This window comes from Lytechinus pictus, chromosome 16 (genome assembly GCF_037042905.1).
Source record: "Lytechinus pictus isolate F3 Inbred chromosome 16, Lp3.0, whole genome shotgun sequence".
NCBI classification, from domain to species: Eukaryota; Metazoa; Echinodermata; class Echinoidea; order Temnopleuroida; family Toxopneustidae; genus Lytechinus; species Lytechinus pictus.
The window spans coordinates 8,940,270-9,084,448 of record NC_087260.1 but is presented as its reverse complement, the minus strand read 5'-3'; the positions used below and the strand labels follow the sequence as shown (position 1 = coordinate 9,084,448).

Below are 144,179 nucleotides of genomic sequence, written 5' to 3'. Positions count from 1 at the left end.
AACTTATCACAGTATTATATTTTCCTTGTCTCATTATTCACATCAACTTATAGTTTTATTCCAAATTCGGGTCGCAGTCTCGCAGATCAATGAAATATTGTAAGGTGGCCTTCATAATTGTTCTACTTCCAATATAATACTTCATACGGCATAATACTTCCAATTCAAAATCGCGACAAACCGATTACCGCTACACACGACATCTATAAAGATTGTCAGTTTGGCTGTTCACAATTTCCAAGTTTGGCCTAATCATATTAATAAAACTTAAGATATAAATAATAAATGAATTCCGCTCTCACCTCAATCTTATCAGCATGATCTTTCCCCATCTCGATCGCTCGTTTATCCTTCAAAACAAGATGAGAAACAGTGTTGATAATTCCAGAGACCTTTGAGGACTTTCCACCCTCCATAATGTCGATACTGTAAGAATTTAATTCCTTGTCGTGCCACAACTCAGAAAGATAAAAACGAATTCTTCGGGTATAAGTCCGCCTGGTGTTTAAAATTTTTCACTTTTTACTTGTCTTCAGAGGATGAAAAATCAGTGGGGAATATTGGACAGAGAGATAAAGTGACACGGCGGTTTCTCAAAGCGTGCTCAAAGTATCGCAGAGAACAAGGAATGCCTATCTCCTCAATCTATTCTCGAACACAATGATTGTCAATGGCAAGCTTTCAGAAGTAGATATGATATGACGAGAAGATTTGTGGTTTTGTTGCAGGTGAAAATGCTTCGATGAATTTATACATGTGAGATTCGCGATGCTATTTATGCAATGCGTGTTCTGCACTGTACTGTCCCAAACCAGGGAGCTGGAGCTAGTATATATGCGATCCGCGCATGTGCACTAGGAGTGTTCTGATTGGCTGAATATTACGCAGTAATAGGGCTGACGATTACAGCTCAGTCAGGTAGGGGAACATCTGTTGGAGAATCAATGATGTCAGGGGAAACACCGATTCTTTTTCTTCTTTTCAGTAGAGATCCGTTTCATTGGATTGCCACAATGTAGACCTTTGATCTGGAACTGCATTCAAATGTTTACATACCGGTCGACGACAATGTGTTCGGAAATGACACTTCTTTCTTAATTCTATTTGATCTACACCAACAAATGCTTATTCTCATGATATCCACCACGCGAACATTATTTTATGTTATTGTTATTATCATTGCACAGTGTTTACCAAATTTGCCCTGCTTTTCAAAATTGATTGGTTGTTCTTGGAATGAACAAGTGTGTGTGGGGGAACCGCAACTTCGTATGCAAAAGGGGGCGCTAGACTCCAATAAATACGACCCAAAAAGAAAAGAAAGAAAGAGAGGGGGTAAAAGGAAGAAAATAAAAGGGAAAAAGGGGTGAAACATTATATTTTTCTTTAATGTATCACAAACGTAGATTTTCGTTTTAAAAAATGTCAAAATTTTCTCTCTTTTGCTTCGCACGCTATACGATATTTTGAAATAAAATTGCCCCATACGCATTCCCCCCTTTTTTTTGGGGGGGGGGGGGCATTACGGTCCCTTAGGGATCGTGAACACAAGACATTTTGAATGAGCTTATAGGAGAGATATTACATTCACTGATCATGGCAAAACAAAAATATCCTATAGGACCTACCATTCAGCGATTACTACTTTTATGGCTGCTTTACTGTTTAAGTAGACAAAGCGAAACTTTGAATGTAGGTCAAGACCTGAAATGATTACATCATATGTAATGTTAATTAGATTAAAGTAATATGAGGTGTGACTGAAGACTGATCATTGTCACTGACGTGAAGTAAATAATAGTACACATCCACGCCAACAGAGGGCGTTTTCCTAAATTCCCAACGGGAGCTTACGTATACGTAAGATCGTATCTCTGTGATTCCCAAAGTACAAAATGATGAGTGTGTAGGGACGTTCTTAGGCTAATAACCTTCCTCTAATTAACCTTTAAAATAATCTTTTATCCTTTTTTTCTTGTACAATTAATATGTGCAAAATATATTATTTCTATTCCATTCGGGAAAAAAGTCATCTTTTACAAAATGTTTTTTTTTTTTATTTGTCGATTGGTATGGTTTTTCCCCTCTGCTTTCACATTGTTATGGAAGAGAAATTGGGCAGTTAACTTCATTTGTAATAATTCTAAAAATATTTGTAATCTCATTGATATTGATATATTTATTTGTATCGTATACATGTACAGCATCTTGATTTATATGAATTTTGATTGTAAACTTATTGATTTGAAAGAGGAAGAAAATAAAATATTATTTAAAAAATGATACTTGTGCGCTCACACAGTAATTAATTTCATGTTTCAACTTGCTATCTTTAGTCTTGGTAAATCTCACAAAGTGCGTGTAACTATTCCATTATGTAGATGCATGTGTCGAAAAACGATTGTGGTGTGAAGGGAACCAACTAAAAATCTATTTATTGGATAAATAACGATTTTACATCAAAATAAAAAAAACTGCGTATAAAAGACCTTCTCAAGCATGGAATGGGCTTGAGATTTCAGCACAAAATTTAATGTCAGACAGTCAGCAGATCAATTCATGGGTAAAACATGCCTACAATGACTAATACGCTTTTGTAATATTAAACGTTCAATGATACTCATGGCCGCACGCAGATTTTTTTTTTGTGCGAGGGGGGGGGGCAGGACGCATAAACTCTTTCGAAAAAAGACTTGAAAGCGAGGAAGCGAAGCTATCGAGCTTGTCATTGGGGCGCTTTTTTTCATGTTTAAAGTAAAATTGAAGGATTTCGTGCACACTCTTGGTGAATTTTGCGAAAATTTAATGCCCATGATGATACTCGAGTATACAGTAGATCGCTTTACTGATCCTTTACCAAGCTTCATACAGGCTTTAACTGAAATATTGTAAAAATGATTATGTGCATATGAATATTGCCTTCAGGTTTGAATATTATTGTCTATCTTGTGGAAATGATATATTCAAACGTAAACTTCAACATACTTTTCTGAATGATTATGCAGCTCAGGCAGCAGTAGATATCTAAACCTTTCAGCAGCTCCATTTTACCACCATACCTCCCTTTAAAACATTACTTTCCTTCCAGGGCGTGCTACAGATGTGATTAAACCAATTGGTTCACTATACTTGTATAAACTTTTGCTTTTCTTTTACCTTGTTATTTTTTAATAACTATATAGCCTTATATCGTATCTCCACCTTCCATTGGGGCCTATAACTCACAAGCTCTGCTTTCAACTTAGGCCCCTCCATTTTTCACTGATTTAAATTCTTATTGCGTATAATTTTTGTCTCAAGAACCATTTATTTCAACTCAAGATAATTATGTTATACTCATGTCAAGCATGTAAATATCTGTATATGAATTATGGAAATAAACTAAACTGAAACTGAATTCTAGGTGACATGACATTTGCTCTAGCGACAATTACTACGGGCTTCATTTTGACTGAGATATAGGGCTATGATTAGGGTTGTAATATGGTTTTATGTTAGGTTTAGGAAAGGGTATACATTAAATCCAGGGTTATGAAGTTGGTCATTCCATTAGTGTGTGGAATTTACAGTGGAGCAATTGTTGTTTGGGCGTCGTGGTCTAGTGGTTACGAATCTCGTCTTTCAATGAGAGGGGCATGGGTTCGAATCTCATCCAGGGCGTGTTTTCCTCCAGCAAGAAATGTATCCACATTGTGCTGCAATCAACCCAGGTGAGGCCAATGGGTACCCGACATGATTAATTCCTTGAATGCATCAAGCGCCTTTAGCAGCTGGAGCTACAGCCGGGGTAATATTATAGTGCGCCATTGAATAGGAGGCTCGATAAATCGGCGCCTCGTAAATGCTATATATTATTATTATTAATCGTCGCCGGAGCAATTATCATGGAGCCCAATTATTGTATGGCTATGAGGATTAGCTGTAATTCAGGCTATGCCCCCATGAAATATATCATATATTTACATCAGAAACACTGCAAGTTCAGTCGAAATTTCAGATTAATTTACACACTTTTCCCACAAAACGTCCAATTCCCAATAAGTGATCCGCCTCATTACTCCCTTTTAAAAACCGAACCTCGGTGATATGTAAATATTGATATCTGTCTTTTCTAGACCCCATTCTCCCTTTTATATGAGCTGCTTTCTTCATTTGTGAAATGACAGTTTGTTTGACTTTGCCTATTGTAAGATTCATCGCTATTATTAGAGATGAGATCTTCTTTATTCATTGTCAACCGTGCATTGGGATTTTAATAATACCATGGATAATACAGTCTACTCTTAATTGTTAGAAAGAATAGATTCAATTCAATATATAGGGGAATATGATGCCCCCCCCCCCCATATTACATGTATTAAGTGGACTTTGCTCTCAATAAATTCGTCATCTTGTAGGTCATTTGTCTTATAGAAGGGGGCCTGGGGCACGGTACCCCCCCCCCCCCCAAAAAAAAAAAAAAAAAAGATCCACGGACCAAAACAAACACCCCAAAGTATAACGCGTTGTAGTGTTTAGCGGTTCGGACCCTTACCATTGTAATCAGAAGATCATGTATTCGAATCCCACCGCGGCCTATATATACAACATCCTTTGGCAAGGCGTCAATCCACATTTGCCACTCTCCACCAAGGTGTAGTATGGGTACCCAGAAGCGGATCTAGAGGGGGGGGTGGGGGGGTTGCAACCCCCCCCCCCCCCCCAAAAAAAAAAAAAATCCGGGGACCATTTTTTTCAATCTTATCTTTTTTTATGCAAGAAAACGCCATTTTCACACACAGATTTTCAAAAATTTTCCCTACTGTGGGAGGGGGGACACCCCCCTCCCACACCCTCCCCCCTCGCTCGCTCCGCTCGCTTGGACTCGGTCGCTACGCTCCCTCGCATACCACCCCAACCCCCCCCCCTTTATAAAAAGCTGGATCCGCCCCTGGTACCCGGTAGGACGCGAAAACGTATGTGTCGTAAGCCTATATTAACTGAGTCTTAGAACTAATGTCTTGTCTGAATGCTCCCCAGGGAGTGGAGAAAGATATGCATATTGTGTGAAGGCAGGCCAAGATCTGATGACCGAGGTAATAATAATCGCTAGAGGGTATTCATTTGTCTCGCAATCTACTATGGTCAACAAGGAAATTGGTGATCACTCTCGCAAAAAGTGTTCACTAGCTTTCTAGGAAATTCGTGATCACTCTCGCAAAAAGTGTTCACTAGCTTACAAGTTCACGAGCTTTCGAGTGCCGCTGCAACTCAATTTTCGTCACTTGATAAAGAGTTGCACCGGCACTCGAAAGCTCGTGAAATTCTTAGCTAGTGAACACTTTTTGCGAGAGTGATCACGAATTTCCTAGAAAGCTAGTGAACACTTTTTGCGAGAGTGATCACGAATTTCCTTGTTGACCATAGATTGCGAGACAAATGAATACCCTCTAGCGATTATTTCATTCCGCAATAATGAACCTATTTAGTATTATTGAGGTAATAATACTCTCAATGTATAAAGCGCTAAGAAACACAAGATATTAAGCGCTATATGTAAACTAGTGTAATTATTTATTACTGTGAAGAATTGAAGGAGAATACGAAAGGAAGATTGATCATTTATGATATCATTTCTGACTTTTATGTCAAAATCTGTCATGAAATTAGGGATGTTTCAAGGAATTCGTCAAGGGGAGGGGTATAGGCCTATATCTCACTAATCAACAATAAATACATAGTGTAATGAGCCGAAAATTCTGAGGGGAGTGGAGCAAGGAAGTTGTCAGCACTTACAAGTTGACTTTCTCTGACAGTTACCATAGTAACAGTCAGAGGCAAGTGTCTCTCAGCCAATCAAAACCATGGATTTCACTCAAGTTGTCAGCTCTGACTACATTGTCAAATTTAGTCAAATTTCATGACAGCATGAAACGCCTCCGTGATGATATATGGGACAAAATTCCTACAACGCTGCGAGGTACCGCGCAAAGATATATTGACATGTTTAAACAAATATCAAATTTGAAGATAAACATATTTTGGCATTAAATCCAGAGAAAGATATAAGATATTCTATTTCACCCTTTCCCTTTCCCTGTCTTTCTTTTTCTTTCTAATTTTTCTTTTGTTTGAGAAACATTTCGGGACATGACCACCAAGCACCCCCCCCCCCCATACTTCTGCACGCCAGTGCTTGCGATAGTCAGTAGTATATCTGAATACAGGCGGGTGTTTCATAAAGCTGTTCATAAGATACGAATGACTTTACGCACGACTGGTAACCAGGGGCGTCGATCCATTTTTGAGATTGGGGGGGGGGCAAAATCATGAAACGTTCCAAATGCGCTCGATCACACAAAACAAAGAAACTCAGCCACACACACACACCCACGCCTAGTATGTATATATATATATATATATATATACACACACATATTTGAAATGAAATTTTGTGTATACTGATCTGAAAACAGGAAAAAGGTACCTGTTTAGGACTGTTTGTAGTAACTCATGAGGAGGATACATATCTCACTACAAAGATAATGCGAGTGCCGAGAGCGAGCTGAAATTTCTTTATATTCTGACCTGAAAACTTGATATTCAATGATTAAGATGGGTATCTAAAAGAAAAAAAGATGCGAGTGTGAAGCGCGCGAGCTGAAAATATTGATATTTCGTTCTGAAAAATTGACAGTTTAATGGACGTTTTGTAATAAAGAACAAGATATATATCCAACACAAGATTATTGCAAATCGAAACGGGAGTTCTTTTAAGGTTTAAAACTGAAAACGGGACTTTCTATTCACCTATGTAATCATGAAAAGTATGCATGGTTTTGCTAAAGAAATTATGCGAGCGCGAAGCACGAGCTGAAAATCTTTATATTCCAATTTGAAAAGAGGACATTTTGAGCACGATTTTAAATAAAGAACGAGTTGTGTATCTCAATCTCGCTTGGCGATTTCTGTGTAACATTACAATCTTATTTTATTTTTGCACATGCGGAATTATTGGGGGGGCAAAACGATATGTTTGCCCCCCCCCCCAATATTTCAATTGGGGGCGATCATTAACTTCATTAAATGTACTTATTATTTTTCGAGGTTTTTTTTTTATATCGTAACACAACAAAATATAACAAGCCATCGGTGACTTAAAGTGACATTAGCTGAAATTTAGATATGATCTTAATTGATAAGTTCTTATTGTCTGCATCGACATAATTGAAATGTACATTTGCTTATTTTTAGTCATTCTACGGAGCCTTTGAAGTATCATCGACTTGACGACATGGTGATATACTATATCCTACCATGTCGACTTAATAGCCTTATTATGGTGAGATACGTTATCTTGCCAAGTCTATTAAAAGTTATCTGTCAACAGGATGAGATGTTTTATCTTGCCAAGTCGACTTATCTCGCCATGCCGACATATATTTTTTATAAGTCGACTTGGCAAGATAAAAGACCTTGCCGTGTCGACAGAATAGGCTATTAAGTCGACATGGTGAGATAAAGTATCTCGTCAAGTCGATGGCACTTTAAGGCTCCGTATCTTTCATTTGGCACTTCATGTAAGACCGATGATGGCGCTATGACCTTGAAAATAATGGGGGAAAGATTAAGAAAAATTAGAGAAATAGGAAGAGATAAATGAAGAAGAGTATCAAAGATAGGCCTTGATCGTGGGTGACACAACATTTGCTCCGGCGACAATTGCTCCGGGCTTTATTTCGTCTAAATTCCCAAAGAAATACCCAATGTTGGTTGGACACATAATTACCCTCATGGAGCACTTTTACCCAATATTTTTCTTAGAGTGTATACCCTACCCTAAACCTAACACAAAACCCTATTGCAATCCTAACGCTAACCCTACGTCTGATGTAGCAAAAAAAAAAAATAAATAAAAAAAGGTTATCACAAAAATTTAAGGTCATCTTAACCCAAAACAATTTGACAAGCACAAAAAAAAGTTTTTTACTCAGAATGTAAGGTTATGTAGTCCAAAATACATGTATTATTTCGATTGTGAATGATGTATTTTTCTTCATCATAACAGACCAAAATAGTAGGGGGGCATTTTATATTGTGTCCCCCTACTATTTTGGGTAGGGGGACGCGTCCCCCTGTCCCCCCTGGGATTTCCGCCCATGAATATGACATTAACTCCTTTTATGAAAATACTCTGGATTTGCCACCTGAGCAATTATAATCATATGATTTCGATTTCATGATATGCCTATTACATTTCGCACCTTTAATTGCTTTGATATAAACATTAAATTTTAAATATCATTTCATTCTTTCTCTCCTCTACAAACAAAATATGCATTGATCTTTTTTAAGCGGGTGAGGAGCGATTTGTATTTACATTTCAAGTTATAACTCTTGGCAACGCCTAAAAAAAATAACATCATACATGACACGTGCGGAATGATGTTTAGTTGTCTCATCTCTCTGTTCTGAGGAAAAGACCAGGGGCTTGGCGCCAGGATGTTTTGATGGGGGTGGGGGCGGGGCAAGATTTACGAATAAATGACCTCAATTTTATTTTCTTCCGCAATTAAATGACAGGCACAATGGAGGGTGGTGCGTCTAGGGGAGCATTTCATGAAAGGACTCGTCGGACAAGTTAAAGTTTATCCGACGGTTGCCATCGCAACAGTGCTTTTTAGCCAATCAAAATCAAGGAAATTGTCAGATCTGACAATTTGTCGGACATGAAATGTTGATGAAATCCTACCCTGGCTCCTTTTTACTCTTCTTTCTTCACTTTTTTACCTTTTTTCTTCCCCTTTAACTTTTTGAGTAATCATAGGACAACCCCCCCTCCCTCCCGCCCCTGGCCTATCTGATATTATCATATAGCGCCACCACTGTTCATAATGACGGTGGCGACAAAAAAGTACTGACCTGTATATACATAATTATTTCTTCAATGATCAGTTCAGGTCAATTGTCTCGCCAATGTCCTTGCTTCATTCAAATAGATGTGATCAAACAGAGCATTTATATAATATTCTGCAATGTATTCGCTAGTTTATAGGATCAAATACATGAAATACGGCCAATGGTATTAGTGCTGGAAATATATAATAGGCCTAATAATGATAATCATATCACGCGCTAAAATACTCCCAGTGGGACACAGTTGAATTAAGGTACCAAATTGAAATTTTTTCTGAGTGTGCATTTGTATCTTACGAACAGCTTTATGAAACACCCACCTGGTGTACATTTTGAAGATGTGCCCCTCCCTTCTCGATCTGCCATCTCCAACATTGTGTAAGCTAGAGGGGGAAGCGCCCAAACATAGAAATTAAATTGAAATTTTGAGCCATAAAATGTGTATGCCGGTGTAGTTTGCCGGCATGAAAAAATGAAGAAGAAATGCAAATGAAATGGAAAGTTAAAGCTTAGCTTTAAAAATCGGTAATAAAATCAAACGAAATCAGAGAAATTACTCATCGCCTAATTTTATTAGCGATGAGATCAAGCTTTCAACCTTTACAATGCTGTAAAACTGTATAAGGTCATGAAAGAAATTAAAAAAAAAATGGGAGTAGAATGCACTACCTCCCAAGAGACTTTTTAGAAGTGATTCTAAGAATAGGGCAGAGGACCAATTACTCTCACTCACCGAGTCTAAGAAGGGAACATTCATCATGATCATATTTTTATTAAGATCATTCGCATCATACCATCTCATTGTCAACATACCAGCCATGCAGCCGAGATTCCACGAATGATCACGAATGGTTTAGCACGTTCCCACTGTGGTACGATCAGTAACGATCGGCTTTTCATAGCTGGTCGCGATCATTTTTGAGCAGTCCAAAATGTCTATTACAATCAAAATTGATGCCACGACTGACCTCAAGATCTGATAAGAGATCCCTATACGATTACTCCACGATGTAGACCACGGTTTCAATCTTGGTGTACATCGTGACAGTGGGAATTGGGTGTTACTAAATCCGACAGAGTGACATGAATGTGAACTTTCTCTCTGATATCAATTACATCCACCAGAGTTTAACATGCGAAATTGGTTTTCCCCTCGACTTCACCAAATATACCCCGCTTTTGGAGAAAGTTTTTTTTTAATGTTTTTATTAAGAATCAGATCAAATTACAATATTTACAGTTATTCAATGAGATTAAAGAAATCACAAATAATCACATTTACAAGGTAAAAAAAACAATAACAATAAAAAAAGGGCAGAAAATATGAGATTCCAACAAATAATCTGCTATAAGCAGTAGCTATGTTAACTTATAAGCCAGGGTTCATAATTCATAAATTATCTTAAATTTCAGCTATACAGCAAACTCTATAGGTTGTATGAAGGATAGTCGATATTACGCTCTGGACCTTTCAATTCAATTCAATTCATTTATATTCTCTTTCAATCTTTTTGCATTTACAATGATAGTTCAATATACATATTCACAAAATATAACATTTAAATCATTTTTTATAATACAATAATACCATGAAATCGAAAGGGAAGGAGACCAACTAAAAAGCAGAGCTTGTAGGGTGAAGGCCCCCTTTTATAAGTAAATTTTATGAATAAAAAAATAAGATAAAATAAAGAAATACAACCTTACAGTTGTTTTGAGCCCCATTCTCTCTCTCTCTCCCTCCTTCTCTCTCCCCATCTCGCTCTCTCTTTCTCTCTCTTTCTATTGGCTCCTGCAGATGACGTTTCTCTGATTTCTTTTTTTAATTTCACGATTGATCATTCTTCTTTATTCACATTCACTAGCGTACCTACGGGGGGGGCAGAGGGGGCAGACTGCCCCCCTGACGAGTCACAACCCATGCAAGGGACATATCCCTGCCCCCCTGACGAGTCTTGAATACTTTTTTTTTTTTTTTTTTTTTTTTTTTTTTTTTGCTTGTCAAATTTTTTGGCGGACGAATTTGCCCCCCCCCCGTGGAAAATCCTAGGTACGCCACTGTTCACATTTCTTCATTCCGTCTCTTTCAACACTATATGGTAATAACTTTAAATCAAATGCAAGGAACGTTGAATCAAATATGAAACAGACAGGTTTTACTGCATATATTATTTTCGTTTTGTATCGTCTAATGTTGTTCTTAATTAATCTTCGTTCTATTTTCATTCATCATTAATTTCTTATAAGAAAATTATTGAATCCGGCCAAGAAATAAAAGTAAGGGGAGATCATGCGTTTTCATGAAATTTTGATGAAAATAATGAAATATTCTGGGACTCCCCCCAAAGAGCCAGGGTCACTTACTCGCGTGCGAGATACCAGATGTTAAACATGATAATATATCAAACATTCGTGTGGTTTTCCTCCCGTTTCATGATAAAGTGACTTTTCTCAGTAACATTGTTGAAATGTCATTAGGTGGTCCTTTGGCTCTCGTCCAAAATTAGAATGTCAAATTTAATGATTTCCTACATTTGACAGATTTTTCGTAATTTTATTGATTAATCATTCTTACCAGACACGGTTGAATGGGGGTCCCCTTTCATGTCATATTTTGGAAATTTAGCAGCATATGCAATTTATCAAAATGTGCCTCAAACGATTTGTCAAACCCCTCCTCCTTCTTCTTCTTCAAAATCAATCAATCTTCTGCTTCTTCTTCCTCTCCTTATCCTACATTGCATTCCCCTCGCTTGTTCATGAATCTAGAATCGACAGATAAAATCAAAAGTTCACATTTTCCCGTCATCAAATCTCGACCCCCCCCCCCCTCCTCCCTCCCCTTCTTTCTATGCCCGGGTTTCTTAGACTTTCTTTTTCCCTCCCTTTATTTCTCTCTCTCTCTCTCTCTCTCGCTATTTCTTTGTCTGTCTGCCTGTCTCTTCTCCAAATAATTTTATCGGGGGGGGGGGGCAACTCGGATTTGGAAAAGGTAGGGGTGAGTGGCCCACAAATCTGAAACTATACCCTTAAGAACTTAAAGGTCAAGTCCACCCAAGAAAAATTATGATTTTAAATAAATAGAGAAAAATCCAACGAAAAAAAGGCTAAAATTTCATCAAAATCCGATGTAAAATAAGAAAGTTATGACGTTTTAAAGTTTCGCTTATTTTTCACAAAACAGTTATATCCACATCTCAGTGACATGCAAATGAGACAGACGATGATGTCCATCACTCAATATTTCTTTTGTTTTTTATTGTTTGAATTATACAATATTTCATTTTTTACAGATTTGACAATAAGGACCAACTTGACTGAACCATATATTATTAAAACAATGCTAATTCGACATGTTCAGGGAGGAATTAATCTGTTTCACTTGACAATGAGGAGAAAAATAGAATATTTCATATTTCTTATAATGAAATACAAAAGAAAAAGTGAGTGGATGACGTCACCAGTCTCCTCACTTGCATACAGACCAGGATGTGGATATAACTGTTTTGTGAAATTAAGCGAAACATTAAAATGTCATTACTTTCTTATTTTACATCCGATTTTGATGAAATTTTCAGTGTTATACTTGTTTGAATTTTCTCTTTTTATTTAAATCAACTTTTTGTTGGAGTGGACTTGTCCTTTAAGAACTTAAGTTGCTATGAAATGAGCGGTTAATTAGTATCAAGATGGCCCTCGATCTGCAAACGGGTGTACTTGGGAACTGGAATTTAAATAGAGATGGGTTATTTTGAGAACTTACGCCTATAAAAGGATCGAGGGTCTTATAGGAACGGGGTATAACGGGTTGATCAAAGAAATGTTGAAAATAATGTGCAATATATGCATGGGAAATGCTTGCAAACCGTGAAAGGGGGTCTTCAGGGCCGATATACTGCCATTTTACATGAGCCCCCCCCCCCCCCTCCCCCCGGAAGCAACACCCAATTCCCGCCAATAAAATTCATCCCTGGCAAGAACCATGGACCTAGCACTTGACTAAAATCAAAACATTCTTCTGTCTGTGACCTTCCTGCGATCCGGGTCAAAGTCGCGGAGTCCCTGGGCACATAACATAACAAAGGGAAACACGTTGATTGCTTGCCAAGAAACTTCCCCGAATCAAAATGACTTTTAAAGTGGTCTTATAGCTTTGTAAGATATAGAGTACATGCACAGACCCTTATATAGCTATACCCTCCTCTAAAGTGCTTTTAAAGATGGAATCTGGGGGGAAATTCACGTCAAATAACTTGAAGAGACGATCTGGGGGGGGGGGTTCATGAAAGGACTTGTCAGACGTTTTATCTGACAAGTCCTGTTTTATCCGACAGTTACCATAGCAACAGTGGCAACAGTGCCTCTCAGCCCCGGGGGGCACTTCCATTGACCAGTGGATCGATACCATGCGCAACCAAGGGGTCTCGAAAAGCACCCTAAACACGTATTTTCCAAAGTCTGAAAATGCACCCCTTAACAAGTATTGGCGTGTGAAACCCTACCCTTAACAAGTATTGGAAACAAAACAATACTACATGTACTATTGGCAAGTATTTCCTGAATTGCACCCCTAAATTGTTTTGTCACGGATGTCAGTCGTCGGTTTTACCTTTACCAACATCATTGGGTATAGTACAGCCCCACCTCCCACACCTCGCGCAAATCGTACTCTAAACACGTAGTGTTGATTCTTGGGGCAAAAAGTACATCCTTTATAAAACATTTTAGTCTTATTTTTTTACACCCTCGCAAATTGGACCCTAAACACGTAGCTTTCCTAGCGAAAATAGATACCCTATTTTCATTATTTTAGTGTTTTTGACACCCTTATTACGTGCCCTATCTTGAAAAAGACATCCTTTTTACGTGTTTTTTTTTTTGGTCGCGCATGGTATCCACTCGTCAATGTAAGTCCCCCCCCCCCCCCCCGGGCTCTCAGCCAATCCAAATTTAGGAAAGATGTCAGATCTGACAATTTTTCGGACAAAACTGTTGATGAAACGCTCCCCAAATGGGTTTCCCCCAAATATTGTAAGTACAATACTTTCCAATGATGCCACATTTAAAGGACAAGTCAAACCCAACACAAAGTAGATTTTGATAAAAAGAGAAAATTCCAACAAGCATTACACTGAAAATTTCATCAAAATCGGATGTAAAATAAGAAAGTTATTACATTTTAAAGTTTCGCTTAATTTCACAAAAATTATGCACATCCTGCATGGTCGGTATGCAGATGAGGAGACTGATGACGTTATCCAAGTACAATTTCTTTTGTATTTTGTTATATGAAATATTATAATACTCCCCTCATTGTCAATGTGAACTAATTCTTCCCTGAACATGTGGAATAAGCATTGTTTGATACTATAATGGTTCAGTCAAGTTGGTCCTTATTGTCAAATGTGTAAAAAAAATGAAAGATTGTATAATTAAAACAATAAATACAAAAGAAATAGTGAGTGGGGGGACATCATCGTCTGTCTCATTTGCATGTCACTGAGTTGCGCATATCACCGTTATGTGAAAAATAAGCGAAACTTTAAAATGTCATATCTTATTTTACATCCGATTTGGATGAAATTTTCAGTGTTAGTTGGTTATGCTTGTTTGATTTTTCTCTTTCGATTCAGATCAACATTTTTTGGAGTGAACTTGACCTGTAGTGAATTGATACTCCAACTCCAATTATTTCATATGACTATTAAAATCATATATACACATTAATGATACCATCCTTTTCCTTGTTCTTTATCTATCGATCCGACCATGATCACTCAAAAAAAGGAGTATTCAGCTAGAGAGGCATTCATTCAAGCTTCTGCGAAGTTCAATATATAGGCCCTAACCCCAGGGGGGCCACTTACATTGACGAGTGGATACCATGCGCGACCAAAAAACACGTAAAAAGGATGTCTTTTTCAAGATAGGGCACGTTACGTACGTAACGTGATAAGGGTGTCAAAAACACAAATATAATGAAAAAAGGGTATCTATTTCGCTAGGAAAGCTACGTGTTTAGGGTCAAACTTGCGGGGATGATAAAACAAAATTAAAATGTTTTGTAAAGGATGTCCTTTTTGCCCCAACAGTACGTGTTTAGAGTCCAATTTGCACGAGGTGTGGAAGGTGGGGCCGTACTTAACTATTAATGCTGTGTAAAGGTAAAACCGACGACCGACGGACCCGTGACATAACAATAAAATATGGCTGTACTTGTTTAGGGGTTCATTTCAGGGAATACTTGCCAAGAGTATCGCTTTGTTTCTAATACTTGTTAAGGGTAGGGTTTCAGACGCCAATACTTGTTAAGGGGTGCATTTTCAGAATATGGAAAATACGTGTTTAGGGTGCTTTTCGAGACCCCATGGTCGCGCATGGTATCCACTCGTCAATGGAAGTGCCCCCCCCCCGGGGGGCCCTAACCAAAGCCTGACTGGGAGACAAACAGATGTCAAAATAAAGAGTTATTCAAAGCTGTACAATTGGGACCCTGTCCCGAGGAACCAGGGGTGTAATATATGACATTGTCTGATCTAAAGTGGTATAACTACTTCGAACAACCAGCAGCCCCCTCCCCCCCCCCCCCGAAAAAAAATGGGGAGAAGGAGAAAAAAGAGAAGAAAAAGAAAAGGGAAATTGTGAGAAAAGGAAAAAGGAAATAGTTAATATTTCTTCTTTAAAACCGATAATACAAGATGCTTGTTTATATAGGGCCTATTTCGCTCCCACCTTTTTCTAATTTTTGTTCCGCTTTGAGCATGTCGTAGGCTATATCTACAGTATGCTGATCATTTTTCATAATTCAAATGTGGACTTTGTGACTATAGAAGATAAACGAGCAACAAATCGTCTTATTTCTACAAATAAGCCAGTTCGTAGTTCCTTTCTGCGCATGATCAAAAGACTACGCATGATCAGAGGAAGGTCATTTGTACTAAAGTGACATGGTGGTTTAAAATCTAATGAGATAAGCACCAACTTTGATGTCTTGATTATTCATATATTCTTTTGAACTGTGGTTTTCATTTACATCCACACAAAACAACAACGCGTCCACGAACGACTGGTTTTCACAGTTTGCCAAGTACATTGTGCAACATGCTATGATATGCATTCAAAGTAGGAATACAACAAATACCTTCTTAAAGACTAAAGTGTTCATTGGTGTGCTATTCTAGTCACCTGGTCTATTCGATTTCTTTAGCTTGCTATGTGAGGCAAGCTTACGTAATATTTTGCTTTGAAATCTGCCTATCATAATGATCAGAAATGAAAGGTCATTTGACCGAAAATTGTCCATGAGTAACTACGAACTGGACGAACCTTTCCGCTCTTGCCCCACGCACGCTGAACATGCATTGTCCTTGCAACAACACCTTCCCCTTTTAGCATTTTAAGCGAAATACTTTTTCCAGGAGAGTGTTTCGTCAACATTTTTGTCCGACGAGTTGTCAGATCTGATGATTTTGATTGGTTGAGAGGCACCGTTCCTATGGTAATTGTCGGATAAAACAGGACTTGTCGGTTAAAATGTCGAATGATTCCTTTCATTAAAAAGGCTCCCCGGTTCATCCCAGTTTCAGGTCAGTAGGTCTGTATATACCAAGATGTTTACCGACGTGGGACCGGACTCGAGGTGTACTTCAGTCTTTATTCGGTATTACCATGGTAGTAGGTCCATGGTATTGCAAACATGAAGTCTAAACATCTATTCAACAAAACATCAGAGACCCCAGGCTAAAAAGCAAAAAGTAGCTATTTTGGTCTGCAAAACAGGTGCTTTATTGCGTTAATTTTTCCCAAAGGTGTGCTATATTGAACTTGTCGCTTCGGGTGATGATGGGGAATGTTTAAAAGAAAAAAAGAAAGAAAAAAAAAGCCCCTTAGCATTGTTGCACCTGGTTATGTTGTACCTTCCCTGTCTCCCATGACACTCCCGTCTCTCTCTCTCTCTCTCCGTCTTTCCCGCTTATTATCTCTCCACCCTTCTCTTAAATATCTTTCATTGTCACCCTTTTCACTTGTACACCCCCACTCTCTTTAATCCTCTCACTTCCCTTGTTATACCTCCCTCCTTTCATCTCTCTCTCTCCCCCCCCCCCCCTCTCTCTCCCTCGCATCTTTCCATTTTAGTATATCACTCTTTAGTATCTCCCTATTTTAATGTAGATCCCTCATAACTCAATTTTTCACATTAGAAATACATCATTTTTATAATCACTAAAAACTAAAAGCTGTAGGGGGTATTCTTAGGAACAAATTTAATGTACATTATAATGCTTGAATGACATAAATTAACATTTGCCTTAATATTTGCAGTGTATTTGGATAAAGTGTATATTAACAGGGAAATATACACCATGGCCTATGTAATAAAGATCTGTACACATTTCAAATCCATCATATACCCAATGCCAGTTATTGATAAAAACCATGATAAATTGATAAAGCTAATAAGCTCAATTCTTCTTTTTAGCAAGCAAGTCAGCCAACAACAAAAAAAGGAGCTGAAAATATGTGAAATGTTTTTTTTTATCAAAATGAATAATTAACAAGCAAGGGAGCAAATACAGGAAATATTTGTATGAAAAGACTCATTAGGAAGCTTTACATTTGAGACGAACTGTGATTGTTGTCATTTGCGTAGAACAGGTACTTGGTATGCACCCAACATTATTCTGGGCAAATTAATACCCCTTTCATAAACCCAATAAAACCCAATTATGCGGCTAATAGCAGCATAATTTGGTCGTAAAATCAGAGGAGGACAAGAGTTATCCGCATTATTCTGATGCTGCTATTATCCGCATAATAGCGGCATCGGGACAAGATTTTGAGTTTATGAACATATTTCCAAATAATGCGGATAATTGCCATGGTGCAGTCACAAGGTCACCCTTTTCCAACACAACCGCATCGGAGGGGGCGTGTCCAGTTGTCATGACGATTATCCGCCTTTTTCAGGACGGGCGCTCGTAAAAATAATGCGGATAATTTTCGGAGTTTGTGAACGCAATTTTTATTGAATTATCCGCATTACTCTTAGGCGGCTAATTGGAGGATAGGTTTTATTGGGTTTATGAAAGGGGTATAAGTTTGTCACAAAAATCATTTCGCAAATCATTGATAGGTAAAGAGGTCAAACCCAAAACCTGTTGTACATTTACATGCTAAACACATAATACAGCTAACAAAATTACCCTTGGAATATGACATTGTCTACCCTACAATGAGTAAATTATGTGGTAAGTTGCCAAGTACACGTAGTCTATATCTGCCATGTCTGCTTTCCGCATGGTATATTCCAACTTTGTCTACAACCACACCGTCTACTAAATATTTGGGCCAATTTTGTCAAAATTTCAGTTAGGCCAGTGCTTCTTAACCTTTTTATTTACTTGAGGACCATTTTGACTCTCAGATTATTTTGGAGGCCCACCTAATCCCCTATCAAAATGTTAAGAAAACGTCAATTTTTATGCAAAAATGTTTCTTCAAATTTGAACGCAAAGCTCTGAAGCACATTCGAAACAAACAGTTTGAGAACTAATCTGCATTCGCAAAATGTCCGACAATATTAACTACATACACAATATGCATGCACATGAGGTTCACATTAAAGTTAGATCGAAACCATCATAGTGTGCATGTGCCTGCTTTACAACATGCATGATACCCAAGCCTGCTTTAGTTTTGTTTGACCCACGTAGACTGATCGGACATACCATGTTCGGACAGGTCTAGTCTGCTATGCAGACTCTGAATGGCTCGTGAAGTGGGATCTGCCAGCCTGAAAGGGCGAGCGAAGCGAGCCATTTCAGAGTCTGCTTCTTCTTTGGAAATCTTGTTCCCACGGTCAAAATAAGTCCCACCCACCCAAAATTTCAGAGAGCTTTCATTGGATAACTTCATCTGTCTGTAAACCAAATTTTATGACCACTGAGGAGTATAGATAATCCCCTACTTCAACCACAGAGCCATGAGCAGGGTTATTATGTAATACCCTCGCTCAGGCCATCAGACAGTGTTTACATATGACATTCCACTGAGCAGCTGCATGTATGGCCAAAACCTTGTTCCATGGCCCAAAATAGTGGATGGTTTTATCATAGCTCTATATATATATTCAATTCAATTCAATCTTTATTTCGCAAATAGGATTAAAATACAAGGAAACATCAAATAATGTGATTAGATAATAAAAATAAATTGCGTGGCTTCCCATGAAGGTAATAAGAAACATGTGAGGCTCGCCAAAACAGTAAAAACAAAACAACATTAATACAAAACAGAATATCATATCATTATAGTTAATAGTGTATATAAAAAGGAGAAAAAAACACGAGTTGAGGGGGTAGATACGTTACAAGTATGCATTGATATCATGTGTGAGAATTAATAATAATTTACTAGAAAATTTGAATACTGTTTTCTAAAAGAATATATAAATTGTGAATTAGTTATTATTTGGGGAATCTCATTCCATTGTTTGGGACCTACATAACTCAGCTTCGTGACTATAGACCTAATAGACCATAAATGAAATTTATTGGAAGAACGGGTATTATGGTTATGAACTTGATTATTGCATTGAAAAAGATCTGAAAACTACATGGGTAACAACTACCTCTTCTTGAACTTATAGATAAATATTGTGAGTTCTCGCTTATTAAATAAAGGTGCGGATGGTGCTATTAGAATAGGTAATTATTCTTAAACATTTCTTTTGAATATTGAGTCCAATTCATATGAGGTTACATTGGTATTGCAATATTTTAAATAAGAAAAAATCATGGAATGGTATAAAGTTATCAGATTTTTATGAAGCAAACTAAGCTTAAGTTTGTAAGTTAAACCAGTATTCCTTAAAACATTTATCATATGGTACTTAAAACCCAAAATATCAAACTCAAAAACACCATTCTCATAAAATTCAGAACTTAAATATTAAATATGATAGTTTACAAAATGAAAATCTTAAATTTCACGATTGTAAGTTTGTAAACTATCATACTTTTAATCAAACAGGATAGCTATGTTTTATTTTGTTCCTGTTTGGAATTAACTTCTAACCATAGTTTCTTGATTGGATCTTGTATTTGTAGTCACTTCTCCATGCTACTGTATTCAACCTGTTTTACTGTTATGTTAGCTCAGTTTGATATTAATTAGCCTTAATTAGCCTTGTGTAAGTTGTCATGCCCAGCAACATTCGTTCACCTTTGTATTAAAAGTGTTTTTATGCCAGCCATAATGTATGTGATAATCAGGTACTTTCAAACTCAAAAGTATGCTGAATGAAAATGTTGGCAATTTTTTTATATAAACCTAAATCGGATCTATTTGATTTAAATCAGATTTTTTTAAATTTCAATCTGATTTTTTCTAACAATTTTTTTTAACAAAGTGCAAACACCCAAAATATAACCCTTTACACTGACATCAATTTTAAAATTATGCATTTCACCACCAAAATTATTCTTAACTATTTCATAATCAAATCCAGTCAAAATATAATTTATAGAAAATATTAAAGCCATAAAAAAGCTGACATTTTCTGCTGTGTCTAAAGTACATGTAGAGAGCTTCTATTGGTTCAAAGGAACTGTCTTGGTACAGCTAATGCTGCAAACATGCAAAGTTGGTGCTCATTTTCAAAGCTCTTGGTATTTAATGAGGATCAGTTTATTTGGAAGAATTCCATGACTCAGAGATTCAAGTTCTCCAAAGAGATATATTTTTTAAATTTTATTTTCAGGTCAAGGATTGAAGATCATACATGTTAAAGAAAACTGCATTTATCTTTTGTTTGTTTCAACCCCAAGTTGTTCTTTGAGCCACAGTTGGAACGACTGTTTCAAAGCATTGGCTTTCAAAGCTTTGACCGACTGCATTTATTTTTGTTTGTATCAACCTTAAAGGAATGGACCGGGCTGAAAATATTCAGATCTAAATAAATAGAGTAAAATGATGAAAATTTCACCAAAATTGGATGACAAATAACAAAGTTATTGTATTTTAAAGTTTATCAGTATTTTGTGAAAACAGTTATATTTACATCGTCATGAATGTTCATTTGGTGGGTTGATGATGTCACATCCCCTCTTTCCTTTTTCTTATAACATGAAATCATAATTGTTTCATTTTTTTTATACATGTGTAAATAATGTGTCTCCATTATGATGAAATAAGTTGCGGCAATAAATAACTAATGTACTTAATTAGTTGCCAATTCAATTGTTTTTAGTTCTTGGTAAATTCCTTTTTAATAAACCTAATTTCACATAATCATAATCAAAAGAACAAGTGGAGATATGCCATCATAAGCCCAACTAACGGATATTCATGAAGACATGCCTAGAAATGTTTTACCGGAATAATCGAAAAGAAATTTTAAAATTCAATAACTTTGTTATTTGTTATCCGATTTTGATCAAATTTCAGTATTTTACTCTGTGAATTTTACTTTATTTATTGATACATGTATCATAATTTCTCCAGCCTGGACAATTCCTTTAAGTTCTTCTTTGAGCCATAGTTGGAACTATTTGACTGTTTCAAAGCATTGGCTTGCAAAGTTTTGACAAACTTGCAAGTTGATTTAAATGATTTCGTTTACAATAAACTGGAAAACTAGTATTTTAGCAGCAGTTTTGCTAAAATAAGAAAACGGGTTCCCTTATACTACTGTGTCGGCCTATTTATTTGAATACAGGAACATGTAAAGGAATAGAAATGTTAAAATATCGGTGTATTGGGTAAGCAGGGACGTTGCCGATTTTTACTTTTATTGTACTCAATTCAAAATATTCACTTAAAAATGTACAAACATAAATCATTTTGGCAAAGGGCACTAAAATGTATAGTTGTTATGATTTAGTCATGTTAGTGCCCTTTGCCAAAAACATTCATACATATTTTAAAATAAATGTACATGTACTTAATTACTGAACCTTTTTCAGTGAACTGGCTGAATGAAGCACAATCCTACTCAGAATGTCTGAACAGGCTTTTTCTAGTATAGGATCCATGGTTATAACCCATCCTGGCAAAAATCTATCATGTTGAGATTCAGCCTAATAAGTTCAGAGTTCCTTTACTTTCTTGAAAACTGCCCTCTAAAACACTTTTGAATTTTGACATAAAGAAACAAGAAATTTGTTTTACTATTAACAAAGTCTACTCATACATACAAGTTGAGTTGGGGTCGCATATAATGTAGGCTACATGTTCATCTTTGGTTTTGCAAGATTGACTTGATTTCATTGATTTGATTCCAATTGTTCTGAGTAGATATGAAGGATTTATTCCTGTTCTCATGATATAAAGTTGGTAAAATCTTTCTCTTTTTAATTTAAAAAGTAAAACTGCCACAAACAATAAAAAATCCCAAATAATTTGTACATGTTTCAATGGAAGTGATTAAGTCATGCACCCCAACAAAAAGCTGCTTTGAATAGTAAGAGAAAATCAGACAAGCATAACGCTGAAAATTTCATCAAAATCCGATCTAAAAGAAGAAAGTAATGACGTTTAAAATTTTTGCTTAATTTCACAAAACCGTGGTTATATGCAAATCCTTGTCGGTATGCAAATTAGGGCGATGACATCACTCATTTTTTTTTGTATTTTATTATGTGAAATATGAAATATTTTTATGAAAAAAAATCATTCCTCCCTGACCATGTGGGATTACATTGTTTTAACATTTTGTAGTTCAAACAAGAGGGTCCTATTTGTTAAATTCGTAAAAATTGAAATGTTGTATAATTCAAACAGTAAAAATGCAAAAGCAATAGTGAGTGAGTGACATCATCGACTCTCTAATTTTCATATCACTGAATTGTCATTATAACTGGGGGCCGTTTCATAAAGCTGTTCACAAGTTAAGAGCGACTTAAAGAACGACTGGTGAACACTTCTTACGCGATAAACCATCGCCAATGTATATACAATTTACCACAAGAAAGGATCTCAAATCGTTCTTAAAGTCGCTCTTAACTTACGAACAGCTTTATAAAACACCCATCTGTTTTGTGAAAAATAAGCGAAACTTTAAAATGTTATCATAAACTATTTTACATCCAATTTTGATGTAGTTTCCAGCGTTATTCTTGTTTGATTTTTCTCTATGTTTATTAAATTAAACTCTTTTTTTTCTGGGGTGGATATGACCTTTAAATCAATGATTTGAAAAAAATGATCACAGTGATTTAAATCGCGATTTAAATCGCGATTAAAATCAACGTGATTTAAATCAGCCAATCCTGCTGAATGAACTGAATATGAAAACAATTAGCTTTGTCAACACATGCAATGTCGATGCCAAAGATGTGAAAGTTGCATATTGGTATGCCCGGGAGCTATATGCCTTGATGCTTTACTCATTAGTGCAAACTGCTTACATGTACTATGCCCCATTGCTTTGAAGGATAATTATTTTGTTTCAAAATATTAATTTGTTGGATTTGAATTGTGGAAAGTAAGTATTTTTTTTTTGTTGTCTGTTAAATATGTGCTTACCAGTTATATTGGCTGTAGTGCACTAGCGTACCTACGGGGGGGGGGCAATCCCCCCCCCCTGACGAGCCACAACCCATACAAAAGACATATCCCTGCCCCCCCCCCTGACGAGCTTGAAAGACCTTTATTGCCCCCCCCCCCCCCCTGACAAACTTGAAGGCCTTTTTCTTTTTTTTTGCATGTCAATATTTTTTCTGGTACGAAAACCTTTATTTTCGATTGAGGACCTTTTCTTTCTTTTTTTTTTTGCTTGTCAAATTTTTTGGCGGGCAAATTTTCCCCTCCTGTGGAAAATCCTAGGTACGCCACTGCTGTAGTGTATGCTACTTCTTCTTAAAAAAAAATGCATTTCATAGGCGGATCCAGGGTGGGCCCGAGGTGTCCGGTGTGATTATGAACAGTGTATATTTCAGGGGCCGTGGAAATGGTTTTCAAAGTAGGGGGGGGGGGGGGCTGATGACGCAAAAAATCACAATCATATGGTAATTTTTACGATTATGTACACGGCTTTGAAAGTGGGGTCACCCGCCCCCCCCCCCCCGCTTCCGCGGCCCCTGTATTTCATGTGCAATGGGGATGTCTGAATCTCATCTGTAAATGAAATATATATAATTTATCTTTATTTGGTATTATTGATATTAGCCATAAAACAAAACATCAAAACATTCATAATAGGCTTAATGAAGAAGGAAACATTGAAGTCGAAAGAATAGAATTATAAAGAAAATGTGAAACTAAATGCTAATGGCAGGGCAAACAAAACTTAATTTATTAAGATGTAAGAAGAAGGAACGGAAAAGAAGAAAAGAGACAAAGAGAAAGAGAAAGAAAAGATAACAAGAAGGAAAGGAAGGGGAAGAAATAAAGAGGGTATAAGAAAGGAGAACAAGTCATATCTTATGTGAGTAGTACATAATGTTAATGTTGCACGCTAAAATTTCATATAATTTCTTATTTTGTACTTTAGAAAACGGTTTGGTTCATTAAAGGTCAAGTCTACCTCAGAAAAATGTTGATTTGAATCAATAGAGAAAGATCAGACAAGCACAATGCTGAAAATTTCATCAAAATCGGATGTAAAATAAGAAAGTTATGACATTTCGAAGTTTCGCTTATTTTTAACAAAATAGTTATATGAACGAGCCAGTTACATATCCAAATGAGAGAGTCGATGATGTCACTCACTCAATATTTCTTTTGTTTTTTATTGTTTGAATTACACAATATTTCAATTTTTACGAATTTGATGATTAGGACCTCTTTGCCTGAAGCATAAAATGTTAAACGTGTTCAGGGAGGAATGAAACTTCATTTCACCATGACAATGACAAGAAAATAAAAATATTTCACATTTCATATAATAAAATACAAAAGAAATAGTGAGTGAGTGATGTCATCAGTTCCCTCATTTGCATACCGACCGAGATGTGCATATCAAACTGTTTTGTGAAATGAAGCGAAACTTTTAAATGTCATAACTTTCTTATTTTACATCCGATTTTGATGAAATTTTCAGTGTTATGCTTGTTGAATTTTTCTCTTTTTATTCAAATCAAGTTTTGTTGGGGTGGACTTGTCCTTTAATCAATCAGTTCCATTATATTGTAGAAATGATAAAGATACACGTAGGATGATAAATAACATTAAAAAAAACAGGACATTGGAGGAAAGGAAGAAGAATGAGAGAGCAAATGAAATAAAAATGAAAATAAAATTAGAAAAAATAAGAAAGGAGGAGGAAGGGAAAGAATGAAAGAAAGAAAGAGAGAGAGAGAGAAAGAGATAAAAATGAAAAAAAAGGAAGGAAAAAATGAATGAATGAAAGAAAGAAAAAGGAAGAAAGGAAAGGAAAGAAAGGAAGATATAAAGAGAAAAAGAAGAGAGAAAAAAGAAAGAAAACAAAAGAGAAGAAAAGAGGAAAAGAAAAAAAAAATCAAGAAGAATGAAAAGAGGAAAAAATAAAAAAAGGAAGAGAAAGAAAGAAAAAGTCAAGGTTTATTCCATGTCACTTATAAAAGACCCGGGGGGGGGGGTGATCAGGGCATCTTCTACACATTCATATACTGTATTAGTTCCATACACGTTCCTTGCTGTAACAAAAAATGTTTCAAAATATGCCCTATGCTATTATAACCATGAGCTATTACAGACTTTGGTATCATCATGGACCTATCATCCAAACCATTCCATCTCCTGACTACTCAAGTACATTCATATATGTATCTATGCATGTATATGGATCCTATGTGTATGTAGCAAGCCCCACAAGTGAAAGAGGAGTATACCCTATTTGTTTAAATTCCACAAGATAAGAAATGGTCAGAACAGCTGGATCCTAATCCCTCTCTTGCCCCTACTTCCACAAATCTGCTGTCAATCATGGTATCTACTGGCAACGGATGGTTTCAGCAAGCTCCGCCTTGTGTACACGTTTCGTGTACATTGGTCAAACATGTTGTAGACCCAGATCTGCAGGCTCTAGTAGACCTAGTCTGCTATGCAGACTCCTTGAATCAGATGTGATACACACACTGCAGATGTGGGTCTACAATTGTAGACTAGACAGGTCTGTGAAATGTACTATAGTTTTTCTCCTACTTGTTTCTCCCTCTAGTCTAGAGCTTATCGCGGCCCACCTGAGAGAGCTTCACAGCCCACCATGTGAGAAGCGCTGAGTTTGGCTATACCCATTTTGTCTTATATCCACTGGCTCTAGCACCACTTAGTTCATGGTTGGATGAACTATTCAAGAACCAAAGTTTCATTTGACAGAGCAAAAAAATAATACAGAGTAAAAAATTTTAAAAAAGCAGATGAAATGGAAATTAGACCAATTGGGCATTAGACTAAATGAGAATTGAACTACAAAGTCATGTAAGTATAGTGTAGACCAAATGGCAAGTAGACCAAATGGCAATTAGACCAAATGGGCTTGGCTAATGTGGCATTAGACAATCTAAAAGTAGACTAACTGCTGGGTCCCGTCTAACAAAGAGGTGCCATTGATCCGATCAATCGCAACTATGGACGGCCAGCAACGTCAACATGTATTATGCATGCTTGTTCAAAATATTTTCTAGCTATGATGTATATTCATGCATTCTTTGTTTTCTTAAAGGACAAGTCCACCCCAACAAAAAGTTGATTTGAATAAAAAGAGAAAAATCCATCAAGCATAGCACTGAAAATTTTATCAAAATCGGATGTGATATAAGAAAGTTATGACATTTTAAAGTTTCGCTTAATTTCACAAAATAGTTATATTCACATTCTTGTGGGTATGCAAATGAGGAGACTGATGACATCACTCACTCACTATTTCTTTTGTATTTTATCATATGAAATATTCAAATTTTCTCCCTGTTGTCGTGTGAAACAACGATTAATTCCTTCCTGAACATGTGCAATTAGCATTGTTTAATACTATGTGGTTCAATCAAGTTGGTCCTTATTGTCAAATCTGTAAAAAATGAAATATTGTATAATTCAAACAATAAAAAACAAAATAGTGAGTGATGGATATCATCGACTGTCTCATTTGCATGTCACTGAGTTGTGCATATCACTGTTTTGTGAAAAATAAGCGAATCTTTAAAATGTCATAACTTTCTTATTTTACATCCAATTTTGATTTAATTTTCAGCATAATGATTGTCTGATTTTTCTCTATTTATTCAAATCAACATTTTTTCTTGGGTGGACTTGACCTTTAAAGATGCACTGTGCTTCTCTTTGTTACAAAGGACATTGTGCAAATTTCCTGTAGAAAAATTTACGACACTGATGGATTTCCATAGAGACCATGTGAATAGACCAAAAATATCAGGGCCCCGTTTCATAATCATAAACACTTTTGATACTAACTTTGAGGAACAAATGCACAATATCTATAACAAATTTTCTCTCAGCAAATCAGAATGAAGGATTTCAGTAGCTTATAACTGGATTTGGCAAGTTTGTTATTATAACCAGTTTTATGAAACAGGGCCCAGATGAACTTCCCCATGCACTTGTTTTTATATTCAAGGCTGATAATATGACATGATCTCGAACAGATGTTTGGGTGACTAAATTGTCAACTAACTTGTCAATGCCACCGAAATCCTCGCTGTTTGATTGACTAAGTAGCAACGGGAAGCGTTTCATGGAAGGACTCGTCGGATGTTTCATCTGAAAAGTCCTCTTTTATCTGACAGTTACCATAGTAATAGCCCTTTTCAGCCAATCAAAATCAGGGAATATCATCAGGGGTCCGTTGCAGAAAGAGTTGCATTTAAACGCAAGTCAGAATATCAAGCGCAAGTCCCAAATACGCGCTGTTGATTGGTTGAAAATCAAGTTGCGCATGATTTTTATAGTTGCGATTTTCTGCAACGGGCCCCAGAACTGACAACTTTTCTGATGAAGATGTTTATGAAATGCTCCCCTGGACTACGACAGTTACTATGGAGACCATCAGGGGCCGTTTCATAAAGAGTTACAACTGTTGTAACTTTGCCATTAGGGCAACTAACATGGCAACAGGGTTCAGCAGCCAATCGAAATCAAGGTTACCATGGTAGTTGCCATAGTGGCAAAGTTCCAACAGTTGTTATGAAACAGGCCCCTGATTGTGACAACTCGTCAGTGTTAGAAATATTCATATAACAAAAAGTTAGTTTGAGATCAATAATCGTTTTGCTACTTATATAATGTATACTTAGCATGAGTTTTAACTAATGTATGGAAAGGCATCGAGTCACTGACTTCTCATACTCCTGATTTAGGCATTCTAGTCAAATAAATCATGGCATTTTGGGATTTCCATAGTTGTGACTGAACTGAGAAAAGGTCCTGATACACACATAAGCACCAGTAATCTCTCAATATCACCATAAATTTGACCAAAAAAAAAACAATGACAAAAAAAGGATGAAAATGGGCAGGACGCATTAGGAACTGCCTGCCTACCTGACATCAAGAAAAGTTATCAGTTTTATACACATTCAAATGAGAATCATCTTCGAGATATTTTTGTGGAAGTCATGAAAGGCAAATCATGAGCGTCATCTTGCAAAGAGTTGTGCCTGATTTGATTAAAGGAAACAAAAATACAAGGAGAAAATCAATCTAATCAGAAAGAATAAAATGAGAGAGGCAAACTTGTTTTATCAAAATCGGTTATAGAATAAGCGAGTTACTGAAGTTTGAAAATGCTTGTACTTTTTATGGCGATCCTCAAATTGGCAAACATGCTTCAAAATGGCTGATTTTGTGGACAACTCTTGATTTGTTTTGTGCACAAATTTTCGGATTTTCCTCATTATCTTTCAAATTGCATCTTGCCTCCATCTGAGCACAACATATGTCATGGGAAAATATAATTAACACCACATATGTCAAAGCCAGGTGGAGATAATGTGAAATATGTAAAATAAAGGGAAAATCTGAAAATTTGTGTACAAAACGAATGGAGAGTTGTCCACAAAATCAGCCATTTTGAAGCATGTTTGCCAATTTGAAGTTCCCCATAGAAAGTACAGCAAGACTTTTTAAACGTCCATAATTTGCTTATTTCATAACCGATTTTGATGAAACTTGTTTTAAATTGTTCCTCTCATTTTACTCCTTCCAATAAGTTTGCTTCTCTTCTTGGGTTTTGGTTCCCTTTAATTACAAGTATGGAAAGACGGCAATGCCAACATCTACGAGAGTATGCTAAATCATTGTGCGACACTGTATCTCTTTCTTTCCAAAATGATGTGTACATTTTCTATATGAAGGAATACTCATTGATGAATTTTCGTCGTTGATACTGCTAGGATCAACCACATGCCTTTGTCAGACTGGGCCCAGATGATCTCAAACATGCATCATGATGTTACCAGGCACACATTTCGACGCTATGGCCCGTATTCTGAAGTCGGGTTTAAATTAGACCAAGGTCTAACTCTGTGCTAAAATTATGGGGAGCCAAAAATTCTGTTTATATTGTATATTTCTTATGTTAACTATTTTGATTCCTTTTGCTTTCATAATGAAGAAAAATACTTTAGTTATCATTCCCAGACAATTCTGAACAATTTGAGTGTCAAATGAGTTAATAAATTGGATTTGTATGGATAAGGATTTGTGCCCCACTTGGCTCTCCATACTTAATCCACAACTATAAACCAGGGTTTAATTTAAACCTGTGTTCAGAATATGGGCCAATGAATCCAGAGTCAATTTTAGAGCTCAGACGAGCAGCCCAGTGGCACATTTTTAACACCAATGCCAGCACCAATCCCGAACACAACACTTGATAAAGAGTAGTAGGTTGTTCGCATGAATTTATTTTTGACACCACCTACAGTTGAGGCCAGAAGTTTACATACATCCAGAAAAAAAAAAGTTGACACTTGCCAAATATCATAAAATTTACTGTACCTTATAAAATTGTGCTATCATGACGAAATCGATATCAAATAAATGACTATGTCATGCCCCTTCATCACATTGCTTTTTATATCAGGAGCTGAAAAATATTTAGGTGTCATCTTTTCCCCAAAACTCTTCATATTTTAGACAAATCAAAAATAAAAACTTGACAAAAACATTTCATATTTGTGCTAGTTACTTCTCAACACAAACATTTCAGATTCCACTTTTTTGTTCAGTGGTGACATATCATGATATAAATCATAGATATTAATATTTCTGTGAAACGATGTTTGAAAATATAATAAACAATAGAATACATTTGGCACTAATATTACTTTTTTTTTCAAAGAAAATTCCACCTGAAATATACTTTAATCCCAGTTTCATCCCAATCATGTGAAAGAGCTTAATATACTCTTCCATTTAACACCAAATTTGTCATTGAAGTATTTATATTTCTGAAGATATAGTAAATTTTACGATGTTTGGCAGGCTAACAAATTTCACTGAAATCCATGGGTGTATGTAAACTTTTGGCCTCATCTGTGTATATGTAACACCAAACTAGTACCTGAAATTATCAAGTGGATTAAAATTGTGAATAGTTATAACCAGAGTGACTAGATTTGTCTAAATGAATCTATAAGCACCCAACACCTTATGTGAAATCATCAAGTGGATTACTGAATATAATCTGAGTGACCAGACTTGTTGAAACAAATCTGCTTTGATTGGAAACCTGTCAAAGCCTGTTTACAATTACTACACATATATATTCTGAATCTGAATCATACTGCTGTACCTCTCTATATTGTCAAACCTCTTCTAAAATCTTCATCAATATTGGATTGATTCAACTGAAATTTCAAAGCCCAAGTTATTCCATATCCTCATATCTAACTACCCACTGTACTCGATGGATACCGTCCCTGTCAAGTAATTTTCAAATTTCATCAAGGAGATCATGCGTTAAATATTATGTAAATGCGGCACATTAGTATGACTTTAAGTGACAGATAACTCTTTGTGAAACTCCCTCCTGTGATGGTGTACATGTATGTGTTATATCTTGTGAAAGGTGCTACACAAATATCAATTATTATCATTATCTGAAGTTTAGGACATGTTTATGTCCATCAGTCCACAGTTCTGATCAAACACTGAGCAACCCTCTTCAGATGCCCGATGAATTTAACATGTCCTGGAACTCTGGAAGCACAATGTCCAAAATCACAGTCACAAGACATTGTGGAGTTGTGAACACTGAACATCCTTACAAGATTTAACATCAAAGTCACAAGTTTGGTGATCACTGTCATGTGCCTTAAACCCCCAGTGAGGGCAGTATTGATCGAACAGACGAAGGGTGTGGTTGCCTCACTTTCCTATGCGTTGAACCATCCACTCCTGCTGACATAGAGGGCAGCGGTTGTTCTGCTTGACCCAAAGCGACATGCAGCAGTTATGGAAGGAATGATTGCACTCGCCCCACACAACTGCATCAAAGAGAAAGAGAAGAACGGATGAAAATAAGAGGAAAAACATGCAACCTACAGGAAGCTCTACCGAACAAGACAAGAGAAATGCATGTAAGTTGAAACTTAAAGGACAAGTCCACCCCAACAAAAAGTTGATTTGAATAAAAAGAGAAAAATCCAACAAACATAACACTGAAAATTTCATCAAAATCAGATGTAAAATGAGAAATTTATGACATTTTAAAGTTCTGCTTAATTTCACTAAACAGTTATATGCACATCCTGGTGGGTATGCAAATGAGGAGACTGAAGACGTCATCCACGCACTATTTCTTTTGTATTGTATTACATGAAATAGGGAATATTCTATTTTTCTCCTCATTGTCAAGTGAAACAACGATTAATTCCTCCCTGAACATGTGGAATGGGCATTGTTTAAATACTATATGATTCAGTCAAGTTGGTCCTTATTGTCAAATCTATACAAAATGAAATATTGTTTAATTCAAACAATAAAAAACAAAAGAAATAGTGAGGGGCATCATCGACTGTCTCATTTGAGTTGTGCATACCACTCTTTTGTGAAAAATAAGCAAAATTTTAAAATGTCATAACTTTTTTATTTTATATACGATTTTGATGAAATTTTCAGCGTTTTGCTAGTTTAATTTTTCTCTATTTATTCAAATCAACATTTTTCTGGGGTGGACTTGACCTTTAATAAAATTGAACAAAATATGGAGGGGACACACTAGTGTATCCAGCATCAATTAAGACAAAGAAATGTATGGGCCCATGCACAAGCATAATAGAGTCCCTATTGTCCCCAGACAATTGGGCCCATGAAATGCTTTGTAGAATCTGATGCTGGATATGCGCCTGGGACACGAGGAAACTGAGAAAGGGCTGGGGGGAGGCTTCATCGGGTAGCTTGAAAAGATAAAGTTGAAAAAGACCGGTAAAGGGATTGATACGGAGATGTAGAAATAAGAATTACATGGAGATACTTTTACACGGGGGGGGGGGGGGGGGGGGGGGAGGGAGGGCATGGCAAGAAAATTATTGGCAATTGGATGTGCATTTATAAAACAGTTGAACTTGAAACTATGGAAATCAGCTAATCAATATCAATTGATTTTTTTTTACATTTTCAGGCATGTAGTGCGTGAATTATTAAAATAATTGATAATTGATTACTAGTACAACTTTCTTGCAAATGGCCCTTCTTGTACATGTAATATGCATACATTGCACTCAGCAGCTCAATTCATGAGATATCACTTCAGAAAATGCAGAGGGCGACATTGCACTTTCAAGTATGATAGATATGAAAATTAACCAAATATTCTGGACATTGTTTTGAAAAGGACAGAATTAGAATAATAAACCCAATTATATTTAAAAACCAAATCAATACATCTCTGTTTTAACTAATTATCAACAAGTTTCCATCTGCATAACATTTCATTACCTATTCCTGCAAAGCATGAAGATAAATAAAGAAAAATGTCAAAGAATGGTTTGATAGAATTAGCCTGATAAAATCTTTAACAGCTTCCTTACATGTATCAGTATTACCCCTACTTTAAAAAAATGGGATAAAATTAAAACTTAAAATTGAAAAAAAATATAAGAAACATGTACTTTGCAAATGAAAAAGCAATACCAAATATCCCACAGAGTCACAATGAATTTCTGTCACAGTCACTCTCCTATTTAACAAACTTTGTTAACATGATTTTGATTAAATTATAGACAAGTAATTTTCCTCTTATAATTCACATCGACTTCAGGTTTAGGTGGACTTCACTTGGCCTTTACATTGGAATATGACCGATTGGCTTACCGACACACTCTTCTTGTTTGTTTTCTGTTTGACATCTTAGGCAGGCATCTGAAAGAAAATAATTACATATGTTTATTGTGAGGTTTTGCAAACTAAGCTTGCTGGCAATGGAATACTCATACTCAATACATGTAGCACAATTAAATAAATGAAAACTTGGCAAATAGACTCAAGCACACGCATTTTAAAGGAATATCAAACATGACTGAAGAGAAGAAATACTGCCTTCCTCATCAAAATACCTGAATCATAATCTAGTAAGGTGAATGGATGAAGAGACATGGAGCACAATGATCAGTGGCATACGAATGAGAGGGGGCTGGGGGCACTTAAATTAATTGCCCCTTCCCCAAAAAAATTTAACATCACAACCATGAAAAAAAGAGACAAATTTATGACCACAATTCACAAAAAAGAAGAGGAAAGAAAAGAAAGGCATGAAGAGTGAAATATGATATTATTATCTGAATATTCTTTTTGTAAAAATCCATAAAAAATTGGATTTTTGTAATAAGTGTCAAAATTATTGCTCACTCCGACTCGCTTCGCTCACTCCGACTCGCTTCACTCACTCTCAACTTTATGAATTTTGTCCGATATGCCACGTCTAACATCTGGCCCCCTCAAAATTTTTGGCTCATGTCAGACATAATTAATGGGAATGCATTACGGCGGTACGCCACCGGCCGACAATCATTGTTTATTTCAAAGACAAAGTGAAAGTGACTGGCCGGCGTTTATATTTTCAACGAAGATAAAATTTATTTTTAACATATAGCATAGGCCTAGATTGATTCTCTCACTTTCTCAAACTCAGTCCGAGTCTCAGCTCAGTCAGTCTCACAAAAAAAATGAAAATATATACCGGTATATTATATTTTTTTAATTACAATTTAGATTGAATTGTGGAATGTGGGCATTCAAAAAGACAACACCTACCCATGACTTGAACCCTGCAAATTGCACAAGTATCGCATTCCACATCCCAACTCCACATCGCCACAATGTTCCATTTCTTCAAGGAAAATAGTCTCTGGTTCTGGTCGGTACTTTTGGGGTTCGCCGACGTCCCAGTCCCGGTTACCGCTGGCGTTCCTGATGGACCGAGACCCGTAGATCCCCCGCTGCCAACTTCCGGATTTGCGGCAGGTCGAGGTATCGACATCTTACTCGTTGTTTCTTCAGATTCACGTGAACAAGCTAAGAAGAGCAGTGCACATACACTTGTGTCGATTTATTGATGATGTTTCATGGATTTGATCATTTCAATTACCGTTCACAATCAAGAAAATACGTCTTACAAGTCTCTGTTTTCGTCTCGACTTTCTCAAACTCCTATAATTTAATTAACGAAGAGGGCGCGCACCTATCTATAACGGTGCCGATAAGTTTTAAAGACTTGAATATTATTACTTATATTTTGCTTGATTTTTATATTTTTTTACAATCAATTATTACAAAAAAAATAATAATCCATTACAAAATTTTTGTTTATTCAAACGCAAATTTTTTAATCCTTTTTTTGTAAAAAAAAAAATTCTTAATCTGACCCCACTTTTGATTTACTCAAAATTTGTTGCTTGACAACCTCAAACGAATTTTGCAGCAGACCGTCTCAAACTTACTTGTTAGAATTATCGAACTTTCCACTTTTCAGGAGAGAAGACTGCTTAGAACACAAGCTTAACAATGGTGAGTGTTTATAGTGGCTACTGTATCAAATAAATATGTAATATATTCATTAGTTGCCTATTTCCACTTATTAACTTGCAAGCTGCGGAGCTCGAGCTGGAGCCGAGCGGCATGCGGAGGCGGAGCTCCTCCGCCGAGGCCGAGGCAAAGGCTCGCTTGCGCTCGAGGAAGTGGAGCAGGGGCCCGTTTAATTTCTCAACACATGGACAAGTTATATCTTTATCCACCAACCACGGAGTTAGTTCCAATCTTACTAAACCTGTTTCATCGAAAGTCTTCCTAACTAGACATGCTAGAATTCCTTGATATCGATACTATCGGTAAAAAGAGCAAACGAGACGTAGCCTTAGGCTTGCCTTAGACAAGTTTAGAGTCAGTTAGACGCCGTCACAAAATAGCATTATTTTCAAAAAGAAAAATTATGGCAAAATTGCAAATATTATGATGAATTGGTAAATAAATCTTTTCAAAATACTACTTACTAGCACAGGTAAATTATGCATCATACATACTTAGACCATGAAGACTGGAGCATTCAATTGTAGAGAAAATTAAATTATGAATAATTCATTTCATGACTAAAAAATCACTTGTACAGTTGTGGACGTTCAGATGGGTACCCCAGGGAGACCCAATTTTAATAGTTTACAAAAGTAAACCATAACGGTCTTCTTTGACTTTGTAAAATGATGATAATTATACGGACTTTTATGATTCCAAACGTCATCAAAATATAGTTTAACGAAACATTTATAATCATTGATACCGAAAGATACGATAAAGATTACTCTCACCAATTAAAGACTAGACTCTGAGGGAATGGAGAAAGTGCGTACATTGCCTGCGGAATACCAGTATTTGATGAGTGGGGTAATCCTATATCTGTCAAGCACTAAAAATGTGGTTCCAATGTATTAAGCACTGTAAAAGTACAATAATTTAATATTATCAAATAACTTTCTTTTTTGCATGCAGGCAAGCTCTGCCCAAGATGGTCGCTACTCTTTCATTTGTGAATGGTACGACAACAATGCAGCTATTATCAGACGATATCAGTTCCTCTTCTACCCTAATGATAACACCATTGAAATGGTAAGCTTGTTTGTAATGCCTTGGTCATCTCATATATTTGCTAAACAAACAAATTCACATTTTGCCCGTCTCCACCCAGATGGCAATGGTTACTCAGTATGCATTTTTTTTGCATCAGATTGGCCCCTGTCTCAAACGCTTCCCCAACGTAGAAAATGTGCAACCCAAATTTGTGGGGATTCAATTTTGATGAATGAACAGTTTCATGAATTTGATGACATGACTGTTTATTGTATGAAGGGGAAACCTTGTAACTTAAATTATTTGATAAAATAAAATGAAGTCAGATGTTGTAACACAATGAATTCTGATCCAACATTTGTCCAAATTTTTGATATGAGGAAAAACTGTCGCACTTTTGTTTAAAAACCTCAAGAGTTTGTTGAAGCTTAAGAATCTACACATACGTGTATTTCGGCACTTGATATTCCTGTCCTACGTCTGGGACTTGTGTTGCAAAAAGCTGAAATAGATTAAAATCTAGTTCGAATTGCAATTGATGCAACATTTTCTACGGTACACCTATTTAGATCAATCACAAGTTGAGTTAGATTTTAATCTTTCTCAATTATTTTTCAGACAGGTTTAAATTTATGAATAGCCTCTGAAATTACTGAATCAAAAATACAGTTAAATTTATGAAAATCAAAGCAAATCCAATGAACAACACAACTGTCCATCAATTAAAAATCTTCCATTCACATCTGTTTACTGTGTTTAGCATGTATTCAAAATAAGGGTTTTTAATCCGCATATATAGTGCTTGTATTATCTATTAATTGCAATGTTTTTCTAAGATTTACTTGATTTACAAAACTTATAATGATGAAGCAGCAATCTTTATATGTTTTGTACATATCACTGAAGAATTTGAATTTTACAATTATGGCAAACCTTGATTTTAATTTGCATAATCTATATAAAAACAGAGAAGTAACAGCCTTATTTATTTCCTTATATTACGCTAAAAATTGTCAGTTTTATCTTAATTTGTTCAAATGATAATTGTCATTGGGATGACTTGGTCTTTAATTCAATTAATTTGAATCTTGTTTCCTTCTTTTTTATCAGTATGACCTAAAGAATAGACGTCAGTTCTTGAAGAGATCACATTGCGATTCAGTCCATCTAAGAGACCTCTTTGTTGGCAGTACTGTTAATGTTCACTCACGTCAGCTGAACCTGGTTGAGTATGCTGATGATTTCACGAAGAGAGCGCTTACAAATGTCAAACAGAAGTAAGTATTTATAAGCAAAAATAACGAGTTGCCATATTTGGTCTAATTCTAATAATCCTTGCCATTTGGTCTAATGCCAGTTTGATCTCATCTTACATGTACACTAGAGTTTTTCAACATGGTATCATGCTTGGGAATTGAGTAAATCTAAAACTTCATAATCTTCTTGTTTTTTTTTTCTTCTAATCTCTCAATGTTTCCTCTATATGTTTAACCCTAAACGAACTGGACTATTTGAGATGTACCTGTACCCTGGACTTAGGGGGGGCATGATGCCCCCCTTTTTCTGATCTTGGCCGCCATTTGCGCGATCACGCCAATATTTGGCATGCACATTCCTTACCACAGAAACTACGAGCCTACAGGTATAAAAAAATTCTGAAAACAATTGTTTTATTTATTATGAATAAAGTATGTAAATTTATTTGTGAAAAACATTTTCATATTTAACACCCAATTTCACTTCAAATTTTCTTCTTCTTTTTTCCAGATGTCACCTTTGTAATCTAATTTAAAGGTTTCCACAAAGAAAAGTTTTGAAAGCCAATTTTTGTCTCGCCTGCGAAGCAGAGTGAGACTATAGGCGCCGCTTTTCCGACGGCGGCAGCGGCGTCAACACCAAATCTTAACCGAAGGTTAAGTTTTTTAAATGACAGCATAACTTAGAAAGTATATGGACCAAGTTCATGAAACTTGGCCATAAGGTTAATCAAGTATTACTAAACATCCTGCATTATTTTCAGGTCACATGACCAAGGTCAAAGGTCATTTAGCGTCAATGAACTTAGACCATGTTGGGGGAATCAACATCAAAATCTTAACCTAAGGTTAAGTTTTTGAAATGTCATCATAACTTAGAAAATATATGGACCTAGTTCATGAAACTTGGACATAAGGTTAATCAAGTATTACTGAACATTCAGCTTGAGTTTCACATCACATGACCAAGGTCAAAGGTCATATCTCCCTTAGACTTACGGTACACATATACCCGTATGTTGCGAATTTGGTCTCAAAAGTTGCGCGAGGTTTCAAAGAAAATAGTCAAAAAAATTTGTGGCGCTATCTTTTTGCGTTTCAGGGTCGTCATGCCCTAATCAAGTAATTTAAAACTTGTTTTCTACTTGTTCTTTGAAAATCTCTCAGTAATTCCTCTAGATCTTTTTTTTATGGTTAGATAGTAGCCTATATTGTGGAATACAATATGATCTATTTCATTTCATTCTTTTTCAGGACATTAGGGCTGATCAAACCTGATGCCATTTCAAAATTTGGTGAGTATATACAAACACTTATTTTTCATACATTATTTGTTTTGTAAATTACTAAACTAAGTTTGTCTTTTGAAGACAATGGTTGACTTAACGAAGATCTTGTTTTACAAAATCCTGAACTTTTATTCATGATTTATGTAATGTTGTTCATATGGATTAAAAACAGAGTGCACAGTGCATAGCGAATGCAGAGTGGATTTGATGCTTTAAAAGTTATGCCATCACCATCATCACCATCATTATCATCACCATCATCACCATCGTCATCATTATCATCACCACCACCATCATCATCATCACCATCATCACCATCGTCATCATTATCATCACCACCACCATCATCATCATCATCACCACCACCAACATCATCATCCATATTCATCATCCATAATCATCATCTTCATTTATCATAACCATCATCATTATCATCATCATCATTATCATCACCACCACCATCATCGTCATCATTATCATCATCATCATCATCCATAATCATCATCATTCATCATCCATAATCATCATCTTCATTTATGATCACCATCATCATTATCAACACCACCACCTTCATCATCGTCATCATCATCACCACCACCATCATCATCACCGCCACCATTATTTTAAGAAAATGAAAGCACATACATGTATCATCATTGTCATCCTCTACGTTAATAAAAATGAAAGCATGTATCATCACCACCACCTCCATCATCACCACTATCATCATCATCATTAATCTTCTTCACAATCTAATATTACCGTAATGAAAATAGGAGCGTCTTATCTGCTCAAATCTTGCTGATTTCCTCCCCGTATAGGTCCCATTATTGATATGACATACCAGCAAGGATTCTTGGTGACCAATGCCAAGATGACCAGGCTGACCAGAGGTCAAGCTGAGGAGTTCTATAGAGAGCATTCGGGAAAACCATTCTATAAGTAAGTGTGTTAAATCTTGTGAAGAAATCGGTTTGGTTTTATAAATGGCAGAGGTAAAATTTGAAATTTGTCCTGGGATGGCAGAGGTAAAAATGGCAACGGTAAAAATGGCAGAGGTAAAAATGGTAGCTCTAGGTAATAATAGCAAAGGTAAAAATGGCAAAGGTAAAAAGGGTAGAGGTAAAAAATACCCAGTCTTAAATGCCCATGCAATCAAAATTTGAGAGTAAATCCCCTTCATGGTTAGTTAACTCTGTAAGGTTGAAGAAGAGAATTTTAGAAGAAATCATTATTATTTCATATTTTCATAGATGTGTGTGTGATACGTCTCCCTTGTTAGTCGATTTGACACTTTCCGAACCTAGAAATGTTTTTTCCGATGAAGTTTTTTTCTTGATTTGTGTTCCTATGGGGTCCTAGAACAAATTCAGCTTGGTTGCCCAAAGTTGCCGTTTGGGCAATTTTGCTAATTTGCATAATTCCAAAATGGCCGCCACATGCCATCTTAAAAAACTAACTTTTGAACCCCTTGCCCTAAAATGATGAGGAAGAACTCCTTTTATGGGTTTAGGTGTGTGTCGAATCCATTTCTATTATTATTTTTGCAATATAAGGTCATCTTCAGGTCAAATCCAATATGGCCGCCAGATGCCATCTTTTAAACTTGAATTTGAACCCCTTGCCCCAGAATGATGAGCAATACCTTTGTATATAACACCTTCTTCTCTCTCACTGGAACCAAGCAAGGAACTCTACGCCTGCTGCCACCAATATGTACTCATCTTTGGAAAATGTTCTGCATACCAAGAATGCTATATGGGATTCAGATTATTCAACTCACCAACTACATGCTGTCCCGTTTGAACAAGGCTCAAACATTTCTTTTTAAAAGTGTGCTTGGTTTGCCAAGGAGTGCGGCGGACGAAATTGTTTATTTATTGCTCGATATCATCCCAATGGATAAGCGAATCGACTATGAAATTCTTCTCTTACTTGGGCAATATGCAAGCCTTTCAGACGAGCGCACTGAGAGAAGAATCCTGTTGAATGGTATATCATACAATACACCCTTGGTAAGACGCTGGATAAAAATCCTCAATAGTTATGAACTTCCAAGTCTCACTAACATCCTTAGAGATCACATTCCATATAAAGTATGGAAGAAGCTAGCACTGGGAAAAATTTATAAACAACACTATGCTGCCCTTGAAATTGCAATTGCTAAAAAATCTTCTCTAAGTCTATGGTCGGGCATGGCCCTCTCCTGAGGGAAGCTATGTCCATCAGAGCTCAATTATCCTGCAGTACATACCCAACGAATAGAAGGTTATTCTCTCTGAATCAAAGTACCACAAATTCCGGCAAGTTCTGCCACTCCGAACTGGAAAGTGTTGTACATTTTGTTGGAGAATACCCAGCGTTTTGCACACACAGGAAAACACTTCTAAACTTAATAAAAGAAGACGAGGAACTGCAGTATTTTTTTGTGCATTTCAATGATCAAGAACCTCAACAATTTACCGCTTCCGTCCTGTTTCTTCATGACGTCGAATTAGCAGACTTCTCCAGAAACGACCTCAACCTACTTGTCTTAAATTTCTTGCATAATATTTACCTCTCTCGGTCTACCTTACTCTCACGTCAAAATATGTAACGCTAATATTAATGCAGTATTAAACTGCGGATCTCCGATACAGCGGAGGAAGGATACAGAAGAAGAAGAAGGCAGTCTCTAAAGCAAATTTGTACAGATGAATGAGGATGGCGCTGAAACAGGTTCAGATAGTGATGCTGCCCTAGCCTTCCTCCTTGGTCTTTGGCCTGCCAAGTGCCAATGTAGCATTCTGATTATTTTCTGACGTATTGACCCCTGTACTTAGTAGCTCTCCATAGATGACGACTATCATCTACATCTTCAAAAGTGTTAGTGTTAATGCCGGCCAAGTTTTATGTCACGTTTGCAGATGTGTTTATAACAGAGGTGTGATCTATCTAGAGACCAATCACATAGCTCACCTTACATTGGTGAATCCCTTCTAGGATTTGCCAAAGTTTCATGCGGCGAACATGCCCCAACCACTTGAGGCACCTTTCACTAAGAATCGAGAATAAACTGGTGATGACAGCATGCACGTACGCTGAAGTGCCTTATATTTTTCACTCTGTCCTGCCATTTCATGTGCAGGATACGTCCGAGGCAGCTGACATGGAAGGTGTTCAGCCGCTTTTATTGATCGGCGTACGTTTTCGAGGACTTATTTCCGTTCAGGAGCTTGGCCATGGCTGTGACAGATATTCCCATCCTGGTGCTTATCTCCTTGTCCAGTGAAAGGGAACTAGAGACAGATAGTCAATCGAAGGTAGGTGAGGAGTCCACCACAACCAGACGAGTGCGTGCTGTTGATAGAGATATCTGGAGGACAGTCAGTGTCTTGAGTCTATCAGGATTTCTGTCTTACAGGCTGATGGGTGATCCAAACTCCTTACATGCACAGGACAGGTGGCTGTATTGCTAGGTCTTGTAGGCCTACTACGTCCGCTTCTTTATAAAAAGGCAGGGCGACGCGTCGCGACGTCACGTCGTTACCGTACAACATCTTACGAATGAGAACCATCGTGACCATTGTTTTGGCACGAAGCCGGTCGATGTTGAAAAGTTTCCCATCTGCTCTGGTACGGATATACATGTAGATGCCTTCTCTGCATCCGCCAAATGCATACTGAGGGAGCATGAAGAAGAAGATCCCAATGAGTGTCAGGGCCAGGCACAGCATAATTGCTTCACGCCACTGCTCACAGGAATTGAGGGAAGCTACCAGATGTTCCAGCATTGTAGCAAACTGTGCTCATGTAATGATGTGACCATGGATCAGTCTTGGGGAGCCTATCTTCTACAGGAGGCTAAAAAGTGCACTCGTGCTGACCAAGTCAAAGACTTTTGTCAGGACGAATAGTCCAGTGATTATCATAAAGGAAGGTAATAAGTTAACAAATTTTCTGAAAAATACGGATTTATCACTTTTTAATAAAAAATAATAGGGTCTACTTTTAAGTCATTTCAATATAAAAATATGGCTGGACATAAAAAAAATGATGAGAACTCCCGAAATGGGTCATAGCCCAAACCTTGAATGGTTCCATTCTAAGGTGAGCGGTTAATGCCGAAATATATCAACCATCTGATCATCTGAGACCTGACTTGACCACTAAAAGTGGAGAAATTAAAAGAAATTAATCATTCTTACTGAAATACCCTTCCATGAGCTCATACACATAATAGTAACCCTCTTTAGGACAGCGTGTACTTTTTGGGGTTCAAAGTTCAATAGTCTCGGGAAGTAGTTTTTTTAATATGGCGTTTAGCGGCCATCTTTTTTTTATCTGAATGATTCTATATTGCAAAATTATTATCAGAAATGGAATCAACATCAAATAACTCACGAAAAGAGGTATTATTCATGATTCTTGGACAAAGGGTTCAAAAGGGTTTTTTTTTTCAAAATGGCGTCATCTGGCGGCCATTTTGGATTTGACCTGAAGATGACATTATATTGCAAAATAGATAGCGGAAAGAGATTCTACACACCCCAAAACCCCTAAACAGAGGTATTACTCGTCATTCTGGGGCAAGGAGATCAAAGGTCAATTTTTCAAGATGGCATCTGGCGGCCATCTTGGATTTGACCTGAAGATGACCTTATATTGCAAACATTATAAAATAAATCGATTCTACATCCCCCTAAACCTCTAAAAAGAGTCTTTACTCATCATTTGGGGGCAAGGGGTTCAAAAGTTAAGTCTTTAAGATGGCATGTGGCCGCCATTTTGGATTTATGCAAATTAGCAAAATTGCCCAAACGGCAACTTTGGGCAACCAAGCTGAATTTGGTCTAGGACCCAATAGGAACACGTTTCAAGAAAAAAACTTCATCGGAAAGAACATTTCTAGGTTGGTGTATTGAGCCTATGGGACTGTCAAATCGACTATGTAACTAAATAAGTAAAAAGAAATTATCATCTTACCCATCTGTTCAAATCATACTTTTTCAAGCCTGGAGTACCCACGTAAGTCAATCTTGCATTTGTTCTCACACCACAGCCCTACAATTTGTAAATGTCATTTCTATTTCTCGTTTCTTTAGCAAACTTGTGAGTTTCATGAGCAGTGGTCCAATCATTGCTATGGAGTTGATCAATAATAATGGTATAGGAGAATGGCGAACTCTTCTGGGACCGACAGATAGTAGCACAGCCCGCAGTGAAGCCCCTGGTAGCATCAGAGCTAGGTTTGGCACCGGTAAGAAAATTGCAGTGGTAGTACTGCATTTAGTTGTACAATATAGTAGCACTAGTTGTGGAACGGACGGTAGCAGTATCGTCGTAGCAGTGTTTGAAGATGAAGAGGGCAGAGGAAGGCAAAGGAATTTCATTCAAAATTTAAAAAAATACAAACATTGCATTTAACACTAAATGAAGACCATATTAAATACAGTACACTATATAATTATATACTTTTTTTGTGGATGGAACAGCTATAGAAGAACAAGTCTTGTTGATGAGCTGCCCCAGAGAAAACAAACATAATTTAGGTGAAGTATGAATGTACACAAACACATAAGAGAGGGGGGGTACAAAATACATAGACCTTGTGATTCTTTAATTATTCGTTATTTGAATATCAAATAAATACCTTAAATGCGAATTTTACTTTATTTTGATTACAGTCACATAAAAAACAACAAGATTCATAACCAGCAGATGTAATGTAATGACACCGGAAGTTGCCTTACAGTGAAATTATTATCTCATTTTCGCTGGTCTGACAGTTGCCTGAGGCTCTATATAACCAGGTGTAGCAGAAGAATTTCTCGCCTGTACACCAAATTTCATCTCCCCCAAAGAAGCCTCTATCACAGGTACTTCCAATGCCTTTCACAAAGTTTGGGATCAGCAAACAATAATCCACACCCCATTAATGCTGATGCCATGTGACCTAAAAACCACTGTAACTTTCACCCCCTTCTATTTCTTTTATTTCTCTCCAGACAACACCTGCAATGCATGCCATGGTTCAGATTCTGAGGCTTCCGCAGACAGGGAAACCTCTTTCTTCTTTGGACAGCCGGCGGCATTTCCAAACAACGCCTCACTCCGGGATTGCACATGCTGCATCATTAAACCATCAGCAATCAAAGAAGGTATGTAATTCTTAACTGAGACTCTAGCCAGGCGGAGGGGGGGGGTTTGGGTGGGTGGAGGGGGTGTTTGATCGAAACCCCTAGGCCCAAATTCACAAAGGCGGTTTTGAAAACCCACGGTTGAGTCCATGGTTTATGCAGGTTTCCTGTATAAATTATGCTTAATTTAGCGCGTATCGGGCACGTGTATAAAAAATGTCCAATGCTGATGCGCGCTTTTATCACAGTGTGCCAAATTGACGCCTGTTGCCATGGTTATCCTCGCTATTTTATTCATGAGTCCACTGTTTTTTAATTAATGAGTCCACTCTTCAAACAGCGGACTCATGAATGAAATAGCGTATCTAACCATGGTAACAGGCGTCAACTGATTTAATGTGCGAGATTTACACTACAAACTAAGCATACATACATGTGTGTAAAATATGAAACATGAAATAATTTTGTTATTTTTTAACAGATTTTGATGAAATTTTCAGTGTTTTGTTCGATGAATCTTATTTTCTTTCAAGTTTAAGACCATCAGCTCTCCCCCCCCCCAAATCGAATGATACGCCAGTACTTGCATGTTGAGTAAAGGTCACCATGTGTATATTTTGACCCCCAGGTAAAGCAGGTCAGATCATGACAGCTATATGTAATGAAGGATTTGAAGTCACTGCTATGGAGATGTTTAACATGGAGAAAGCCAACTCGGAAGAATTCTTTGAGGTGTATAAGGGTGTCGTTACCGAGTACATGGTAAGATAAAAATTTGTGTCCTCAATACGATGCGCCATCTATTGGTTGCAGCAGACAGGCCGATTTCTAACTTCGGGGTCGACATCGCGTGCAGGCGCAAGCAGCGCACAGTTCTAGTGTACTGTAATGTAACTGTGATGCTTCTAAAATGAAAACCATATGGCAAATGCGGAGGAGGAATTCCCTGAAAATGGTCTAAATTTCGCAAAGAGATGCGGAAAACTTCTCTCCCACCTCCCGGACCCTGGTAAACGGCATAATTTTATGAAAGCCGGCCGAGCTGCGCGTTGGCCAGCGCAGCATGATCGCATGCATGCACTAGCGTGCGCAACAGATATTCACTTTTTCCCATCAGGCTTTGCGAATTTTGACCTGTCTACTGCAACTGATAGGTGATCAGACTAATTAATCTTCATTTAAAATATACTTTCTTAAAATATTTTGAAAAGAATTTGAAACCTCAGAATATTTTCTTGTACCTTTCCCACAACTGGACTATGACCTTAGCAAGACAAAGGAAAAATGATTTTAAAGCCATCTAACTGTATATATAATCAAATGAAGACGGAATATATAATGCGAGTCCACCTCCAATTTTATTTTTCCTAATGTTTATAACAATATTATAATTCAGGAGGGTGCATAAGGAATTTGGTGTTTCCGTGAACCAGGTATCAGTAACTATAATATCACTTTTTTTATTATGATAGGAAATGGTGGAAGAGCTAACCTCTGGGGCTTGTTATGTCTTGGAGATTAGTTCCCCCAGCGGGAAGTTCGACAACGTTGCCAAGGCTTTCCGTGAGTTTGTTGGACCGGCAGATCCGGAGATAGCTCGTACACTACGACCACGCACCCTGCGAGCCAGGTTTGGAGTTAACAAGATTAATAACGCCGTTCACTGCACCGATCTCCCTGAAGATGCGCTCCTGGAGACAGAGTACTTCTTCAGAATCTTGTCACAATGAAATATCTGATTGCCTTGAGTCACTTAGGATGTGTTTTTTTTTTTTTAAGTTATACATGATTTTAAGAATGACTGGAATTTAAAATGCCTTATTGTGAGCCTAAAGACATTCTGAATGTTTAAAAAAGTATATCTGTTTTTCAAATATATTCTTGTGAAACTATTTTAACTAACATATTTTGCTTCAGAAATGTGCGTTAACAATCAACAAACATTATTATCATGTGCATATTTGACATAAGCTGGTAATATATCAAAAATCAGTCGACTTTCCAGATTCTAGTTGTTCTTAGAGTTATGCATAACTTTACAAAATGCTTTGTGAAACCCCCCACATGTCAATTTTATTATCTGTACCAAATGACTCGAATTCTGTAGTCAGGTTTAATTTTAACTCTGGACTCCAGTTGTGGTTTAACTATGGATAGCCAATTATGACAGAAATCTCTTTTAGTAGAGGTTCAATGTAGCAGGTCATTTTACTAAGAAATCATTCTTAACTATATAGGAAGGATAAAAGAAGATGGTTTTCTTCACTGTTAATGAATTAGGAAAGAGAACAGTTACATAAAGAAATCTACAATGTCAACAAAATGCTGACGATTTTGGCTTCCCATAAATCTAGCACAGAGTTAGACCGTGGTCTAAGTTTAGCCTGACTTCAGAATATGGGTGGGTGAATCGAACGACTGAATAAGACAGAGTTGCTACCGTGGTAAGATACAACTTGTATTGCCTTCTTAAGACTTCTTCAGCATTATAGCAATTGGAGTAAAGTGTTCTGATTTCAATTCTAACATAGACCAAGGGGATATTGGCCGAAATGTACCAATTTCATGAAAACAAGTGGACAACAGACGAAGTGGATATTAAACCTAGGGATTTTTGGAAGAAATGTACCCATTTCATAAAACATACATCGTTGAAATAAAACAAAATGATGAATGGGCTAACTGGCAGTTGGACCACATGGCTGGTAAATAGATGGCTGTAGATGAAGTAGCATTAGATCTTGTGGGATAATGCCAAACATGGGTCTAGACTCGAGACAAAGCAAGTGTAAACCAAGAGGCAATTAAACCCATCACATTAATCAGATTAACCTCTTCAACGCTTTTGTATTTTGGGTAATACCTCGCTCCCACTGTTGTGCGATTACCTAAGCCAAGATTGGCTTATTCGCAGCTGATCGCCAAAAAAAATGAACCGTCCAAATTTTTTCTTCTATCAATACGACTGTTTTTTACTGTTCTGATTTGATCTGATACTATGACTACGATCTCTCCACGATTAAGAATATGATTTCAATCGTGATGCAAATTGTAAACAGTGGAAAATAGGTATTGAGGAGTTTGTGCGCCTTTATTGCAATTTGTTAGTAAGTCAGTTGATTATGGCCAATGCAAGTGCCTTTAGTCGTCTCTTAAACTTAGGCAAAAACACACACACACATAAAAAAACAAACCACTAGTGATGACAAATAATAATAATATGCAATTTTCTCATCTAAATTCATACTTTGCATTTTTAGATATCAAGAACACATGTCCTTGCTTAGCTGAATGCAGAATTGTTGCTGCTTGGTTTTATTTATATCTACTTGCTTATCATTCCTATCAAATTTTGATTTGTATATATGAGGTAATTTATTTCTTTTGTATAAAGAATATCTACATTTTCTCTACATTTTACAATAACAGCACTGTGTAACATACATGTATTTTTTGTTTCCGTTATGACTAGCCTTGCTATTCTAAAAACAAAATATCTCATTTTCTTATCTTAAATATTGTCACTTTAACATACTGAAATCAGCATGTTTACAGTAAATCTTTCTCGAAGAAAGTAGATTTGCAGCTAATGGACCCATTAGGCCAGCCATAAATATATGGTGTATGCGAGTCAATCTCCCCTAATACAGTGAGATTTGAAACCTGGGGGGTGTTTCATCAAAGTAGTCAGCACTGACTAAATGGTCAGTGCTGACTATTTCAGTGAAATCCTTGGCTTTGATCGGCTAAGAAGCACTGGCCTCTGACTGTTGCTATGGTAACTGTCGGAGAAAGACAACTTGTCAGTGCTGACAACTTTCATGAAACGGACCCCTGTTTATATTAAGTAGAGATAGAAGGCATAATTCATGTCTAGAAACAGACGTGTGTCTTCAGCTTTATCGTTATAATGGGATGTGTCAAATAATGTGTTCAGTGTGGGAAATGATTATTAGACCTCTTTTGCAACTAAGCTCCCATGTGGTAGGTTCTAATTATTATCTCTCACGCTCCATTAGATAATTTGTATATTGACGATATATTCATGTATTGACCCCATCGCCTACATCATCCTATATCCTTAAATATAAATAATAATAATGATTACAATAATGCATCTTAAAGAGCATAGGTATGCTCAATGTGCTGTTGTACCAGTCTGCACCAAAATTATAATAAAGTGTTAAAATGGGAATATTGCATTTCACTTGTGTCTTGCACATGACCGCATCTTTAGGTGGATTATCATTTCTCTTTCATTTGGTAATCATTTTATAAAGAGAAGCAGGGATCTGTTGAGTGTTGGTAACACTTACTACTATGTATTTGTACATTGAGGGCATATTGTAACATAAACAATGTTTGCGATGGTTAGTCTTCAGCAAATGTTTGAAGAGAATTGGGTTTTCAAAATATCAATCTATTCAGAGATGTATATTTGTACAGATGGCATTGCCGTATTCTAATGGAATCGTATCTTGTGAATAAATATTTTTTTCATATTCACTGAATATCAAATATTGTTGTGTATTCAGTTTGGGATGGGGTGATTCGGAGTAGAATACTAAGAACATATGTTATCATTTCTCCATACAAATGAATAAATTTTGGCAAATTATTTCAGGTCTGAGGGTCGTTTCATAGAGCTCCTCGCTCCGCGGTATGCATGACTTTAAGTGTGGCTAGTAAGTCTCTTCTTGTTTTTAAAGAGATATACAATATGTGCCCCATAATTTTCTGTTTTTAACCCATGGACATGCCTTTCCCATATCCCTTATCAAATTTTGAAAAATATTAAATTTCTGATTAATCAGATGCCAAATATCAGATTCTTGCATTAGCTGACGGAAATTTAAATAATTGATTTTGTTAGAGCACCCAAGAATGGATGACCAGTCTTGCTTACAATCAGATGTAAAGTTGTGCATAACTTTAAAAAAGTTTATGAAACCTCACCCTATACAGTTGCCCCCCCCCCCCCTTAAAAAAATTGATGTAATGTACCTGCTATCAGGGTAAATCATTAAAAAATAGGCCCTTTGTTCATTATAAAAGAAAATAAAACATCATTTTTCATAAGTCAGCTGTAAATATCCCAGGATGAAACCAAACAGGTTGTTATCAACATCACATCATAATCATTAGCATCACCCTAATACCATCATCAACATCATTATATCACTGACATCAACATCATCATCTCCATCACCATTTTTCACCATCATCTCCATTAATAAAAGAGGATGTGTGATTGATCATTTGGCTTGAGTAAGTCCGCAGTAATGAAAGATTCCAAAGTAGAAAATGATAACAGTTTTCTGTATGCAACTTATTCCACTCCCTGGAGAGCAAGAGCTAACAAATTCAAATAAAGTTACGCCATTCCTTCAATCCTGTGAGCCACTTATTTCATCAGGCTGTTCATAAGTTACAACTGTATTTACTCATAACTGTTGACCATTTCTTATGATAACTGATGTTCACCCAAATTTCATTGGTGTCGAGTTAGCTCTAAGAAAGGATCACCAGTCGTTTGGTAAACAAAAAGTTAATAAAAGCTTGAACATATGAATTACTTTGATGCATGATTCATGAGATATATCAAGAAAATTTATTTCTATCCTTGATAATACAAGGCAACATGGAATCTTACATAGATTCATACTTGAACTGACAAGCAGAAAGCACAACTACATAATCACCGATTCAATAATAAAAAAAATTGTCAAAACTCTTTGACTCGCTATCAAAAATATTCTGATATAAATGTAAATCTTATAATTAATTTGGCCCTATCGATCAATGGAAGACCTCATCCAGCAAGATTGTTAGATAAAACCAAAACTATAATTATTTACAAAAACTTTATGTACAATAAAAGAAATCATCAGTCATTATCATAAAATGAGAAATTACAACACAGTGTAATGCACCAAATTGATATGATTGTTTGAGGAAGAAGGGCATGAAATGTGTAAATTGACTGTAACACCTACGCCTTTCTCCCATTAAACAAACTACAGTTGACCATGCGTACATTGCAGGTCTATATGACAAGTGACATTCATGTGATTACAAGAAATACCGTACAAAGCATGATTCATAGGGTCATAAAGATATATCTGTTTGTAATAAAGCAATGTTTCATATAATAAACCATTTCTGTAAGAATTCGAAAATTATTAATCGAATGCCGCTCGGGTAACATGACTGGCTTCAAACACAAATTGACCTTCTTAGCATATGTGGACAAAACATGACTGCCATTTACGGTGATAATCATTTTTTTACGCTTCAAATTAATCTGTCTAAACTCCTTAAATTGGCAATTGTCATTTTGTTACCAAGTTTAGTTTGGAAAAAATCAAATCAAAATAAAATTCATCAAACTAATTTGCATTTGACCTTATCATGTGACCTCCAACAGCACCATGACATGAAAGTACCCCCAGTGCATCAAGTTTGGTTAATATTGCAATAACACATACCGGTATTGAATTATAAATCAAAGGGAGTCTTCAAGAAAAGCAATTACTGGGTAACATTTGTGATGGGCAGACACCATTTGAACCCCTTGGTCTTACCTCCACCTATTATCTGAAGGATGAGATAAAACGGATAACAAAAATTGAGATTAAAGGTTATATCATCTCAATGATGAAAGGGGTAATATTGAAAATTGGATCAAAAAGGAATATGTTCTGTGAATATTGTTATCCCACATGATATTCATTTACAAATCAATGAACATAATTAAAGATTTTCTCCACATGACTACACAAATGAAAAATTATGTAAAAAATAATTATATTTTTTTAGCCCTAGAATTACATGTATATTGAGTTGTTCAAACATAAAATAAATTCTCTACATCTAAATAAATCTGTTATGTATAAATAGCCTTAATTCAGTGGACATAATAATATTTACGTATAAAACCTAAAATGAAACAACACTCGGATCTTATTTTATGAATGAAGGACATATAAAATCAATCATGTGTCAAATGATTGGACCCACCATATGAAGACTTGCAATTGATTCAAAACAATCTCATTTTTTAATTAATCTCTTTTTGTGATTAAGGTAATCTCTTGTTTTTTCTATGAATCTCATTATATCTTGTTTCATTTCATCTTGTTTCATTTTAATCTCATTTTATATTTCTTTACATACAAAAGACGGATTAAAATCTATCAAAAATTACTGAAAGCCTTCATTAATGGAGGGGGGCAGAATTACTGTAAACGTACACATTTACATGAAGACTCGAAAACATATAAAAGCTGTAAACCAGGATATTCTTCTACATGTATGGCATTTGAATGTCAATCCGCACTAAACAACGCCCCCCCCCCCCAAAAAAAAAAATAATAATAATAATAATTCGAGCACAAAGCTCCTGAAACATTGGATCCTGGACAATTGAAGAAAGGAATAAATATACCATCTTTTATGCTTTAGAAAAAAATACTGTTTATGGCAGATTTATGGTATATGAAAAAAGAACTGACATATTGAAGAAAAAGAAGATTTCACCCAAAATCTCTGCTTTTAGCTAGCAATGTAAAGAAACAATACTACTGTGTCATACTTTGATATCAACCCTTAAAAATTTCAATAAATAACAAGACAGGCTGGAGACAGAGCGATGAAAAAGTACATAAACCAGTAAAATAACGCACGTTATGCAACACCATACATATATTACCACAATTATACAATTTCTAACTAGAAAATTAAAACTGAGCACTTTCATTCTGTCTTTGGTAAAATGCCTATGAAGCTACAAATACAAGCAATATATCGATGGTACGGTACCCCTATTTTATCAAATGAAAAATTAGGGAAAACACACCGTTACATTATAGCTGAGTTGTCACTATACATAATAAACCAAACTTTGAAAAGAACAAACTTTGTAGGCTTCATTTTTCAATCAGAATAAACTGACCTGTCTGCTAAAGGTTTTGTATAAAAATAGGCACCATTAACTTGTTGTTTTGCTTTAGGAAACACCATAGCTTTTTTCAAAAAAATATAAATAAATAAATGCTTCACTATGATTTTCAACATGACAGTGTTGCTAATTTGAGGATTGTTCTGAGGTCCACTTCAATAGCCCTTGAAATAAGTCCTCTCTCGAAAGAATGCCTTCAGAAGTCCATGGTAGTTAGAGGTTCATTTATAGGTATGAAATTGCTTTATTATGAATATCCAATAGAATGAATAAAACACACGCGTTTTCATACAAATGAAAAACAAATTACAGAGAAATACTGTGAATTGATCTATGCACCCAAGAAACATGTACACCATAATAATGCATGCTAAACCCGTGAAATATCAAATTCAACTATCATGCCATGATACATGAAGCAGTTGGGAAAGCAATGGGTGTGTCAAAAAGCTGTTCGTAAATTTATGCAAGACTTTACGCGCGACCGCAACATGCTATCAGGTGATATCATTCAGCACAAAATGGTCACCAGGTCGTGCAAAGAGTGATGCCTTCTATACCGCACACAACAGGGAACATAAGTGTGACTCTAAGTCCCGCTTAAGTCTGTGTGAAACACCCGCCTGGTCGTTCAGACAGGGACAATAAGGACCGGCAACGAAGCTTAGTAAAGTCAATATCGATGAGACGTCAAATGATATGCTGCAGCATTCAATGCGCATACACATGCACAAGTAGGGCGGGCGATTCATCTCATCGTGGGTCCGTTGCATAAAGAGTTGCGTTTGTATGCAACTAAAAAATCAAGCGCGAGTCCCTATTACGCACATTTCACTGGGTGAAAATGAATATGCACTCTACTTTGGAGTTGCATTTGATCGAAATTCTCTCTGCGATGGGCCTTGTCTGGACGTCTGTGAAAAATCTGCTTAGCTGCATCACACCATGGGGCCTGTTTCAATAAAACTTGTTATAAGAACAAATTTGTAATAACAGTTAAAAGCTACCAAAATCCTTCAATCTGATTTGCTGATAGTACATTTGTTATTGAAATTGTGCATTTGTTCTTATAACAAGTCTTTAGGAAATGGGACCCATCCATACGTTGTGTATCTAAAGGAGGCTTGGTATTACTGAAAACATGATTGTATGATGTACACATAACATACAAAGCATTCCAATGAGCTAATGCATGCACGCTCCAGACGTTCTCCACTATAATCCCCTATCCGCTCCCACACCGTTGATGCTTAGTTTTGACCGATAGAGCAACGATGGGTGACATTCTGGGAGCTGTTACTTCCAGAGTCTCATGTAATGAGACTAAACCGTCCCTCAAGAGGCTTTCTACCTTTTTAGACATTCTAAAATGGTTTGACCAATCACGACCACTCCTCGACATCGCACGGAGGACTCCAGAAAGCTCTCAGTCATCCCTTTGTAATTGTATCACAGATATTCCAGAGGTGAGCTCATTTCTTTCCAAACTGGACACCAAACAATGAGATTCCCTTTTTCTTTGGCGTGCTGACATCAGGTTCTACTTCCGTAGAGGCCGTTCTAGGAAGCTGTAAGGGTGGTTCTTTGCCGTTAGGATCTCGCACTTTTCGATGCGGCATCGATAGTGCTCTTCTCACAGTCACTGTAAAACAAAAGTGAAAGGATTGGAAGTGCAGAGAGACATTATAACTTAATTAAAAGAACTGTATTATTATCTTCTTCATCATCATCATCATCATCATCATCGCCATCACACCATCATAATCATCACCATCATCACCATCATATCATCATCATCATCATCATCACACTATCGTCGTCATCACCACCACCACCATCATAATTACAATTATAAATATTATTTATAAAGCACCACAAACTAACCAGTTTCTGATAAGAAAAAAAAAATTCCAAATACCCTTCCCCACTTTTTTTTCCTGCAAATTATACATAATGATTTCTTAAAATGCCCAATGAATTTCAGCTCTTTTGGTTGTATTTGTATACATTGACAACCGGCGAACTTTACATACTAAGAATTCATAGAGATGGTCTTCAGTGTTTTCGATTAGTATTTTCTTCTTTAAATTTAACAATACATTTTGTCATTGGTGTGCGCAGGATCTCACCAATGCAGTGAAACTGAAATTTAAGAGCAACCAAAGTCACACTTAAAGCACCCTGCCACTGACAAATCATTAGGAAATTGAATCAATACGAAATTTGCAAAAGGCCAATTGACTTGCACAATATAATCCGTCCGTCATGAGCACCCGTCGGACTAATACAATAAAAGTTCGGACAGCAAGAATTTGACCGAACTCGTGATGGTTATTTATTTCAGGTCGTCGCAGTTCTAGTTTCCAACAATCCCAATTTTCAGACTCTTAGCAGGTCTCAATTGCTAAACCAAAATAAATAACCTCGGTGAAGTTACATGTTTCAAAGTGAACACACGCAGTTTACTTCTGGTTGGTTGGTCTACTAACTATTGCTCTATGTTAGACCTCCCAGACATGCCAGCATCTATTACATAACATCCCCAGGCATGCAGCCAAGTGAAAGACTTGAATCCCTTCTCTGTTCTGAGATTAGCCTTGATTTCCCCATGATTTGTCAATGTAAGGTTGCTTTAAATCTTTGTAAGAGACACCCTCCCTGGCATTCATATCTAGAATCAATTCTCACCTCTGTCTGTTGGTTTACTGGGCTTGTTCGTCGTTGATGTTTTTAAGGCAGCTTCCTTTGCGGCCATGAAACTGCTACCTGAATACAAAAAGAACAGAAATACAAAATATCAAAATTAGTCTCAACACAAAAATGCAGATAATTTCAACTCCTAAATATCATCTGATTCTTGCCTTTGAATCAGAGGGACATGGGTTCAAATCCCAGCCATGGTGTAATTTCCTTCAGCAAGAAATTCATCCACATTATGCTGCCTCCAACCCACGTGAGGTGAATGGGTACCCGGCAGGATTAATTCCTTGAATGCACCAAGCACTTCAAACAGCTAAAGCTGGGGTAATATATAGTGCGCCATTGACTAGACAACTAGATAATCTGCACCTTATTAACACTATGTGGTGTATATCTTTATTATTACCTGTACCTACCAATGATAAAAGTTATGTCAGTTTTGAATTTTCGAAACTGAAAAAGTCTTGTTATAGGGAAAACTGAAAAAGTTTTGTTATAGGGAAATGTAAAAAAGTTTTTGTTATAGGGAAAACTGAACAAGTTTGGTATTATAGGGAAATAAAATTATACTTTGTTCTTAAAGAACTCAAGACTGTCATATATGGCACTCCTGATACTTCACAATTAGTAGCATAGTAGTCAATAAGATACAAGCAATTCAAGGCATATGTTCCTGACATGTACCCATCTATCTTACCTGTGTCCTGTCAGGCAAATGTAGATTAATGCCTTGCCTAAGGACATTAGCGCCACAATGGGATTTGAACCAGAATATTGTGAAATATAAAGGCCAGAGACATGCCCCCTAGATCACCACAGCTCTCATAAAGTATCCATAATTATATAATGCAGCATTTCAATGTCTGACATTCCATTACCACGACGTACATATCGTTGCTATACCGGTCAATGTTCATGCAAGTTAGAATGGTAATGTGTGCTGGACCATTTACAGCTAAATATTTGCTTAGTGATGGAAAATGCAGGCCCTTTAATCAGGCATCTTTTTTACAAAATAAAATGTTATAGTCCATACACATTTTATCAAGAAAATGATAAGGCAGAAATACATGGATACAGGAAATGATTCTGATATTACTCCTCTGTATTAAATACGGAGGAGTGCAGCGCAATGTGAAACAAATTCTAATTAACATTGATTCGCCAGTTTTTCACAGCCCTTATTGCACCAGGTGGGTGTTTCATAAAGCTGTTCGTAAGTTAAGAGCGACTTTAAGAACGACTGGTGATCCTTTCTTGTGGTAAATGGTATATTCATTGGCGATGGTTTAGCGCGTAAGAAAGGATCACCAGTCGTTCTTAAAGTCGCTCTTAACTTACGAACAGCTTTATGTAACGGGCCCCAGTTTGTATGTGAATATATCACTTTGATTGATGAAAATGTCTTCATATCATTATGGAAATGTAAATCCACATGCCTTTTACAGCACTCATTACATTAGAAAAAATAACAAACATTTCTCCTTTTTGTTATATATTTATAAATTTAGGATAGAATAGGGGTATTCACATGCCATCTTTGCCTTCCAACCTGTTATAGATGAAACCTTCATAAAATGATTTGTCTGCTTTTAGTTCATATGAAAAGTTGTAATATTTGCAAGTGAAAAAAGATTGAGCGATTCAATAAGTGAAGTGTGACTGGCAAGAAATGAAGGTTGACCATACAAAAAAAATTAATGAAATATCTGATAGACATTTACTTGTGAATAATCAATGCCAAAGTAAATTAAAAATTACATACAGTAGTAATAATCATGTATTACATTTGTTCATTGTGATATTAATTGTGAGTGACTTCAGTTTTATGTGATAGTTATGAATATCAATTAAATTTCATGATCGATAGTAAGTAAAAATAATAGTTTGTGGAATAAAAGAAAATCCATGCAACGTGCAAACATAATCCATGTGAAATGAACTCATAGAAAATAAATAGTATTGTATACAAGCAAATCAATAAAATGCATGAATTCATATTGAATTAATTTCAGAATGAAGCATTCCGTGATTCTCATTCCAAAAACATGAATTTCTTACTCTTAATTCTTCTCTTTGGTCGATTTTTACGTAGAGAACCTTGATTTACTACAACACAAAGTCATTCAAGAAGAAATAAAATGAGATATACACTTCATTGCAATGCAAAATATTTATTATTTAGATTTAAGATCTACAGTAACATACACAGTAAAAACACTGTTTAAAATCTTTATAAAATGCTTCACCTATATCAGCGCTTCACAAAGATTTACATGTAAGTACATGTATGACTTTAGAGTCGCACTTAGATGCCTAGTTGTGTGCGGTATAAAAGGCATGACCGCATTGGTCAGATCATGCAAAGAGGATGTGCACCACTCCATATTGATCAATAAGATTGCACATTGCATACCACATACGCGTCAGCATTTAAGTGTGACTCTAAGTCTAACTTAAATTTTTGTGAACCCCCCAGTTTCTCAATCATGCAAATTGCACTTTAAAAAGCTGAATTTCAACCTACATTTTTTATCATTTTTTATAGTCACTGACTTTTGTAAGATTTCATCAGACTTTAAAAGTGAAAGTTTCCATCTCAGATCTTATCAGCTTCGTGAGTAAATCTGGAGCCCCATTTCATAAAACTTGTTGCAATAACAAATTTGCAAGAACAGCTTAAAGCTACTCAAATCATTCAATTTGATTGGCTGCTAGAAATTTTTTTAAATAGAAATTTGTTGTTATAACAAGTCATTCTGAGACAGGCCCCTGAAGAAAACTTCATAACTGTTTTTCACCATATTTCAAAGATCCTTGACCTACCTCTGGTGAGTCCCTCGTGGACGATCTTTCTCTCTTTGGCGAAATGCCTCAGCCATCTTCTCTTCTCCTTGCGACTCCTACACATGAAGACATACACCTTGGACTGGTCTTCAAAGTTCTGTATCTTCCAGGCGTACCGTAGCGTCACGTTCCATTCATTCTCTGTGTTTGTATTAACAATAATAATAATCGGCATTTATATAGCGCCATCTATCTAGAAATATTCTATTCCGAGGTGCGTTATTATTATTATTACCCCGGCCTTAGCTCGAGCTGCCTTTCAGCGCTCATGCATTCAAGGAATTATTCCTGCCGGGTACCCTTTCACCTCACCTGGGTGGAGTGCAGCACAATGTAGATAAATTTCTTGCTGAAGGAAATTACGCCATGGCTGGGATTCGAACCCACGACCCTCTGTTTCAAAGTCAGAAGACTTATCCACTGGGCCACAACGCTCCACATTTGTAAACAAATGTTAACCAATTGAACATTATGGCCCGTTATTCTGAACTCGGGTTTAACTTGGACCGTGGTCTAGCTAACTCTGTGCTAAAGTTACGGGAAGCCAAACACGACAAAATTTGCTCACATGGTATGTTTCTTTATATGTTTGCTGTGCTCTTACCTAATTCTTTAATGGTGAAGACCATTATCTTATCTATCCTTGCCAGACAGTTAAGAATGATTGTGCTGCACTCGACCCAGGTGAGGTGAATGGGTACCCGGCAGGATTAATTCCTCAAATACTTTAGCGCCTAGGCAGCCCAGCTAAAGCCGGGGTAATAATAGCAGGGCCCGCTGGGAGAACAGTTTTCGGAACTGAAGTGGCTACCCTGGGTAAATATACAGCTATTATTATAATTATAATGATTTGAGAGTCAAATGTGCTGACACTATGAACCTCTACTTCTAGAGATTTCTGTCACAATTGGCTACCCATAGTTAAAACACAACTTTAGGCCAGAGTTTAAGGTACACCCATCTTCAGAATAGGGGTCTAATTGTTTTCGGCATAATAAACATTTTCCACAGACCCTCACCAGACCTTATATCTTGGACATGAGGCTCAATGGGTTAAGCCAACTTTGGCACAATACCATGATTCTGTGGCAACTTTTTGTACAAAAAGTCCTCCCTGAAATCAAAGTAGAAAATAAGAAAACAATTGGAAAAGCAAGACGAGAGAGGGTGGGCAGCCAGTATTTATAATCTTGTCAGTTCAGAGGTACATGTACTGTACATTGTGTATCATTCAGCATGATAGCATTTGAGACGATTCCTGCAGCCTCCCTCTAGATTGTAGGCTACCCCTACTCCATTCCCTTGTAAACAGAGGGTCGTGTTTCGAATCCCACCACGGTCTAGCGTCCTTTGGCAAGGCGTTAATCCACACTTTGCCACTCTTGACCCAGGTGCTAATTGGGTACCCGGTAGGATGCGAAAGCCTATGTAGTATGCCTAGCAATTGAGTCTTGGAACTCTTGTTGGAATGCTCCCCAGGGAGTGGAGAAGGTGCATACATTGTATGCGGGCATGCAAGGATCCGACGACCGGGGTAATAATATGCTGTAAAGCGCTTTGGGCCATTATGGAAAAAGTGCTATATAAAAAATAGCTATTATTATCCTAAATACGAAGGTTGCCATGGGAGCAATCAATAATCAGATTTGAATAAATGATGTTAACTAAGATAAGTTGAGGGTGCAAGGGGAAACAATATCTTGCTTTTTACATTTTTTTTCATTTCTTTTACATTTCTACTAATTTCTTAATACATCATTATTTAAATTCTTTTACTTTTTTGTTGTATCATATTATCCTTGTACATGTGTTGTATATTTTTAAAGGATGTCAAAGAAATGAATTGAATTGAATTGAATTGCATCTAAATTGTGTGCCCAAAACCGACATCAGCACTAACACCGGCACCAGCATAAACACCAATAACAACACCAATTCCAACACCACCACCAACCAAACTCTTTATCATACCTTTTCCATCTGGAAGATCTTCAATCTGACAGTCATCTAGATCTATTCTGTCTTTGTAAACATACAGATCCCGCCTTAGTATGTCCTGAAATGAACAAAATAAATATTTACATCATAATAATTTTCATCATAATTATCGCTACTATCAAATTAAAAGGGGGGAATCCCAAACTGAAATTTTTCAAAGAAAAAAAGATACTATTGATAATAATCTTCCTTCACTAAGTTGAATTAAGTATTTTGCATTTTACTAAATAGTAAAGAAACTAATAATTACTAATTTATTGCCATCAAACTAAAAGGTTTGCTGCAGATTGCTTATTGCATTGCAGGATAAAATGTCATTAGATTTTTATTTTGAAATATGACCGATGATTATCAGATAAAGCAATAAACAAGTGGAACGCCTCTGGCAGTCTCGCCTGCATTACGCGATTTAATATAGCAGCAGTGCTAACTTTGAAAACTACTATAAAATAATCATTCACAAAAACACCATTCATATAATAACATAATACCACGTTCATTGACCATAAATGACATTTGAACGGTGACTTAAGACTTGTCAACTACACCCATGTCCACATTCATTCACTCTATCTATAAACTTTCAAAGTTATGATGGCAATTCAACAATTACCCCAACATTGCCTAAGTTTATTGACTTTAACTGACCTTTGACCTTGGTTTTGTGACCTGAAATTCACAAGGGATGTTCAGTGATACTTGATTACTCTTATATCCCAAGTTTTATGAACTAGATCCATAAACTTTCAGAGTTACGATGGTAATTCAACAAATACCCCCAACACGGCCAAAGTTCATTGACCTTTAATGACCTTTGACCATGGTCATGTGACCTGAAACTCTTACAGGATGTTCAGTGATACTTGATTACTCTTTTGTCCAAGTTTTATGAACTAGATCTGTAAACTTTCAGAGTTAGGATGGTAATTTAACAAATACCCCCAACACGGCCAAAGTTCATTGACCTTAAATGACCTTTGACCATGGTCATGTGACCTGAAACTCGCACAGGATATTCAGTGGTACTTAATTAACCTAATGTCTAAGTTTCATGAACTAGATCCATTAATTTTCAAAGTTATGATGGTAATTCAACAAATACCCCCAACTTGACCAAAGTTCATTGACCCTAAATGACCTCTGACCTTGGTCACGTGACCTGAAACTCAAGCAGGATGTTCACTTTTACTTGATTAACCTTATGTCCAAGTTTCATGAACTAGGTCTATATAATTTCTAAGTTATGATGTCATTTCAAAAGCTTAACCTTCGATTAAGATTTTGAAAATAATTCTCCCAACATGGTCAAAGTTCATTGACCCTAAATGACCTTTGACCTTGGTCATGTGACCTGAAACTCAGGCAGGATGTTCAGTAATACTTGATTAACCTTATGTTCAAGTTTCATGAACTAGGTCCATAGACTTTCTAAGTTATGATGTCATTTCAAAAACTTAACCTTAGGTTAAGATTTGATGTTGACGCCGCCGCCGCCGTCGGAAAAGCGGCGCCTATAGTCTCGCTCTGCTATGCAGGCGAGACAAAAACCCTTCATATATAAATTTCAATTGCTGTAATAAGCACGCGCATAATGATATCCAACCCTTTAAAATATCTGCTTCAAGTTGTAGCTACATTATAATTATTATTTGCCAGCCATCTTTGAAAATAAATATGCAAATATTAATTCTGATATAAGATCTATATAATTTTAATTAAACACCAAGGAGACACAAAATATACATGTATGGTATAATTATTCATTAGTTGTGCTAAAGACTAAGGATACAGTGGAAAATTAAAGAAATAAGATAAAATACAAGATAAATATAATTGCAATATAAACATAAATAAATTATGACATCGGTTATATATTTTACAGGCTGGTAATGATGGAATGCTATATATACATGTAAACAGAAAAATAAATATGCAAATATTAATTCTGATATAAGATCTACATAATTTTAATTAAGAACCAAGGAGACACAAAATATACATGTATTGTATAATTCTTCATTAGTTGTGCTGAAGAAATTTATATTATAATCATTATTCCAATACAATGAAAAAATAATCCATGAAAGGTCTGCTGCAAAGTTAACAGAATACAATATCATTATAAGGAACAGAAATATGTTAGTTATTTTTCCTACACATCTATACAATAAATAACAATATTTGGTTAAACGTAATTATATATAAAATATGTGTCATTAATTACATTCTGATGAATACATAATCTGGTTTTACACTTTTCATACATTAAAACTAGGCACTGACTCATTGAAAACTAACACAACATCAAAGGGTGAAATACGATTAGAAAAGTTGTAAATATTCATCAAGATGATACATAAGTTAAAGAAGGCCAACACCATACTGGGTGATTTCAAGTTCGGTGTTGGTGTTGGAAGCACAATTTGGATTGCATTTCCTAGCTCCAAAACCTATTCTGAGTTTACACAAATAATCCAGATCAACACCTAGTGAGTGACTTTCTAGGACCATCTTCGTTTTATGTTTGGTGTTAAACTCATGTTAAAACTGACCTAACACCAACACCAAAAGGTCAACACTGAACTTGAAATCACCCACTGCACATGTACCACTTAATAATAATAATACTCTGTTGATATGAACCACAGTCCCTCGCACAATATACACCAACACCAAGTGCTACAGATGGGACTACAATATTTAATCCTTGAATATACCCCCAACACCAAGTGCTATGGATGGGACTACAATCGACACTGAATCCTTACACGCCACATGTAGACCGAGGCAGTCAGGTATTCCTTGCCGCTAATTTCTCCTTTCCTCGTTTTATCTATCCATTCATCTACCCATAACTACGATAATCGGCATTAAGAGGGGAAAGCAAAGTTGATAAAAAAAAAAAATGAGAAACAATTATTGTGAGCTTTCATATAAAATATACTGTAAACTGAAGATAGTTGTGACTTTTACACATCTTTAGAAATGCCAAATTTGTGATGGACGAGTACGTCTCCCGAAAATGTTCCTTCTTGTTGACATTATAAATATAAAACATCTAGCTACCAGATGGATAGTAGTCGAAAATGCTCCTAGATTCTCTTATTCACAACTAACTATTCCGTGTAAGTCCTCCTCCATTCCTGTTATCATCTTAACATGCAATCAGTGGGGGCAGTTTCACAAAGAGTTAAGTGTAACTTAAAGGAAAACAAAATTGAATTAAAGTGCATTGTCTTAAAAGTCATGCTTCAGCAAACCTCAAACATTAATTTCAGTGTGTGAGCTCATTACTGACTATACCCACTAGTATACATGTCCTGAGCATGACACGTTTCATCAACATTTTCATCTGACAAGTTGTCAGATTTGACAACTTTCCTTGATTTTGATTGGCTGAGAAGCACTGTTACTATGGTAACTGTCGGATAAAACCGAACTTGTAAAGACAAAACTTTAGACATGCCCTTTCATGAAATGCTCATAAGACCAGTGTGTTACAGCATTACTTTCACTAAGCAACTGGACATTTAAGTTTAATCCTAAGTCACCTTTTAAATCTTTGTGAAAAACCCTCCAGAAAACCATTGGAAGAATACACACAGAGGAAAGGGTTTCAATAAACATGGTGCAAGTGTTTCCAGTAGGGAATAGAGTTGAACTACTTAAGCCCATCTAGAGAGAAAAGAGATGTTTATGAACTTCTAATCCCATCTAGAAAGAAAGATATGTTTATGATTGTAATTATGGGGAAATTTTTACAACATACACCTACCTTTCTGCAAATGATGAGCTGATGGTCGAATAAAAACAGTTGCCGTGGCGATGTGCGATGCCTACCGGTCAGGCTTACACGATTCACCTCATCCGAGTAGATCAACATTGAACTACGATCTAGGACATCATCACCCTGCAAAGGAAAATGAAAGATTGAAAATAAATTGTGACTCAATCATCTCAATATCTATTGTCATTTTCTATGTAATTATCATGTTAATGCAGGTGGACCATTATATCAGGGTTTTCCCCAACTCTGTTACAGAGAGTGCAGTGGGTTCTTAACTTCTCCATACTCTCCTCTGTGCTGCACCAATCAATGTTATTAACAGAAATATGTCGCGATATAAATGCTGTGGATAATCATCATCATCATCAAGACCTCCTTTGAACGTCCTTTCCGAGGAGCAGAGTGCTATGAACCCTATCATAGCCTGATACGAATAACAAATTATATAAGCAAACCTACCTCCCAATCCCCTATTGTCTTCTGCCACAGCGCAATGTTCTCGATATGCTCTATCCTTCGTTTCCTCTCGTTGATGCTCTGGGCTACCTCCCGCATGGCCTCGAGGGCGCTCTTCAACGGCTGGAAGTCGGGGTGCTGCGGCCGGGTGTACTTGAGAAGCTCGTTGAGCTGGAGAGGGTATTTACAGATCTTCTGGACCGGGGTTAGGAGGAAGCCATCTAGCTGGATCTTGATCATGGATTGAAGGAGACGGCAGGCCTGCAGCATACAGCAAATCAAAGACAACTTCTTTAAATATATAGGTCCGCATTCTCAAGTCAGGTTTAATTTAAATGCTGCTTAGAGTCATGGTTTAACTATGGATGGCCAATGGTGGAATAAATCTCTAACAATTAAATTTCAATGTATCAGTTTTCTCCCAAATCATTCTTAACCGTTTCGGAAGGATAGATAAGACAGCTTTCTTCATCATTCATGAGTTAGAAAATAGCACGGTAATCATAAAGAAAAGAACAATGTAAGGAACATTTTGACACTTTTGGCTTTCCATAATTTTAGCACAGAGTTAGACCATGGTCTAATCTAAACTCGACTTCAGAACGCGGGCCATACGGTCAGTTGTAAGTCGACTTTCATAAGAAATTTTGACACCATTTGGTTATAGATCACACATGTTCGAACCAAGGTACATGTACACTGACTAGCAGACATTACGTAATGCCACTGGAAAATGTTCAAGTCATTGTCTAACCTTCCCTGGCCCGACACTGTTGCTCAAGTCTAATGAGGCTTGGTCAAAGATTTCTTGCTGTTATGCCACGTTTGCTTTCCCCAGAAGATGTCTCTGTTACAGGTATTTTCCAATGCTTTTCACAAAGTCTGGGGTTAGCAAATAATAATCCCTCACTCTCTTTAAAGGTTAACTCCCCTTGTGGGATACGTGAAAACAATAACTGTGAGTTTTCAAGGTCTTTCAATTTTTTTTTGTAAGCAAAATTTAAACAGACCACTACAAAGCATCGCTGTTCAGATACCTCAACATTCAAAACACGACACAAAACTATTCAGGCTAACAATTGTGTGTTACCCCAAATATGAATTCATGTGCATGGTACCGGTCATGTCAAAACAGATTTGACTTCTAAACATTTTGATGATTCGTAAAAATGACAAAATGCTCACATTCTTTGATGTTGTACAATCAGTAAATTCAACATTCTCCCACAAATGTACTCTCAAGCAGTTTCTTCTGTTATCTAATTTCTTAACCAAAACTGGAGTTTAATCTTTTTAAAGCATTGGCCCTCCATATTGTGACACTGGCAAACTGTGCCATGATCATACATTTTGGGTAGGGGGCTGTGTATTTGCAGGTTCCCTCCCCCACCCCCCAAATCCCATTTCCGGATTTCTGTCAAGGTCTCTTCCATAATTATAACTTTTAAACCACAAAAGAAATGATTGACGGAAATGAAGAAGAAAAGTTGTTGACAGATATTAAAGCCAGGCTAGCTCACCTCAAAGAATTGCACATATTTGTTGTCTTTCATGAGTTCTTGAAACTCGTTTACAGCGTGAGGGTAGTTGTTACAGTATTCACCATAGATGTCAAAGGTCAATTTCTAAAAGGGGATAGAAAGAAATGCCAAATTTCAATAATGATTTGCTGATTATACATGACTGACAGGAAGACACATATGCAAACTAGAGAAGTTTTCTTACAAAAAAGATATCTAATATTCTAAATGTACAAATTTATATGTAACATTTCTATAAAAAAGAGAGATAAACAAAACAAAATGCTGATTCGGCATTTGGTCTGATGCTATTAATATGTCCATATTGTTTTGGAACCATTTCCAAGCTTACATTCAACATATTTTTAAATAAGATAAGGTATTTTCTAACTTTAAAATGCATCAGATAAATATCAGCATTTGACTGATGCACGCATATTATACAGCACACACAGAAGAATGGTATTGCCAATTCTTTAAAATTTGACCCATCCGAAGGTGATATAAATTTCAGTAAAGCAGAAGTGCGAGTTGGAAATGGGTTCCTAAAAACAAGGAGACTATAATAAAGCACTTACATATTTAAGGAAGCAGTCACCTATCGCACTCTTATGAGGTAACTCATTGTCAATACACTGCTCGAGGTCCGTCAGGAAACGCTGCTGGAAACAGTAGATCTCCTCAATGTTACAGAATAGTTTGGACATGAGTGTCTGGTTGAACATGTCGGGTCTACTCCGTGCTTGCTCAATGTAGCCCTGAAGAGGCAAAATAAAAACAAATTAAAGTTTGGTGGGAAGATAACTCGAAAGAGATGAAAGGTTTGGAGACAAGTTTCTAATTCTATAATATTAAAGCAAAATGTGAAATTTATCAGCAATGCATATGAGAGTATACAAGATGTAAGGTCTACTTTACGTCTTCCAATAAGGGAAGAAAAAATCATATTTCATGTTTAAGAATAACAATGGAGTTTACTGCATGCTTACTCTATGTACATGTAGCTCTGAGGGAGAAACTTTGAATGTTAGGGAACAATACAAATTAAAAGCTCCAGTACGTTTCAATATCACACAGAACAATTATTGATGTGGTGGTAGGCTAACATACATACATGCAATACATGTACTTGCCCCCGCAGATAAATTATTAATTCCTTTCTTAAAGCGTCAGTATTTACCTCATAAATGTCAGCCAGATTCTTGACATAATCCCTCTCCGTGGTTATGATCTCCTTAATGACATTTGCCCGGACCTGGTCGTTGCTAAGGAAGCTGAGGCTGACCTTTCTCATCAGAGGCTCACGGGAAGGTTTCAATCCCTGCTGATTGGACGAGGTGTTTACCTGGAGGCGTGACATGCATTCTTCAACCGTTTCCCCCTGACTGACCTTCAACTGAACAAACAAATGAGAGACATTTAGAAATCGTTAATCCAAAATCCGCTCTACCCAGGAGATGTGAAAGTCATTGTAGCTTGTCCAGTACTTTGTGCACCTCAATTGTGACTGGCTGGAATACTCCCCAGGGAGCGGAGGATGTGCATATGTTGCATGCAGAAATGACTTGGGTAATAATAAATCTGTAAGCGCTTAGATACGTACAATGTATCTCTTAAAGCATTATAAATGACCAGATTTTATATTACTATTAGTCAAAACTGCTTTTGCAACAACAATTTTTATGTCTATAAAAACTTAAAATGTTGTTTTCCTTTAATAATATACACCTCCCCCCACCCCCGGTAAGGAGCTGTGCAAACCCTTCCTTCACTCGAGAGAAGTGGTCTGATTGCACAGCCTATAGTCTCTGGCAATGACTATCCACAGAATTTCCCTCTCATTCTGAAATTAAAACAGCAAGCTGTGTTTATCATATACTAGTTTTTTATGTCAAGACCCATAAGTTAATCAAAGTTTCAATAAAAAATTCATTCATTCATTTTCTTCCTGGGTGTTCCCTTTTATCCATACGAATAATACTAACTATAACACACTTCAAAGTTCAGTACTTTTTTTTAACAAGACTCTGTAATGTAATGCTTTTAATACTCAATATAACACTTATCAAAATTTTTTATTTTTCAGCAAGTCCTCTTTAATATTAATCAATGTTTTTTAAGTATCCCTGGTCCCGTAACTCAAAGGTTAGCGATTGATCGTATGCATGATTTTTATACGATTGATTGTACATTCATTGTGGTCAATGCAATCAATTGTAAAGATATTCTTCTGTGATGATTGCTAAGAGATAAATTATATCAATATGGATTCTCACCTAGTGTCATCAAATGGTTTGATTCTTACTTGAAAAACCGCCAACAATATGTATCTTTAGGAAAAGAAAAATCTACTCTACGAAACATTACAATGGGTGTGCCACAGGGTTCGATCTTAGCCCCGATACTTTTCACTTTATTCATTAATGATCTCCCAAACGCTATACCAAATGGCACCGTTTACATGTATGCTGACGATACTACTATTTCTGTTTGGGGGGGATCGAAGCAAGAGGTTGAGCTAAAACTGTCAAAAGCTCTTAGGGATTTGGACTCTTGGCTCAATAAAAACAATTTGATTTTGAATAGTGACAAGACCAAAACGATGCTACTAGGATCAAAACAAAAGCTAAGGTCACTAGACAGCAATATGCTATCGATAGTGTTAAATGGATGTCAATTGGAATGTGTAAATGAATATAAATGTTTAGGAGTTATCATAGATAACAATCTCGACTTTAAAAAACACGTTGACAGCATATCTTTAATTGTAAAACAAAAACTAGGAACTATTCGCCGCTGTAAACAGTATTTTGATAAAGCACAATTGAATAAGCTGTATTGGGCTTTTGTAATGCCCCATATAATGTATTGCTGTACCGTCTGGTCGGAAAGATCTGAAATTAATCACAGTAAGTTAGAGAGATTACATAAGAGGGCAGCATACATGGTATCTAACTTCTCTTGGGAAACTCCATCTGAACAAATTTTCAAAATATTATCCTGGCCCAAAATACGCAATGTCTTTTTTAGAGCATCTCGCTTAATGGTTCATAAATGTTTACACGAAGCTGCTCCCCAGGTGCTTTGTGATAAGTTTATTTATATAGAGAAAATATCCTCCCGAACAACTAGAAGCACAAATAAGATGATAATCAGGGTGCCATATGCTCGTACAACCTTTTATCAGAAATCATTTTTTGTCACAGGCCCATTACATTGGAATAAACTACCCGAACACCTCCGATTCATAGAAAACATTAAACAGTTCAAACGGGAAATGGCTAAATGGGAAAAAACCTTTAATATGTAATAGGGACTAATGGTGGAATCTATTTTATTCTTTCTCCTCATTTTGTACATATTTTATCTCTTTTCATGTGTATATAATGTTTTCGTTTAGTTTTAGGTAACATCTGTACAGTATCATATTTTATTTGTTCTGTTATTTTCCATAGTTAATTATGCTTATTTCATTTCATTTTTTTTTCAATATTAGTATTTATGCTCTATTCTTTGTTTATAATTGAATATGTTACCATGTTTTATATTTGTGTTTGTTCACGAAGGGCCTCAACGAAAACCAGCTTGTTGCTGATTGAGCTACCCTTCTTTTAAATATTTGAAATAAATAAATAAATAAATAAATAAGCTTTGTGTTATAGGCCCCATATCTATCTTAATCTGCTACGTTACTACTTCTACTACTCACTCTAACGAAGGGTGCCGGTAGCCAGCCCTCTTGTTTATCTATACACCCCCACCACCAGTAGGCATCGGTCATATCGGTTATCTCTATCATGTCCCCAGCCTGGAACGTGAGCTCGTTCCCGTCCATGGTCACATGATCGAAGAGAGCCTCGGCTAACGTCGCTGCACAGAACTGCTCAAATGTCTGAAATGAGAGAGAGAATAGAAAAAGGCAATCGATATGAGAGTCTAATTTGTATTAACATGAAGGCATTCATATCTCAATCCATCTCTGGCATATTGAATATGTGCATACATTATTGAAAACAAACCTCAAAAAGTCTCTTTTCCAGCTAGGAAAAAAAAAAATACACAGAAAGTTCTCAACAGAGCCCAGAAAATCCCAAATCACTGCAGTGTTATTTAAAGCTAATCAAATATTGCAGATTCAGGTAGTAGGTTTTTAAAAGCTGGCCCCCAAAATAAAAAGGATATATATTTTTTTGCCTGCTTCCATTCATCCATCCATGCATCCCTCCCTTCCCTCCTTCCTATTATATGCCTAATCAACTTCCCTCATCCTTCAGCCCCCCCCCCCTCGTCCCTCCCTCCCCTCATCTCCCCCCTCCCCTCCCCTCCTCTCCCGATCCCTCCCCCTCCCCTGATCCCTCATCCACTCCTCCCTTCCATTATCATCCCTCTTTGTTCATTAATCTTATCAATCTTACTTCTCCATCTTCCCACCCCCCCACACCCCAACATTCAGGTCATCCCCTCTAAGTTATATGATTACATACCTCTGACATTCTTGCATTGATCTTACTCAGGTCAGGATCTGACATCATCACCTCATCATCTCCCAGACCTGTGCCAAACAAACAAATGAAGAAAAAAAACATTTACCGTAAAAAAACAGTTGAAAAGATATCATATCATCAATGCATCTACTGTCACAAAATTAATGAATCAATAAATCACCATTGAGCCCACAACCTTCTGAAAGTACATTTACGTGTAGAAATCGAAAGAGGGAAGCAAAAGAAGAAAGAATCAGAAGAATAAACAGAATAATCTAACCTTGCAAGTAATTGTACACCTTTCTTTCTAAACCTTTGCACATATATATCCTTTTACAACAATCATCCCATTCAAACTACTATCCAAGAGGGGGAAGATGATATATTTTTCTCTTGCCATTTTGACAACGGTTCAATGGCATGTATTTGTGGTGAAGTAGGAGAGTCTTTTGTTCCCAATTGTTGATCAAGGTCGGTGTTTCATAAAGCTCTTTGAATAACCGGTGATCCTGTTTTGGTTCCATGACATTTGCTCCAGCGACTATTGCTCCACTCTAAATTCCACACACTAATCAAATGACCTACTTCAAACCTGGGTTTAGCACTGTACCCTTCCCTAAGCCTACATGTAACATAAAACCCTACTGCCACCCTATATCTTAGACGAAATTAAGCCCGGAGCAATTGTCGGAGGAACAAACGTCATGTCATCCCATCCTTGTGGTAAGCGATGCACACCATATTTACATTGGCATTGATTTAGTTCCGAAGAAATGGTCACCAGTCGTTCGTAAAGTCGCTCGTAACTTACGAATAGTTTTATGAAAAACCTGCCTGGAGCAAGGATTATTGATAAATGAACTGAAAATCTTCAACTTGCAAACTGCAAAATGGAGTAAAAAATATAAAAATGTCAGTGATTACTCCAAAACTGGATCAACATGACAATGCTAAAAAGTTTGAATGACAGTGAATACCAAATAAGGTTTATTTCCAATTCGTCTATAATGCCAACTCGTCTATCATTTGGTCTACCATCAGTTCGTCCACTATCCACATGGTCTAATTGCCAATTCGTCCGCTCACCATTTCATCTAATAACCGGTTGGTCCAATAGCCATTTAGTCCATATAACACGTGGTCTAATTGGACTAAGTGTTCATTATGCAAAATAAATGAAAATGAAATGGATATTAGACCAACTGGTTATGAGACGAAATGGTCATAGACGAAATGGTGATTAGCCGAAGTGATGATTGGACCAAATGGTTATTGGACCAAATGCTTGTTAGACGAAATGTTGATGAACAAAATGGCATTAGACTAAATGAAGGTAGACCATGTGGTAAGTCGACGAGTTTGCACTAGACGAATGGCAATTTACCCCAAATACATGGCCACCAGAGAAGGTATTTGGAACTGTATGATTCCCAAAGTGACACAAATTTGACTATTTTGTGGAATCTAGTCACATTCACATGTGACCGGGGGGGGGGGGGGGGGGGGGGAGGGGGCTCCCCACTTTTTCCAAAACCACATACCAAGCCATAAAATTGACCATCTGATTCAATAATTGTGATTGCAATCCAAAAAAGTTGATTGGAAGATTTTTCAGTAATGAATGTAAATCAGGGAATAGCCAAGATAGGCCAATTGGCATTATGCTACTCCCTTACATCCCCATGACGAAAGAGCTCCGTTTGATAACACTATACCCCTCTTCTCCAAGTACGAAAACCCTACTGCCCCAGGCATGCAATGTAAGTATCAAAACACCTGTTTCTTGACCTCGTACCGAAGATAACACAACAGCCCGAGTGCGGTCCGGGAAAACATCTCGCCATTTTTTATTCATTTACTTTCCTTATTTCGAGGTTGATTTTCTTTGTTCGAAATTGAAAATGGGCTAGCATTGAATTTCTGAATACAATATGCCTTTGAAAACGTGATTAAATATCGAATACAATAATTTAATTCCGAAGGTCCTTCTACAGGCAGAGAAGACTTACGTAATAGCACAGCTGTTGTTTATCATTTCGTCCTTGGCTCAACGCTCATAATCTGGCCTGTGGGGATTACCTGGCCAAGCGGGGTTGATCAGGCGGGTGTTTCATAAAGCTGTTCGTAAGTTAAGAGCGACTGGTGATCATGTCTTGCGGTAAATGGTACAATTGGCGATGATCACCAGTCGTTGTTAAAGTCGCTCTTAACTTACGAACAGCTTTATGAAACGACCCCCAGGGCTTGGAAATGATGTTTTAGATTTTCAAACGCAAAATGGGGTGAAATACCGCAGTTTGCAATCCGAACTGCGGTCCGTTCCCAAACGGGGGTAAGACGTAATGCCAGTCATTACCTTAAGTATTTTGTTATTTTGTCAAAATTTTACAATTTTCATTGTTATTTTACTTTAAATGGAATCATTTTTGATTGATTTTTATCTCAATATACAGTACGAATATTAATTTGAATATGAAATTTGCTATATAGCACATGCTTTCCATAGACTCCAGCCCGCAGATAAATGAAGGCCTATGCGGGCTTAGTCTTCAAAGGGTTATTCAAGTCTCCAACAGGTTACAGCAATAGCAAGAATAAATGGAAAGTTTGCACAAAAAGAGATTTCTGCCTGCTCAGCCTCTAATCTCCAAGGCAAATGTAACCTGAATGGCTTGAAAAGGGACAATGGGCAACTGAAGAATCCTGTTTAGAATTCCATCCATTTATTATCCCTTTGTTAGCAGCTTGAAGGCAACACAGTATGTTTTCTTTGTACACATTTCATGGCAAGTTTTGCTTGGATTCTTGGCTAACTCCTCCGCAAGCACAAACATCCAATGTTTTCTTTCATGTCTCACTTTCATATACATGTAAAAGGCTGGGAAATGTTCTAACGACAGCTTCACCGTGAAGTCTGCTGTGAGCAATGATAATCCACGGTGCTCTCATTAAACGTTTTTTGGTCTGGAATCAAAGCTTGGCTTAAATGCCTGTTGTGGTTAACGATTTCAAAATGAGTTTGTACAGAATCCCCAATGAAATGGCCATCTAAGTGTCTTGTTTGCAGTAATAAAAAATATGTGCCAAAGGAATCTGGAAGAAGTTGTGTTATTGCTGAGAAATAGCAAAAATAAGCACAAGATTTGAGTCACAATAGAAATTGCAAAAAAAGCAGGTTCGAGTCAAATGTCAGGTAATTTTCCATGCAATAATAATACACTGTCCCACATGTGCTTATTTGTGTTGGCAATCTTCAGTGCGCTCGTGTTTTAGCTGAGACTTCATGATTTCCCGCAGTTCAGTTTATTTTACTGTACCAGATCTAGGTTCTATCCTCGTTTTACAGACTTTCTTGTGAAATCGGCGTTCACTGCAACTATATATTTGTAACATCTTTAACCTGGAGAGGGAGTTTCACAAAGATTAAGGTGCGATTCAAGTGTGACTTAAATGCCAGCCCACGTATGACATGATGCGCAATCTAACTGATTAATTTGCAGGAGCGCCCTTCTGCGTGACACGATTCGACCAATGACGTAATGCCTTTTACACTGCACGCAACTGGACATTTAAGTGCGAATCTGAAGTCATACTTAACTCGTTTGTGAAACACCCCCCCCCCCCCAGGCTTAAATAAGTTTTATATACTGACCTGCTGGGAGTGATAGCGCCCTCTTCATCAACGCCATGTCAGGGATTTCAAAGGTGCCCAGAGACCCAAGAGATCTTGACCTCGGCCGGGGAGTCAGCGGAAGGTCGTTCGCGGTTTTATCTTGCTCTACATCGATGTCGACGACCAGGGATAAGGGCTCCGGGGCTGGCTGGCGTTGAGATCGTTGAAGGCGTGGTGACGGCTGCAGAAAAAGATATCAATAATAATGATAATGATCAATTCCTTTATTACCAAATTTTTTTTTCCAAAGAAATATGTAGGATAACGCATGAAACTGAAACTTTAGAAAATCAGCATTTTGCATGAAACCATCAGGTATTTTTCTCAGTTTTTACTCATATATCAGTACTAAATTAATTTTTTTTGGCAGTTCTACTACTGTAGTGGTCCACTTGCTCACCATCAATCGGTTATATATAGGGAGAGGACCCCCGAGGTTCACAGTTATTTAGTTCACTGTTTGCTTCCCATACCCAGGCGACTCCAAACAAAATATCAAACAATGTATGTAATTTGAAATTTAACATAACCGATTTGTGGGTGCGTCTTGGTCAAGTGGTTCTGACTCACGCCTCTTAAACAGAAGGTTGTGGGTTCAAACCCTAGCCATGGCGTGTTTTCCTTCAGCAAGAAATTTATCCACATTGTGCTGCACTCAACCCAGGTGAGGTGAATGGGTACCTGGCAGGAATTTATTCCTTGAAATGCTCCAGCGCTGTAAAAGGCTGCGGGGCTAAAGCCAGGGTAATAATATCCAAGTCCTTTGGAAGCGCATAGAGACGTTATTCATAATGTGTTATGCGCTATACAAGAACTGTCTATTATTATTATTATTTGTAATAACCACTTTGTGGGTGTGTCGTGGTCAAGTGGTTCTGACTCACGCCTCTTAAACAGAAGGTTGTGGGTTCGAATCCTAGCCATGGTGTGTTTTCCTTCAGCAAGAAATTTATCCACACTGTGCTGCACTCGACCCAGGTGAGCTGAATGGGTACACGGCAGGATTAATTCCTTGAATGTACTGAGCGCCAGTGATGGTAGCTCGAGCTTAATCTGGGGTAATAATTGGAGCGCTTTTTATCCTCAAGCAAAAAGTGCTACATGTATATACTGTATTATTATTATTTGTATTCATAATATTCATAAGCCAAAGTGAAGAGGGGTCGATGGACACCATTATTTTACCTTTCCATCTGGTTGAGTAACCTGTGTAACTGGAGACTCTCGGCCGCTACCGCTGTTCAGTATTCCCATGATGCCGAGCGCCGATGTTGGCCTCTTTTTCGTCGCCGATGGCATTCGGGATGATCCCTCGACAGCCTTGGGGGTCTCATCACCTATAACACAACAAACCACTAACAAACATCAGTATTTTCTAGATACAATTTGCGTGATGCACACATCATTATCTTGACAAATTAGCATGCTCTTATAGTGCGTACATATTTCAGATGGGAAGAAATTATGCCATTAATTGATTTCAGTAGTTGAGATTGATTGGATTAATCAAAATATTATGTAAGACAGGGTCCGAGGTGTATATAAGAATATAAGAAAATTCAATGTTTAACTCGAGGTAGAGGAAAATAACAATGCACATTTACCTTGTACAAGAGTTTATCCTAATTTTCTTTTTAAAGTTGCAAATGATTGAAATCATTCTTTACATGGTGTCTCTTTCTCGTAAAAACACTATAAAAATTTGACATTTCTTTTGAAAGAAGTACATGTAGATAAAAACACAATCTCAACAAAACTGCATTTACAATTTTTGACAGAACTTGCTCTATTATCTGGTCGAAGTGACCTTGGTCCAGTTCTCCGGGAACAAAACCCTAACACGCAACCCCCATGGTAATAGTTCTACAAATATAGAATTAAAGACTGCTTACCAATGAGAAGTATTTTCCCCTACATTGTCTGTAACTTGACAATAAATCAACTGTTTACCCTCTAACAACCCTGGGGAATGTCTCATGAATGGAAAATAGTCAGTTATTTTCAATGACAACCGTTAAAAGTCACTAAAATCCTTGCATATGATTGGCTAACAGCAAAATGGTCAGTGAAAATGGTGACTATTTTGTTTTATGAAATGCCCCCGCCCCCTGTCGCCATGAAGTGGCATTCCACCAGAGCTTGAAGAATACACTACATACATTAAGTGAGCATTTTCAAGAATGGAGACAGGATATAAATAGGAAAGACAATAGATGGGGAATGGGTTGAAGAGAAAGTGACGGAAAGACACAGAGAGACTTGCATAGGCAGACATAGAAAGAGAGAGAAAACAGGTAAGGAAAGGAGAGAGATAGAGGGAGAGAGAGAGAGCAAGAGATAAATAGAGGCTAACAAGCAGGTAGAAAGACATCATGGCCTGTATTCTGAAGTCGGGTTTAACTTAAACTCAGGTTTAAAGTTGTGGTTTAAGTATGTGAAGCCAAAAGTATCAAAAGTTTTATTAAGTTGTATGTTTCTTATGTATACTGTGCTCTTTCCTGATTCATCGATGGTGAAGACAATCATCTGTTTATACTTCCTAGACAATTATGAATGATTTGAGAGCCAAATGAGCTGAAGTATGATATCTCTACTGTTAGTGATTTATGTAACAATTGGCTTACCATACTTAAACCACAACTTTAAACCTGAGTTTAAATTAAACCCGACTTCAGAATACGGGCCATAGAGACAAAATGAGGGGAGAGGGGGGGTCAAGAAGAGAGAGGTAAAAGGGGAGAGAGTGCAAGAGAAAAAAAAAATAAATAAATATAGAAATAGAAAAAGAAAGAGAGAGGGGGGAAGGGACACTGAGAGCCAGACGCAACGATAGAAAGAAAATTAAATTGATAGAAAGAAAATAAATAAAGGACAGGGTGAGGATGAAATAGAGAGAGAAAAAAATCCTTTTAAAAAGTATTTTCTAATATTTGTAATTTTGCTCAACTACATGTAGCCTACTGGTGTACTAAGTGAGCCGACATCCTAATAAAGTACTTCATTGTCATTCAGATATAAAGAAATTCTTGAAAGCTGGTAACAAGATTCTTTTCTGGATGAGACTTGTAAGCAAATGGGGCATGTCAAGGCATTTCATGACGTCAAGATCTCTAATAAAAAAAAACCTAACAGAAAAATGTGGTGTGTATATGAAGAAAGTTGCAAAGGGAAAAGAGTGTTCATGGGTATCGAATGTTTATGCATATACATTTTTTAATGATCCAAATTTCTGTGATTAAAGGGGAAGTGCAACCTGATGAAAAATTTGTTGTAAAAATAACAGAATTATTTTTTAAATACTGGTGAAGGTTTGAAGAAAATCAATAAATGATTAAGAAAGTTATTAAAAATTTAAGTTTTTTATTCGACGTCAAATACGAGCAGCTCCCCCATATGTTTTGTAATATAAAATGCATAGATTTCAATTTTGGAAAGGTTCATGACAGCTAAAAAAAAAATATTTTTGGAGTGGGTATGAAAAAAATTTGTCTGTTCATATAATAGAGGTATAATAAAACCCTTAACTATACTACTGATTCTGACTATGAATCAAACATCAATTACAACCGTTGTTAAGAGATTTTAAGATGAAGCAAAAACTTGACCGAACTTTGAATACATGAATGTTTATCAAATCAAATAATCATAAAATTAATCATCAAATCATAATAAAAAAGTAATAATAGACTAATGTCTAACATTACTTTTCCTACCAGTAAATATGTCAGCTACTTTAACTAATGTATAGGACTGTAAAAATAAATAAGTCAAGATATTTACCTTGCATCTTTGCGAGAGTTAACGCTGCTTTGATGATCGATGGATCACCAAGATCTGTCTTTGACCTCCTCAGGGGTTTATGTCGTGGTTTTGGTGGTTTGATCCCAGATTGCATGGCGGCATGGCTGATACTGCTTCCCTGGCTGCTCCCTGAGGCACGCATCCCGGTGCCACGGCTACCCAGCAGGTCCTCCTGACTCTCTGAAAGGAGATAGGAATAATTGGAGACTTTGGGAGAAGCAGTTTGTGACGGGTAGGATAGTCTTTTGTATGGGGTGGAGCGAGGGGTAACGACTGGCGATGGATGTTCAGAGATGCGTTTGTTTCTTCTTAAGGGTCTAGGAGATGTATTGGAGATGCTGTCCTCGAGACCTTGAGATGGAACCTCAGGGGTACTGGTAAGCATGGTCAGTGCATCGTCTTCAAGATGCAAGGTACTACTGTCAAGGGAATCACTGGAATATCTCTTTGAGAGATTAGAGTTTGAATCAACACATGTTTCTGTCTTGGAGGATGGCCCAGGCCAGGTGGGCTCCTCGATACTTAAGGTCTTCAAGAGTCTTGGACCAGCCTTCAGCAATTTCATAAGAGACCGAGATGGTGATGATGATAATGGTGACAATGACGATGATGGTGGTGGTGATGATGCTAGAGTGGTCATGCTGGATGTGGTTGCCATGGTTGTAGATGGCCCACAACATGGAATGGAAGAAGATGAGAGAACGTCTGGTTCTCCAAGGTACGACAGTGAGGACGGTGAGGAATAAGCAACATCCGAACCTGACAGGACCGTTACAGCACTAGGCAACATGGTAGAAGACATCACAGAGTCTGCTACACAAGAAGCCAATGCAGGAGAGATCAGTTGAGGTATGACTGCTTTCACTGACAGAGCTGGGACCCCATCTCCAACAGGCCCCATGGTACAATTTTCACCTCCAACTCATATCAATATCATGTTTCCTCCGAGGCAACAAGTCAAAAATCCCCCTGAATTATCCACTTTCTTACTCCATCTCCGCGAGCCTGTTACACTGCTTCAAGAACCTTCCCCCATTCAAGCAAGAACATCCAATACTGTGGCTGTCAGAAGGGGCAGTACTAGTCATTAGCTCAAAGCAGGAATACACAAAAATGCATCAGAAGTGACAAAAGCTAGCTTCTGCTTGTCGGATCAGGGATGGGCAGGTACAAAGCTGGGACTTCACAGTCCAATGAAGCTCTACAGAAACGACTGCAGATTATTATTCAAAGGCATACATGCGCTCAAGAGGGCTTTGAGGGGACTCGCACAAACTGTATGGAAATGAGTTGAGGCCAGATAAAGGTAAATGGAGAGGGCCTTGGGCACTCCTACTGAGGTTATGTAACAATTATTTCAAGAAGAGAAAATACAGCAACAGAAACACATAGACAGTTGTCTGAAAGTACACTAAAACTAATCATTTAGAATGTCCAAAAAATCATTTGAAAACATACTAGGTAAAAAATACTGTGAAAATTTGACTATTGGGAATTACAGCAATACTTGGAAGTTGAATCTAGTCTACTTTGAGGCTTTTGTCAAACTTAAAGTTTTTTCAAGGGTTATTGTTATTAGATACAATTGGGATATTATCTTACAATGACTTCCCTTGTATACAACAACAATTTGAAAGTTCCTGAAGCCACCCCCCCCCCTTTCTTTTCTCTCAGTGCAATCACTACTTTTTTGCTGCAATCTTTCTTTCAAAAAGTAAACTATATTGAACTACTTTAGGCCAATGACCTAATTGTGAGGGGACGATTTAGCACTGCACTATAACATGCACAACTATATACATATCCCTGTTCAAGCATTTGGAGCTTAGTATAATGATGTTGGTTCAAGAATCATAATTAAGAACACAAATATTAAAAGGCAAGTCCACCCAAAAAATGTTGATTTGATTACGAAGATAAAAATCAAACCAATGTAACGATGAACATTTCATAAAATATTGATGTAATAGTTTTTAGATTTCACCTATTTATCACAAAACAGTTATAGGCAGACACAACACTTAGCAAATGAGAGAGTCGATGATGTCACTCACTCACTATTTCTTTTGTATTTTATTGCTTGAATTATTCAATATTCCAATTTTTGCCGGTTTGAAAATTTGACTCTCTTGATTGAATAACAATAGCTTACAACAATGGCAATGCCACATTTTTCAAGGGGGAATCAATCTTTGTTTCATAATTTAGGAGAAGAAAATTAGAATATTTCATATAATAAAATACTAAAGAAATACTGAGTTTGTGACATCATGGCTTCCCTCATTTGCATACTGACCAGGACGTGCAAGTATTCAACTGTTTTGTGAAATTAAGTGAAACTTTCAAATATTTTATTTTCCTCATTTTTCAGCATTATGCTATTTTGATTTTTCTCTCCTCATTCAAATCAAGTTGTTGTTGTTTTTTTTTTTGCTGGGGTGGACTTGCCCTTAAACCAAAGTTCATAAAATAGGCCATGGGGTCAAACTGCCTACCACACTGTGTAAAATCAAAGCTGGCATTGAGCAGAGAACATTGCATGAATGCTCTATTGCTCATCACAGAAATTATATTACAAAACGTAAACAAGACCGATCATTCATGTCTTGTATCACTCCCGGGCTGAAAACTTGCTTGACGGTAACAACTGCTTGTATCTGCACTGCATAGTCGAGAGAAGTGGGATGTTTTTGCCTCCAAAATATTTCCCCCGACATGACAATTACAGTGTTTAATGGTACGCATCGCAAGCTACTGAGTTGTTTTCAATCTTGTCAAGGAAAACTTTTATATTCAAACCTGATGGGACTCCTGGGTATGTTAAAGTTACAATAGGTGGTTTCAGACCGCCTCGAAGTTCGTCAGTTCCAGGTATTTTCTGATCGGGAAATTTACCCGATCAGAAAATAATATAGGTAATATTGGCAATGTGAAAGCAAATTACGCGTAATATCCCCGAAAGAAAATACCCACTAAATAGTAGGTACTTGCCAAAATTACGAGAACTTTCGCGGGAATTTTTCCAAGGTCGCAGGTATTTTGGCAATGTGAAAGCAATTTACGGGAAATTTTAGCCCAGCATGTAGTTGGGCGCGGGCGCCGTGGGTGGCTGCTGAGCTAGTGATTTTGAATCTCTCACCTTGCCTGCTTATCAGACCATACTGCGCATGCTCCTAACTTCAGGAATTTATCCCGAAGGATATGTTTCGGGGCGGTGTGAATGCAGGAATAATTAATGGGTATTTTTTAGCCTAAAAAAGTTCTCGTAATTTAACGGGGATTCTTATGATCGAGGCGGTTTGAAACCACCTAGTGAGTGGTGGTGTGTTTTTCACAGGATTAAAAAGATTAAAATTGTTTCTCATTATCTTCCTGAAGGAACTTGTTTACTTTCCGTCCTTCATGCTTTATAAAATGCTACAAAATACAAATAAAAGTAAAAAGAAGAGTGTGACAAAGCAATAAAGTGTAAGGTGATCTCAAATAGATGTTGTGTTTATCAAATTATGTAAGATGATGCCGTACAAACGCGTGACCAAAAAAATGCGTTTAAAGAGGTGTTTTTCAGTTTTGGATGCGGTCCGCGCGTGGACTCGTTAAGGGTATCAAAAGCGCAGATTTTCAAGAGAAAGTGTGGTTTTGAAAGACTGGTCAATGGTCAATCGCGGGGTCAAATGTATTTAGGGTATTTTTTCCCCAAAGCTTTTTTTAAAGACTAGCCAAACGTGTTTAGGGTATGTTTTTTCCCCAAGCTTTTTCCCAGAGGTCATATTTGGCAAAACTTGTTTAGGGACCAAAATGTGTAAATAAGGCCCTTGAAAAAATTGTTTATAGGGGGTTATTTTGCACACAGAAAAAAACTTGTTTAGGGGGTGTTTGGAAATTACTTGGTCATGCGTGTGTACAGCAATATATTTGACTGGCCCCCCGGGGGTCTGTAGCAGTGGTGATGAGGGTGGTGGTGGTTGTGGCAGTAGGGGAGAGCAGTGGGTGGTAGTGGTGGTGGGAGGTTGGTAGGTGGTGGTAGATGTGGTGATGGGTGGGTGAGGTTGGTGGTGGTAGATGTGGTGATGGGTGAGTGGGTGGTGGTGGTGGCGGTGGTGATGTTGGTGGTGGTGGTGGTGGTGTTGGTGGTGGTGCTGGATGGTGGTGGTGGATGTTGGAAGGAAGGTTGCAGTGGCAAAGGTAGACGTAGTGACGTTGGAAGTGGTGGGTGGTAGATGAAGCGATGTTAAAGGTAAGTGGTTGATAGTGGTGGTGTAATTGTGGGACTGGTGGTGTGGTACAAATGTGAAAGTGGTGATACTGGTAGTTTTGATAATTATTTGTTGGTAGTACATGTAGTTGTGATGAATTATAAGACATAAAATTAATTGGGTTACCCTAATTAGATTAGCAATTGAACACAGGTTTCTTGCAACACCCCATTAGTGATAGTTGCAGTGGTAGTGGTGGAGGCTGTGCCATTGCGGTGATGGTGATAGTGGTAATGTGGTGATAACAGTGGCACTTGTGGGTATTAGAGTGGTGGCGGCAGTAATTGATGGTAGTGTTCATGGTGGTGGTAGTCACTGTGGTAGTGGTGGTGGTGGGTGGTAGATAAAGTGACAGCAGTGTTTGACAACAGAGGTATATGGGTATGTGGTTGGTAGATAGAATGATAGCCGTGGTTGATGACAGATATATGACTGTGGGTCAATGGTACTGGAATATTTGTGGAGTTGATAGTGGCGGTATTGGAAGTTTTTATTCATCTTTCTCAGCAGTATGATTATGGTTGTTGTCATCCTAGTTGTTGATGTTGCCTAAGTTGTGGTAGACGTTACTGTTTTGTTTCCAAACAATGTTCAAGCACCTACCTGGTCTAGAGAATCCATCATCCAATAGATCTTCTCTACTCCCAGTGGCTGGGGTAAGATTAGTAGGACTATGTGGTGTAGAACTAGATAGATAGCCTGGAAAACCTACAAAAAACAATCAAGGCAAAAGAAATAAATAAACTTTATTTCAAAATCATTTCAAACATTTGATAAAGTTGGTCACGAATCAGTAGATGATGTCCATGCAATATTGGACAAAACAAAGAAAAGACAGACATGGATAAACAAAATCTTATTCATCACATAAGAGATGCAAAAGATTTTATTGGAAAATTGTGTGTACACGAAAAGCCAATGTACAAGTACAAGATGCATTCTCTGTAATACAGCTGTTTACCATTTTTAGCATGTTGTTTAAGCCTGTCAAGTTCACAACTATTGTTTGATGTTTTAAACAAGTTGTTTAAATACTTTAAACGATTGTTTAAAAATTTCCTATAATAATTAAGTTTCTAAGGTAACTTATCTATGGTCTCATCGAGAAAAAATTGCTTTTAATGTTACAACCAACTAAGTCTCAGATTAAACATTGATTGTTTAAAAGATGTGACATTTTGCAAACCATACTTTAAACCAAATGATCTAGGTAAGGCTTCAATATTTAACCATTTTCAGAAATTGTGAAGAATTGAGGGATATTAGACCACCTAGGTCATAATTAAAAAGGGAAGTCTTTCTAATGAATTCACAGCTTTCAGATATCCTGATTGCATCTCATCCAGAAAAGGAGAATTAGACACTGTTCTCATTATACTTTCTAAAACTGGTTTACTGGAAACTGGTTCAGGAAATCGGTTTGGAAGATCGCTTTGCTAGCGTTCCCATTTGATCACCCAAAAGTGGTTTTCAAAACCATTTCACGTAAAGCGGTCTTGTTGCTATGGGAACACTCTCAGTGGGGTGACATGTTTCACTCAAAATTTGAAACTGCAGCGTAGGCATTCCACATACAGTGTGTGGAGTAGCGCACTCGAAATGTGAGAAGATCGATTCCCGAAGAACGGTTGCGTCCTCACTTACGCTAAAATCAGTTTTACGAGGCAAAGCGATCTTCAAAACTACATCGAGAGGTGGTTTTCTGAACCGGTCTGGAAGATCGCTTCCAAGACCAATTAATTTGACCGTTCTCATTACACGTTAAACTAGTTTCCCGTAATCTAGTTTAGGATGGTAGTGAGAACGGTGTCTTAAACTCAAGACCCAGTAGCAGCACAGCTGAAAACAATTAAGACAGTATACGTCTAGACTACAGGTCAAAATGCTTCGCTGCCAGTAGGGCATACCTTAGGCAAGTTCTTTTAAACCCAAACAATTTTAAGGAAGGGTTAATTATTCTGTGCATGATGTTACAATTTACCAGCAACAGAATACAAGTACCTACACTGACTGAACGCTGTTGGGTATGTTGTGCATGATTTTTTTACCATCGCGATTTGGGGAAAGGTTAATAATATTTCAGGTTGTTCATATGATATATATAATTTGATTAATCAAATTAATTGCAGAACGAATAGGACCAAACTGTAAAGTCACTATAAAATAAAAGTCATTTTCATTACCTGATAACAACAACCACAAAAGGAATCGTTACAGATATGTTAAAAAGAAATATCCAACTTGAAGAGTCATCATTATACTTTTTTCCAATACAGATGGCAGCATTCAACTATAGATTAAACTGAAAGATGAGGAAAGTGGACTTACAAAAGAAAACAATGATTGAAAATGGAGATAGGAATTGGACTTGAATGTCAAGTTCCTTCTTCAAATACAGTTTGCTTATGATTTTTTTTTTTGTGTATTGAATTGAAGTGATTTTCGTTACTCTTTTTCTCAATGTTTTTCTCTAATTTTTCTACTTTTATTTAAAACGGATTTCCCTTTTTAGAGTGGCATCTTAATCAAGTTTATGTATAGTGCAATACTTTTTTTTTTTATCCAATATTAATCTGTTGAAGACAGAGCCCGCATATATAGTGGGCTGGAATTAACGGAAAACGTGTGCTATGGCAAAACCCTTCAGTCTGCAAGGGGTTGAAGATATGAAGCTAAAATGCCTGATTAACTTCAACCACACAGAAGCTCTACGATAGCTCATACAGGTTTATCAGAAATGTGATATGACTACAGTTTTCATCAAATTTAAGACTGGATTATAGGTCACTTTCGTTTCATTCAAACTGTTATCAAAGGAATATTAGTAATTATGATCAATATTCGTTGAGCTATATTATCAGTGCATATGGATCTACATGTATACAGCCTTGACTGGATGATAGCTTCTAGTCTTCTCTAGTAGACCCTTAATTTTGCCTTCATAGCAAGGTAGGAAATAATATTTATTTTTTAGGGGCTATCTTTATCTTCGCATTGGGGCGATTGCAGAATGTGGGGGCGATTTCTTTCTTTTAAAGGGCTACTTTTTAGAGGAAACAAGCAAATTATGCACTAAATCCAAATATCATTATTCTGCCATAGTTAGAATATTGATTTCTAAATAATTCTGAATATTATTTGTGACAGACCTTGGGGAAATTCTAGAAAGAATGGTCGCCCCATAGCATGCATTTTGGGGGAATTTAAGGGGTGATTTGGGCTGTCATGAGGGCAAAATCACCTGTTGCCCTCGTGTATTACCTACGCTGCTTCATAGTACAAATGAGTTACTACCATATTTTAACAGAATACTTTGATATATTGATTCACGTTTAGAAGATGAATTATGAATGTTTGAATTCACCATGGATTGAGAGCAGGGGAAGGTGTGATAGAAAGAGAGAAAAATAGATTGATGAAATGAAAGACTTAATAAATGATTGATTATTATATCCCTTTAAAATATTAACAAGATACTGACAAAGGAAATATCAAGAGACAAATAGGAAGATAGATACACATTTCATAAGGAAAAAAACAAAGAATGGAAGAAAAGAAAAAACAGAAAATCAAGAGAATACAGTAAAATGTGAACGAAACTAAAATGCCAAAGATAATGAAAATAAACAGAATAATAAAATAGAATGAAAGAAATACACATTTTTAAAGGAAAAATTGAAATAGAAATTCAAATATTTCCAACTGCAAATGAAGTTTGCCATGTACTTACACCATAATTCACGATTAATCAAATTTTATTGTCAGCAAGAGGGTTACCTCATCTACTGTGGCTCGTGACACAAAGCTTATGATCGTAGACACAATTTTCTACGATTGATTCCATTGACTACAATGTATATCAAGCGTACGATTAATCGCTAACCTTTGTGTTACGGGACCCTGGTCTAGCAGTTGCTGCGAGACTAGACTAGTCCCTGAGCGCCTGCATCCTGTTTACATGTTCCAGAATTTGACCCCACTCTTTGGGGGAAGGGGGAACTCCAAGCCCCTAACCTCTGAGAGGGGGAGTACTGGAAATAGGCTCTACAGCTACAGGGAGATGAGAATACGCTTGTCTGCAGAAAATCAACCGCCACAATGCAAGTTTACAGAAAATTTTGTAGAAAGAATCAAAATATGGAACGGTTGAATAGTGATGTTAATAAATCATACTTTAATGAACTGCATTGAAAGTCTTCCTTTTTAAAATGAGATTACGCCCTACAGGTAGTAAGGAATGTAGACCCCATTGACAGTGCTCTTAATTTCTTGTCTCATTGTGAATTTAACTTCTAAGTTATCATATAAATTATTGAAGAAAATGAAATGGGAATTACATAGTACAAAAGCTTAGAGAAGAAAAGCTTTTAATAAAGTGAAGCTTGAGGAGTTTAAGTGGGCAATGATTTTTGATAAATGTGTTTTAATCAATGTGTATTGTTATATCAATCTTGATCTACGCCAAGCATGAAAACCTCAACAGAAGATGAAAAAAAGGACAGAGGTTGATGATAATCATCAACACAGATAAGCACATGTGTGAAGTGTGTAAATTACGCCTATAGGCCTATGTAGTTGGCAAAATGACTAATCTACATGCTTGTAAAATAATTTTTGCTCAATAAATTTTCTAACAAAATCATTAGACAAATACTTTGTGGTCATTCGGTGATTACTCGGTGGCCATTTGGTCGGCATTCTGAGTGGAATCTGTTAGAATTCTTTTCATGGTCATCACCACAACAAGATTTCGTGATTAATAGAGCGAGAAAAACTATCCCGGTGATAAGCAGACATAGGGGAAAAAACAAGTGACCTAATAACTTGGAGCTGCCATTGAAAAAAAAAATGATTTGAAGTGGCCAGCTTGAGATCCAGCCTTGACATTTATTGTAAAGTACAAGTCTCTAAACACAACAGTGTTTGTAAACATTACGGTTGAAGAAACAACTAATCTATTCACAAATTAATCTAACTACTTGTAAAGGTTAACTGCACTTTAAATTCGGCAAAGAAAAATAAAATCAGGGCAACACAATTTCTTTATCAATTAAGTCCAGTTTCAGTGCCAGTTGTTCTTCTTTTTTAGCCTCTTAGGGAATAAAAACCTCCTTAACTTAACAGAATAAAATACATCCATTAACATTAATAACAAATGATGAGATTATATGACAACCTTGACCTCATTCATTCAAATGATGCCATTTCAAGTGGGTGTTTCATAAGGCTGTTTAGAAGTTATGAGCAACTTTATGAATGACTGATGATCCTTTCTTGTAGTAAATGATAGGCCTACACACCAGATTTCCATGATTGGCAATGATTTAGTTCCTAAGAAAGGGTCACCGGTTCAGAAAGTTGCTCATAACTTACAAATAACTTTATGAAACACCTACCAGTAGACTAAAAAAAAGCTTGTAATGCTGGGCTACATCTTTCTCGAGTCAAATTTGTTTCTAAGAGATGCTGATCCTGTCACCCTTTTAAAATTCCTTCTTTTTAAAGACATCATTCAACATTGTAATTTTGCTAAATGACATGATTTACGTTTTATTTGAAATACACCATTTTGAGTGCAATCAAATTGAAATGTTGAAATCAATTAAATGAATTTTTTTTACAAACTAAAGTGATTGTTAAGTCAAGTCTGTATTTTCTTCCATATGTGCATTTTGAAACCCACTTACACTGTACAAGTGAATTGAGCTCCATTCAAACACACTAACTTTGTTATATTTCTATCAAACAACTTGGAATCATTTAAGCATTAACTGATATCCAAACGAGACACATGACTCATCATTCCAATAAGATCAGTTCCTCATTTGACACCATACTCAATATGTTCTTGTGAGATACATAACCTTCAAGCTTGCATTTTAAAGGGTTTAAGTAACTTCTTATAGGTAAATGGGCTTTTTATGCTACGACTTTTCATACTATACTTTGATATTGAAGAGGGAGACAGATCGAAGAAAAAGAGAAAAGAGGAAAGAAATAACATATCATGAAAAAAATAAGTAAAAAAACTTCGTAACAGTCCCATGCTTAGTATATTTCTACTTTTACAGCAGATTCTGCTGCTCAACAGCATACAAAAAATGCAAGATCTTGCAGCATGTTAGCAAAAAGAAATGCAATAAACAGTTGCACTGACATATATGTCCACTAAGCCAGATTTATTCACATCTAAAAACATCACTTGTGTGTCGAATGACTCCAGAACAGCTGTAGTCATATTACTTTAATGTTATATCAGAAAATTCAGGGCACAGGCGCTATTTATATGGGCTGGAAGTGTTGGAAATTGAATTCAACCCAACTTATAATTAGATAATAGCACACCCATCTCGTTATAGAACTCTGTGCATTTCATCGCTCACTTACGAGGCATGTTGCTGTCAATAAAAAAAGATATTGAAATTAAAGCTACTATCGCTTGGCATTGATCACTCCTTAAATATCAACAATGTGGAAAAAAAATATACTTCAAAAGATAAATGATAGTAGTTGCAGTTAACACTGATTTCATAAGAAAAGGCTGTGAAACAAAGGGCCTTTTCACATGTGATCTTGAATCATCATTGTAATGATGATTGCAATTCGTCTTTAGAATCATCGGACCTTTCACACGGAAAATTTGTACCGTAATTTGAGTGAAACTTAAATGGAATTCACCTCCTGAGTAGAATTTGAATTCGTGATTGTGATTAGCGTTTGTGATTCTAGTTTCGTTTCGAGCATGCTAAAAATTAATCATTGGCCTTATTTTTCACTGGAATCATCATTTAAATTATGAATTTTTTTTACCGTGTGAAAGGACGGCAAGGCTTATTGCCACTATATCATTTTAGATCAAGATGAGGTACATGTACAGCCACATATGAAGTACACTTTGTGAAATCCTAACAAAAAGCTGGAAAAAAATGATCACACTGAAGATCACTAATACAGATAAGCACATGTGGGACAAAGCTGTATTATTGCTGGCCAAAAGACCCGATAGGCGGTGCTGCACCATCCCGAGTTTGCTCAATCTCAAGATTTTAGCCCGATCGGCCCTCTTCGCGATTAATCTCGAGATTCAAGAAACCCCGTCTACACCATCGCAAGAAGAGCGATTCCTGCTCGAGCGAGGCAACAAGCCCAATATTACGAGCATGCGCACTTTCGGATCTTGGAGTTTCAACGGCCCGCGCTTTTGAATAACTTCCCGCGATATGCAATCAAATACATGTAGGCTACTCCTTTCTCTAGCACTTTCGCCGAATTCGACAAGTGTTATGCAACAATCCTCTCAGCTCAGCCGCGCTCAGCGAGTGAAGAAGTGATGTATTCTTCGTTTAATATGATGGCGGAGAAGGAGGCGATGACAGAGAGAGAGAGGGAGAGAGAAAAGGAGGAGGAAAGAATGCTATTTGCTCACATTTTGCGAAGGCCAATAAGACGACACTGCTGTCAGTGTTGTTATTGACTATGAACATCGTCGATAAATGAGCGCCTCCCCCATATCAGTCTGGTCTCTCCCAAAATCCATTCACTGTTGGGACACCATCGTTGCTGATTGGGGATTGATGAACGCTATTCACGATAATGTCTATTCGCGTGTATAAAATAGACTTTCGCACGTGTTTTTGTTTTGACCAAGGCGGAAGTGGAACGCGAATTGCATTATGGACTGACGTCATGAATAAATTACCCCGAGTCCAATCTCGAGTGCGTCTGCACCAACGAATTAGCGGGATAATTCATAAAATAGCGCGCTATTTTGCAAATAAACCCGAGTTGACTTGGGATTGCAATCTCGAGATTAATCCTACGAACTAGCGCGATAATTGCGTCTCCACTGCAAACAATCTCGAGATTTTTCAGATCGGGATAATTTGCCGGATCAGAAATAGCGCGCTAATTTGAAAACTCGGGATGGTGCAGACGGCCCTGATGTGCTCAAATTCAGGGGCTGCTGAAAGGTTTAGAAAGTGGGGGGGGTTTGGCTTACCATGCAAAAAATCACAACCGGATGGTCATTTTTACATTTGTGTACATGGTTTTGGAAAAATGTTGGGAGGTTCAAGCCCCACATCCCCCCCCCCCCCCCTGGTTCTGCAGCCCTTGAAATTCCATGCTTTTTTTTTTCAATTTCTCAGAAATCACACTTGTAATTCCTTCCAGAATACTTTGGCATATACATGTATCTTTCATTCATACAGACATGTGGGTAGTCATTTCATTGGATTCTGTACAAAATCATTTTGAAACTGTTACCACAACTGGCATTTAATTATCTTTAAACCATAACTTTACTATTTTTTTGCCTGATTTTGATAAAATTTTCAGCATAACGCATGATTGATATTTCACTAGTGATTCATATCAACCATTTAATGGTGTGGACGACACCTTAAAGAATTATCTCTCTTCAATATGAAAAAAAACAGTCATTCCGAACTGACCTTATTTTTGGAACGAGTTAAGCATCTTTATCAAAATCTTGAATAACTTACCTCTCAATCTCGGTGACAAAAGGTCGCGACCTTTCTCCCAGCTCAGATCACCTGTGTCGGACGACAGGGGTCTGGAGGGTGGATTGCTGTTACACCTAGACGAAACTTGGCTGCTAACATGGAAATCCTGAAAAGAGATCGGAGAAGAGATATGAAGATTGGTGAATGTTGTTCTTAATGATCTAGTGCAATATGGGGAAAACTTGAACACCAAAACATATACCTACAGTATACATGGAGTAATGTTACCGTACTTAACTTAAGTACTTGAATTCAAACCTTTTGCATTTAAGTGCAATTTTTTTATAGAGTTAAACCACTCAGGGAAAGTTATGATATTCAAGATAAACTTACAAATATACTTTATCTCTTGGGGAGAGGGGAGGGGGTTTAAACATGATACTAAAATTCCCAGTTGCTTGCGTTTGGTCAATTCATGCTCACGGCATGTGCTCTCCTGCGTATAAATCACATTGGCACTGAAGCATGACATTTCATAAAGCTTTGCTCCTTGCAAAACGTGTATATATCTATTTGCTCCTTGCAAAACGTGTACATGTATATAAACTATTCTATTTGCTCCTTGCAAAACGTGAATATAAACTATTCTATTGCTCCTTGCAAAACGTGTATAAACTATTCCAATAATCCAACTGCGATGGTTGCAATGAATTATTAAAGAAATAAATATTCCAAAGGGCAAATAACTTTCACAGGGATTTGTATTGTTTTCTATTCATCAATACCAATTAATACCGGAATATATAAATGCTTTTACCTTGAATAGCAAAAGAATTTGAGGAAGTTCATTATTTCAAAATCTTTTTCCATTGTCTAGACTCCTGTTATCAATATACATGTAGATCTGTCTTTTGAATGTGCTATGGGATAAACGATGTTATGTACTCTCCCGGGTGATTCATTACAATTAGTCATGCACATGACATTATGAAACAAATCCAGAGTGCATATCAACGTTCACTCGCAGCAAATATCATCAAAACAAAACTGATTTGTAAACAAGGGATTGAGTTGCTAAATCCAGGGTGGATTATTAGTCTTGGATACAAGAAGAAATAAAAATGTGAATTTCGCGAGTGCATACAGGTAGATAAATGTAATGCCGAGAATAGCAGGTGCGAAAGCAATGTCATTCCAGCATAAGGAAACAGACTGAACTGCAGTTGGAGGGGGGTGGGGGCGGAGGGAGGGGGGTTCTTGCTTCAATACAAGAAAATGTGTGAATTCGAAAGTACATACAGAACACTATCGGCAAAGCCGTGTTTGGCAGTTCTCAGGCCATGCCACCCCCATGAAATACAAAAGCAGATGCTCTTGTTTTAATGTTGGGGGTGGTAAGGGGGGGTTGCTGAAAATGTAGATTTTAATGATTATGGCCCAGTTTGCTGCAATGATTAATAATAATAATATAGGATTTGTATAGCGCACATATCTACCTTGCTAGGTGCTCAAGGCGCTCTATATTACCCCGGCTAAGCTAGTCTACCGATTCTGGTGTGCACAGCTTTTGGAGGAAATACTTCCTGCCGGTACCCATTTACCTCTCCTGGGTTGAGTGCAGCATAATGTGGGTAAATTTCTTGCTGAAAGAAAACATGCCATGGCTTGGAATCGAGCCCACATCCTTAAGATTGAAAGACGAAAAGTCTTAACCACTAGACCACGACGCCCCCACAGATTCAAACAGAAGGATATGACAAGCTGAGTTTGTCATCCCCATAAAAGACCAAAAGCGTTGCTGTTGGGTTTTTTTTGGGGGGGGTGTTGGGAGGGGGTTGCTGAAAATGTTAGATGTTGAAGTTTTTAATGATAATGGCTCAGTTTTGGGTAATGGTTCTTTAAAAAGTAATTAATTCTGACAGGCAGGTTCCTAGGACTAGTTTGAAACAAGACACGCATTCAACAGTGATCTTCATTGGCCAGTGTCATTCAGTGATTGCTTGCAATTTTACAAAGCCAAGAAATCCAGAAATATAAAAACACACCCATGTGGTGTAAAAGTTGTCATATCGGGTGAACTATATTCAGACCACAGATTAAAACATGATGGGTGCTTTTAAGGTAGTTCACCATTTCTTGAGAAAAATAAATGTTAAGAGTCTATCAAAATGCATGTTTCAAATCTTAAATAATGAAAATACCCAAATTTGTCTTGTTCATGGATCCCATAAGCTTACTCCACAGACAACCTAGTTTCTAAATTGGGCTGTCACACTTGGACAGTTTAGCCAGTGTATGACAATGTATGTGTGGCAATCCATGTTATCCTCTCATTCTATTTCTTGATATCAACAACTACCTTTTGTTAACCAAAAATATTTTTTCTGTATATTTTTCTTCTTTTCTTTATTTTCAAGAAATCATTTTCCTGTAGTATTCCTTTAAAAAAGATTATCTAGAAAAATATGTAAATGAGAAAATGGCTTTGCATGCATACATTGGCATACACTGGCTATTAAGGTACATGTAAATTGTTAAGAGTCAGAGCCGCATGTTTCGCACGGAAATCCCACAAGCGGCTTTTCATTACCAATTCCCACACCTCATAGTACACAAAACAATGAGCAATGCGAGAAAGCCGCGATGAAAAGACACAAAGTGCCTTTATAACGAGATTCCTGCTAAAAGGCGCAACACACACTTTTGACAAGGTACTTAAATTGTCTATTTGCACCAGCCCCTTTAGGCTAGTTAGTGGACTCACCTCTAGTAATGAATCTGCGCTTGACTTGGAATGCCTCTGATCCTTGCCCAGTCCACTATCAGTACTGCTACCTGGTGCGTTATGGTTCTGTTCTATCATAGGGTTAGAGTCCGGAAGAACTGGCTTCTTCCGTTGCCTCTCTAGCGGTCCATCGGATTCACTTCGTCGATAGATGTGACTCTGTCCGGACGGACTCTGGCTGTTCTCTTCGTAGCCCTCGGTAGACGCTTCAAGGCTGGGCCACGTCTTTCTCGAGCCGGAGTCGTGTCTAAGAGATGCTGATCTCTTGAATGGTCCAGATTCATTCTCAGAGTTTCCTAGATTTGGTCTCAAGAGTTGAATTTCTATTTTCCCAGCACTGCTTCTTTGTGGTGACCCCCTGGTCAGTTTGGGGTTACTAAAACGTGATTTGATCCGAGAGATTACTTCTCGGGGTGATACCGACTTGGATTCCTTGCTATTTTCAGATATTGTTCTTTGTTCAGGAGATGATTTCTTACTCGAAAAAACAGGAGTTACATTTTCATCAGATTGCTTCCTCCTTGGCGAATCATAACTAAACTTTTTTTGCTTGGCTTCTACAGGACTCCTACCTCTCCTCGAAGATATTGGACTGTACATATCATTTCCTGGAGAATGTTTTGTTTGTTGGACCTGTAAAGAGTTAGGGGATTGAGGTGAACTTGATACACTGTGCTTTGTATCACCATCAGCTAGGATCTCACTGTTGTTTTCAAGGAGAGAGAAACTATGGTTGGCACCTACACCTGGTGAGGATGGAGACGTGGACGATCCTGATTTGGATAGATCCATTAATTCCCGATTGAGCTGGTTCAGCTGAGCAATCAAATGAAAATCAAGATCCACATCCAACGGTCTCATGCATACTTCCTTCATTTCAAGTCGACCCTCGTTCATGGCAAGGGCCAGGCTCTTCTTGCGCTGCCTGTAGCCGTTAGTCTGCTGATCATCGTTCTCTCCGTTGGATGCCTGAGACTGAGACCGCTGCTTCCCGGAGACATTTAGCCTTGATGCATACTCTCTTGCCTGTGGGGAGAGCGATCTGCGATTATTGTTAGTAGTCCTCGCATGCTTCTCTGCCCTTTGATTGGCTCCGCTTACAGAGTCAACAGACACTTGCCTATTTCTTGAAGGTATGCTGGAGACACTACGCACAAATCTAGGAGGACTGTTACCAGATTGCTCTAAAGTCGCATCACCCTCTAGGTCTCTGGACACATCCTCTAAGGCATCCATGTTGGCAACAGATTCACTGATAGGGTCCTCCATAATACTTTCTTGAGGCATTTTACAATCTTTATCACCACAAGATACTTCCTGGCTATCGTCAAAGATATCCACAACAATCAGTTCTGGCTTCATCTGCTTCGGAACGCCATTCCTCCAGTCGTTCCCTCCACCCTCCTCCTGTTGCTGGAGGGATTCTAGTTTCTTCCTCAGCTGCTGTGGCTGAAGGACCCAAGGGTTGAAGTAAGAAGTAGGAGGTGAGACCCTGCCCTGGAATGGAGGTTTACTGCGACTGTTTCTCTTGACTAAGAACTCTCCGGTTAGGAGATGTGGATGCTTGGTGTCCAACGATCTTAGATGATCATCCTCATCAGGATCTAGCTGAGGCTCCTCACTACCGAGTCCACTTGTGGCCTGAAAGAACAAACATCAACAAGAAAATATTACGTAAGACAGGAATCAAAGCAGACGACTTAAACATATTATCTTACTTCTTAAATATCAAGGAGAGTTATCTCATCTCTTCTTCGCAGAGAAAGAAGTCATTCTTTGATCATGCTCACATCAAAATGACCACTTTGTTCTCATCCAGGGCCCTGTTACATAAAACCTACCATTCATCATAACAATGCAATCAATTATAACTTCCAGTGAAACCTTGCTCCTGATTGGCTGTCGAACAATGATTCCATGGTAATTACCACTGATAACAAACTTACCATCAATGCCAAGTCAAGGCAAAGGTAACAATGGCAATGCCTGCAATACTTCAGACAATGTAAACATTTCAAATAACTTTCAAGATATCTTGTAATTCACAGTTGAAGCAGCCTTAGAACTTGAAATTAAAAATGTTTACTTGCAACGCTCTGCACTAGGTACAGTTAGTCATTCATCTGACAAGGGCATGAACCAAGCAGCGATGAAGAACAACAATAAGCAACTCTAACAGAATGTTTTGAATGGACTCCCACAACAATGCGATTCCTTAGAAGTGACAAAAAATGACTTTTGCCTGTAAAACGGTTGAAAGAGGATCCGCAGTGAAGCGACGCAGTGTGACGATTTCAACAACATTATCTGGACTAAAATGCCACTTACTGCCGCACTCCTTTCAATGCAGACCCCTCAATCACATCTACATGTCAAGAATTATTCAAAAGAACGTGGATCGCTATGCCAACAGTGACGGAATCTACCCATTTTTCAGGGGGTGGCTGGCCTGAAACGATAGCTATTTTTTCCCCCAATGCTATCAAACTACAGATTAGATCAGAACGATCTGGGCCGCATATGGAAAACGTGTCAAGTTAATTAAGAGTAAAGTGAGAACATGGATGAACATCTGGGGATTGATAATGATAATATTATTGTTCAAGATGGAAAATGAAAGTAGTTAGATTTTTCTTGCTGTACAAATCCATATTAAGTGATACTTGACCCCTATCTGTACTATTTTAGAATTAGCAAATTATGCTACTTAACAATTTCTGAGAGTGAACTCTTTATGAAAGCTATCATTCAAATTTTTGAAAGAGTTAACCAAAACCAAAAGGACCTCAAATTTTTATTAATATGCCAAATATACATACTTGCATATTAAATAAGATGTTTTTAATGATAAATATCATTAAAATTATATCTAAAAAATATTGTATAATGCTGTATTTACTGCAAACACACCCCCAGATGTATCTTTTAAACAAATTATATATTTTTCACACTAGGCCTACCTTTTATCAATAATAGCATTAATGCTTTATAACAAGATGGAACACAAAAAAAGGAATACAAGATTCTCTAAAAACCACAAAATCTGGCCCCATTATTAGGCTATGTTAGCTTCAGGAATAAGACCAGTCATTAGTCAAGACGTAATGAATTCATGCGAGGACGGAGGTAATCAAAAATCAATAATTCAATCATTGCAATATCAACATGGAAAGATAAAATTAAAAAAACACACATTACATGATTTCGAATCTCTCTCTTGAAAGCACTATAGTGAGAAAAGTAAAACAAAACAGATATCTGAACCACAGAAATACATATATGTATTGAGCAACAGGTAACCTTTGATGTCATGCTATCTTGCAAGCATCAATACTGCCCAAAGACGAGACATACCTCATTAACTGATGAAAAGCACGATATACAGTATCAATTTAGGTACTTCTCCCTCCAGAAAGACAACACTGTAAATGATAATTCCACATTCCTGATAACCGTGATATACGGCAGTGATGAGACCCTGTGACTTCTGCACTACCGATAACACAAGTACAATACAGTCCAATCAAGAGGCTTTACAAACAGGACAATCTTGTTGTTATTGAACGGACAGATTTCCTAATCAAATTATCCCCGATGCCCCAATTCTCTTTGCCAATCCACCTAGTCAAAGGGTTTCCTTCCTCTACGCTTATGCAATACTGTGTCAGACGCGATAACGATTGGACACGCTCTCCGCAGAAGTGGAATCGTCTTGAAAACTGAGAAAACAATGTTTTGGTGATGTCAGCATATCAAGGGTTCGCCTGTATATAAAAGCTAAGGTGCGTTCAAGCCATTTTCTAAGCTGGTATCATGGAATGAATCATGAAAAAAATTGTTTGAATACAGCTTCGTTGTATGTGGTTATAAAGGAAGAGAATGTGGTTGCATTCAAGCTATTCTTTGAAACGCTGATAAATTCTTAAAGAGAAATGCCAGTAGTTGCAGTAAACACCGATTTCATGAGAAAGTCTGTAAAACCAGGCTTAATTGTCAGTATATCATCGAGGATCTAGATCTGGTACAGTTACATAAACTGAACTTTGTGAAATCTTGAAATCTACGCTGAAAAATGTTCACACTGAGGATCACCAACACAGATAGGCACACGTGGGACAGTGTATTATTATTACTGGAATAAAGACCCGACGGAAGTGACCGAATCCGCGCTTATTTTGCTTATTTCTCAGCAATTACACAATTTCTTCCAGAATCCTTTGGCACATATTTTTTATTCATACAAACAGACACTTGGGTGGTCATTATATTAGATTCTGTAAAAAGTCATTTTGAGATCGTTACCAAAACTGGAATTTATCTTTAAGGTCAAGACATGCCACTGCACACCAGACTTCACGGTTTGACCTAGGAAGTTCATGTCCATTTGGAATGTAAGCAATACAGGCCGATGTCCAAACCAGAATTATAATGTCATAGAATCATCAAGATCTCCATTGCATTCATTGATGAATAGTGTTCAATGTACATTGTCGTTCTCTGGAAGCGCATTAGAAAATGCACACTTTTCGGCACATAACAAGTTTGCATTTCGAAAAGAGGTATCAATTTTTGATCGATACAAAAAAAGTTAATTACATTGATACACAAACAGAGTGGCTTATTTTCATATCCATGAAAAAAAAATTGTTTGAATACAGCTTCATTGTTTTAAAACTTGACGTCTTTGCAAAGTGTGAAAACTAGGGTGAAAAATGGCTGTTTGAATGCAATCCCGAGACATACTGTGTAAGTGAAATGGCAAAAATGAATAATAGAGCATGGCTCACTGGGTGGGTTCATGGTAAAGCTCATATTTCAATAGTACAACATGACCTGAATAAACAGACGACATTCCAACCTGAACCTGAACAGCGAATGTCAACTCAAAAGTGGAAGTTTATCAACAAGATGTTGCCATAGCAACTGGGAATAGTTAACTTTTTTTAACACTAGAGAATAACAAGGTCCAACAGTGCAAACCATGCCGTCTAAAATTTACCAGATTCATCTCAAAACCTTTTGCCTTCAAAGCAGACAATTATTTTCTTGCAATAGAAGTATCACACATCAATTGCGATTAAAGCTCAAATTATTTTTCAAACCTGTGAAGTAAATATTGAGGGAATGCAACCACACAAAGACTAAACTGTAACTAACTCACAGAAAAAAAAAATTCGCTACAAACTCTTACCTATAGTATACCTTTCAGAATGCATGAAAATATATTTTCTCCTTGGAAAATACAAAGTTAGGAGAATGAATGGTATATCCAAAGCCAAAAGTTAACCAGATTGGGAAGATCGAGGCACCCTAGATGAAGCCCTACATCTTCTACACAGCAATGATATACTAATATGGCTGACCATTAAGATACAACAGAGAAACTTCCATCTCCACGGACGGACAACATTTCTCAGTCCAAGGTATAGGGCTTCCTGGGCCCACAGGACAGCGTTCTTCAAACAGTCTTTGACTCCCTGAAGGCACACGCCCTTCTCAAAGGGCTAACATTGGCTACGATGATAACCCTACAACACAAATAGTGTCCACCGACATGTCATGATATGTCAATACAGGGTGACTTTAAGCAATCACAAAGCGTTGTAATTACACCTATAATTGAGCAATCATCCTTTATTGTGTTGGCTCTCACACAGAAATGCAGTTTGCCAGAGATATGTTTGCACTTTAAAATGATGGGCATTGCTATAGAACAGTCTCAATGTTTACTTTAGGACCAAAGTCAGTGTGATAAAGCAGTTTGCATATTTTCGTAAAAACTAACATATTTTTGTAAAAACTCACAAATTAATAAGAGGAGCATAAGCAGCCTGAGCATAAGAATGAACCACAATAAATTTGACTGAAGACATCAACACCTCAAAAGAACTATTCTGGAAAAGAATCATCAGCAAAAAGTACAACATATAGGGCTATATTGAAGAAAATATTTGAAAATTACATTTATCTGGGGAAAAATTAATAAAGAAATAATTTGATTTCTAAAACAGCAGCAAATTGCAGAACATCCAAAAATATATTATAACTGGAAGAAAAAAAAGTACAAATTTTGGGGAAATAACTTTCACTCCCTAAATTTTATAACGGATTTTATCCAATATTCACTGACAAAATGAAATATGTATGGTGCAAATAAGGGAGAAAATTAAAATAATACTTTTACATCCTACATTTTTAAAACCAATATCATCAAATAATCGATTTTCATGATGATCTACCAATCTAAAGGATACAGATTAAACTAAAATAAATAGATAATGATCAAGAAGCTAGCTTTTCGTCAAAACGAATCCGCTTGAAAACCACTTCCAAAAAGAACCTGTTTGAAATCATACCTCTATGCTCTCCAATGTGTAACATCCACATAGCTTGAATCCACATGCCTTGAAAGTGTTATAATACATTGAGAATTGATCGCACATACAACGCACGACCACAAATCTTCCTGATTAAATCCAATTATAAAGTGTCCATCTGTGGATACGCATTAGACATGGCTGTCGTCACTTCGTTGGAGTGTGATAAACAAAAAAAAGGCTGGAATTGTACATTGGACTTGATTAAATTCAGCTCTATGCCTCTTTCACCCCCCTTGAAATTGAACTGATTGCAAGTTGAGAGGAGCTGAAGTGTATGTGGATATAATCGTAGTCTTGTTCCTCAACCAAATCAAAACCCCAGTTAAAGGGGTAGTGCAGGTCCTTATACAGGTCCCTCTGCGAGAGTATGCATACTCAGACTGAAAGTCAAACTTCCATTTTTAAGTCAAAGAATTGTCTAATCAAGTCAAAGCAAGTTTTTAAAACCAAAATATGCAAATAACATGAGTCAAATTTCGCTAAACTTATAGTCGAGTGTTTTATGAACATCTCTTCAGGGAATTAAAAAATACAACCAAAAAACAAATCAAACAATGAATCAATACATTGGATGGATGAATGAAAACCAAATGAATGAACAAATGAACGAATGAATGAACAAACAAATAACCTTACAAACGAATGTATGAACAAATGAAAGAACGAATGAATGGATGGATGGACGGATGGATGGATGAAAAATGGATGAAGAATGAACGAATGAATGAATGAATGAATGAACAAATGAATGAATGAACGAGCGAATGGGTGAACAAATAACCTTATACGAACGAATGTATGAATGAACAAACAAATGAACAAACAAATGAATGAATTAATTAATGATTGAATGAAAGAATGAATGGATGAGCGAATGAACGAACAATATACAAATTAATGAATATAGGAAAAAAACAAAGAAAGAATGAACAAAGATGTGTAACCAAAGAACAGTGTTTATGAGGTCTCTGTAATAAGACTAGCCATTATTTTGCCTGACTACCGTGTGCACACAGTAGCAAGTACACACCGTATCCCTGGATCCAAGAGGAAGATGATTCAACCTATCTTAATCAGGTGTAATTAACCCACTAACGATTCTCGTTGACCTGCCTACATGTCAGTAGGTAAAAATAAAGCAAAATATTCACTCAGAACTTAGAAGGGCCTTTGAATGAAGAGGGACAACCAAATAAATCTGAATTATGAGATCGAATCCACGTTGAGAGAAAAAGTTTTTGTACTGTTTGTATATATCATTAAAATCTTATGGATCAGTAGAATAGTAGCGATAACATTCACTAATTTCATATCGCATAGCACATAGCTAAGCATATCCCTATATGCCCTCATCCCTATAATATGCACATTTGAAACAATAAATCAAGAACTTAAAGGGGAATGAAACCTTTGGAAAAGGTAGGCTTGTGTCAAAACAGAAAAATCAAAGATTAAGAACAAAGAAAGTTTGAGAAAAATCGGACGAATAATGAGAAAGCTATGAGCATTTGAATATTGCAATCACTAATGCTATGGAGATCCTCTCATTGGCAATGCGACAAGGATGTGTGATGTCACATGTGAACAACTTTGCCTTTGATGGACTATAAAATACCCCCAAAATGTCTCTTTTTGCTTTTTCTTGTGATACAAACTCTTTATCCATGATGTATTCTTAAAAAATCTGTATTACATGCCCTCCCATAGAAAGAACACATGATCTACTGATAGATGTGATAAAAGTTGAGGCAGTTTATTAGTGATATAGAGTTGTTCACAAGTGACATCACACATCTTTGTCGCATTGCCAATATAAGGATCACCATAGCATTAGTGATTGCAATATTCAAATGCACATAACTTGCTCATTATTTGTCAGAATTTTCTCAAACTTTCGTTGATCTGTTTCTTTGATTTTTCTGATTTCACAAAAGCTATTTTGTTCCAAAGGTTTCATTCTCCTTTAAATTGGAAAGAAAATGAAAAGTGTTGGGCACTAAAGTTCATTACATTTTTCACCAATTGGATTAGTGTAGAAGCATACAGATTAAAGTTTTAAAATAATTTGGTATTAGACCTTATTTGTATGATTCATGCCAAAAGCAATAATCAATATATTGTATTGGTAATGTAATTGATGCAGAAACAAAACAATAAATAAAAATCAAAGCAAATCCAAATTATGACAATTGGGGTAACAAAACTGTGATTACAAACTTTCAAGTAGAAATTGTGATATTATGTCTTTGTTACAGGGCAAATTGGCCAGGATCTTGCGACATTGTGGTCCGTAGGTCGACATATACATGTATACATATCTAATCATCGAGCACCTAAACAGACGGAGCGTGCATTCCGACACGTTGTTTGATAGGAACAGATTGTGTTGAGGGGAAACCGACCTGACATGTGCCAATCTAATTCAACAGGAAGAGACTGCAGGATACAATTCATTACCAAACTATTTCGAAAATGGTACGGCTTTCCAAATCCAATCCTCGCCATCTATCGAACAGCTCCGGAGCCCTTTAAAATCTCCGGGAGCGGCGTGAAAACACAAATACGAGCTCGCAAGAGTTTCAGCCGTGCCAAGCTTTTCGCAAGAGCGACTGAGAGTTGCCCTCATAGGCCTCAAGAGTTGTCCAGACTTCCTTCTTACATGATTGTATGATACAGTATGTGTTTTGTAGAGAAATTCAAAACAAAGAAAACCATGGAACTTGGCCAAGTGGCACTTCACACCTGCGCAAGTAGGTTTTCCATCAACTAAGAAAAGCAAAATCTCTTGAATTTCAAGCAACATTGAAAATTTGTTTCTAATGACCCAATCTAGGCTTTCACTTTCGCCCTTTCTATGGTAAGGCCACTTATGGGCCTACAGCCTACAGAGGGCCCCATGAAGTTAGCAATCAATTTTAATTTGAAAGAACAATTCTGATTGGTTCCTAGCCAGTCTACTGAGCAGAACACACATGCAATGATGATCTTGATTGGCCATTTCATTTAGCAATTAATCGCTACACATTGTGTTACGGGCCCCAGGAAACAAAACAAATTCCACATCCAATGAGAGGAAAACTGAACCCAATCGAAAGGGTTTCAAAGGCCAAGGCCTTCTTGGCATTGGATTAATTTACAGTAAGTAAAATTGTCATCTCAAGTTTTACCTCATGGGTGTTTCATAAAGCTGTTCCTAAGTTGCAATCAATTCTCCGAACTTGTGATTCTTTCTGTTGGTAAATGAGACACTGAAAATTCTCACTGGTGCTGATTTTCAGCTTCTAAGGAGGGGTCACTGGTCGTTCGCAAAGTCACTTGTAACTTAATTATGAACAGCTTCATGCAACACCATTGAGACATGCAAGCACCAAGTATATACTGTTAGTTCTTTTGGTAATAATTTGTTCATCTTCTTTTCTTAGTTTCAAATTTAAAATCTAATATACATCAAAAGAAGAAGATAAGAACTGGTGAGTCATTTGAATAGGATATCCAAAAATCTGAACTGCTCAAAAAAGAGGCACACATGAAGTTCGTCAAATATGAATATACCATTGAGTATAGAGAGAGGGACTCACACACACAATATAATCCACATGGTCAGAATCACTTTAAACAACTTGTTTAAAAGTTTAAACAACTTTAAAAAGTTAAAAGAACTTGCTTAAAAGGTTAAACGACAGCTGGAACAGTAAAAAAAAATGCTGTTCGAAATTGAAAATTACAGTGGTTGTTTACACAGTTTAAACAAGTGTTTTAAACAATAAACCTTAATTTGTCATATTTAAAAAAATTAAGCTTAGTTGTTTAAAATGTTGAACAACTGTAAGATTCATATATTTAACACTAACAGCTTTGTATAAAATTTTAAACAACATTTTCACAGAGTCAAGTACAGACTATATGGAAGGTAAAACAAATCTTTGGCTTTTTAAGAAAAAAAATATATATTTCTATCATTACCAAATCATTACTCATATCAGATCTTCCGAAAGCTCACTTAGATTTTGTTAATTCATTTAAATCTTGGTAATTCTTGGGAAGTCCAAGTAGCAAGTCAATAAGAGGCTGTTCTCACTACGTTCCTAAAACTAGTTTACTGGAAACTAGTTTAGTGGAAACTAGTTTAACGCGTAGTGAGAACGGTCGAAGCGGTCTTGGAAGCGATCTTCCAAACCAGTTTGGAAAACCACCTCGCGATGTAGTTTTCATGATCGCTTTGCCTCGTTAAACTGGTTTTAGCGTAAGTGAAGACACAACCGTTCTTCGGGAAGCGATCTTCGCACATTTAGAGCACGCTACTCCACACGACAGGTGTAGAATGCCCATGCTGCGGTTTCGAATTTCGCGCGAAACGTGTCACCCCACTGAGAGCGTTTCCATAGCAACAAGAGCGCTTTACTTGAAGTGATTTTGAAAACCACTTTCGTGTGATCTAGTGGGAACGCTAGCAAAGCGATCTTCCAAAGTGGTTTCCTGAATCGGTTTCCAGTAAACTAGTTTTAGAAAGCGTAATGAGAACGGCCTCTAAGATGACTACATCCAACATGTGGCTTAGTCATGACCACAAAGAAATAAAATAGAAATAAAGCACATGGACAATAATTGCAATTCATGATCTTGATTGGAAATGAAGCAACTGTTCTGCATTTGATTTGGAGTAATCACGAAGACAAGTATTTCCTCATCTGGCAGGATTCATGAGATTATTTAAAGAAAACTTAAAATAGTGAGAACATTATTATTATTGAGGAACCATGTCTTCAAACATATTATTCCTTATAATGAGAGCCCTCCTTTTGCAAGTATTCAATGTTCCATGGATGAACCATGATTGACTAATATAGAGGCCAGTGGAAAACTTTACCTTGCCCCCCCCCCCCCTGGTTTCAACAGAACACGTTTGGAGAGAGGGCACTTTGAGAGAGGCCCATCCCTCTATGCACACATATCACACAAACAATATGTTTGATTTTCATGTTCTGGATCTGTTCCCCGTTCTAGCATGAAGAATGATCACTCTTTTATGATAATAATTTTTATTCAGTTTCTTACATTTTTATTTAAAAAATAATCCCTTTAATCATGAATAAGTAGAAGAAATTCCTTTTAAGGATGTCTCCCTTGTTGCAAAATAATACAGTGATGACCTAATTGTCGATCCAATTTCCAAGTTCTTAAAGAAAGAGTAAAGAGATGACATCATCAGCTTCCTCATTTTGTTTTTCTTCAAATTTTCTGTGTGTTTTTTATTTATTTTACATATCATTTTGTTTTAAACTTATAAACTGGAGTAATCTTTTAGAAGCACTGATAATCTTTGTCCCCACCCCTCCCCCCAAATAATTATATAGAACAGACTAGTCTGCTGTGCAAACCCTTTAATCAAATTAAGGGGTCTGAACGCACAGCCTATGTGTTAGTCTTGTGTGAAGACCCACTTGTTGGTCAAAGTTTTAATCAGGGTCTGTGTCTGCCGACTACTTGTTGACCCTCAAAAAAGTAAGCTCACTCCTTTATCATACTTAAAGATATATACTAGAGTGCTTTGATCTACTTACTTTTCATGATTAACCCTAATCGGCCTTTAATTTGACACCTCATTAATTACACATCATTGAAAACTGGTGTCATTCACTTTTGTTATGCCCTTTATTATTCTTATCAAGAGTACAAAAAATGAAAAGATTTTGCTCCCAAGAAAAATTTGGTTTCATAAGCCATTTTTTTCTTTTAAAGAACATGGATTGAATGAAAATTATTAATATGTTTCATGAGAATTGTAAGTATTACAGTGCATAACAGTTTTTGTATGAAGCAAAATTGCAATTATTATGTTTGAAATGACAATTCTCTCTTCAAGATCATAAAGTTAAATTAATTGCAGACAACAAATTATTTTTTATAAGAATATTTGCCTTAACAGTACAATACTGTATTGTGAAGAGTGCAGGTCTATATCATAATGCTTCAAATATCATTGGATCCCAGGGTCTGTGCATAAGACTATGACACAATCATGGAAAGACTGAAAATTTATCTCCAAAGCATTCTAGCCTTGTCCCGTGACTTTAGGCATGAATAAATAAAGAATTCAATTTCTTTTCATGAGGTAACAGTAGAAAAGATACGATTAGAAAGCTTATATAGACAGAAGGAGCAAATTACGGTTAGAACTGCTAGGAATGGTATCATTTGAGCATGTGCAGTATGCTGATACCTTTGTACTTTACCGCATTCGTCTATACACAGTAAAAACACTGTTAAGAACTTTATACAATGCTGTTTTCTATGGACCTTGCAGTAATTCTTAAGCAGTTTAAACAACCATACCGAATTTGTTGAGAATTAAACATTGAAAATGAAATTTTGTTGTTCAATATTTCAAACACGTGTTAAAACTGTTTAAACGACTACTGTAAGGCACATAGTGAATGGTCTTATATAAAAAAAAAATTAAACAGCATTTTGACTGCCTCGAGTCTAAAAAAATGAAAGTGTGGGAAATGCTGTCACCTTTTTAATAGCCTACAGGCCTGTTATACTTCCTGAATAACATGAAAATGTCTCAAATATTTCCCCAACATAGATGAGGTGTCTCTTTCATTCAATCTTCAATCAGACAATACAGGTACGCAAAGGATTTCATGCAATACCTCTGACGAACTACACCGGTAAACAAGTACCATTTTCCTTCCCTAACGTCCGTTTTCTTCATATTCAAGAGCGATCCTTGTAGGAAATTGCAAAATTCCTTCCCTAAGCCCAAAAGCAAAGTTATTACACATTTCGATATAAAATACAAAATTCCTTCCAGAAGCCCCCAAGCAAAGTTATTACACCTTTTGTTATGCTCACAAGATATTAATAATAAAACATAGTGATAACATTGCCAAGAAAAATAATGGCAATTTGCTGAATTCAATTTCAGCAAAATAAACTGGTTTTCCTACATGACCTGTCATGACGTATGTTTATTTAGTGGTCAGATTGATTACATTACTTAGGGTGCTTTTATTAGGAAAGGAGTAACTTTGTAAATCTTGTAGGGTCACGGCTAAATCTAAATTGAATTTTCAAGATTGCGTTTAAACACAAAAAAGATCAAGGAGGATTTCAGAAGAGAGGGAAAAATGAAACGGTTCTTGAAATTGTGGGGCAATAATTTTCCCATTGCAATGTAGTCACTGATGAATAAGTTTTGTGAAATAAGCCTTTAAACTACGAGGCCTGTATTTTGAATTTGCATATTAACGTGAAATATACTCTGAATATGCAACCCGATTATATATAGAGAGAGATAGAGAGAGCGAGAGAGAGAGAGGTCTATACTTCATTTTCTATTGACCACCACTGCAGCAAATCTAAATTAATTAGCCTACACATTCATGCAGTTGATTTTTCATGGGTATATTCTGTAATTAATATTAGCACAGAAATGCATATACATATAAATCAATGAATACTGTCAGTATATTTGATGTTCTAATGCAATAGCTCCTTTCGCATTCTTAGAACACACACCAGTAAAAGTTTGCTCACAGATCGATGTCAAATACAATACAATGTTCAAGATGGAGGCAACAAATACAAATTGTTGTGGTTATCAAGTTATCAACCCCCCTGGTGCAGTTCAATCTCCATCTGCCTTTGCTTGTGGGTATCCCATTAAAGGTTTTTTGTTGATAATCAATAATTACCCCCCTCTCAAACACCCTCCATTCTAAGAACCTTGAAATTCCAAGAGATCATCCTGAATACCACCAATGGCCAATAGGTGATTTCAAACCGCCTCGATCATAAGAATCTAAATAAGAATCCCCGTTAAATTACGAGAACTTTTTAGGCTAAAAATACCCATTAATTATTCCTGCATTCACACCGCCCCGAAACATACCCTTCGGAATAAATTCCTGAAGTTAGGAGCATGCGCAGTATGGTCTGATAAGCAGGCAAGGCGCGAGATTCAAAATCACTAGCTCAGCAGCCACCCACGGCGCCCGCGCCCAACTACACGCTGCGCTAAAAGTTCCCGTAAATTGCTTTCACATTGCCAAAATACCTGCGACCTTGGAAAAATCCCCACGAAAGTTCTCGTAATTTTGCCAAGTACCTACTATTTAGTGGGTATTTTCTTTCGGGGATATTACGTGTAATTTGCTTTCAAATTGCCAATATTACCTGGTATTTTCTGATCGGGTAAATTTCCCGATCAGAAAATACCTGGAACTGACGCACTTCTAGGCGGTCTGAAACCACCTAATGACTCTCTTTCTATTAACCTTCTCCATGACAAAAGACGTTACTCCAGAACAATAGGGGTTGTTTAACAGAGTCATTACACCGCCCTTAACAACTATTAATCCCCAAAAGATCCCCTACAATGGAAGGATGACCTCTAATAAGAACACCAGTGAAAATAAATCCATAATTGATTTCTATTTTGAATGGGTGTATATATACTCCTCAAGACTTGGGAGGGGGGCTTGGCTTCTATTGTTGTGGGGTAATAAAAGAAGTTGAAAGAAGTTGATGCAATGCCCTGGTGTGTTGGCAAACAGAACAGCAGGATGCTTTCTTAATTTCTATGGGTGTATTAACTCTACGTGTGTGATGACAAGGGCAGGCATGAACAACTGAAATTATCACAGATATTGAATTTTGAAGAAAACAAAAGGTTCACCATCTTAATTTCTATGGGTGTATTGACTCTACGTGTGTGATGACAAGGGCAGGCATGAACAACTGAAATTATCACAGATATTGAATTTTGAAGAAAAAAAAAGGTTCACCATCAGGGCTGTTAATCCAAAGGGTGCTGAAGCAAATGCAAGGTATCTATCTATATACTCCTGGGTAGAGAGTGTCAAATGCTGGTTAAGACTCTGCTTGAGTTCCAAACTGGGACTTAAATCCCAAATCCTTCAACTGAGTATTAAGAAAATATTCCTATTGACCAGGATTACCATAATCAATTTGTCGGCGGTCATCCGAACCATCCTATCACTATACGACGGTGCAAACCCATTTCAGAGAAAATCAACTTCAAAGTTTACTATAATTTTCACATGTACATGTAGTTCCCCAGCCTTACAACATATTCATTGCTAGAAAAATACATGGTTGGAAAGACCAAAACAATTGCTTGACATTAGTATCCTTATTTTAACACAAAACCATGGATCAGAGAAAATATCGCAAAAGAGCTCCATGCTTGTAATTTCGGTTTGAGCGGTTTAGATTTCCCCTGTACAAAATTGCCATAGGGGACACAACAACTCTGACCTTGATTTCAATGCACCCAGTCAGTCAAAACGTCGTATTGCTTTTCACGTGCAAAGTCAATGCAGTGTCGATGGCCGCGTATGACGGTTTGGCTGACCGTGCGTATTGAAATCAAAGTCTGTCAAAACGTTGTATCGCTCTGCTACAGTACACGTTTTCCAATGGGATTTGCGCATTTTATTTTAAAAAATTGTGTCATGAAAATCACCTCATATCTCAGAAACTAAAATTAATTGCTGCCTAGAAATTTAGTAATGAATAGAAAAGGACTTGTACTTTCATTTTCTGCAAAATTCTCAAAATCTATTTTTTGACCAAAATTGACTGATACGACGGTTCGGATGAACGCTGACGAATTATAGTGTAAAGAATGTGCTTTTCGAACTGTATTATGACTACAAATTTTTATCAAACTTAAAAGCAACTGATGGTGTGTGTTAGTCAAAATCATTAAGTTTAAAATTTGACTAACTGCACTATTACCTCGGTGTAATGACAACAACCTAAGAAGTATTCTCCTAGCCTAGACACTGTCGTAATGAGGGTTGTACATAGAGCAAATGCAATACCGATCCATTTGAATCCATGCTGTATATCAAATCTTACCTTTTTAAATACAATCCAACAGCTGTATTATACCTTATACCAGAATATCCATGACAGATAGGCCTACCCTCAAGAGAGTACTCCCTTCGCAGAAATGACAACCTATCTGAAGGAACACTGAACATATATGTGTCACAAAGAAATTGTTCAAATTTAATGTGCCTGTGAACAAACTGAATGTACCTATTCAGTCCGAGTTGTCCTACTTCACACAGGTGCCTGGTACTGTCAACATCAAATAAACCAAATCGGATTTCTCTCTCACATTAGGTGGTTTCAGACCGCCTCGAAGTTTGTCAGTTCCAGGTATTCTATGATCGGGAAATTTACCCCGATCAGAAAATACCAGGTATTTTGGTAATGTGAAAGCAAACTACGCGTAATTTCCCCGAAAGAAAATACCCGCTAAATAGTAGGTACTTGGCGAAATTACGAGAACTTTCGCGGGGATTTTTCCAAGGTCGCAGGTATTTTGGCAATGTGAAAGCAATTTACGGGAACTTTTAGCCCGGCATATCGTTGGGCGCGGGCGCCGTGGGTGGCTGCTGGGCTAGTGGTTTTGAATCTCGCGCCTTGCCTGCTTATTAGACCATACTGCGCATGCTCTTAACTTCACGAATTTATCCCGAAGGGTATGTTTCGGGGCGGTGTGAATGCAGGAATAATTAATGGGTATTTTTTAGCCTAGAAATGTTCTCGTAATTTAACGGGGATTCTTGTGATCGAGGCGGTTTGAAACCACCTATTATGTGATGCATCAGAAGTTGAGAACAGGATTGACTGATCAGGGCCTCCGTCTTACAAAGAGTTGCGATCGATCCGATCAACCAAAAGTATGGAAGGCCAGCAACGTCAACATCAACACTGCATTGTTTGTTCAAAATATTTTGCATTCATTGTTTTCTTGAAATTCAGTGTGCCTCTCCTTATTTACAAGGACATTGTGCAAATTTCCTGTTGTAGAAATTATGACATTGATGGATTTCCATACAGCTGAGGTTGATCCGATCGATCGTAATTCTTTGTGAGACGGGGGCCCAGGACCCCGTAACACAGAGCTTAACGATTGATCATGGGGTTGATTTCTGTGATTGATTGCATTGATTATTGTGTATGATCAATGATAAACATGAGCACTGAGATCAATTGCTAAGCTTTGTGATATGTATCCCTGGAGTCCATTCATCAATGCCTTGACTAAAAACCCCAGCATGGTCCACCACGAAGATACAAACAAAAACAGTTTTTCCTTGATGTTTTGATGATTTATGAAGGAATACCATGCTTTTGAACTTTCCACAAAGACATTATCAAGCCCTAAATGCAAACCTTCAGAATATTATCATCATAGTCTGGATTGAAACAAAACAAGGACGTAAACATCAGCTTTTCTCTGATGTTTTGATGATTTGAGAAAATCAATGCAGTTGCCTTTCAACTTTCAACACCTAAATGGAAATGGTGGTTATTTTTTACCTGATTGCTAAGAAAGCATGAATGCTTGTAAGCAAGCAACCAGAGGACTGACGGCTTAAGGTCCTCTCTGAGGGACCTGTAGAACCATCCAGAATACCATATTGTATACCAGGAGAGAAAAGTTTTGAAATACAAATCAGCTTTTCCCCAAATGATGAGAGAAAAGCATCTGTATATACATGTATGCTAGAATACATACCTTTCAACTTTCCACTCAATGCAGGCCTCATGGTCTTCAGACTCTCCTTGTTCTGCGTTTTGGCACAGAACTTTCGAAATGCTTGGAGAATCTGCAATTCCTAACAAGATTTGAGGGTGCAAGGAGACAAGTCCTGCCTCCGATCATGAAGTTATGAAATCATAGAAGAATCAAGTTCATAAAGTGGTATAAAGGTGCAATAATACAAGTTATATCCATGAAATCTCGAGATAGTAGGGTGAGTCCTCTTCACATCATGGTTCAAAGGTGCAATAATACAAGTTATATCCATGAAATCTCAAGATAATATGGAGACTCCCCCTCACATCATGTTTCAAAGGTGCAATGGTACAAGTTATTACCCAATTCATAAAAGTTTGAAATAGGATAATTCACTACATACCACGGACAGCAGAGGTGAGTGTACAAGTCCTTTCTCCAATGACAATTCCCTACTGCAATCATGGACGATCACCATAAATCAAATCCAATATTGAAAAGTTGACAAACACTCGAAAGAAGGAAGCAGACTGGAAGTCCACACTGATCAAATGTCTACCAATCAATTAGAAGGTTCTACCCCAATCCAGATGTCTCAGTACCCGATCCTTCTCGTCCCCCACGGAGGGCCATTCTTCGGAACCATTCAAGTCTGGAGTTCAGGTTGCAGATAGAGAAGGGAGTCTTTGATACTGGAAGATGAATAGTAGTCTATGCTTTCAAACACACCTGATCATCTGAAGATGATCAATGTTTGCGCTCACACAAGCCTGCACCAGATAAAGTTCTGATAGCTAGAAAGCCTGAAAGAAGACTCACAATCCTATAAGGAAATGATATATGCCTAAGCATCCTATTCTCCTTTATATTCAGCGAAATCCCAAAGACTTAACTCAAAAAGAAAGAATTTGCTGGTTATTTTCTTTAAGGGATATGAGTACCTTACTGCCTTCACACTGCACCCAAATCAGGCATTTAATGTTATTAGGTGAATGTGAGAACTTCTTATGATATTGGAAGATGAAAAGTAGTAGTCTAATTTCAAACAAAACCATTGGGTTGAAATTTACCATTTTGTCTGGCTCCTACAAGAAACTCTCTGAGGTCATGCAGACGAAATGTTGTAATGAAAAGGGGAGCAACCTCACTGGTAACTATGGTGTATCTTTATGTTAGGGATTTATAGATTAACAGTCAATTACTGGTATTCCATAAATTTCATAAGCACAGAACAATCATTCTAAATAAAAAGGCACCCAGTCCCTTGTTTATACATGTATAATGTAGTGTAAACATCCAGAATTTATTCCTTCGCGTGAAATAAAAATAGGATCTCTATTAAATACATTCCCTGTCCAAACATTGCTGAACACTTAAAGAAATAGAATGTTGCACAACCAACAATAGTTTGACTTTAAAAGGCACTCTCTTATCCAACAATGGTCATGTCTGATTAGGGTCTGATAATGCAGACTATACCCTAGCCTGGGATTGGGTCAAAGTTTGAATGGGTGAATACAAGCACAGGCCATTAGCAGGGGTTTATAATGTCATTCCAGACACATTTAGCTTTGTCCTAGCTGTACAGCCTGATTGAATACTTCAAGTGGGTAAATGAAAAGCCATTAAGGTGAGGTCTTTGAAAGGCAATTGCCCATGAAAACTTAGAAATTGAATCAAATAAGATGGGAAATAGCAAAAGACATAATGGTCCAGATCACTTACAAGCTTGCTAATGATAGCAAATGCAACGACAGCTATAGTACAAAAAGAGATCAATAATGAATACCGCCATTTTCAGCCTAGCTTTATCCACGTTTTATAGGAAATCTATTGCAATTGCCCATGAAAACTAAGAAAATCAAAGAAAAGGGAAAATAGCGATACACACAATGGTCCGAATCACTTACACGTTTGCTAATGATCCCTAAAGCAATGACAGCAATGGTGCAATAATGAGACTAAATACCAACATTTACAGCCTAACTTTTCAACATTTTATAAGGAAATCTATCGAGATATAACAATAAATGCTCAGACAGGCGAAAATCCCTTGAACACATTGTAGAGTCCTTGAGAAAATGTTGTGAACACTAGTTGATTTGCATTGTAACAGAGAATCAAACATTGACACGACTGCTAATCTGGTTCAATATTAATGTCCCCCATTCTATGCTTCTGTGTGGATACAGACTTTCATCAGAGGTATGTGTTTGTGTCAATGGGCATTGCCGTATGCAGCAGGGGGACAGGGAAGGCAGTTGCCCCCCCCCCCCCCCCGAAACTTTGAAAACTTTCTTACTGAAAATTTTCACAAAATTCACCAATGCACAGAATCCTTCAATTTCACTTTACAAAATGCAAAAGCACCCTAATGATAAGCTTGATCGCTTCATACATACATTTTTTTTTGAAGAAACTGAAAAGGAAGTGATTGAGCTTGTCATTAGGGTACTTTTATATTTTCTGAAGTAAAATTAGAGGATTTCAAGCACACTTATGGTGGAATTTGTGGAAATTTTCAGTTGAAAAATGTAAGGTTTCACATTTCTAGGGTGGATTCCCCCCCCCCCCCCCCCCCCCCGCTGCATACAACCATGTATACACTTGTTATAGCTTCATATACCTCACTGTATTTATGCATCGTAGGTCAGGTTAGGAATGATAGGGGAGGGCACACAGAGTGGAAATATTAATTATGCAAAAGCCAGCGAGACTCTAAATATAAATAAGACCATATGTTGACCATCCAGTCAGGTCAGAAGACAGAAAACACCTTAGGATGTTGAAATGCTATCTGCTCAAGGAAGATATTTTAACTGCATTATCCAACTACCTATAAGACTGGGGTAGTTAAAAATTCAAAGGAAAAAAATCATTAAAATAATTCCCTCAATCATTTATCTCATTTGTTTTCAGTAGTTATTTGTTTTGTTCATTATATTTTTATCATCTTTGTTCTTTCCCTTCATTTTTACTATCAATTTAATCACTTATATGTATTGTTTTTTAAGCTAGGCATCTCTTTTATTCAAATTCATTTAAATGCTCATCAATATTCATTAATCTAAGACTCTAAGTTATAATAATTATTATACAACACATGGATAGATCCTTGGCAGCTGATTGGATGAAAGCATGTCACATGACATTCAGAGGAATCAGCTATAGCACGCTAAGATACGCTAGCCGTGCTATAGTCGACTATTGCACGCTCGTGCTATAGTCGACTATAGCACGCTGAAGTAAATGAGCCAGCACTGCAAGATCCCTGGGCACACTGAACCCATGGACATGCCCCGCGTACACGTTAAATGAATTAGCGGTATACGCGCATATACGTAATCACGTTTTCGTATCTCTGACCGATGTACGTAGCACTGCGCATACACGTTGCTAAGCTGAACACAATGCGCGTACGTACGTTGCTAAGCTAATTATTCCCAGGGTGCGGCTGCTTACCGTTTGGATTTTCTTCTGGATTTTATGGAATTCGTTCACAAATTGGATTTCATGGATCTATGTTGAAAGTACTTGACTCTCCTGGGATTACTGGAGTAAATCTACTCGATGCTCAAAATACAACACTGTAAGCAAAATAAGACCTAACGCGCGTTAGTCATAGACTAGACCTATTGATCTAGCCTATCTAGATCTAGTCTAAACTGTACGCTATCGGTGTTGTATAAAACAAATATTCAATGTTGTATTCGTGTGACGTTCCGAATATTACATTCGTTGCAAGTTGAAAAGGTCTATTCAACTTGCACACTCATGCAATATTCGGAACGATCGCACTCATCAACATTGAATATTTGTATAATACGGCACATATAAATCAAGACTTTTTATTTTCTCATTCCAACTAGTTTTCCTTCAAGACAAGAAGTAATCCTATATCTTGAGTGAAATCGTTTTACCTCATATTTGAAGATTGGCTGAACGTTAACGATGAATCCACAAGGCGGTATACTCACAGACATCATGGTATCCTGATCTTTCAGATTAAGAATTGGAAGAAAAGTTACTGAATCTTAAATTCCGAGCTAATCCGTATATAGTCACCTTCTACTGTAATCTCAATATGGTTTGACACATGTAAATAAATCCTGTGTGGCTAGCTTAAGTTTTCCTTTTACAACGATAAGTAAGTTTCGACCTGCATGGCCACCAGAGACAGACTACCCCTTCAATGTACAGGGACTAACATGAGCAGACACTACGCCTCTCTTATGGATCCAAGATATTCTGGAAAATGCTTTAAATGTCATGGTTACACCCATGCTAATGTTACAATGAAATTCAATCTGGCGATAACCTGACGAGCTGGCCTTAGAATTTTACCAGTCCCTTTACTTCAAATCGATTGCCAATGTAGCAGGAACTCGGAAGATAATATCACTTTGGTGTGTTAAAAATGTTCGAAGATGAAAATGGATCAAAGAAATCTAGATTTGGCACAAGATGGTGAGTTTACTTCAGACACAGGGACCCTCTTCATAAAGCAATAGGACTGAAGAATGAACTGTCTATTTGAGCACTGGAATGAAGGAAACTAGGAATCCCTGATTATACTTGACAGATCAAAATACAATGAATTGTCTGGACTTCCAAATCTGGTAATAAAATATGATTCTAAAACTGATTATCACTTTGTGAAATCCCGGTAGATATTCCAGTTGTATCCTTGACAATTGCATGCCACGGCAAAGGTATGATATGTAAGACCATAAGATGGTGTTCCTGAAACTGGTAACATTGTTGGCTATACCCTGACGGATGGCTCCTCAATGACCGACTTTCAAACACTTTGGTGACAAAGTGTTCCTCAACAGGACTTTTGGTTGCTAAACCCTGAGGAGTCAGTCCACCCCTTCAACAGCTCAAGTGGTGTCTCACAGTGATCCTCACACCTCAGGTGTTTTTCAAATACCTTGAAGAATTTGTCCAGATCTTAACATTGACAGATTCATGATCAAGACATTGACAGGACACCGATCCTCAACCTGTAAGCATGTGTCCAGCGATAATCATTGATGATCCAAGACATTCTGATTCCGGTTATTCATCAAGAGATGCACTTTTGCCTGTGGAGGACAATGACTGCCAGTTGTCTTGTGAACCCTGTAAGGAAGTGTCCAACAATGATCATTGGTGATACTATTTCCAAAACATTCCGATTCTAGTTTTCATATTCAGCAAAATTTCCTCTCTAGACACTTTCATGCTAACATCGATTTGAGGGAAGTACATTCGTCTCTGGAAGACTTAAGATACAATTGCAGGTTGATCCTTGCGGTGGCAGTTGTCTTCTGAACCCTGAAGGATGTGTCCAAGGATGACCATTGATTGATGATCTCATTGGTAAGAGGGTCAAGATACATTCATGGATCACAGCTGACTGGAGATTCAGGAAATTCATTATTAGATATATATCTGATATCACACTGCTGCTATCGCCCCAAGGAAGATACAATGAGACAGTAGATATGATTGCTGTCCGCATGATAGATCTTGAAACCTTTGGGTGTGCCAAAGTCCATCTGGCTTGCGATACAATGCAGGAAGAAAAACCGAAATTCCAAATCCCCTTAATTAATTTATTCATGTGTAATTTATGTGTTAAATGTCAATCACTTCTGGTTAACAATCTGAATATCAGCTTGCCTGGGGTAACACAATCAGCAACATTGCAAGTTATTTAGTGGAAGCACCACAAAGGTTGTGATATGGGACTAACATACCACAACAGCAATGTTCAAAACAAGAAAACATTCATGAAATATATTTTTCCAACACAAACAAGTAATGCATGAAACTGCACCAGGCTAGCAAAATACATGTTGCTGTAGTAATGAAGAAGTAATATACAATATCCACCAAGATGGTGAAAAGCAAGTAGTGTCACATGGGTTTGGCTGCGCAACAGACCATGTGAAAATCTAAATACATTTAGGAAAGAGAAAAAAATATCAACTCGTTTCATCAGGAAGCCTTGAAAAGATGGGAAAAGAAACTGTTAATTCTCAATTAATCTTGATGATTTTTAGATCAGGAAGAGAGAGGTCTCCTGCTAATTGATGTGCAGATTCCATTCATGTTCAACACATCAAATGTTTTCAAAGCAGCATTCAAAGTCATATTGCTCCATAGTTCGTACACATTTAAACCTGCTTGAGTGAAAAAAACAAGGAAATCCTGTGAATACAAACTACAATTAGAAAATAAGAGACCGAGCTGAAACCTTGAGGGTCTTATTTCTTAATCTCATGGTATAAGGTACATGGTGGTGATATTTTACCTGATTGCTAAGAAACCAGAGAACTGATGGCTTAAGGTCCTCTCCGAGGGACCTGGTGATGAGGATTAATGAATTACCAAAGGGCACTAGTGCACCAATTAAATGGGAATCGAACCCGGGTCACCGGAATGTGAAACCCCCACTCTACTAACTGAGCTATCGCAAATTTATGCCTAAACAAAGACATAAAACAAACCCACTCATAAACATACTCTTTAACCAAATACACTTACCTCTGTCAGAAACGCAAACAACTAATTTTCTCACCAAACAATATCTTGTGATAATAATGCATTTTCATTGAGTTGTGTTATGATAAAGCTAAGCCAAGCAAACATTACACACACAAAAACTCACACATCCTGGTAATTATTCATCCCACGATAAAACCATTAATGATAATAATAAATACAAACAAATAAACAGACATAATTGTCATTTCCCTTCTGTGTACTCTACCACAATGAGTCTATTCATTGTTTTAGGAAAAAAAAAGATTTTCAGTCCAAAGTTTTGATGTTGATGACACATAAATAAAATCCTATTCAGTATACATCCTTCTGCATCTTCCCCTCGTCCCTCTTATTCACAACAGATCCAGATTTAAAGATAAATTCCAGTTGTGGGAACGATCTCAAAATGACTTTTTACATAATTTAATATAATGATCACCAAAGTGTCTGTTTGTATGAATAAAAAATATGTGCCAAAGGATTCTGGAAGAAATTGTGTAATTGCTGAGAAATAAGCAAAATAAGCGCGGATTCGGTCACTTCCGTCGGGTCTTTATTCCAGCAATAATAATACACTGTCCCACGTGTGCCTTATCTGTGTTGGCGATCTTCAGTGTGATCGTTTTTTTAGCTAGATATTATGATTTCACAAAGTTCAGTTTATGTAACTGTACCAGATCTAGATCCACGATGAGATATCAATACTTAACCTTGGTTTTACAGACTTTCTCACGAAATCAGTGTTTTACTGCAACTACGTTCATTTAGCTTTAAAAAAGAAATGAAGATCCAATCTAATCAATCACAAACCTATATCATCAAAAGCACGTTTTTGCATAACTGCGCAATAAACTAGGTGGGTTTTTTTTTCAACCATTATGAAAACCTGAACGAGAAAGAAAAACATTTCATTGAATACATAAGTAATCTCATCATTCTGGTTCAATGACATTTCATGATTGATAAATTCAGTACATGGGTTTGGGATTTTAATGGCAACCTAATTCAAACCTCTGTTCATAGCTTATGTATAGGCCTTCTGTGCATCATAAAAAGAAATATATTTATTATAATCTCAAATCTACAATGGCCAGCTATTGTGCACTGTTAGAGCAATTTACACATTTACTTCTCAAAATTGACCATATCTGGCCCTTTAAAACCAAATTGACTGTCTCACTTTACTTTTTTCTTCAAATTTTGAACATGCGCACCTATATTGTTAGGAATCATTAGGCATGGTTTTACCAATCGTAACCGATTATTGAAATGTGGTTGTTTTTAAACTAAAAAAGAAACCCCAGAAGCTACAGATAATTCCATTTTTTGTGTGACCATAAATGGGATGCCAAATCTGTCCAAAAATATCCCCTCTGAATCTGGTGTCTTTTAATTCCCCCTCAGTTACGTTTTTAATTTTGGGGGGGCATACCCCCTTAATGAATGAGTCAAAACCAAAATATGCCTTTCGCAAATTATTCAATATTCCTTTTTATAAATGAACCAAACCTGAAATATGTTGTTTACCAATTTGGTGAGATGCCTTAACATTTTCAGGATGACTATTTTAACCCAACAACCAAACTATTTCAGGCAGACCGACTAAAGTCCTCCCTGAATTAGGCATCTTTTCATTCCCCTTTGCTCAGTGAGTCAAAGAGTTTTATCATTTACCTTTTTATTTTCTGGGGGTATTCCCCTTTAAAGAATGAGTCAAAACCAAACTATGCCTTTTGTAAATTGTCATTTTCTTCAATATTCCTTTTCATAAATGAGTCAAACCTGAAATATGTTGTTTACCAATTTGGTGAGGTATACATTGACATTTTCAGAAAGATTATGTTGACCCCACAACCAAACTATTTCGAGCAGTCTAAGGAATACACATCTACAGTTACAGGTGCTCAAGAAGAAAATAAGCCCAATGTGCTCTGATTGGGCTAATTCATTAGATCAGCAATCGCAGGCGAGATTACAAGCCAGGGATCAAGCCTCAAAGGAACCTTTTATTTCACTCCAAATTCAAAGTATGTCTTGTATGCAAGTTTGAACTCACCATCGATGGTAAATTTTACATCACCCTCTCAGCCCAGATGGGGTACAAGCCGACATCTTTGTTATTCTTTCGTCTCCTCATCTCAAAGACATTTTTCACTCCAGTGATGATTGAATGAATATGAAGTCACAAGAGATCATCAAAAGTAGCCCAAATGTGGCTCATTATGTGCCAACACTTTTCAATCAATACTTCAAGACCGACAAATATTTTTTCAGTGCTTCCTTTTGTTGCTTCATAACACAATAGTCCAGGTTACCAATAGAACATCTAGACAGCAAATCTCAACCCCCATGTGAGCTCAATTATGAGAATTTGCTAAAGCTGACAGCCCACGACAGAGAGAGCCACAAAAGATCCTTTATAATCGCACACAAATAGAAAAATGTGTCTGGAATTTGATTTTTCTTTATTTTCGTCTAGCTTCACCCTTTGAACTTGCAAGCCCGCTAATCCGCATCGTTAAACAGACACGAGTGGTATCAAAACACACCCGTAATTAGCTACATGAAAAACCGCAACAGATAAAACCATCAGGGGGATCACAACAATAATAGGAAATCTTTTCTCTCTTTAGGCATACAATTAACACACGAGATGTTCTATGGTGAATTTGAATCAATTCATAAACCTTCTCTCAGTGCAGCTTGGAGTTTAACGGTCTGTTACTAAACCAATCCTCTGAAATCAAAATCAATTTCTGCCAGCAAAAAAGGATTAAAAAAGACCATCAGTCTGAAATGCGCAAGGGTTCATCAAAGAGATGTACAAGCTATCATGAACTAAATTCACAAATCAAACTCAAATGCAAAAGATGATCAATGAACTATACTTTCCTATTTCTCCGATAAAAGGGACAGTTATAAGGAAGCTCATCAGATTAAATATATATTTTTAATCCACCTGGAATGAAACTAATATGCCTTCAGGATAGAGACTTGGCCACATATGAACCCACAAAAACCTTATTAAATTCTACGGAAGTAAAATGAAGGATACTATTATGACTATAACTTTCCAAAGGACGATTTCTGATTATTCGCATTACAAAATTGCATTTTGTACAAAAATATTAAGTCTTATATTCTAGGAGTTCCTAGTTTGGAAAAATATTCAGTTTACACCCCTGGCAGAGAATTGGTGACTTTTCAAGTATGTTATAATAAATGGGTTTAACTCTGATTTTTTTTTGGGGGGTGGGGTCTCTTTCAGGAATTTTGAGGGGTCCTCAGGCTGTATGTGATTTCCCCCACTATACTTAGCTTTCTTCGTCATGACTAAACTACAGTTTCAAATCAAAACACTGTTGCGTTCCTTTCAAATATGCAAGCAGATCTAAAATCATGGAAGAAAGAAATCCGGAACTGGTGGAAGACTGAAAAAAGTGTTAGCAACTTGAGGGCAAGTTCTCTTTTCGACTTGTGAGCAAACATGAATCACATAGACAATATCTTATCCAGATGTCACATGAATAATTGGAACACATTCATGTTTTCATAAATCTTACTTAAAGACCAGATGTCAATCTCATCAAGACATGAAATAATGAGACAACAATAGACTCATACTGTTGATGACTAGTTCCTGCCTGATCCATAGAACAATTTCAAAGTAGCTAGCTAAAGCTCAATCAAGAGTAATTAGACTAAGGTTTCAATTTAATCATGCAATTTAGGAGAGAAGGGGTCACTTCCACATGCAGTATTAGTCTAGCCCTGGGGGCCATTTTACAAAGCTGTACACAAGACTATACATCACTGGTGACCATTTCATGAGGAAAATCTACTGAGAGTTTTGAGAAACCCCCCCCCAAAAAAAAAAAAAAATAGTTGCAAAAGAGAATCTGTAAATTGTTTAACTATAGCTTTTTAATAGGTGGGCGCGTCATGGTCTTGTGGTTCTGACTCCCGCCTTTCAAACAGGGGTTGTAGGTTCGAATCCTAGCCATGACGTGTTTTCCATCAGCAAGAAATTTATCCACACTGTGCTGCACTCGACCCAGGTGAGGTGAATGCGTACCCGGCAGGATTAATTCCTTGAATGCAAGAGCACTGAAAGGCAGCTCGAGCTAAAGCTGGGGGTAATAATAACAGCAATGTGCCTCGGAATAGATTGTTTCTAGATAGATGGCGCTATACAAATGCCTATTATTATTATTAGGCTTCAGGACCCCCCCCCCAAAAAAAAAAAATAATAATAACCTCGTTTTGAATGAATTTCAGGAAGAACAGCCTCTGTGCAGAAGTCCCCTCTCTTATTTGAGCGCCACCAAAAATGGTAAATTGTCTTCTGATATTTATAGATGTGGACTGTACTTCCTCTTAAATTCAGAACAATGCATACTGGGTACACAGTCAGACGGCAGGTCCCAAGAAAGTGGCTTCTTTCATCCAAGTGATATTCATGACTTGAGATGTTTTGCATATTTAATGAGCTTGATGCGGACCAAAACGCCTCTTTTCATTCGGTCATTGCTGCTCTAATTGTGCATTGAATTTCATGAATTTGGTATCATTGTAAAGAAGAAGAATCATTCTTTCAGGTCATGTGTTTGAATTTATTCAAAGATTTTGTAATATAGGTTAAAATTTTGATCTAAAATATGCTACAAAATAATTATTTTCGCCTGACAAAAGCTGCTATTTTCACACTTTATTTTTGTTTGAGCCCAAATGATTTTTAGATAATGATAAAGCTGAATATGTATGCTTTAAAGTGATATAGGTTTCAAAATAAGAATTGGTTTAATCGGGTCAAGATCACACTTTTCATTTGCCAAGTACATAAAGCAGCTTGAAAACAAGAATACTGCACTCTGATTGGTCAAAGAGACCACACAATGGCAAATTCCAACGGTTCCAGTGCCTGGGTTCATGGGAAGGTCACACTTCCCATGTGGTAATCTCCTCAAATACCCCGCGCCTGTTGTTCTGTGAACCTTATCCAGCCAATCAGAACTCTGGATTTCATGCAAGTACAAAATTTCAGAAATCTCGTCTTGTACCTTGATGGGAAAAGTGTGATCTTGACCCGATTAAAAGGTGCCGCATATCAAGAGTGGCATTGTGAGAAAGTACAGAAGTTCAGCTTTATGGTGATATAGATATCATTGAGGCTCAAAATAAAAAGTTTAGCACAATTTGCAAAAGAAAACAGAGGAAGAAAATTCAGTTTTGAGGCACATTTTCAGGCCAGAAATTGACTTATTTAACAAAATATTGTATACAAAATAAATGACCAATATGAAAGAGTAACATTTACTCTATCTGATGGTGCAATAATATTTCATTTAACTTGAGGTTAAAACAGGTAAATTCTTAGAGAAAGAAAATCTCACGAATCACGAGATTTTGCAAGGAGGAGGATTCAGCCACGAGATGATTTGGATGAATCTGGCCTTTTTGCTCATTAGCATAGGGACCTGCGGTCTGACTGTACATTTTTGGCAGGGGTGGTTGTAACGCCATGTCAATTGCATTTCTTTACTTCCTTCCTGCCAGTGTCCTGATATACATTTCATCATTTGCAGTGCAGATGGAATTATGATTAAAAAAAGTTTTGGCAGGTAGACAAATATTCGAAACTATCCCTGAGACGCTCCAGTGCCAAGAATATCTTCGTCTAATCCTCTAGAAAATGTGAACCGATTATCCTGAAATTTATCCAGATCCCCTTGGTCTGTAGGGTTAATGAGGTTCATACGATAGCTTGTGGTTTAGAAAAGAGTCTGTGGTCTTATGGTGCCATGCATGGATTATAGCTGTTCAAGGTTATATCATGATGTTATGGGGCAATTAGCTGTATGACACCATAGCAGTAGGGCCGTCTGCACCATCCCGAGTTTTCAAATTAGCGCGCTATTTCTGATTCGGCAAATTATCCCGATCTGAACAATCTCAAGATTATTTGCAATGGAGACGCAATTATCGCGCTAAGTTCGTAGGATTGATCTCGAGATTGCAATCCCGAGTCAACTTGGGATTATTTGCAAAATAGCGCGCTATTTCACGAATTATCGCGCTAATTCGTAGGTGCAGACGCACTCGGGATTATTTATTCATGGCGTCAGACCATAATGCATCGATGCCTCGCTCGAGCAGGAATCGCTCTTCTTGCGATGGTGGAGACGGGGTTTCTTGAATCTCGAGATTAATCGCGAAGAGGGCCGATCGGGCTAAAATCTCGAGATTGAGCAAACTCGGGATGGTGCAGCACCGCCTAATGAGGTTCATATGATAGCTTGAGGTTTAGAAGAGAGTCTGTGGTCTTATGGTGTCATGCATGGATTATAGCCGTTCAAGGTTACATCATTATGTTATGGGGGCAATTAGCTGTATGACACCATGGCAGTGTGTTTTCGAGCTATCATTTCCCCGACTCATATCCTGTATACATTATCAGACTCATAAGATAAATGGCTGGGGGGGGGGTCACTGCCATTGGACACAATCAACTGGACAGTGAACAGCACTGGCGAGAAGAAAAATGCGGAAATAATAATATATGGGTGTTTTCGCAGACACAAAAATGGAGATAAAAAGCCCCTTAAATTCAGATGGCCTAAAACATGAATAGAGTATGTAATGAGGTAAAGAGGATTACTGCCTTACCAAAGGGCACTAGCGCACCAAGTGGGAATCGAACCCGGGTCACCGGAATCTGAAACCCCCGCTCTAGTTCTTTCTTTGCACTCTTAATTCAAACCTATTCTGGTTTAAGGTTTTTTATGAGTAACATGCCAATCATATCGACAGGCACTTTTATAGGAAATTTAGTGAATCGGGAAGAAAAATGTATGGGGCCCTATGTCACAATGGCTGCTGGCACTGAAATCCAACAACCTTCACCACAAGAAAAAAAATACATCAGAAGATTTTAAAAAATGAATTTAAAAAATGAATTAAATATATAAATGAACGAACAAACGAACGAACAAACAAAAAATAAACAAAACAAAAACAAACACATAAATAAATAATTAAATTTTTTTTTAATGAATGAATGAATGAATAAATCAATTATTAATTAATTAATTAATTTAATTAATAAATAAATAAATTAATAAAGAAATAAATAAATATACAAATATATGAATAAATAAATGAATAATCATTTATGGTTAATTCTTTACTACAGCTGGGATCAGATATTGCTGTCCAAAGAGAGCTACCTAAAACTTGCAAGACTTTGCATAATTCCCAAGCAGCAAAACTGCAGGGCAGATTCCTTGACATATGAAACAAGAAATTGCAATTACACAACAACAAAAATAATAATAAAACATACCTTCTCTATCTGTAGACTGCCTCCAAATCTCTGGCAAGTATCAATAATCCAACGGATAGTTCATATCAATAATTAATATATTCTCCTGAAATATCCTGAAAATTTCCTCTCAGAAACATTAAGTACACATTGTACCAGGACCTGAAGCCAATGAGCATTACGTTCTCTCGGACCCCTCAATCTTCAAAATCCAACTCTTTAATGCCTCCTACCGCTCATGCAAGCACGTATAACCTGATAACTAGTTTAGAAAAAAGGTGAACTTGTTGGCTGGAACTGTTATCAGCACAAGTACACCAATGCCAAGGCAACATTGCCAAGTTCGTAGCCCACTCATGGACTAATTTTGGGTACACGAAGGAAGCTTTAGTACGATACAATCAATGTATTTTTGCCATGTGACAGACCGACTCTGAGCTGCATGACTAATATTAAAGAAACCCCAGAACCTGAGGAGAGTCCCGATATGGGTGGACACTCTCCGGGTTGGGTATATTATATCATCAAAAGTGAGAACGGTATTTCAATCTGGCTTGATTAAAATTGGAAAAAATAGCTACCCTTTTGAACCCAACTGGCTATAGTGGCTCACCTTCAATGCATAATGAAATAATGTGCTTTTTATCATATTAAGCATCATATATTATTGCCCCTTGGCCCCCCCCCAAAAAAAAAAAATAAATAAATAAACATGAAAAAAATGAATAAATAATAATAACAATAATAGTACTAACAGTAGAAGTAGCAGTAATAATAATAATATTAATAATGATAAATACTACCCCATATATTTTTTTATATTGAATGTGATTTCAGGAGGATATTCTGGAATATGTCATTTATTGATTTCTAGCATTCATAAGGATTCCTATTTGTTCTGGGCTTTTTTTAAAGGACAAGTCCACCCAAAAAAAAGTTGATTTGAATAAAAAGAGAAAAATCCAACGAGCATAACACTGAAAATTTCATCAAAATTGGATGTAAAATAAGAAAGTTATGACATTTTAAAGTTTTGCTTAATGTCACAAAACAGTTATATGCACATCCTGGCTGGTATGCAAATGAGGAGACTATGACATCATTCACTCACTATTTCTTTTGTATTTTATTATATGAAATATTCTAATTTTCTTCTCATTGTCAAGTGATACAACAATTAATTCCTCCCTGAACATGTGGAATCAGCATTGTTTAATACTATAAGGTTCAGTCAAGTTGGTCCTTATTGTCAAATCTATAACGAATGAAATATTGTATAATTCAAACAATAAAAAACAAAAGAAATAGTGAGTGATGACATCATCGACTGACCCACCTAGTTGTGCATATCACCGTTTTGTGAAAAATAAGCGAAACTTTAAATGTCATAACTTTCTTATTTTACATCTGATTTTGATGAAATTTTCAGCACTAGGCTAGTTTGATTTTTCTCTATTTATTCAACTCAGCATATTCCTGTGGTGGACTTGACCTTTAAATATTTTTTTTTTCAGCACCATTGCATTTATATATATTACAGAGACAAAATTTGATACAGAGGTTTCCTTTCCACCTCTTGAATCTGTCAGAATCAGGTCGAAGGTGGATTCGATGCTACAAATATTCAGTCTTGAGAGGTTTCAGTCTCATGATGAAAGAAACAATTTTCAATCAGAAGGAGGTGGACGGCATCTTCATAATCAAACTACCTCGCCTTCAGGGTTTATGGGAGAGGTGTCGGGACAAGATCACAGACAGGCAATGAAGGGATGATGAAACTTTCAAAATGAAAATTCATTCATCACTTTATAAGACTGACGGGTTATATCTCTATCCCCCGGCTACTAATTAGGACTACAGGTTTAAAGGGTATGTGTCACTTTCATTAACTTTCATTTTCTTCACAATCGACAAGGGAAAAATCGATTGTTTTCATATAACAGTGAGAGGATTGTGCATGTTATTCTGAGAATGAATCAATACAGTATAATATTTCCAAATCAGGGTGATGTCGAAACATCTTACAATACAATCAGAGTCATGATTAGTTTCCATGTTTATCTAGTTTCAAATCAATGGTTTTATCTACTTGAATTAGCAAAGAATGGACTTTAGATTTACATTTCCCATAATTCCTTTTCCAGTATTGCTCCTACATTTGGAGGCACGACAGCTCAGTTGGTAAAGCGAGGGTTTCTAATTCCGGTGAGACGGTTTCGATTCCCCCGTGGTGCGCTATATAGTGCCATTTGGTAAGTTATTAATCCTCATTACCAGGTCCCTCGGAGAGTACCTTCAGCCGTCGGTCCTCTGGTTACTTGCTCACAAGCATTCATGCTTTCTTAGCAATCAGGTAAAAAAACACCACCATTTACCATTTGTAGTACACTACTCAAAAAAAGTTAAGGACCACTTTTTAAAACGTACATAAAGATTTTATACAAGGTGTTTTATTTCTGGAAATACCTCAGTACAACTGTCCTAAATGTCCTTAAACACGCTGTAATCAATTTCACGCATGGGTGGTTTCAGTTGTTGCACAATGTCTCTCGCATCACTGCACATCCTGAAAAGTGGGCCCCGAGGGGTATCAGCTACCGACATGAAGTGGTAAAAACGAATGTCTGAGTTTCTTTCAGGCAGTTCAGTAACGAGTGTGACCACCTCCTGCAGCAATAACGGCTTCACAGCGCTGTCTCATGGAACTGATGAGGCGATTGATGTCTCTGGCGTCCAGTGCATCCCATGCAGCCTCCAGAGCCACACCCAGCTGCTGCAGTCCAAGTGGATGGGCTTCGAGCTGGTCGAGACTCCTCCCCATCATGTCCCAGACGTGCTCTATCGGGTTTAAGTCCGGGGACCTCGCTGGCCACTCCATACGCTCAATCCCCTGGCCCTCAAGGAACTCGGTCACCACCCTAGCTCGGTGGGCACGGGCATTGTCATCCATGAAAATGATGTTTTGTCCCACATTTTCTGCAAATGGCACCACTATAGGTTCAAGGACCTCATCCCTGTACCTCACTCCTGTCATTGCTCCCCCTGGGACCACGTAGAGACGAGTACGGTTGGCGTAGGTGATGCCTCCCCACACCATGACGCTGCCTCCCCCATAACGGTCATGTTCTGCAATACAGGGGTCTGCAAATCTCTCTCCTGGTCGCCTCCAGACTCTCGAACGTCCATCATTGTGGTCAAGGGAAAATCTGCTCTCATCTGTGAACAGAACTCTACGCCATTGCTGTCTGGTCCATCTGACATGCTCCCGGGCCCAGTTGAGACGAATTCTTCTGTGAGCAGGGGTGAGTGGGACACACTGAGCTGGCCGTCTGGCATGCATATTGGCTCTGTGAAGTCGGTTACGGATTGTTTGAGTGGAAACAATCACTCCAGTTGCTGCAGCGAAGTCATTGTTGAGGCGGCGTGCACTGTGAAAGCGGTTGCGGAGGCTGAGATTCGTCAAGTAGCGATCATCTCTAGGGGTTGTCGAAACTGGTCGGCCACTGCGGGGTCTCTCGGAGTATAGCCCTGTCTCTCGGTGTCTTTGATTTGCTCTGCTAATGACACTGTGTGACACGCCCATCATTCTGGCTACTCTTCGCTGACTGAGGCCAGCTTCCAGCATCCCTAGGGCTCTGGCTACATCTGTTTCACTTAGGTGGTGTCTTGGCATTGCTGTTGTAGGCAAGTTGTTGATTGTACAGACTAAAGACGGAAAATGCTTTGGAAGACACTTGTCTTATGGCCCACTTTTGTACGGGCACATTGCAATGATGCCAGAGACATCATGAAAGAACTGCATGTGTGAAATTGATTTCATTGTGTTTGATGGCATCCTGGACAGCTGTATCTTGGCATTGCTGTTGTCAGCAATTTGTTGATTGTAGAGACTACTTGACGAATCTCAGCCTCCGCAACCGCTTTCACAATGACTTCGCTGCAGCAACTGGAGTGATTGTTTCCACTCAAACAATCCGTAACCGACTTCACAGAGCCAATATGCATGCCAGACGGCCAGCTCAGTGTGTCCCACTCACCCCTGCTCACAGAAGAATTCGTCTCAACTGGGCCCGGGAGCATGTCAGATGGACCAGACAGCAATGGCGTAGAGTTCTGTTCACAGATGAGAGCAGATTTTCCCTTGACCACAATGATGGACGTTCGAGAGTCTGGAGGCGACCAGGAGAGAGATTTGCAGACCCCTGTATTGCAGAACATGACCGTTATGGGGGAGGCAGCGTCATGGTGTGGGGAGGCATCACCTACGCCAACCGTACTCGTCTCTACGTGGTCCCAGGGGGAGCAATGACAGGAGTGAGGTACAGGGATGAGGTCCTTGAACCTATAGTGGTGCCATTTGCAGAAAATGTGGGACAAAACATCATTTTCATGGATGACAATGCCCGTGCCCACCGAGCTAGGGTGGTGACCGAGTTCCTTGAGGGCCAGGGGATTGAGCGTATGGAGTGGCCAGCGAGGTCCCCGGACTTAAACCCGATAGAGCACGTCTGGGACATGATGGGGAGGAGTCTCGACCAGCTCGAAGCCCATCCACTTGGACTGCAGCAGCTGGGTGTGGCTCTGGAGGCTGCATGGGATGCACTGGACGTCAGAGACATCAATCGCCTCATCAGTTCCATGAGACAGCGCTGTGAAGCCGTTATTGCTGCAGGAGGTGGTCACACTCGTTACTGAACTGCCTGAAAGACACTCAGACATTCGTTTTTACCACTTCATGTCAGTAGCTGATACCCCTCGGGGCCCACTTTTCAGGATGTGCAGTGATGCGAGAGACATTGTGCAACAACTGAAACCACCCATGCGTGAAATTGATTACAGCGTGTTTAAGGACATTTAGGACAGTTGTACTGAGGTATTTCCAGAAATAAAACACCTTGTATAAAATCTTTATGTACGTTTTAAAAAGTGGTCCTTAACTTTTTTTGAGTAGTGTATTTCAGCTTGGTGTTGTGCGAGGCAGCAGTGTGGAGCATTGTGGCCCAGTGGATAAGTCTTCTGACTTTGAAACAGAGGGTCGTGGGTTCGAATCCCAGCCATGGTGTAATTTTCCTTCAGCAAGAAATGTATCCACATTGTGCTGCACTCAACCCAGGTGAGGCGAATGGGTACCCGGCAGGATTAATTCCTTGAATGCATGAGCGCTGAAAGGCAGCTCGAGCTAAAGCCGGGGTAATAATAATAATAACATTGTGCCTCGGAAAAGAATATTTCTAAATGGATGGCGCTATATAAATGCCTATTATTATCATTATTATTATTATCATAAAATCTGTCAGAATGGTGAATCAGTTTTGAGATGGAAATTATCATTCTCAAAACCAATCAATCCTATCAAACGAAAACATTTTCATGATGATTCTCAGTAAAAAAATTTGTTTCATGAATCAGCTCAGTTGATGACTAAAGTGTCCTTCCTCCTACCATATACATCCTGCTCATTGATAAAATATTTACACGGAAACTTGATCGTGAAAAGGTACAAAACCTTTATTGTACAGCCTTACGACTGTTAAAATACATGTAGTACCTAGATTCCAAGCTAAACTGTTCTTTAGTTGCCATATTTCCAGGCACATAAGCGAAGGTTATGGAGTTCTCTCGCAAAAATAATCGTCATCTTAAAGGGGAAGTTCACCCTGACAAAACGTTTACAAATTGTAAAAATATCAAATAAAATAAATTTGAAAATATTGGTGAAGGTTTGAGAAAAATCCATCAAAGATTTAAAAAGATATGAGAATTTCAGTTCTTTGATTTTTGACATGACATGCTAGCAGTTCACATGTATTGTGAATTTACAAAAATCAATGAAATGTCACTTCTCAAAAAATAGAAATGGGTTTTATTGTACTTTTAGTATGTTATATATCAACAGACAAGTTATTTCATACCTGCTCCTGAAAGAAGAAATATTTTAGTCAATATGAACCATTAAAAAATTGAAACTAATGCATTTTAAATCTTATAACGTATGGGGTAGCTGCTCGTCAATGACGTCACAAATCAAAAACTTAAAATTATAACTTCTTAATCTTTCAATGGATTTTCTTCACACCTTTACCAATCTATTTTATTATTTTTTCTGCAATTTTCACAATAAACTTTTCATCAGGGTGAACTTTCCCTTTAATGGGTCCTATGTTGGTTTGTTACATGGACCTACTACATGTATATGGTTTGTTACCATTTGATAGTCAAAATTTCATCCTTTGGCCCTACTCTATACTTAGGAATAGAGTCTCATTGGCCCGAATTCACAAAGGTGGTTTTGAAAACCAACGGTTGAGTCCATGGTTTAAGCAGATTTCCTGTATAAATTACGCTTATTTTACCGCGTATATTAAAAAATGTCCAATGCTGATGCACGCTTTTGTCACAGTGCTCCAAATTTATGCCTGTTACCATGGTTATCCACGCTATTTCACTCATGAGTCCACTCTTCAAACAGTGGACCCATTAATAAAATAGCGTATCTAACCATGGTAACAGGCGTCAATTTGGCACAATGTGACAAGAGCGCGCAACAGCACTGGACATTTTTTATACACGCCCCTGATACGCGCTAAATTAAGGGTAATTTATACAGGAAATCTGCATAAAACATGGATTCAACCGTAGGTTTTTACTTGCACGCTGTAAGCAATTTTTTATCAAATAATGTACATACACTTGCACGCTGCACTTCACCAGTACGACAATACACCAGACGGTGGACTGTACTGTTTCCAGAAGAAGAAGAAGAAGGTTTTCAAAACCACCTTTGTGAACTCGGGCCATTTTGTCTGAACACATATACATGTAGGTCACTCATTGATGGAGAATGCCATAAAAAGAAGTGACACCTTCATATTATTCCATTAAATCAGTCTGTCAATAGAGTGAATGTTATCATAGGGATAGATAGAAAGACTGGATTGTTTGAGCAACAAATCATAAAAGTGCATCTAAAATTACACAACCTTTACGTGCCAGGCAGAGCATTGCTTTGAGGTAGAGTCCAAAGAAACGTTTTAGTTTTATAATGTAAAAACCCTGTTTACGAAAGTACATGTTGTAACTATTTTTCAAAGTTTCAAGCAAATTTTTAAGCAAGTTGTTAAAAGTTTTAAACATGTTGTTTTAATCAAGTTGTTTGAAATTTGAAAATAAGTTGTTTAAAAGTTTAGACAAGTTGTTTAAAATTTTGAGCAAGTTGTTTAAAGAGTATAAAAACAATTTATTCTGATGAGTTTAAACAATTGTTTAAAAGTTTTAAAAATAAACTTAATTTAAAATAAACATGAGGGTAAAGTGAAAAAGCATCATATCATTTTTGACGTAACCATTCTTAAACTTGATGATACTCTTAAAAACAATTAGGCTGAATTTTCACAAATAATTGTGATTAATCGCTCATATGGGGACCCCCCCCAAAAAAAATATATATATATATATATATAAACAAAAATAACGAAAACAAATCAAGGATTATTTTGTCCATGTTTTCAATCAGTTACATTGCTTGAGCTTTCTGCACCAATTACCCATTGTAGAGCTCTGCACAGAGAATAATACTATTTATCTCATATTTGCATTTCCATTCAGAGCTAAAGTCACGCAGCCAATAAGAACACACTTTTATAGAGCAACAAGTCACTATGATCTTCAGTAAAAGAAATAAATTCACATGCATACAGGCACACAAACATGTATCAGACATTTGAATTAGTACAAAAATATTAAAAGTATTCAGAGTTGATGTTATGCAGCTGACCAGAAAACACTTTATACAGCAACAATTGATATGATCTTCGTAAAAGAAATAAATTCATACGCATATTTGCACACATAATAAGCAGTTGAATTAGAACATGAATATGGAAACTGACAATTAAAACTCACCAGTGTGTGTTTCCACAACAGCTGTACAGCTTTCTTTGTGCACAAATTCCAGCAAAAATATATTAGTGCAATAACAAACAGAACTAACGATACAATCTCTCAGAGAACGTCTCAAAATTCGAGACTTGGCGATGTCTCCCCTTACTTCACAACAACACATAAATCAAAGCTGCTAAAGCGAGAGCTGTCAGACATGTATACTCAGCAATTAAAACCAAAATGAAGTGACCATGCTCGCTAGACACAGGTAATCAGTGCTCTCATACAGGAAATACACCCAAAGGATATGTTCACACCAGGGAAAACATTACGGTTACATTTCCAATTGGTCTAATGTCAATTCCTCCAATTACCAACCCGTCTACTATCATTTGGTCTACCATCAGTTCGTTCACTATCAACAGGGTCTTATTATTGCCATTCCGTCCACTCACCATTTGCTCCAATAACCAGTTGGTCCAATATTAGCCATTCAGTCAATATACCATTTGGTCTACTTTGACTAAGCATTAATTTTGCGAAATGAAAAGAAAGTGGGTATTAGGCCAACTGGTTATGAGACGAAATGGTCATAGACGAACTGGTGATTAGATGAAGTAATTATAGGACGAAATGGTTATCGACCCTTTTAAGACGAAATGTTGATGGACGAAATGGCAAGAGACTAAATGAAGGTAGACCATGTGATGAGTGGACGAGTGCAATCTTTGGACAAATTGGCAATTCACAAAAATTTACACAGGGGCTCAGAGTGACTTCGCCACCGAAATGCTAAAAAAATCCCTGGAATCTAAGAAAAAGGAGCCCTAGAAATCCCCATTCACTGCAATGATAAAGCTTATCCAATGTTGCAGATTTAGGCAGTTCATTGTGACAAGTAGTCCCCCGAAAAATAAAAAATTATTTTTTTGCGTGGTTCACAAGTAATAATAATAATAGCTGGATTTATAAAGCGCTTTTTGCCAGAGGATACAAAGCGCTGCTATTATTACCCCGGCTTTAGCTCAAGCTACCATCACCGGCGCTCAGTGCAGGCAAGGATTACTCCTGTCGGGTACCCATTCACTTCACCTGGGTCGAGTGCAGTACAGTGTGGTTAAATTTCTTGCTGAAGGAAGTATGAAAATACTGAAATCGTGATCCTATCAATTTCTATTTCTTTTTTGTTGTTGTTTTTTTTGTATGTGTGATTGTTTGAAGGAATTAACGTTTTAACAGAAATTCCATTGTGATTTCATGTTATATATTTTTTTAAAGGACCCAAAAATATATATGTGTACTTGCAGAAAAATTTTATCAGGGTCCGGTAACACACAGGATTGCAATCAATCATTAATGCCAATGGCCAATGAAAATAACCGAGGCATGTGCATTTTGTTCTTAACATTGACTAGGAACCAATCAGAAGTGTTCTTTTATATTTGCTATCAATCGCAAGCCTTTGTGTTAAAGCTAAATTACAGTAGTTGCAGTAAAACACTAATTTCGTGAGAAAGTCTATAAAACCAAGGTTAAGTATGACTTTATCATCGTGGATCTAGATCTGGTACAGTTACATAAACTGAACTTTGTGAAATCATAAAATCTAAGCTGAAATACGATCACACTGAAGATCGCCAACACAGATAGGCACACGTGGGACAGTGTATTATTATTGCTGGAATAAAGACCCAACGGAAGTGACCGAATCCGCGCTTATTTTGCTTATTTCTCAGCAATTACACAATTTCTTCCAGAATCCTTTGGCACATATTTTTTATTCATACAAACAGACACTTGGGTGGTCATTATATTAGATTCTGTAAAAAGTCATTTTGAGATCGTTACCAGAACTGGAATTTATCTTTAAAGAACCAAGATGAGGATTGATTATACAGGTATCTGAATTTCTTGAGGTGTCCTCATAAGTTTAGTCCCGTGTAAACACCACCAGATAAGCACCGGAACATCCCCCTTAGAAGTCTCCTTCAGTACAGAAACAGAAGCTCTCACACAAAGGGTCATTCTCATTACCAGAAGGACTAGAAAATCATTCACTCATGATTCATGTTTAGTGAACTTTTATAAGAATACTAAATTATCTACATGTAATCCTGAAACAATATTCTAAGGCTATGCAAACAGCTTAACACTATACCCCATTTCATTCTGAAAAGGAACGAACTGAACAAAAATAACAAAATAGGTGGTTTCAAACCGCCTCGATCACAAGAATCCCCGTTAAATTACGAGAACTTTTTTAGGCTGAAAAATACCCATTAATTATTCCTGCATTCACACCGCCCTGAAACATACCCTTCGGGATAAGTTCCTGAAGTAGTTCCTGAAGTTACGAGCATGCGCAGTATGGTCTGATAAGCAAGCAAGGCGCGAGATTCAAAATCGCTAGCCCAGCAGCCACCCACGGCGCCGCACCCAACGACACGCTGGGCTAAAAGTTCCCGTAATTTGCTTTCAGACCGCCAAAATACCCACGACCTTGGAAAAATCCCCGCGAAAGTTCTCGTAATTTCGCCAAGTACCTACTATTTATCGGGTATTTTCTTTCGGGGATATTACGCGTAGTTTGCTTTCACATCGCCAAAATACCTGGTATTTTCTGATCGGGGTAAATTTCCCGATCAGAGAATACCTGGAACTGGCGAACTTCGAGGCGGTCTGAAACCACCTAATATTCCTTCTCAAGTTTTTTTAGTGGTGAAATACAAAAGATTACTTTAAAGTTACATCATATCCACTTCTACAACTAAAAACAACCAAGAAAAATTATCACTATAACGATCCTCTAGCCATAAATACACATCTTTATTCTTTAACTTCAATTACATTTTCATGCCAAGACAATTTTTCAATAAATGAAAACAAACTTATCCACATCTTTAAGAAGTGTGGCCTCTCTATATTTTACTCTGCAAAAAATCTAAGCAATCCGACTGTATATAAAATGAACGAATACAGAAACTACAACTATCTCATAAGTCTCCATATCTTCATAATTCCAGCAGACAGGCGATAAAATGCCCTCTCATATCAGTTGTCAATTATCAATAACAAAAGATGTATTATAAACACTACTGTAAACAAGTCTCCTCTTGAATTATTCAGTCTTCTTTCTTTTTGTTTCTTTTTTGTTAGGATTAATTCAGCCTGCTTGGAGAAGATAAACTCCCCATTTTTTATCAGGAAGCTTGGAAGTACATGTAGCTTTTCAAGAATTTAAGTGTTTTCAAACCGCCTCGATCATAAGAATCCCTGTTAAATTACGAGAACTTTTTAAGGCTAAAAAATACCCATTAATTATTCTTGCATTCACACCGCCCCGAAATATACCCTTCGGGATAAGTTACGAGCATGCGCAGTATGGTCTGTATAAGCAGGCAAGGCGCGAGATTCAAAATCACTAGCCCAGCAGCCACCCACGGCGCAAGCGCCCAACGACACGCTGGGCTAAAAGTTCCGTAAATTGCTTTCACATTGCCAAAATACCTGCGACCTTAGAAAAATCCCCACGAAAGTTCTCGTAATTTCGCCAAGTACCTACTATTTAGCGGGTATTTTTTTTCGGGGAAATTACGCGTAGTTTGCTTTCACATTACCAAAATACCTGGTATTTTCTGATCGGGGTAAATTTCCCGATCAGAGAATACCTGGAACTGACGAACTTCGAGGCGGTCTGAAACCACCTTTTGACATACAGTGAACAAAAGCACAGTAAAAAATGGACCTATTATGAGTTGAGAAAGGTTGGGTTCAATTTATCAATAGCTTCATACATGTCTGCATATATACAACCCAATAATAAAACACAAATCCAAATCATGATTCTTAAGGTATATAAGGTCCTTAAATAAATACTGTAAATGCAAAATGGATCAAATCAAATTTAACTTTACCTGTCGACTTTTCATTATAATGTCAAGTTTCTTTACAAATTTTTCTTATCCTCACCAAGCTACCAAATCATCCATCTTACATTACAATGCCAATATCAAAACTAGAATGATGAATTAGGTTTCTCAAATCAATCGAAACACTCTATCAATCATCATACTGCAAATATTCAACAGTTTGCTTTCATTCCTGAACAAAATTACGATCTCATGGCTTTCATCTTTTGGTTCATGCATATGATCCAAGGTTAATGGTAGGAGCACCATCAGCAGGTAGTCTGCGATGCAAACCCTTCACTCGAGATAAGGGTCTGAATTGCAGCCTACTCATGCCTTGTGTACTGGAGGCCCTCTCGCTCAGAATTGAAACAGCAAGTTTTGTATGTGCTAGTCTTTGCGTGGAGACACACTTGTTGATCAGAGTTTCAATCAGGGTCTGTGCCTGCAGACTAAACAGCAGGGGCGGCAGCAACAGAAGCAACCTTGTGGGCGTTGTTCGTGTTGTTACGTGCATTAGTAAAGCATTGTGGCCAGGCAGATTAGTCTCAGGACTTTGAAACTGAAGGTCGTGGGTTTGAATCCCAGCCATGGCGTTATTTCCATCAGCAAGAAACTGATTCACATTGTGCTACACTCAACCAAGGTGAAGTGAACGCGTACCTGGCAGGATTAATTCCTTGAATGCACCGAGCGCCTATGGCAGCATAAGCTAAAGCCTGGGTGATAGGCCTATATATTGCACCTATGAATAGGCTACTATAGGGTGTTTTCAATGTCGGTTTCCAAATTTAAATGGCAACATGAATCATGATTGAAAACGAGATTACAATATGCGGTTAATATGAGAAACAAAGGGTGTGTTCAATGTCCTCCATTCCCGGTCGTATAAGTAAACTTCTTTCAAATCATGATTTAAAGGAAAATTAAAACGTAAAAAAATGTGTTTGTAAACGCGATCAGCTCACATTTTACAACCTCGTGAATGCAATGAACACGACTGAGTTTTGAAACGTCTTTAAATTTGCACTCGCAGTGGAAGCCTACGCAAGCAGGTGCCAGAATTGAGCTTTCTTGTGATGGGTCAAACTACGCACCAAAGCTGCGGGGAAAGTTAAACACGATCGACAAATGATCAGCATTATATTTTTCGACACTGAACAGTGCACCGCTGATCGTGTTCGTGTTCTGTGTATTGTAATTGAGTTTTCAATCATGATTCATGTTGCTGTTTAAATTTGAAAATCAATTAACACACCCTTAATAATGGGTGCCTCATACATGCTATAGATTATCATTGTTGCTTTTGATTTTAAATCGCAACATAATTATTTTTATTGGTTTCATTATCATCAATTTAGATTGTATTTCAGTTCCAAGATTTAAAAAAAGACATGAATAACTTCTCACAGTAGTTTAAAAAACCATGTTATTTTATTGAGAATTAAATATTAATATTAAACTTTGTTTTTCAAGATTTTGAACACTTGTTTAAAACATTTAAACAACTACTAAAATGTTTACATAGTGAACAGTATTTTATTTTTTTAAATGCTGAATGAAAAATACTGTGTATGTACTCGTAAGAAACAAAAGGGTAAGAATGAAACTAACCTGTGCTTTGTCACCCAAACACAGATATCTGAAAGGCTCAAAACCGAAGCTAAATATATCAAGGAACTTCATTGTTCTATATTCCGGATGCTATGATGGTAAAAAATGTTGTTGTTCAGTCACTCGGCAAGTTTCACATCAATGTATAGATGCACCATCATACAAATGAAAATCCATGGGGGAAAACAGAGTTTATCTCAGCGAAGACAGTCTTGTAGATTGTCAATGTTTTTCATTCTAATCTTAAGTCACTCAGCACTGCAGATACTTCTAAATACTTTGTTTAAATGTGCACAAATTGCCACAAAAGATAACATTTTTTTTTAACTTGGTCGAAAATGAGCTGATATCATTTCATTCCAAGTACTAGCAAAATGTTAAACCCGTCATTCTGTCTGTCATTTCAAAATTTTGCCATTCGTCACTGCTTGTTTCCAATCAATGCACCTATAGCTAGCAACCCTCAGCAAAACACTCACAAGAAGTTGAAATAAAATGAGCAAACAAAATCAATTTCTCAAAAATATTCACAAATCTTGGATGGCAAAATGGGCCCGTGGTTGAGTCAGAACCATCTTCATTATAAGGATCACAGTTCAATGCCAAGTCAACGAACTAATGCCCTATGATAAAACATCAATCTTCTTTACCAGGTCCCCTGAAAAGGATGCAAAGCTGTCAGTCCTCTAGTTGCTTCATAACAAGCATTACACACATGCATTCTCATACTAGCTATCAATTATCAAAAACCAATCATATTCCACACAAAATGAAAGATTTTCTCCCATACAGCAGTGTGAAACAATCTTCCCAAATAATGTTTACAGGTATTCCCAAGTAACTTTTCAAAGACATCTCCCAATTCTAGTGTTCAGCAGAAGCATCAAAGCTAAAGTCAAACTACAGTTTACAAAATTATGAGCAGAATTGTTTACCCCTAGAATTAAAAGAGAAAATCTCCTCAGATTTGGAGTATAATCTTTCTGTTTTAGTCACAGTTTCCTATCTGTCGAGTGAAAGGAAATGTTTCAGAAGCAATCGACTCTATGTCTTTTCGTTGCACTTGGAGCTAGTAAAGATGGAGCCAAAGATGTGCATGTTGATCTTTGTGACTGAAGATTCAACTTTCACTTTTCAAATATTGTTTCATGGGTGCCAGAAAGGCTGTTCTTCTATGATATAAAGGGTACGAACTGGCAAACTTCTAGGTGGTTCAAATACGCCTAATGATAATCCCTATTTCAATCCAATTCACTGCTCAGTTTCACCAAAGAAGTATGGGTTTGATTGTATCCAATGCATACATGTATATCCAAACCAGGAGGGTCATCGTACAATCAAGCCCAAGATCTCTCTAGCATTCAAATGAATTTTATTCTATGCATTTTTGCCAAATTGCCTTTCAAAACACCTCTTTTTCAACATTCAAAATATCAGCACTTCTTGTTTACGTTTTAGGAGACATATGTATACAGAAAACAAAAATCATTCTGGACAATAATACAGTACAATCATGTATGAACATGGGTCAAGTGGTCCCAAATATAAAGAGTTGAAAAAAACTGAAGATTGTGGGGAAAAAGTCGAAAATTGAAATTGAAAGAGCTCCCCTACTTTTGAACAGAGGAAAGCTAAAATAGCTGAAATTAAGCTGACAATTAAAATCAAAAGAAATATTAAAGTAAACACTTACATTGCTAAAAATTGTTTACACTTGTGTTTTTTTCTTCTTCATCATTCTTTCCGCAGAAGAAAGACAGAAATTGTCACAAATACCAACACTATTCACCACCATAGCAATAAACATATATAGAAACCTATAAAGTACAAGGTCTGGCTTCACACCATTAAATTCCTATGGGATTTCAATGTAAACCTACGTTGATCAATAACTAGGCCATTATCAAATATGAAATCATGCAAGATTAAACAAGCATACACTCCGAGCTGCTTACAGTGCTAAGTTCAATCCAGACTTAGGCCATAAATGTTTGTTTTATGAAAATCAACTGGAACGTGTGATAATGCACTTTTCAGCAAACTATTCTCAGTCACCCCACCCCCGCTGCAGCCATTAATCCTGGTTTTGTTTAAACATACTATTTGTCTCAATTTCGGAACAGAATATGAGAATATAATGTTCTAGTAGGATCAATAAGTTTACAAGGCCTTCATTATAGCAAGCAGTTAAAACTTGGGCTAGACTTCTGTCAAGTTTCATCTGTTGAATAAAAGTGCCAAGTCAGAGTCTGTGTCTGAGGGCTATCTACATGTACCACCCCTAGGGACAGTGATTTTTACCGGTAAATAAAACATAAATTCTGTTTGATTCTTATACTTTTCATGTAAAAATTCATGGAATTCACTGTTACAAAACAGAATTCAGGTTTTTGCTGAGTACATTTTCAGTGACAAAACAAAATTTCCATTTTTAGATCAAGTTGAAACGGAATTACAGATTTTCAGAAACGGAAAAGACCATTTTATAAACAGAAAATCACTGTCTCTACACCCCCTCCCCTACACAGACCCCCCACATCCCTGATCCCATAGCGAATTCTAAATTCTTTTAGATCATTGTTAAAATAACCTTGAGTTCAGATTATTATTCAGATCAACAAAAACAAGACAGTGTTGGTGACGGGCTATCTACTTGCTGTACTAATTGAGATTATTGGACGTTTCACCAAGTTTTGGTATAAATCACTGAGCCTTGTTAGCTCTTTATACCCCTTTCATAGTGCCCTCGTCATTTTTCACCGGCGAACTTCTCCGCCTCGCATTCCTCACTTCCCCGGCGAAGAAAAAAATGTACCCTTTCGCACTGACATTTCTTCCCCGGCGAAAGTCAACGGGCGATTGCAGAACAAACGAAAGAAAATTGTAAACATTACTTCTTACCTATTACAAAAAGGTATCAAACAAATTAATTACAACATATTTTGGAAGTATTACGATAAAAACAAACAATATCACCTTGTTTTTATATCTTAGCGCATTTTATACATGTAAAAAGTGCTTTTTAATAAATATTGTTAGTAAAAAAAAAAAAATGTTCGAGGGTATCTACTTGGCCATAGCATTCAGCTGAGCTTGCAACTATCGCGCGCGGAATCTCGGTGCAGAAGACTTAGGGAGATAAAAAAATTGACCTCTGACGTCATTAAAGAGGAGAAGTTCTCCGGTTTGCTTTCATACTGGCCTTTTCACCGGCGAACTTCACCGGTGAAACAGTTTCGCCGGCGAAGTTCTCCACCTCTAGAGGTGGAGAAGTTCACCGGCGAACTTCACCGGTGAAGTTCTCCTGTGTACCTTTCATACTGGACACTTTCCCCTTCGCTGGCGAACTTCGCCGGTGAAGTTCGCCGGTGAAAGGCGCAATATGAAAGGGGTATTAGTTTCAAGATGTTTGTGAAATCATAAATGTACGAAGTTTTGTGGAGCATCTACTGGGCTATAGCACAAGACTCTTTTTAAAAATTTTAAAAAGAAAATACAAAAGATTAATCGTAGCCCATTGCAACGTGGTATTTACTGAATTAGAATTTAGTATTAACATGATTAATACTTCAAGTGAGATTGCCTAAAAATTGTACTTCAATATCAAGAGAGATACAGCAATATTATTGGCCTCAGGGAAAATGATCATATGATGCCCTTGACAGTCATTTCTTCTTACAGAATACAATGTACATTTCCCCTAAAACAGCTGTCAGTATCATAACAAATATTTCAGATTTCAACAAATGATAAAAATCTTTCGATTTCAACAATTATACCATGTAGTAGCGCATAAATGACCAATAAAGTTGAGGGTTATGGCAAGATTTGAACAAACTCAGCACAGCCCTCCTACGCATATCATTGTAAAAATCAAGCCATATACCTGCTAATAATAATTTTAGAATATTCAAAGGTTTTGTACGTGTCATCTTAGCCACTGAAATAAAAGGCAATGGTAACTATGAACATAATAAAAATTTCCTTCATCTTTATCAACTTACTGTACCTTTCAATAAATTTTATTTTTACAAACATTCGATAATTAAAGGTCCTTGGATTTCTATCAAAGCTCAGACCTCCAACTCATAACTACCTTTAAACCAAACAATAATTTACAATAATTCGACGTCCTTCTCAAAGGCAAATAAAGACAACAATGGATTGATACGCTGAGGAATGCAGTAATGAATTTTACATATTATACATGCATGGTTGCTTTTATTGTGTTTCTACTGTAAAGGAAGTGTCATCCATTTTTCTCACTATATCTAGTGCTTCCTAAAGCTAAGCTAGTCACGATTACATTTCTATAACAGGGGGGATTGAGCAAACCATATTCTGATTTTTGGGGGGTAAATCCCATGAAATTATGAAATCTTTATACAGATTTCATAATTTCATGGGTTCCCCCCCCCAAAAAAAAAAAAAAAAAAAAAAAATCAGAATTGGCAATGACACAACAGATGATGCTAATTATTGTTTTGTACTATAATAAAGCAGGCAGTGACAAACCCAAAATGACCCAGTAAAGTGGAGCAAAAAAGGGTAGGCCCTATACATTAAGAAAAAACTTAACTTTGATATTTAACGATTTAGTTACTTGATATCAAAATGCATTGATTTAATTTTCATATGCATTTTACAGAAAAAGGTTTGTTGATTTAGCTGTTTAAATTTGCACAATTCTAAAATTAACTTAAACATTTCCATTCAAAATTTCAACTAACATCTGGTATATTTCACAAAGAACCTGAATAAATTACATTTACATGAAATGAAAATAAATGCATTCAAGTTCAACCCATCTGTATTTTTCCATAACTCCTAGATTTTTGTTTTCAATTTCTAATTTCATGAATTACTTCATTGTTTGAGTAAGTTCAAATTCAAAACCAAAATATTCAAAACTGAGGTAGCTTTATTATATCTTTTTCTTGTCTAATAAACTCCCATTGCAATAGCAATATGCTAGGATATTCCCTGTACACTGTAAAAATGCTGTTTAAAATCTTAAGCATGTTGTTAAAGCCCATCACTTTAACGACTGTTGTTTAAACTTTTTAAACAAGCTTTTTTTAAGATAACAGGCTTAAACAATGTGCTTTTTTTTTACTGTGTAGGGAGGCAAAAATATTTAAAATTTGTATCAATATTTGAGGGGGCGCAACCTAGCTGATCCAAGGCATTTAGTAAAATTAAAGAATCAGGTGCACACTTTTTTGTGTATTAACAACACTTTCAATGAAAGACTGCATATTTCAGGTGGGCAATTTCTCCTATACCCCCCCCCTGCTGATGTGTAGTAATACCCTATTCACATGATGATTATTATTGATTTTTTTTTTCAAAACTAAATTCTAAATTCTTTCATGAATTCTTTTTTCACACGACCACACCAGTGGGGATTACTTCCAATTGATCTGATGCCAATTTTGTCCAATTACCAACTCATCTACTATCATCTGGTCCACCATCAGTTCATCCACTATCCACAGGGTCTAATTGCCATTTCTTCCACTCACCATTTTGTCTAATAACCAGTTGGTCCAATTGCCATTTATTCCATTTACCATGAGCAAAATTAATGAAAAGAAAATGGGTAGACCAACTACATGTAGTTATGAGACGAACTGGTGGTTTACATGAATTGATCATTGGACCAAATGGTTATTTGATTGATAGTT

General features: G+C 37.1%; 3 protein-coding genes across 9 annotated transcripts; 1 reads left to right on the top strand and 2 right to left on the bottom strand.

Annotated features, from left to right (window-relative positions):
- Positions 1 to 29,715: 29,715 nt before the first annotated feature.
- Positions 29,716 to 34,521, bottom strand: LOC129278459 (RING-box protein 2-like). Its single transcript, XM_054914605.2, has 3 exons — positions 34,087 to 34,521; positions 33,148 to 33,195; positions 29,716 to 31,319 (listed from the first exon to the last, which is right to left on the bottom strand). The coding sequence occupies exons 1-3, from the start codon at positions 34,310 to 34,312 to the stop codon at positions 31,201 to 31,203; spliced, it is 393 nt and encodes a 130-aa protein (XP_054770580.2). The 5' UTR covers positions 34,313 to 34,521; the 3' UTR covers positions 29,716 to 31,200.
- A 173-nt stretch (positions 34,522 to 34,694) lies between these two features.
- Positions 34,695 to 49,062, top strand: LOC129279150 (nucleoside diphosphate kinase 7-like). Of its 2 annotated transcripts, XM_064111471.1 has the most exons (9): positions 34,695 to 34,839; positions 35,815 to 35,931; positions 37,003 to 37,169; positions 38,403 to 38,443; positions 39,259 to 39,379; positions 43,522 to 43,676; positions 44,425 to 44,577; positions 45,185 to 45,318; positions 46,029 to 49,062. In XM_064111471.1, the coding sequence occupies exons 1-9, from the start codon at positions 34,837 to 34,839 to the stop codon at positions 46,284 to 46,286; spliced, it is 1,149 nt and encodes a 382-aa protein (XP_063967541.1). In that variant the 5' UTR covers positions 34,695 to 34,836; the 3' UTR covers positions 46,287 to 49,062. The 2 variants fall into 2 exon arrangements, with proteins under 2 accessions (XP_063967541.1, XP_063967540.1); XM_064111470.1 differs by lacking the exon at positions 34,695 to 34,839 and having other exon boundaries at positions 35,809 to 35,931.
- A 1,082-nt stretch (positions 49,063 to 50,144) lies between these two features.
- On the bottom strand, positions 50,145 to 99,827 carry LOC129278888 (uncharacterized). Of its 6 annotated transcripts, none has more exons than XM_064111464.1 (20): positions 99,645 to 99,827; positions 93,268 to 94,929; positions 90,543 to 90,669; positions 82,642 to 82,746; positions 77,762 to 77,962; positions 75,167 to 75,318; positions 73,961 to 74,162; positions 70,309 to 70,376; positions 69,534 to 69,716; positions 67,005 to 67,220; positions 66,403 to 66,582; positions 65,825 to 65,929; positions 64,308 to 64,565; positions 63,837 to 63,971; positions 62,830 to 62,916; positions 60,035 to 60,119; positions 58,043 to 58,204; positions 57,278 to 57,325; positions 55,205 to 55,282; positions 50,145 to 54,158 (listed from the first exon to the last, which is right to left on the bottom strand). In XM_064111464.1, the coding sequence occupies exons 1-20, from the start codon at positions 99,729 to 99,731 to the stop codon at positions 53,989 to 53,991; spliced, it is 4,311 nt and encodes a 1,436-aa protein (XP_063967534.1). In that variant the 5' UTR covers positions 99,732 to 99,827; the 3' UTR covers positions 50,145 to 53,988. The 6 variants fall into 6 exon arrangements, with proteins under 6 accessions (XP_063967534.1, XP_063967538.1, XP_063967535.1 ...); XM_064111468.1 differs by lacking the exon at positions 99,645 to 99,827 and adding an exon at positions 96,643 to 97,042; XM_064111465.1 differs by lacking the exon at positions 57,278 to 57,325.
- Positions 99,828 to 144,179: the final 44,352 nt, after the last annotated feature.

Excerpts from the sequence above, each read along its gene's own strand:
- LOC129278888 (XM_064111464.1), bottom strand. The coding sequence starts at position 99,731 with ATGTGCGATCAATTCTCAATGTATTATAACACTTTCAAGGCATGTGGA. Across the intron at positions 74,163-75,166 it reads TTACTCAACCAGATGGAAAG|CCGTCACCACGCCTTCAACG; the intron begins GTAAAATAATGG and ends CTTTTTCTGCAG. Across the intron at positions 62,917-63,836 it reads AGCTCATCATTTGCAGAAAG|TTATGGGTAGATGAATGGAT; the intron begins GTAGGTGTATGT and ends CGATTATCGTAG.
- LOC129279150 (XM_064111470.1), top strand. The coding sequence starts at position 35,809 with ATGCAGGCAAGCTCTGCCCAAGATGGTCGCTACTCTTTCATTTGTGAA. Across the intron at positions 37,170-38,402 it reads CTTACAAATGTCAAACAGAA|GACATTAGGGCTGATCAAAC; the intron begins GTAAGTATTTAT and ends ATTCTTTTTCAG. Across the intron at positions 43,677-44,424 it reads CAGAGCTAGGTTTGGCACCG|ACAACACCTGCAATGCATGC; the intron begins GTAAGAAAATTG and ends ATTTCTCTCCAG.
- LOC129278459 (XM_054914605.2), bottom strand. The coding sequence starts at position 34,312 with ATGTCGATACCTCGACCTGCCGCAAATCCGGAAGTTGGCAGCGGGGGA. Across the intron at positions 33,196-34,086 it reads TTGCAGGGTTCAAGTCATGG|ATGCCTGCCTAAGATGTCAA; the intron begins GTAGGTGTTGTC and ends ATTTTCTTTCAG. Across the intron at positions 31,320-33,147 it reads CAAACAAGAAGAGTGTGTCG|TTGTGTGGGGCGAGTGCAAT; the intron begins GTAAGCCAATCG and ends TCTTTGATGCAG.